Below are 142,823 nucleotides of genomic sequence, written 5' to 3' on the forward strand. Positions count from 1 at the left end.
TATGTTTATATTCTTGTAGAATAGATACCAGTGCGGTATGTGGAGGAGAGTCCTGTAGTTACAAATTCAATCAGTACAGGTGTGATTCACTCTAAACCTGAAAAATTTGTGTATTTAAAATTTCATTCTGTATTTTTGTTTTAGATGTGAATGTTGATCTGAACTGGATACTCAGCTGTGTTCTCTTTTTCCTTTTTAAAAATCTTTTTTTAATGAGCATTGACTGTTTGGGATCAAGGACCAGATAGCCAGTTTCTGGCAGGTGGGAATTGGCTGATCACTTTGCACGTGAGGAAGAAAGGAAAAAGTAAAGGCAGCCTTCATCTCCCCGGTGGTTTGCCTGAACTGATAATAGCATGCTGATAACATACAGATTTAATCGAAGTAAGTTTGTGTAGCATGGTCATTTTATCAATAGCAGCAGTGATTTTAGGATTTTCCCCTCATATTTTGAGTTTTAAAGGATTTTTTTCTTGTTTTAAACACTAAAAAGCACATATAGGTCAAGCAAAGAAATGTTTGCCAGTACGAACTCTGTGCTAGGCATTCTGGGAGAGTGCTTTCTTGCAGCAGATGAGGATTCTTTGTGGCTGGCAGCAGAAACTGCAGCAGTATCTTTGCAGTTTCCTTTCATCTTTGATTATGTTCTAAGGATCTCTGAAATACAGGAGCTCTTTCCCTGACTCCCCGGAATATCTTTTCATCTCTCTTGCGGAGTATAGCACATGCTGAAAGCCTCCTATCTTCTACAGTGGAGGTATCCCTTGCTTTTCATCACCCTCTGATTTTTTTTGCCTTCAGCGGCTCGATTTTTTTTGGCAGTGCTTGGCTTAAGCAAATAGGATTACATTTCAGTAGCTGATGGTTTCTAGTCAAGGAACGTACTAAATGTTGGACATAATGAAGATTGTGCAAAGAGATATTTCTGTGAGGCAGAGGAAGATGATTCGAGTGGAGCTAAGGAAGAAGACATTCTGCAAATGCAACCGGGGCTGCTAGAAATGCAAAATTCAACAGAGTGGGAATGGGTTGCACTACAAGTGTGGTGCTTTTTAAAGGCATCCGTACAGTTTTTGAGAGAAACTGTGGTTATATTTGCAAACAGCAAGGGGAAAACAATGCCCTTGAATACACAGCATTCAGCTTGCCAGATGAAGATTCAGGAATATTGATTCATTCATGCCTGGTAAATACAAACTTGTTTCATTAATAATTTTATCTGCTAATTGAAGGCTAAACTAAAACTGGGACTCCGTGTTTGTTTAACATCTGCTGGGTACAGGATATGAATACGCATTGTCTTGATACTGTAGGATGCTCGTGCATGTATGTGGCATGTAATACACGTGTGCATGCAACTGTGATGTTAAAGCTCAGGCTCACAGTCGGTACCTCCTTTAGATGTGTGTGCATTGATAGCTCTCAAGAATTTGCACTTCAGAAACAGTATTGTTAGAGAAGATTGTCTGCTGTTAGATCTTGCTAAAAATACTCTTGGAATGTATTTGGCACTTAATTGAAGAACAACAGATGATTATGTTATTTGGAAAAACTAAGGAATGCATTGTTGGGAACACAGAAATCCCGGATTTAAGGTTTATTTGTTTTCGGGTGGATTCGAGTACGTTTGTGCGGTTTTTTTCTCCCCTGAGTCTATTCTATTCCTGTTTAACTTACTGAAAGGGATGCAGGAGATTTCTAGAAGGAAAAAAAAATACTAAAGGGAGTATTAACTATTTTTTGAACCTGCTTTACTTTGTTCTCAACGGCTTTTTTAGCTGTTGCCTGATGCAAAGAAAACATGTTATAAAGTGAGACTGTCTTCTTTGTACCCCCCCAGGTTAATGACGCATTCGTGCATCAGATGTATTGCATTTAGGCTTGAGGGGGTGGAATTGCAATAGCTAAAGTGCACCATTTGCTTCAAAATTAGGCCAGCTAAGGATTTAAATATTTATTTTAAATAATTTGGGGTTACTTGTTAATTGCTTTGTCACTGGCGAGGTAGTTGGAATGGGAGGGGTGTGGTACGCTGAAATAACTGGACGGATTTTGACAAGCCTGTAGTGCCTGCTGGCATACCCACGCTGTGCAATTGCAGTTACAGGAAGCCTTTAGAAATTTCCCAGAGCTTTGTTGTCTTTATGCTGTTCAGATCCTTTCTTTCTGAACTCAAATACAGGGGGAAAAAAAGGAGGGTATGTATGCACGTATGTATCCGTATGTGTATATATGTGTATTTATACATGCCTCTCTGTGTGTACATATATGCCCACACACAGGTATATGATGTATATTTATATACATGGATGCACACATGTAAGCTTTCAGGAAAGAATACAAAATAGTCTGAACTGTCTTCAAAATAAACATTGTAACTTACTGTATATTACCCTTGGTGATAGTATTGCATTTTATAAACTCGTAATATGGTTTGTTTTTAAAAATAAAATGGCTTCCTCTAGGTATTAGAAGCCTTTTTACACTGTTAGCCATTTTAAAGTTAGTCTCCTACAGATTGTTATTAGATGCTTGCTAACTCCTCTGAACAATGAATACTTTCAATAACTTTTGTACTGCACTGGTTTTAAGACCTAACATCTTTCCTGACCCTAAATTCTACTTGTGGTTAGATAAGTGAGCAAAGAAACACTTTCATTAATTTTTTTCCCTTTTTTTTAAAGTAACTTGGAGTTTGCAGTGAAAACTTTTTGTAGGGATTCCCCCCCCCCCCCCCCTTTGTTTCTTGTGGTATTGTTCGAGTAAGAATTTTTCTTTAATGTAGCCCTACAGATTGGTTTGCAAACTGGCAGGATTAGGCAGAAAATATTCTTAGTCTGCTGTTTACAACCAAAGTTCCACATCTGTCACTTAGGTTTGGGGTTTTTTTAAACTCAAAAAAATCCAGCTGCTTTTAAATAATTATATGGGTGGGGGTATGTATGGGTGTGTGTTTATTATTTACTTTTTATTTACCTATATGGCTTCGTCAACTTGGTTTAACTAGATGTAGTGGGTCAAGATAAGTTTCTTTCTGGGATAAACACTCAAAGGTTAATATGGAAGAGTGTGTGGAATTGGGGAGTCAGAATGACATCTGCTCACTGTCATGTAGTCCGTAAAGACAAAAGCCAGAATTTTACCAAGGAAAAAAAAAGGTGGGGGCGAGGACATGGACTTTATTAAAAGGTCACACGTGGAGCTGACACTGGCTATTGCTTCCTGAGGCATTGCCAGAGGCTGGGCATCAGTTACTACTGATTCAGCCCTGCAGAGTGGAAAGCAGGATTCAATGAGGAGGGGGAAGAGGGGGAAAGATACTGCTGTCCTGGCAAGAGTTACATGTGATTTTATGGAACTTGTCGAAGTATATACATAGAACTCTTAAATGATGTAATTTTTGTACTCTCTGCTATAAAAGCTAATTTGGCCAGCTCTTCCTCCTCTGAAAGGGTGGCTTTCAGAGGGGGTAACTATTGTATAACCAGTGACTGTCTAAGAGTGAAGTGTTACTGTATGGTTTAGGGCCTAATCACCTTCTCACTGAGAGGCCATGCAGGGAGGTGAAGACTACAGGAATGCTCTTCTCTGAAGAGAAGCTGTAAGGCCAAGGCCAAAAGAGAGCAGCATTGTGTCATTTCCCTGTATTTTCTTTGGTGGTTGTTGCAACAGATGCAGCCGTGGGTGTATGACTCACCCATGTGTTTGTGCTGTAACACATTTTTGAACTGCAACTTCTCACCTCTGCCTTTGGCTGGGTTTTTTTTTGGCTGTACCTGCTATCTGGTCTATCTAACTATTCTGGATCAAAGATCACTTGCTTGATATAGAGCTGTTGTCAAGACACCGGTGGATACCAGGGAGTCCTTCAATTTAAGAATACATCGATTCTCTTGCAAAATTGGTGTTGAAAATCTGTGAACATTTCCTGTGAACAGAAAGCTCTCAGGAAGCAGGACTTCTTGAAGGAAAAATCTGTTCTGTGAAGAAACAAGGAGGTAACCTAGTTGATTTAGCATACATTTTTCTTATTTATCCTGTAATCCTGAGGTCAGGAGGCTCTGTCTAAAGTTTAGTCTGTTCTTTTGGTCACTTGGAAGGTAAGATAAAATGAGGCCTGTGTAACAGTGTCTTCTCAGGAGTACAGTTTATTTCTGTCCATCTGTTGACGTTCAAACTTGCAATGAAAATGCTACAGCTTATCTTTGGGATCATTTCTAGCCTGTCACATTTACTGTCTTGCTAGAACACAGGATCTCATAGGGTCTTGAGGTTCACATGGGTAAAAATCAATATTTTAGTAAAATTTTACAAATTTAGCTTGAGATGCTATTAGAAGTTGCATCAAAATTAATAAAAATATATTTTCCCCAAACATCCACCTAGGGCATATTTATTTTCTGCAATTATTCAGAAAACATTCTAATTTACTTGATTTTGGATGCAGTTTCAAAACATCAGCTTGTGTGTTTCATCTGTGTCACTTTATGTTGTTTTTCCTACTGCTTTTTAAAAATCTGTTCTCGGGGTGTTCTGTGCAGTATCTTAGAGTTAAGAGGGATTTTTCATGCCCTTTATTTTTATATTCAAATTCTTGGGTTTGGTTTTGTTGTTTTTTTTTTTTTATGGTAACCATTGTATAACCAGTGACTAAGAGTGAAGTGTTACTGTGTATGGCTTAGGGCCTAAACAGCTGTTGCAAGTGGCGAGCAAAAAAAAAGGAAAATTAGCAAGGGAGAATGATGTGGTGACAGTAAAGTTAACAGTGTTCTACAAGTTTGGGTTTGCTAGTAAGGCCCTTGAAGCATTCACTGACGGGAGAGGCTAGGTGAGCGTGATGTTAATGCCCATGGAGGAGCTAGAAAAATTCTAACGTGACACAGACTTGGCTGAAAGAAATTCATGATTTTTTTTTTCTTTATATTTGTCTGAAAATTGCAGAAAGCAACTTGTTTTGGGTTTTTTCCATGCTTGAAATCTTTTCTGCCCAGTTTGCTTCTAACGGCCTTCTCAGCTCTGCCATTTCTCTTATTAAGCTTTAGGTCCTTGCAGTTTGGTGAAGCGGCGTAAGGTGGTTTAGTAGCTGTAGCACGTACAAGATGTGGCCTAAAACTTTTAAACAATGTTTTCATTTATTAAGTCTGTGGAAAAGATCCTTAATTTGAGTAACTGTTACTTAATTAACGCTTGCACAACTTCTGAGAAGAAATGCAGGGGCATTTTGAAATAATGTATGTCCAGATCTTATTAGGACAGATTTAGGTATCCGCTGGATAACAGAACCATTAACCTTGTATTTTAGCAACTTCAGTTTCTCAGCCTGTGCAACCTGCTAACTTGACAGCAACGTCATCATGGGATGTCACTGAGATTTTGTGCGAGTGCTTTTTCTGTGCCACTCATGAGTCACTTGGTTTATTAACAAACTGACACCTTTAAGATACACCAAAGTCTGTGCATATGGGAAAATGAATGACAGCAGCGAGCTATGTCATTTTGGAAGTAACTCCACAGGAGACATTCAAGTTGCAAATATTTTGATTTCAGAATAATATGAAATTACATGTGCCTGATTTTATCAAAAAACCCTTTTCTTGGTTAAACATGCGACGTGTTAAAATAAAACTTAAAATGTTCATTTATTAAAAGGCTTTATATTAAGACCTGTTCTTGCTGTCTGAATTAACAAGTTGATATTGACATGTTTATTTAAAGTAGAAGTTTTGTAGAAATACAGAAAGAGAATTCTAAGGAAGTAATTCTGCTGGGTGGAAATTGGTTTTTTTGATGTGCTTAAACAGCTTATGCAGCAATTTTCTAATGGTGTGTGGATAACTCGTACAGCTTAGCCAGTTACTTCACACTCATAACTTGCTTCAGCTTGTAATTGTGTTACAAGTGGCTTTTATTCACCAGCAACTGGAGCATTAGACCTCATTATGGCTCTTAATAAGGAATAAATAGGCAATTATGAGTACAGCAGGTAACTGTTGCGTTGTTTTCATGGGTCACTTGAATCGGATTACTACTTTTATCTCCTTTAATAAAAACCTGGTGTCTTAAGTGCTGGCTTGTAGCTTTGGCTAAATCTCCTAGTGGTTACTGTAGGCGTATTTTTGTTCTGACCTTTCATTAGACTCCTTTGGGAAGACTGCTGGAATGCCCATCTTGGGTATCTTGCAGCACGAGTTCACTAAATCCATAGTACAGGTAGTTCTTGTAACAAATATACTTCTTTGAAAGATACACGAGAGGATCATCAGTAGGTTGGCAGGCACTTGGTGCACTGGCCTACAGAGATAAGATTAAACATTGTATCTTCAGGAATAATTATTTAAGGCTGAGGATGAAATCTGAGGATAGTTGGTCAAGCCAATGTGCATAAGCTGTTGTTTGTCTATGACAATACAGGTTGGACTAACACAGAAAGATATTTGACCCCAAAAACATGGCATTTGGTTGCACCCAGGTATAAAATGCATTCCCTTTGTATGTAGCTGCAGGGTGTATTGAAGGAGCTGGATATCCTGCTTTGAAAGCAAGTAAGATATCTGGCATTAGAAAGAACCCCCACAAACTAGACCACTAAACAAGTGATGTTAAAACCTTATTATGATCTCAAGGAATGGCAAGAAGACTTCTAGGATGGAAGCTGTGTGGGTGCTGCTTTGAAGACCAGTCTACACTTAGTTGAATGCATAGAACGGAGTTGACTTCTCTGCTCTTCCTTTCTGATTAATAATTCCTTCTACCTGCTTTACTGACCAGCCTGAAATGCTCATTTAAATCATAGACAGATGCAGGTATTCTATTTGGTCATTGAATTAAATGCAGTTAAAGTAAAACTGTGAGCCAGTGACTAACTCTTGCAGTGTCCTTGTTTGGTGGAACTCGACAGTGTGAAGTTCAAGACAGGTTTGTATTTCAGTTTAGAGGCAAGTCAGAGTGCACTCTAACATTAGCCCAAGGGCAGAGGTGAATTAACAGTCTTTTCTCAAGGAGGAAATCGCTCCTGCAAAAAGTAAGACACCCTACCTCAGACTCACTTGACACATAACTGCTTCAGCTTGAGAGATCTTCAGAGTTGAGACTGTAAGTCGCTATTTTCTTTACTTTGGTGTCTGTGCAGTCCTATTTGTTTCTGATAATTGTAAGGTAGTGTCCAGGAAGGAAAAACCCTGTCTTTTGCCCAATACTGTTCTCACAGTCAGTCTGTTTGTACATGTTCTGTCTACAGGGAGCTATGTCAGAACAATAGTTAAATCCTTTAGCAGAAGTATGGTCCTAATCTTGAATTCTCCTATCCTGGCTAAATTGTACGTTCTTTTTTTATCTTCTGATTTCCATCTCCCACTGGGTCCAGAAGGAAGCCAGGTTTTTCCCTGAAAACAGATAACTACTAAAATAGAATTAAATGAATCAGTCACCAGTGAGTCAAGCAAGTGGACCTTAAATTGATACTTCATATGTAACAGTATGCAAAAGCATGATGTGGACAAGATTTAAATTAATCTATATTTTGCTCAGCTCCACTGTCATTTAATTATTTTTTTTTAGTATGTATTTGTCATAAGGTAAGAGTGTCCAGACTAAGGTACTGTATCTCATCTGAAGGATAGTAAAGTCTAGCTGAGTGATGTTAATGAGATATGCCATCTTGGTGTCAGCAACTTCAGCGAAATGCTATTCCATACAATAAAAATTATTTTAAAAAATGTATTATACAAAACCATTATGGACCCAATAGAGGCACTGGCTGGAAGAATCATTTAAATTTGTTGCCAATAAAACAGAGAGATCAGTATTGCATCCAGATTCTTAAGTAGTAATAGAGACCTGTACATTGGTGTTATCTTTTTTTCATCAATGCATCCTACTTATGATAGAGAGCTCTTCTATGTGGTGCCTCAACATCTTTGTCCTATCCAAGCTACTTTGCTCTCTCCCTAAAAATAATGATTTGAGAATAATTTTAACCGTAATAGAAAATTTGAGATTTGTATGATTCATTTTGATATAAAGAGAATGCCCTTCCAAAAAGGGAATGTGATTTTTACCTATTCCAGAATGGGCTTAATTCTTGCTTTACTGAGGAAAGTCAGTGAAATGGGAATATTTTAGTTACAGTGTTTACAACATCAAGATGCACCTAATACACAGCACGTTCATATCTGTGTCTCAAGCTTCTCTTCTTTCTCTTTTTCTCTCTTTCCTTTCTCTGTCTGTTGGTCACTTAGGAAACTTGGCAGTATTAAGACATGTATAGCTGCAGCACTGAGTCTTCACTATTGTGTGAGAAGTTATGCCTTTAATACAGCTGCAGGGTAGGCTGCCAGGTGTGGGAGGGCAGTGCTGGAATCTCTAGCAGATGAGAGTAAGAAGTATTGGCCTTGTTATTCTTGTATGATGCTTGTCATTCTGCTATAGTGTATTCATGTTTTTGTAGGAGTTGCTGCCTGAAAAACTCAGCCCAACCAAAAAAAAAACAAAACCCAACCAACAAAAAAATCCCACCAACCTAAATCTCAACAAAACAAAGCATCAAAACCCGTCCAGTTATCATCCTTCTTGTTTTTGAAAGATATTTCTTAAGAGATGCTGTAACTTGGTGGGGGATTTAGAGCTACAGATGAGTAGAGAACAGATGTAGGGGTTTAGTAAATTATGTTGTCAAATCCTTCTGGTTTTGCATATTTTTTGGATGAGTTTTTCTGTGGTGCCCAGTGACAGGACAAGAAGCAATGAGCACGAACTTGAATATAGGAAGTTCCACCTAAACATGAGGAGCAACTTCTTTACTGTGGGGGTGGCAGAGCACTGGGACATGCTGCCCAGAGAGATTGTGGAGCCTCTGTCTTCAAAACCTGTTTGGATGCTGTGCTGTGCTGTGCAGCCTGCTTGAGGTGATCCTGCTCTGGCAGGGGGGTTGGACTAGGTGATCTTGAGAGGTCCCTTCCAACCCTGACCCTTCTGTGTCCCTGTGATACAGGATGTGCAAACCTACAGCATGATTATTCCTTCCTTCCCTCTGCCACCCAGTTGCCACAGGTTAATCAACAGTTCTTTTCCTAGAACAGCCAACAGACACAAGTTTGGTAACTCTTAATTATAGCTGGTTGATTTAGTCAATGCTGATACAGACCACTCAACTGGGTTAGTGATCTTGATGCGTAAATGGGAGCTGGAGCAAAAGAAGTGCCATTAAACTTAGCAGGTTTTAGCCTGTTCCTACAGCAGGGCTGGGTTGTCATCCTTTCTTTCATTAAAGCTTAGAGGAAGTTCTCACATGCTGCCTGTTCCTCTGTTACCACTCCTGATATGTGAATTAGGAAAGCAAGCTCTTGGGGTGAAAAGTGATTTGAAGGAGTAAGAGGGTGGATGTGGGAAACTTGTCTTCCAGGCAGCAGATTTGCTGGATGAATCACTGAGGTATGCTGGGAGTACTGACTGAGAACGTTTTTACCTATGTAATTTTGTAATTGCCTGGGTAATGCCTTAAGGTGATACAGGAAGAGAGCCAACTATTTGGCTATTGGAAGTAATATAAAAAGTACTGTTAAAAGTCATTCAAGCCACTGTGTTTAGAAAAAAAATGAAATGCTTGTTTCCATAATCATCTGCATTATTTTCCACATAAATCATATAACTGTCTTGGTTGGAAGGGAACCTTTAGATCATCAAGTCCAACCATCACTCTAACCTGCCACCCACTACTAATCCATATCCCTCAACACCACATCTAACCGTCTGTTGAAAGCTTCCAGGGATGGAGACTGCACCATTCCCTGGGCAGCAGTTCCAATGCCTGACAACCCTCTCTCTGAGGAAGTTTTTCCTAACATCCAATCTAAACTTGTGTAACTTTGTCATTTTGTCTTGTCCTGTCACTTGTCACTAGGGAGAAAAGGTCAGCTGCCACCTCTCCACAGCCTCCTTTCAGGTAGTTGTAGAGAGCAATTAGATCTCCCCTCAGCCTCCTCTTCTCCAGACTAAACAGCCCCAGTTCCCTCCGCTGCTTCTCATAACATTTATTCTCCAGACCCTTCATCACCCTCGCTGCCCTTCTCTGGACACACTCCAGCACCTCAGTGTCTTTTCTGTAGTGAGGGGTCCAAAACTGAATGCAGTACTCATGCTGTGGTCTCACTAGTGCTGGGTACAGGGACACAGTCACCTCCCTGGTCCTGCTGGCCACACTATTCCTGACACAGGCCAGGATGCTGTTGGCCGCCTTGGCCACCTGGGCACACTGCTGGCTCATGTTCAGTTGGCAGTCAACCAACACCCCCACCTCCCTCTCTGCCAGGCAGCTTTCCAGCCACTCTGCCCCAAGCCTGTAGCAAGTCTGTGTAGCCAGTAATTTCCTGCAATTTTGGGAGACATGTTGGAAATGCAGACGAGTAACTTTTGTACAGTGACATTCTTTTTGTATGTGCGTTGTTTTCCCAGATTTTCTGTGGTCTTTATTCAGGTAAACTGCCTGATAAAAGTGAAATAGTTTTAAACTACAGGTCATGTAACAAGATGCTAAATTTTCACCATGTCATAGTCCTGTTATTAATCTTACACTTTTTGAATCCCAATGTGTTATTGCTAAAATTTTTAATACATCTCTTTATTAAAGGAATTTACGTCTTTTGACTGTGTAGTGCCTGAGTGTCTCTCCTTTTTTTTTTTTCCCCTCTAAGGTTTTTTTTTTTTAAATGAATTAGATTATTGAGATAATCACTAAGTCCTCAGCAGAAAATAAATGTAGGAAATGTACATCAATTTAGCAATTAAGGTCTATTTCATGCAGGATATAGCTCCGGAGGTACTGCTTCACGCTGTTGTTGTTGTTAAATAAAAGAACCTCCTCTAATGGTACATGTGTGTTAATGAAATGAAAGCTAGAAATTACATTAACCATTCAGGAGGGTAAAAACTCCCCACCTTCTGTATTTTTCAACTGATGTTATGAAAGTGTTGAATTGTTGGCTTTCTTTTTGTCCTTCAAGTTTTGAGAAAAATAGGGAGAATGATGGAGGAAGTCATGTTTATGCTGAATTCAACTAATCTGGATGCATTCAAGAGACGTACCTGACCAGGATAAAACAATGTTGTAGTTAGAATTAGAATCCTTTGCCAAAATAACCAGAAGAAATACTATTTAAAGTGTGTAATATTTTTAAGTCTTTATTAGTGTGAGTCTTTGCAAGTGCTTTGTACATAATAAGGCTGTGCATTTCTGGTTGCAGTTAAGTATGATTGCAGCTCATCTCAATGAAACAAATTCCTGTTTGGCAGCTGCATCCTCAAGTAATGGTGTAATTTAGTCTAAGCTGTTCTGTACTTCCGTTTTCTGAATACAAAGAGGGTTGGTGCAAAATAAAAGTGTAACTAAATGTTCTTGAACTATTGTCTACCTTGATTTACACAGGAAGATCTGGTTTTGTAAATTTGAGTAAACTGCTAGTTTCCTTCTTAACTCTTAAAGAAGTGTTATAGAGTGGTGTTTTCTGGAGTTCAGTGTTTATATTGGACTGCTTAAAATGTTAATGCAGTGAACTCTTTTTTTTTCCTAGAGAAAAAGACCAAAGCGTAGTAAAGTATTATTGCCTTGACTAATAGGTTGTTGTGGTTTAACCATAGGAAGCATCTAAGCCCCATGCAGCCACTTGCTCGCTCCTCCCCAGTGGGATGGGGGAGTGAATCGGGATAGCAGAAGTAAAAAAATGTGTGGGTTGAGATACAGTTCAATAGGTAAAGCAAAAGCTGCACACACAAGCAAAGCAAGACAAGGAATCCATTCCCCACTGCCCATAGGCAGGCAGGTGTTCAGCCATCCCCAGGAAAGCAGGGCTCCCATCACACCTGACAGTGACTTTGGGAAATCAAAGGCCATCCCCCCTCCTTTCCCCAGCCTCTTATGTGCTGAGCATGAAATCATATGGTATGGGATATCCCTTTGGTCAGTTGGTGTTAGCTGTCATGGCTGTGTCCCCTCCCAAATCCTTGTGCACACCCAGCCCACTCACTGATGGGGTGGATTAGCAGCAAAGGCCTTGGCCCTGTGCAAGTGCTGCTTGGCAATAATGAAAATATCCCTGTGTTATCAGCACTGTTTCCAGCACCAATCCAAAACACAGCCCCATACCAGCCACTGTGAAGAAAACTAACTCTATCCCAGCCAAAACCAACACAAAGTTAATTTTATTATATAATCCACTCATTAGAAATGTGCTTGCATTGTGGATCAGATAGGCAAACTCTTGGTCAGAATCAGTTTCAGGATTGAAGTAAACTGAAATAAGAGTGTCTTAAGCAGATGTGAGAGCAAAGAGAAAGGGAAGAGAGAGGGATAGTAAAATTTTGTTAGGTAAGGAACAAAAGAAAGAAAACTGTTTCTGAAGTTGTGCTGCTTTAAAAATACTAGCAATAAAAGAGGATATTTGAGCTTCTCCATAACTCGATCTGCTTTCTGCAGATTAAGGTGACTTTCTCTTGTATTAGAGAATAGATAAAAATTCATGTCAAGTTAAATTTAGTATGTCAGCTATATTGAAGTGGTATAATTAACTGTCCAAGGAAGTGGAGCAGAGTTGAGAACTGAATGAAGGTGGTGGCTTAGTTTCCACAGCTGTCTGGTTGCTCCAGTGGACAGGGAGGCTAAAATAGGGATGTGCTTTGCTAGGGAGTTGAACTTTCTCTCAGTTGTATTTTTCTTGGTAAGCACAGCCACTGGGGTTGGTTCACTTAAAAGTTGCAACTCATCAGTGTTAAAAACAAAACCTAAAGGGAAACCCAAAATACCCCTCTCAAAACCTGGATAAAACTGTTCATCACAGTTCACTTTTTTCAGTAGGAATTTGGCATACAGTCACATGCTAAAACTACTGTGTGGGGGAGCTGGGTTAGTCAAACCTTCTAGAATTACCAAAAATCTCAACTAGGTTGCATACAGAATTGCTTTGTGCTGTACTAAAGAGTTGCACAAAAATGGTCCCCATAAAAATTGCTCCCTTTTGTTTGGCAAGTGAGTGTATGCTGAACGGTGGCTGGAAGTAGTGCTACAGTAGGAGAAGAAACTGGATTATGAGTTGATGTTGAAGATACTGACCACCAAGCACTGTGAAATCTTGAATCACCAGGCCAGGTGGTGCTTCTGAAAGCACCTTCACAGCACAGGGGGACACAGCTCCCCACCCTGTGCGCCCAGACCCCATGTTTTGTACTGTCAGCAGAGAGGAAGCAAGGTGGCTGGCACAAGAGAGGAAAGAGACTGGAGGATTCTGGTAGTTTAATTTTAGAGTTAAGTGCTTAAATGTTGAAGGCTTTTTACGTTTAAAGTAGTATTTTTGTAAAGTATATAAGATTTTTACAGTGAAGACAGTTTGATCTTAATGTAATTTTTAACATGGATTCAGCACTAAGATTAGAAGAAGCACCCCCACCCTAACCCTAGGAAAGAACAACATATGTTTGGGCCATTGGTACTGGAGAATGTACCTTGGCTAGTGGCTTGCTGTTAATAGTACCTGAGTAAGTGATATTAATGTAAAAAACCCCACCCAAACACAGTTTTATACTCCTAAAGAGGCTGAGCAGTCAGTAAGTGGGTAATTCTTACAATAAAAGTATTTTAAAATATCGAAGCCTTGATTTTATAAGTGCTGTAAAAGACTTGGTTTGTTTTACATAGTCATTTCAGAGATGCCCATTCTCTTTTGTGTTCGACTTGTAACCTTAAGGCATTAAAATGGATCCACCTTTTTTTCCTTTCATTTTTTTTTTGTTTCCAGAGGAATACAACATGCTTAGGGGCTGGCCTTCCTCTCTCAGGCATTCCCACCGTGACAGATTTAGCAAACTGCAGCTGAGAAGTTAGACTAGTTTGTACTTTCTGCTGCTTGTGCCATGGAAAAAGCTACTGTTTTCACTGGGTCACTGGCACATTGATTACTTTGGTGCCAAAAAGCATACGGTTTTACTGCTGTTTTCATTTGCCATCAAAGAATGCAGGCAAGAACAAACAGAAACCCTAAGAAAGAGCTTGTTATAGAGTCTCCACACCAGCGTAAGGATGCAGGTCCTTGTGAAGTAGAAGTGGAGAGTCCTGTGTTAGTACTGGTAAGAATTGTTTAAACAAACTATCTGTTCCCTTTAACGATTTCAGTTTTGTCTGCTAGTGAAAAAATGCTTAATTTGATGCTAATAAGACCCAGCATTCCTACTTGTGAAGAAGGGGTGTTTGAAATTTGGGTTTCGTTATTTGTGCATTCTCTGCCTTTGTAATTAATTTTTGCTGGTTTTTGGTTCTCTCTGTGTGAATTTGGTTTTCATACTGGCTGCTTTTCAGTGTCTGTTCTGCCTAGCATAGCTGTACAGCCCTTTGAACCTAGCATGAAAGCTACTTACACTTTAAACTACATTCTAGCACTTCTTTCTTTTTTTTATTTTTTTTTGGGTTTTTTTGTTTTTTTCCCTTTAGCTGTCCGGAATATATTTTGATTAAAATATGTTTAAACACTTTAAAGATTGTGTAAGAGTTAAACTTTACTTAAAATTCTAAGAACTGTCTAATTCAGGTGTACTTCTGTTAAGGATCTATTTTGGAATGCCTTCAGTATATATTATTTAGGAGTTTAAAGTAGCTTCCAGTGAGGGAAAAGGGAATGTTACTATGTGAAGGAGAGGTAATCAAGTAAGAGCATTTTTTTTTAATATCACTACACACTCAGTTCTGTTGGAATCTTAATAGTACAGCAAGAGAACGCAATAAGCAAGCTGTAATGAATCCACCAACTCTCTCCAGCTGGGACAAGAAACCTTTTCAAGTCACAGGGGAGGATTATTAAACTTGTAATTTATATATCAGTAGAAAGAAGTACTTTGATAGTTCTTACTAAAATTCCAGTTTTGCTTAGTAATATCTCACACTTAATTGCTGAATTAAAGGATGACGGTCTCTTCTTTGGCTGGCTGTGGTTTAATCTAGTGGGAGCTGTGATCCTCAAATTGCAGTCCCCCTTTATTTGGGCTCCACACTATGCATTTAAGAATTGAGCCAAAACGTTTTGGTTATCTGTATGTAGTAATACACATCTGTAACTTCATGTGAGTTGTTATGTAACTGGAAGCTTACATGTCTGTTAGTAAGATTAAATTTTCTCTTCCTTTACACTCTTTGCTTTAGTTTCATTCTGTTCAGAGCAGTTGTTAGTAAAACGTGGGGTTTTTTTGTATGGGTGTGTTCTGATTTCTGGTCCAGATTTTCATCAGTACAATATGAGCTAATCTTGTGTGTGCCTTTCCTGCCTTTGGAATGTTTAACTTTATTTAGAACTGTTTTTATTCCCCCATGAATACTCAGAGAGGATATTAGTGTTTCTGCAGATACTTGGAGCGTGCAGTTGATCAGCGAGCATATGTACTTACTTAAAAAGCATAAAACATTACTGTGTTTACTTACAAGCATTTATGAAGTACAACCCTATAATTTTTCAGGTACTACTTAATTTAATATTTAATAGACCTCCAGTGTTTGCCTCTTTTTTGTTTTCAGGTGAAGTAGGTGCATTGAAAACAAATATCAATATTTCAAGGGAAGAACATTTAGGTTCCGATAGGTCACATAAAAAAAAGTCTTCACTGTCATTTCATTAATATGTTACATATATAGACAAGCATATCTATGGCATATAATCATAGATGGTATAATATCCCTTTTTGCTTCTGTTTTTGTCTAGTTTATTGAGGAAGACTAGATGAAATGGTGCAAGGACACTGAGCTAAGTGAATTGCTAGGCACAAAGCAAAAAGTAGGGCGCTGTGTTTCCTCTGATACCAACATTTTGGTCCATTTTTATTTCATTGGGTTGTGATGTTGCAATAGATTTTTACAGCCACAATGGAAGTGGATATTTTCCCACTGGTATAGGGTGCAGTAAGGTAGTAAGTAAGACTGATGTTGCTAGTTGGTGTAACAAAACATGAACAGAAGAACTTACTGTTGTCTGGATCAGAAACCTTAGAAATGTATCAGATAGCAATCTTTGAAAGCATTTGGCAACAGGAGGCTTCTGGCTTAATCCAGTAATGCTTCTCACTGGCTGGTGCCTAAACCGTTGAAGTGGGGATATATGATTCCTTTTGCATGTGGTTTACCTAGCACTCAGGGGTTTTTGAGCAATCTCTATAAAGATGAGGCAGAATCAGCTGTCGGGACTTTGTGATACTCATTTAATTCTTTTAAAAGCAGTTAACAGAGCCTGCTGGAGGGCTGAGACAACTGAGTGTTTATCTGTAAGCATCCCATGTGAATTTGAAACAGTGTTATTTAAGTGCTGTGCCTGATTTAAGTTTTCCTAGATCGGAGGGTATGCTCACAAAAAGAGTCATCTGCTGTTTTCAGTGCCAGTGTGTTAGTACATATCCTCTCTGGTTTTCCTGCAATTTGAATTAGATCGTGTCATAGCTTTGCTTTTGAGGTTAACAAACACAAAGAGCCCATGGAAAAAGCATTTAGATTTTCCGGGTGGTGCCTCAAAACCTGACGTGGGATGAACTGCTGTTGTCCCAGCTGTTGTAGAAGTTACCAGTTTTGTGCACGTGCTGTCAGAAGCAGTACCTGATTATGTTTCTGGGAAGCTGGGGCTTCTGGAGGTCATCTTTCTGCTTGGAAACACACTGGTGGTATAAAATGTAAGGTAACTGAGCTCCTCTCTCCAACGGAGCATCGCTCAAGTCTGGTAGTAGTGTTAGAAGTTTCTGTGCTGATCAGAGAACTGCACAGGGCACAGGTCTGTGCATCTGAAGGTAAAGCAAAATACGGAGGAGGATAGAAATTAAACCAACTGGAACCCCATCCCCCATTAACAACCCGATGTATACACTGGCAGTACAGAAGGTCTTATCAAAAAGTTTGAGCTCTGAAAAGTGTTCTTGTGTTTAAATGGACCTTAACCGTCAATAAGTCTTAGAAATACATGTGCTTTGTAATTTAGACTGTGTTCACTGAGATTTGGAACCCCCACCCACTCTTCAGTTACAGCCCTCCAAAGACTTGAGTGAACAATAGAAGAAGAGCTATCAGGCTTGCAGGTTAAACTTTAAAAAAACCCAACAAGCCAAAATTAAAGGCTGTTTTTTAAAGAAACACTGTGCAAAAAAACCCCAGCCAATTCTTTAAATGGCTTGCTCTGTCTGTGTCTCTAGCCCTGGTAGTGACCTCTGCTCAGTTTATGTAAGCATGAGAGCAGGTGACTCAGATCGTTTCACTCTTTGAAGACATAGAGACTTAAAAGTTTTGCATTTGCTGATGAAAGCATATTGTTGCTTAAATAGCTTTAAGGAAATAAGCTTAAATGTGCATTGTGGTTGTTTTTTTACATAAACCTATAGCAGCCTGTTCCCTCCCACTGCCTCAAAATTTACATCACAAAGTTAACCGTACCTAAGAAAGGGGATAGTGAGTAATATTTAAGAATAAGCTCGAAGTTACTCATTTTTTGAATGGATTTTTAAATGGATTAAAAAAACCACAACCTGGCTAATCTCTTTTGAGTTTATTGAGGTAATGGGACAATAAGACACCGGGGAGCAGTTCCCCATGTTTAGCATTAAATAGTCTCATTCTTTGTCCAAAGTGGCTTGCCTCTGGCCAGTGTTGAGAAATAGGTGACACCATGTGTTCATCAGTTCATGTGTTGTGCTGCCTGCTAGTGCTTGTAGCTCCGTTCTGCTCTTTAATGGGGACTTGTTAATTTGCAGGTGTATGTGCTAAACATGTTTTTACAAGGTAAATGATGTTTTGTAGCATGATGCAAAGCCAGTTGTGTTTAACCTGAACAGGTTATTTGTTCTGTGTGAAGATAAGAAGATGGTAACATTTATCTCAATTTAAATATACAGAAAAACAAGTACATTTTTTCTTGTAATGTGATGTGCACAACTCCTAACTTAAAATTCCCTTTATCTGATGGCTTTTGGCACTGCTTGTCCAAATATATAAACCATATTCTGGCAGATTAAAACAATTACCATGTGGGTGTCAGGTCTACTGTTTTGAAATGCTTCTTACTTTGTTAATTTTCTATACCTATAATATACTGGTAAAACCCAAAGTGGGAGGGTTTATCTGCCTACAAATGTGACACTGGCTTGCTGAACTGCTGGACTCCATGATGTCCCTGTGCTCTTAGCATTTTCTTAGATTACAGAAGTAAAAAAGGTGCTGGTTGCAGACTAATAGGAAAAGTTAAGCTCTGTTTGAAAGACTGACTTTTAGTGCCTGTTAACTTAATTTTGCAGTTTTGACTGGGCTGAGTTTTATCTGTGTCAGCTGGCCCATAAATCATATTCAACGATACTATAGCTACGCAGCATCTTCTCTAATGCATGAAATAATAGACTGGAAACCCTTTTTTGCTGAAGAAGAGCTTGAGAGAGAATCTGCTTCCTTGTGGTAGGTTTGGCTAACTGCCAGTGTCAGTCTGCTGTTTATTGTTTTCTTTTTTCATATCTGGTTCAAACTGATAAAACATCCTCTTCCTCTTGAACCTAACAAATGGCTAAGAAATGAGTAACATCTTGGAGAAATCTGGGGAAGCAAATTCTTCACCAATTTTTACAGGAATGATATTTCTGCAAATCAGGTACTCTAATTAGGGATCCCTGATTAAATAGGGATGCAGTGTGGTTTTCTGGTACAACTAACTGCCTCTGTGTTCCACTGACTTAGGGAAGAGGTGTACGTTCAGGGCCTCAGCTCCAGAGAGCTTTAGATTCTTTAAAAGCTTCTAATGAGGGAGGATTATTTTTTAATCTGGTGTTTATGGCATGGAAGCAAAATGTGAGGAAAGCTCATTCTCCTTTAAGTTTCTTTTAAAATTAGTTTTATGGTTATGGGTGACCTGCTTTGTAACTATATGGTAGTGACATGCATTTGCAATGAATTGGATGCTTTCTGAAGCTGCAGCATATGCATCTTCTTTTGTTAATTAGCTGCACTAAGGAAGAAATAATTTAAAACCTCAGATTTTAAAAGTAACCATTTTCCTCAGTTTTTACTGGTAAAATGAGAGGAGTTAGAGCTAGCTTTCTTCCAGCCTTCACTTGTTCCCTTCCCAAGAGAATTATCAAGAGGATGGATGTAGCTCTTCAGCACCAGGGAGAAAAGGGCGAAAATGCTGATTGTGGGCAGCACCACATAAAAACACATTACCCACCTGAAGTGACAGTTTTCCCTTTCTACCAGTTAGTGGAATTGGTGCTGAGATCTACATGCTTGCTAGTTCACACAGTAGAGTCATAGAATATACTGAGCTGAAGTAGGTGTCCTGGTATGTGAACCTTCTGATTGTATAGACCATGTATATTTTTCTTCTTTCCTTTAAAAGGCTTCCCAAATAGCATTTTAAGTGTATCAAAATATGCATCTGGAATTGAATTATTTTTTAAGGACGTTTTATAAATTGTGAGCTGCACTGAAGCTGAGTAACAGAATTCAAAAGAGCTTTTACAACAGCTTCTAATAAGGACAGTGTTTCATGTGCTGTTTGGTCGTCTGAATCTCTTCTGCTTTTGGAAGGCTCCCATCAACTCCCGTCTATTGGCACAAGTGGCCATGCAGCCATCTGATCAGCATTTCAGAGAGCCAGTCTGCCTGGAAGCTCGCTGGTTGGGAGGAACCCTCTAAAGGCAGGTCACTCCTAACCCATCTCAAAATACAGTTGTTCAGTTGCTGCTACTAGTGTGAGAAGGCTCAGGAACGTGCCATGAGAGAGAGGGTCCTTCTAGTGTCAGCCTTCCTTTCAATTCATTTAAGACAATTGTGAAGCCAAATCTTTAGCTAGAAGAAGAGACTGATTGTATACACAACACGAACAGTCTTTCTCCCCTACTCATTTCTTAGACCCAGTCTAATCTGGAGTATTCATTTCTGTTTCTCCTAAAGGTCAGTCATCCTGCACCGCACTCAGATGAACCTGTCACTGCAGCACATTGAGTATCACTTCTCAGGATAAATTCTTCAGCAGGAAGGGTCATGTGGTAAAGGGCAACGTGACCAAATGGACTGACTTGGTCATTGCACAGTAGCAGTCTCTAAACTTTGTTTTAATGTGAGAGTGTAGGGGACAAGGGCTCAAGGTCAGTGATTGGCAGGTGGGCGTCTTGTTTGCCTGGGTAGATAGACCTGTTACATTGAAAGTGGGAGAAAGATGAGCAAAGGCTGTCTTGCTTTCTGAATGGTAAGTGGTGTCTTCTCTGTCATTTAAAGAGCAGTAAAATTTGAGGGACTCTTCATGCCCTGTTATCCTCATCTCATATGCTTAAGGAAGCAAAGTCATGCTGGACAGTTATTGCCTTGGTGAGGAGCTGGAGAGGGTGGGTGAAGTTGCTAAAATTTCTTTGGGATCAGAGCTTGTTATGATGATCACAGTCTGGCACAGCAGGGCTGTTAACCTGAAATTTTGTGATGGAGTAATTCGATAGAGGAGGCATCTAGGAAATATGTCAAATAGTTGGGTGAAAAAAGTGTCTCTGGCCTTCTGAATACTAAGGAAGCTTGCAGCACACCATTCCAGTAGTTTGGGACTCATTGCAGCAGGCTGAATATTCAAAAGCAGACAAAACAGAAGGTTTTCTTGCAACCAAAATACTTTGTGTAATTAGTACATTAGAGTAAATATGACTTTTTCTTATGCTGTGTTTACATGCTTCTCTTAGATTTTTTCCTAGCTAAGTCAAGTGGCCCAACCACTTCAGCTAGAGATGTGTGGGTGACCATAAGCTTAAGCCTTTTGTTACAGACACTAGTGTTAGTTCTTGGCTTTGTGATAATACACGTGAATGAGGGGAGAAGATACAGCCACGGTCATGGTTGAGGCGCTAAGCTCTCGAACTGTGTTGGGGTACAGTACAAAGCAAACTTCAACAGCTGCTCTCCATCTCCTCCTAGGAGAAAGATGGCAAGCTTACATGGATTGGTATGTGTTGGTCATGTTGTTTAGATGGCTTATGAACTTTCAGTAAACTCTTGAAGTGTCATTATAAATTGTAGATATTTTTATTGACAAAGCTACATTTTGTTAATTTTTTTTTTTTTAGATTTATTTTCCATATTTTTCTTTTCTGCCCTTTTCAGCTGTTTGTCTGTTGTGTTCTTGTGTATTTCTTAACAGTAAAACTATCGTATGGTAGATATGAGGGAATCTGGAGTAGGTTTTGGGTAGTAGCATGTGAACTAAGCCTGAAAACTTTGGGAACCTTCTCAGACTAAAGTTTTCCTAATTCCTTGAAAAACAATTTTTTGATTCACTTTCAGATGAAGAAAAGACCTACATGTGTTCTCAGGAGCATTACTGATATACTAACAATGGGAATGGAATATAGAATAGACTGTTTTGAGTTGGAAGGGACCTACGGTGATCATCTAGTCCAACTGCCTGACCAATTCAGAGCTGACCAAGTTAAAGCCTATTAAGACCGTTTTCCAAATGCCTCTTAAACACTGACAGCCTTGGGGTGTCAACCACCTCTTTAAGAAGACTGTTCCAGAATTTGACCACTCTCTCCATAAAGAAATGCTTCCTAATGTCCAGTCTGAACCTCCCCTCATGCAATTTATATCCATTCCCATACATTCTGTCCATGGATGCCAGGGAGAAGAGCTCAGCACCTCCTTCTTACATCCTCTTCTCAGGAAGCTGCAGAGAGCAACGAGGTCACCCCTCAGCCTCCTTTTCTCCAATCTAGATGAACCCAAAGCCCTCAGCTGCTCCTCATAAGACATTCCTCCTAGCCCTATCATGAGCTTTGTTGCCCTCCTCTGCACCTTCACATCCTTCTTAAACTGTGGTGCCCAGAACTGCACCCATTACTCCAGGTGAGGCCACACCAACACTCCATACAGCAGGACAAACACCTCTTTAGACTGTCTGGTTACACCATGTTTGATGCACCCCAGGATGTGGTTTGCCCTCTTGGCTGCCAGGGCACACTGCTGACTCCTGTTGAGCTGCTGCCAACCAGCACCCCCAGATCCCTTTCTGCAGGGCTGCTCTCCAGCCACTCCTCTCCCAGTCTGTATTCATACCTGGCATTACTCTGCCCGACATGCAGAATCTGGCACTTGGACTTGTTAAATGTCATGCCACTGATGACTGCCCAGTGCTCCAATCTGTCTAGATCCCTCTGCCAGGCCTCCTGTCCTTCAGGTGAGGCAACAGCACCTCACAGGTTGGTATCATCAGGAAACTTGCTGATGGTGCATTCAACTCCTGCATCCAGATCGTTGATAATTATGTTGAGAAGAACTGGCCCTGGAAATGAACCCTGAGGAGCCCTAGAAGAACTGGCCCTGGAAATGAACCCTGACCAGTCAGCAGCCAGATGTAGCCCTTTGAGCTCTGCTAGATAGATGTAAAGATATTTCTTCTGAGTACCATAGCTGGAATATTGAAAGGTTATTAATGTAAGTTACAGAAATACATAGATATATCATCCTGTCTGATCAGCTGTAACGATAGTATAAGCTGGCCTTACTGCTATTCTTAGGTTTAATATACCTTAGTTTGAAATTAGTACCACTGATCTTAATAAGGTATCAGTTGAAAAATCTCTTCTAGTTGCCCCTTGTGTGAAAGAAAAAAAAGGTAAATTCATGTCTGATACACATCTTTAGTCACAAAAAGTGCAAGCTGGATCATAACTGCAGCTTTGCATTTGTTTGCAGGCTCCCAGGCAGTGCTGCCTCAGAGAGGGCTCTCCTTAAACCTGCTTTGCCATCTGACCACTTACCAGAATGCGCTTGGCAGGGTTGAAGGTTCTTCTCTGATTGTGCACAGCCAGCTGTAATGCCTTGAGAGCAAGATAGGGTTTAAATGTTGCATCAATGCATAGCAACTGACAAAAGCCACTCATGCAATTAGGAGGAAGCAAATGGCCTGTGGGAATTTTGGGGGGAAAAAAAATACAGAGGAGGAGGAATGTCAGTTGGCTTCTACTCCTAGTGCAGGTTACTACTGAACTAGAGTGAAGTTCAGTCATTGATTTGAATTAAGATTGGTTTAACCCCTGCTAAACCCAGATCAGAGCTTTCTGGACAGTATCAAGAGAAGGTAACCCCCAATGTAAGAGACTAGTAATTTCTTTATAATTCTTTTTTTGCAGTAAAAACACATACATGATTATTCTGATAAGCTCTGACTTCTGTGCAATGGTTCTGTTTCTTCCTTCTGAGGAAGACATGCTTGTCTCTATTGGTTGTATTTATACATGTGGTATAGTGTGATATAAAGTCTGTGCTTTGAATACTTTAAGCTTTTGATGTGGATTAAATCTCATTCTGCTAAACTTTTAAAGAGAAACTTCTTAAAATGAATCAGCAATTGTAATTTTTCCTCAATGTACCTGAATTTATTTTCTTTTTTTTCCTCTAGGCAAAACCAAAGCTCATAGAACCAATAGACTATGAAAATGTCATCATTCAGAGGAAAACACAGATCTTGAATGATGCTTTACATGAGATGCTACTGTTCCCTTATGATGACTTTCAGGTAATTTAATCTTCCCCCTTCCCTTTTTTTGTCTTAAAAGACATATTTTTCCCAGCAGTAGTCTTGAGATGGTAACTTCCTGTTTCTTTGTTCTTTGATTCTCTTTACCTAAAAAAAAATAAAAATCTTTGCCATCAGTGTCCTTTACACTAATCCATTTATTCTGTCAATTTATAGAAGAAGAAATAGCACAATTCCTTCATCTATTCAGATTATAAAGTTACTTCTGCAACTCAGCAGTTCTACTGCCTTTAAAGTAGGTGATTAGTCATTTTTAGATATTTCTCCCCCTTTCTGACGTAGGCAATCATGTGATGTTTGTTCAAAAAGGGCATCTGCTTATTGTCGTGCTTTAATTCTTAAATGGATTTTTTCTTTTTTACCCTCTTTTTATTCAGGTTCAGATGAGATGTTAGGAAAAAAATTTTCACTAAAGGAGTTGTCAGGGCCTGGAACAGGCTGCCCAGGGAGGGGGTTGAGTCACCATCCCTGGATGTGTTTAAAAGATGGGTAGATCAGGTATTTAGGGATAAGGCTTAGCATAGGACAGGAACAGTTGGACTTGATCTTAAAGGTCTTTTCCAACCTTATGATTCTCTGATTCTCTTTAACAGTGAAGGGCATGAACCTGTTCAAATGAAAGCCGTTGCCCTCAGCTGCATGTTACCAGCCAAAAGTGGGTTTTGGCAAAATACCCACTGGATAACAGGGCTCTGGTTTGATTAAGACAGACTTTACCAAGATTTCAGATTATCTTGATATATTTCTATAAAATGAAGTTGAATCTAGTTGTAGATACAGTTAGGATAAACATCAAACATCTTAGATGCTGGAGTTGGTGTAAATTGCTCTCGTACGTGCCTGTAACTGTGGTCAAAGTGCCTAACTATATTTGGGAAGTACAGAGATACCTGAGCTGTTTGTAAATATCTGTTTCTGCAAAACCTACCTGAAAAGCTGAGCATTTTATACAGCCAAATAGTTGAAACTACACTTTTTTTTTTCTTTTATCATGAGGAAAGTTGGTGCTGCCCTCATTCCCCACAAGATGAATTTAAAATAGGGGGCTAGAGTATTTAGAGCTACCTGCGTGCATGCATCGGACAGTTTATAGGTGGAAACTCCTACCATTGTTTAAAAACCTGTTCAAGCAATTTCCTCTTTGAGCATTTTGTTTTTATTTTTACAAAGTTTTTCCTCATGCTTAGGTTAAACTGATTGCAATCTAAAAACCACTTGCCTAAAGAGGAAGCCAAGCCCTGTTAATTTAAAAAGACAGTAAGAGTAAGGTTATTTTGTTACCAGCTTAAAACCACACAGAAAATACTTCAAGCTAGATATCTCTTCTACAATTTTTGGTAGATTACAGAAGTAGTTTCAAGGAGGCAGATTCATAGTGTTCTTGAATTCATGCTAAAATGGAAATTAGTTTGAAAGCAATTGGTGTCAAATGCTTTTGCATAAGTTGGCTACCTTTTTTTTTTTTCCCCAGGTAATGCAGTTAGATGATTGATACATAATTTAGTATGGTTTTTATATAGCTAGTAATAATACTTTCAGGAATTTAAAGGCAAGATTTTTGTAACAAATGTTTCAATGTCTTCTTGTTCTGTAGTCATGGTCAGTGCCACATTCACATTGTGACTCTTGCCATCTCAAAGAAGCTAAATATTAAAGGAGAGCTACTGTGCATTGTTAGTCTGTATCAGAAAAGAAAGGTTGCATAGTAGCCAGCTGTTAGGGGCCACACAGCCACTTGCTTTTCTTTCTCCTCATGAAAGTTACTCACCTAGTGAGGGAAAGGAGAAAACCCACTAAGTCACCTTTTTTCTGTTGAGCTGGGACTGTTGTCCAGAGATGCTGTCAGAAGAAGCTCAAAGCTTAAACCCCTACCAAAGACATATTTCAGCAAGGATGGAGCAAAAAATGCTCTGCTCTAGAAAAACTCATAAAGGTTGAAGTCCTATTCTTTAACCATTGGAGCCTTTCCAGGTTTCCACTTAAATGCATTTACCATCATTCTAAATGTGGTTAGCTGAGCCTATGAATCCTGTTTTCCCTCCTGTCACACATGTTTTGCAGCAGCTCATTTAATTTTCAGAAAAGCATGATTTTTGTCCTGCTTTATGTTGATCTTCAACTAAGTTAGTTTGTAATTTTTTTCTTTCTCTTGGATTTTTACATTTTTATTGATGCCATCATAACCAAATTACAAGAAGATTTACTTTTCTCTAATTTCCAGGAGAGCTGTCAGCAACTTTCTCTTCACATATCAAGTCACTTTTTAAATTTACAGCTTCAAGATTGTTTCAGTTGCTTTTTGTAAGCTCAATTTCTAAGTTTTCTGCACTGAATTTTCTAATCAGGGTATTCCCTGACTTCTTCCCATCAGATTTATTGGGGCATTTGTGTTGTGTTTGGAGATCCTTTTAACTGTCAACATCACCGAGTTTGCTTTCATTCATAGCAAGGGGACTGTAAACTTTCAGTACCTTCATGTTTTGTAGCCTGTTCGTTTCCAGCTGCTTTTTGTTGTTTTGTTTTCAGTATGGTCTCCATATAATTTGTTAAATTAAGATGATAGAACCACTTTCTTGCCACCCACTCCACCACATCTCCTGTTAATATTCTTGCTACTTCCCATTATGATGCCGTCAGTCATTCAAGGCCTTCTAGGGTTTTGCTGAGAAAACTCTTTCTTGCATGACCTTGAATGACTATATCCATTTGATACTCTTGTATCTAATTCTGTGTGGCTTTATGGCTTATTATAATTATTCCAGGTCACCTGAATTTCAATAATTTAGTAAACAGTGAAATGGCTTCGTAACTAAATAGCACTAGTTTAAAACAGACCACTTTCATGGATCACATTAAAATCATATGCTCCATGCAAAGTTGTTGATCTTTACATTAACTGCATAGCACATAAATTATTAAAAGACACCTTGTATCTAAATTCTTTAGTGTCAAAATACCGAACTTCTGAGTGCTGCCTCCATTCTTACAGGAAATATATTTCCCAGTACAGGGTAAGATTACTTGTAGTAAATACGTTCCTGCTCAAAGTAAATATGCCATTATAAAGTCACCCCACTTTTATTTTTTAGGTATTTTGGTGCCTAGCTTAGGCACCTATGTTATTTTTGATTTTGAGCCGTATGGATTTAGTAGACTTTCACTTAAAGCTTTTGGCTTTTAGTTAATGTGAGTTAAGTACCTCTGAAAATAGGTATTATGCCAGCTTTGCAGAAACAAAAGTAAACCCAAGTAATTTGACAGGAAGGCACAACTTGAGTAGAAGGAACAAGCAAAAAAAAAGTGTTCAAGTAGTATCCTCATTTCAGAGACCACAAAGTAAACAGGTCAAAATACAATAACTTACTTGGAAATATTCAAAGAAATTTCAGTATGACTTTTTTCTTTTAAAATCTATTTCATGTTTTCCCTTGAGTCTTTGACTGGCTATTCTAAATCAAGGGTTCACTTTAGTTAGGAAATTACCTTATAATAGAGCTTCTGACACTTCCCATATAACGGCTAAGTCTGTTCTGGCACATACTAGCTTTAAGAGCATGATCTAGCAAAAATACAGCATGCCATCTTTTCCATCAACTCTCTTAAAGCAATTTCTGTCACTAATTCTTGAGCATTTAGCTCTGTGTAATGTCATCTAAAGTAAAGGTGGTTTGGGTATGTGGCTGTGGAATTGTAATCCTGTACTTTTCTCCTTTGTTTTCCTGCATTTTGCATAGTCCATATTTTTTAAGTGAGACATGGGATTTATTAATGATCTCCATTGTTTTTTTATATATAACACTTGTACATGGTTGTGGCTTTTTAAAATTTATTTATTCCTTTCCCAGTATTTTGAATAATCCACTGTTAATAACCGTAATTTCAAGTATTTTATAGGTGTGTGGAAGGGGAAGTTGTTTTGGGGGCAAATCTTAATAGCTCATATTCTATATCCACCACTGGAAAGACAGTGTGAAGAAGAGAAAAAAAAAATAAAACAGATATTGGCAGTGAGGATATGGTGTCAGTAGCAATATTTTTTACTTTATTTGTTACAGCTGCTGAGACTTACATAGAATAAGAGTCCTGTCACTGGGTGGACATTGTCAAATTCACAGAGCAGGAAGAGAGCCTCATCTGATGGCAGAATCTGCCTGAACACCTCCACAGTGGAGAGAAAAAATGTTTTTTAAAAACGTTTAAAAGACAGGAGGGATAAAGGCAAAATTTAAGGAGTAACACCAAAGTGGGCATGTCTGAAGACAGGTTAAATGGACTTGAGGAATGTAGTGTGTTGTCTGGTTTCTGATTCTGAAATCTGCTATAGTCCTTTCCTCTAACATACCTGAGTGTGGACCTGTTTTTCAGTGTAGAATTGCTGAGGAAGATACCTTCCTTCCTACAGTAGGTAAAATTCTGGACATTTAAGATCTGTCATTTTTTGCTATAGAATTGTAGGTGTTGGCACCTTATTTCCCAAAATGAAGGGAATAGTTTTAAGAACTACTTCTTTGTACGTGATTTGGGTTTGGATTTTTTCTATTACATATATTTATAGGAAAGATTTACACATACTTATTTTTCTTCTTGATAGAGCTAAACACTGAATTTTATTGATTCCTACTTTGCAGCATTGACTTTTATATAAACTGGACAAAGGCCTGCTCTAGCTACACATTCATGCATTAATTTTAAATACCAAATACTTGGCTGTCTTTTGGTAGTGCTTTAGTGCCGCCTACAAGCATGTTCCTCTTAAGAAGAACCGTGGTGCTTTTGCTATTGATTTGCTCTAAAGCATGGGGAAAGGGAACTCAGTGTGACTCAGAAAAATCAGATGCCAGGTTTTAATATCAGTAAAGTATAGTAATTCTTTTAACTTCAGCAACACAGCCATTTGCTAGAATGGTGAAAACACCTTCTTGCCCAAGATGAGTAAAGTGGGAACCTAACTTCAAATTTGTTCTGCATTCCCAAATCCTAAGTAAGGCTGTGTCTCACTGGCAAACACAACATTGTGTCAGAAAATCTTCAGAAACCTGAAACTATATCCATCATAGGCTGCTCTGGTTGGGGGCAGATTCCCCGTCTGTATTGCATCAGGTTTTGAGCAGAAAGTGCTCCTTGGATGTGACTCAGTGAAATGTCCCTTCTGCTGTGTCCTTCTCTAAAGCCTCAGGACATGGTGCAACTGTTCTGTATCCCTGAGACTCACTCAGAAAGTAGCTTCGTAAAAGGGTCTGTTAACTCTGTGGCGCTCTGGTGCATGCGAATCCTGGCCAGTGTTAAAAGCTGTCTTCCTTAAAGAGGATACAAAAACCACTTTCAATTACTGTGCTGCCAAACAGTAATTGAAAGGTTTGTTTGGGTTTTTTTTAATCTTCTTTCAGAGCATGAGACAAACACGCTGTAGTTCCTAGTGCTGCCATAAATCAAATGGTGACTCAAACCCAGAGACTTGAAACATTTCACTGCTATGAAACAGTTCAACCAGTGTAGCTGTGAAGAAAGTTTGTAGGGAAGAAAATCCTTCCTTCCTAATTTTGCTTTTGGAATATATGTGCATGCTGACATTTTTAAATATCACTGCACTGTTACTTTAGTAATTATTTTTAGGAATTTGCTCTAAATCAAAATATATTACTGCTTTTCCTAGCTTTCTGATGAACTACTGCTGCTGATGGATGAGCTGAGGAAAGAGGCAGCATGCATTAAGACAGTTACCAGTGTGAACAAAATTGACATAGTCTTCTGTTTTGTCACTGATCTCGCTACAGGACTAGGACAATCTTTGCATATGTGAAAGACTAGAAAAACCTCTTGCTATCTTATTTATGACTGTGTAGCAGGAAACCTTCTAGCAGACGTACAGCTAGTTCAGTTTTATTGAGTTCCACTACAGTGGTAGGTAGTTCATAGCTTTCTTGTGAAAGGTGCCACCTTAGTCAATGGGGTTGTTGAAAATAATAATTTTTTTTTTTTTTCACAAAAGCATAGCCTACCTGCATGTCTGTCTATCATATAAGCTATAAATAATTTCCAGTTGGATATGAAACTGTATCTGGGCATTCTGGCCTTCAGTTTCTTTTCAACTGTGAAAAGAAATACTTTAAACTCATTATGGTTTGATATAAGGAATATATTTCTAGAATTCAGAAAACTTATTTGTTCATATACTACCAGCATTTGTCTTCTTGCAGGTTTGGTTGTTTTGTAGGTTTTGTTTTTTTTTGAAACTGTATTGCAAGATTTATTTGTCCCATGAAATATCTCTGGTTTTGTGGTTTTGGTTTTGTTTTTTTTTTTAATATCTCCCCACCCCTCCCACCCAAGCAGTTGGCATTGTAGCTTTTCAGTGGAATTCTGGATTAAATGAGTGACTTGACCCATGTGTAAGGGATACTTTTTTTTTTCCCAATAAATCTTTACTGTAATTGAATATTCTAATTTTGGATACCTTCCCTGGATAATGGGGTGAGGCTTTGGTAATGGCAGAAACAATCACCTTATGGATATTGCTCTCAGCCAAAAGTACTTGTGTACTATCTGACTGCTGGTATGTTGGGATTTTTCTTTTCACATTTTTTCTTTGATCCTCCTGGTGCTACAATGTGTTGAGTACAGAGAACGGGGGAGGGATCACAACTGCCTTCCAGGTCCAGGCTGTGCAATCTCTCTTGTCCACCTCTGATGACCTAGGCTGTGAGATTCTCTTCCACATGGTGTGGAACACTTTCTGTTGCTCTGAAATCATGTACAAAAGCTCCTGGACCACATATGCAAAGTTCTCATCTTTTACACATAGGAATTCAAGGTACCCTAAGGCTGACTTCAGCGTTGGTCTGAGAAGCAGAGTTTCAGGGTTGCAGAGAGATTTCCTGCTCTCTGGCAGCCTTTCTATGCCTCTCTGAACTCTGCTATAGGACAGGAATAAGTGCTGGCTTAAAATGCTACCTCTGATAGTTTGAAATGTATATATGCTTCAGTGATCCAGGACATCTTTCTAAACCCTCAGGTTAATAGTTCAAGTCTCACTTTTTTGCCAGCTGAGACCTGCAGTTGAACTACTCCTCCTTATTTTGGCGTGGATTTGCTCCTTTTCTTGACTAGTTGTTTTTATATGTAGTAACAACACTACCCTAATATCTGTCTTCAAAATACTGAAGTTACATTGTCATGGTAGAGCTATTTTTACTAGTATTTTCTTGCCCATGTTAACAAAATAGAGGAAAATGCTTTTCTCTGATGTCTGTTTCTTACAGATTTCAATCTTAACCTTGCTGTGAAAAAAGGACCAGATTGCTAATTTTTGAAAGAAAGCAAATTCTCATTAATTTGCCATTCTGAAATGGTATATTCACAGTACATTTTCTGTTAAGCTTCTGTCCTAGTTGTGTAAGCTAGTGCTGCTATAAGATGTCATCTTTCCTTTAATTGCAAGTTTCATTAACTGTTTTTGTTGCTTACCAGACAGCATTATTGAAACGGCAGAGTCGATACATTCGGTCAACAGTTCCTGAAAATGCAGAGAAGGAAGCTCAGAGCTTGTTTGTCACTGAGGTAATACTGGAATTGCATGTGGCTCTCTGTGTGATAGCAATGTTATACCTGAATTGTTTTCCTTCTGCTTTGTTTACCATTTAGAAAACAAGAAAAAAAAGCCCTGGAAAAAATATTTGTTGCCATTTACTTGTCAATGATTTCAAGGGAAAATATCTAGGAAAACTAATACTTCTTCCATTGGTGGCTGGAAAAGAAGGATTACAGGATAGCTTTGAATTATTTTGTATCCATAATTGGCTTTTGCAGATGCATCTCCCCCACCTTCTTCATGCTTTTGGCTTTCCCAGATGAACATGGGTTATTTCCATATGCAATACTGGGAGCAGTAGTAAATGTGAATGAAACAATGTGACTTGTTTTTCCTGACAGTGTTTTGCAGTGGTCATGCTTAGTTTGTTCTTAATAATCTTGCAGTTTGCTGGAACAGAGGTCTTCATAACTACAACACTTCAAGAGGGCAAAATTTATTATAGGTGCTCAGTGCATTTGCTGTGTGTAGAAGAAACATCCTCGAACCTCAAGTTTCTCATAACTGCTTGGTTCTGACTGCGGCAGTGTTTTTCATCTAGTGCCTTATTGAAGCCTTCCAGGAATGAAAGGTTTCAAAAGAATTGCCTTTTTAATATTGTCTACTGCTTTTCTACTGATAATACTTTCAGCTGAAATTTTAGCTTTGGGCAACCTGATCTAGTGGAAGGTGTCCCTGCCCATGGCAGGTGGGGTGGAACTAGATGGTCTTTGAGGTCTCTTCCAACCCAAACTGGCCTGTGAGTTTAAGTAAATGTCTGTTGTAATTCCAAGAAAACTGAAAGAAATCCAAATAGCAGAATTTACTTTGAATCTCCAATTGTTTTCTCCACAGTGATATGTACCTTTAATATCCAATCTAAACAGCTCAAAAATAAAATTGGAGAGGGTAGATAAGGAGGGAAGAGTGTTATAGGTAATCCATAAAGTTTAACAAGTTTCTGCAGAAACAATTGCTTGGCAAATATTAACTTTGTATTTGGAAATAGAATTCTTTTTCAAATTATTAGATGTTATGTTTGTGTACGTTATTCATGTAACACACAAAATTTTGTACCGTGTGGTTTCTGGCAACAGATTTTGTCAGTTTTATGTTACTTGATCAAAGCCAAGATAAGTCAGTACTTTTATGTTGTAGCAATATGGGTGGAGTAAAATGGTATTTCCTGTGATGTAGTCCAGAACTTAATGACATAATTGCTTTAAAGCAGTTGGAAGCATGTAGTTTAAATATTCATTTAATTGCACTGGAAATAAAAATGTAAGGAAAATATGGGGTTAGTATCTCTGTGTTTAAACGAGTATTCTATTTTAATAATACATTTGTATTTTGATGCTGAGTTTTCTAAAGGCTCAGTCATGTTGCCAGCTTCAGCAAAATGCTGCTCTTAACTTTTCAGGCAACTGAAGATGTTTAATCCAGATGCTGAGTGTATTCACTGTTTCCTAGTATTAGAAGATACATGTCTAGCAGGTGATAAAATCCCATGGGAACGATCACTTGTTGCAGAAATCTCTATTGCTCTCAACTGTATTGCACAAGAAGGGGAGTCTACAGAATCTTCCAGGATTGGCATGTAGCTACAGTAGTTCATAAACAGCCGTATCTTAAGTGGGTTTTTTGTGTGTGTGTCTAGGGAATGCTCTTAATCTTCCTCCAATTAATCCTGCTATTTGTTTTTCATTAAAACAGTGCATCAAAACGTACAATTCAGACTGGCATGTCGTTAACTACAGATATGAAGATTACTCAGGAGAGTTTCGGCAGCTTCCAAAGTATGTACATTATCTAGTCATGTAATGAAGCCTTGGAATTTGTGAAAGAACTGTGTAACTGTATGTAATAGGGATGCATTTCTTACTGAAATGTATTAATACATGTAATATGTAATCTTAAATGCGCTGCATCAATGTTTAATAGCCAGTAGAGATGATAAAGATTTCTTGGGTGGAATGTATATTGATGGATTTGAAGGTATAAAATCTTGCTAAACTGTTTTCTGGAAAGATCCTGTAATAATGCTGCCCTGTTAACAGGCAGGTCAAAACAAGAAATAGTGTCATTCACAGCGTGAATGTGAGTATTGTAACTAAACTGGGCTAATGTTTAGATGAAACTAAAATGGCGCTATCCTGTTTTTGTAACTTCAAAGGCAGCGGAGCTCTCTGTAGGAGCTTAGGGAATAGAACTGAACTGAGATGGCTAGAGCAAGTGTTTGCACTAGTACAGATTTTCACAGGGTGATTCAAAGCAAAAGCCTAATCCAAAGCTATTACAGACTTTCTAAACCATCTGCTAGAGAAATATTTTCCAACTTTTCCAGTACCTGAGAGTGGCTGGGTACTCTGAATCCCGCAGCTCTGGAATTTCTCTGTCTTCCCTACCTAATCTCCTTCATGTATCAGTTAAGAAAGCTTTCTTTTCCTGTGAAAAGTTTATTAAGTCAGTACCTGGGTTGCTTTTTTTCACTTGCCCTGAACAGAAACCATGCTAGTTGATAAGACAATGAGTTAATTTAAATTCCTAAAGGGAGCCAGCGTTTCTAGGTATGAATTCTTGCTCCTGTGATATTAGGAGTGCAGTGAATGAGAAGGCGTTTGGCTCTCCATGGTTACGCATAAGGATAGTGACAAGCAGAACAAAAGATTAAGACTGTCTTCAGATGTGCAAATTAGGAAAATTGCTGGCTAAGAAACACATTTAATGAAAAATACATGCTTTTACTCAGCTATTCTTGTGCTTTTTGCTTTCAATTAGGCAAATAACATCTTTGTTTTTGTAGCTATAAAATATGTAACTCATCACAAATATTATAGTATTTTAGAAGCTTTTTCTTTCTTAGTAAAGGGGCAAAATCGGAGAAGCTTCCAGTTCATGTATATGAAGTGGATGAAGAAGCAGATAAAGATGAGGTGAGATAATAGTAATTCCTTACTTTCTCTAGTTTTTGGTAAAGGATGTTGGATAAGGAGAGGTTACAAGTTGTATTAAGTGTTGAAATCAGTTAATGAAAACAAAGATGAGCTTTAACATCCTGAATGAGTGGTAAGTAGTTATGTTCTCTATCTCCTTTGAAATAGCCTTGTACCCCCGAGATCTGTCATGTGAGTAGAACAAGTTTTGACAGATGGTGAAATTGAAGTTTCAATACTTGATGATGTATAATCCTTCAGCTTTTATAAAATCTGTCGTGTCTTACACTGTTTCTGTATAGATGAACATATAGAGAGAAATATTTCCTGCATTTTAACCATGAAGTTGAGTAAAACTATAGGTTTTAACTTATTTCAACCAGTCTGTTTCAACGTGACAGTGCACACACTGAAGCATGCATGGCAGTATAGCATGCTGTGTGAGTTAGTTTGTCACAAATTTGAGTATAGGACCTGGAGATCCATCAAGGAAACACAATCTAAAAAAATTTACTAGAACTCTATAAGGCATTTCCTTTTTTGTCATTGGCTTAGGGAAACCAGAGATATTTAACTTCAAGCAATTTTCAAGTATGTTTCAGATGTCAAAGGCTTTTTCAGTAAATTGCTTCTGTTATTTGTGTGATTTATTTCATTTTTACCGCACCCTGTTTCAAAACAGTGTTTAAATGCCAGTGTTTTCTTTTCTTCTGAGTGCTTGAATTCTTGCATCACAGAAAAGGATGAAAATAAAACAAAATTTTATCACTAACCATTTTTTTATGGCTTTTACCTTTTGACATGTACTTTGTGTCTAAATTCCTTGTATTTGGAACTGCTGCCAATGAAGGAGAAGTAGTTTGTTACAAGTTTTTCTGGATTAAATGTGGAAAAAAATAGTCCAGGGTGTACATCTGAATAGGTAGATTCTGGAATGGATACTCTCAGGATGCTGTTTCTCTAGCAGTGCTATTAATCTGCACTGTGATACATAGACAAATAATTTCATGCATCTGTGTCCAAACCTTACAAATAGGAAGATGGGAATAATGATGTTTTCTATTATACTGAAAAGAAAAATGGCATTATTTACTGTGATAGCATTTCTGATGATGTGCTTTAGAAGACAGGGAGTTAAACATGAAGAAAAAATACTCATTGGAGATAGAATTGACTGTGGTTGTTAGTAGGCAAATTACTTATGGCTAGCATTAAATACTAAAAAACTGTAACTTGGCTAATACCAGGTGGTGTGTTTTTTACTGGGAAGTATAAGTGGGGAGGACTTCCTGTTTCCTTCTGCCCCGTTTCCTGTCAGAGTAGGCAGGAAGGTCAGATCTCTCTCAGAGGTAAAGTCACTAGAGAAGAGGTCTGCTCTTTTGTTGAGGAACTTAAAATATAAACACAAGAAAAAAACATGAGAGGAAGAAAAGGGATCTTAATGGGAATAGGGTGGGGAGACTATAAACTCCTTCCTCAAGGGAAGAGTTAATACAAGAGGTTTTTCTTTCAAACGTTAACATCTCCTTATGCCAAAAAGCATATGTGCAAACCTTAGATTAAATGTTCTTTGGTGGTCTTTTTGTTTTGCTTTAGCATGTGGGTCTTTTTAAGAAAGCTGATTTATTAAGTGAATGATAGGAAACAAAAAGCTGTGAGTGATTAAAAATTGGAGGAAAACCAGATAAAGATTAGTTTAATCTTGCACCATTAAAAAGAAGAGAACTACCTTTCCAAAACTAATTCAAGCTATCAGACCTTCAGGCTGGTGTTTGTAAATGGAATTTTTAAATCAACCTGGGGTATGGGATCAAGATAAGGAATTGTATTTGTTGAAACAGTTGCTGTTGAAGTAAATTTTGGAGCACGGTTTGTGGGAAAGATCATTACAGCAGTAAAAATAAAAGTGAGGAAATTAACTTACCAGTTGGAAACAGGAAATATGTTTTCAGTGTAAAAGTCTGTGTTAGCAACTAGGCTCTGGATTGTTTTGTATTAACAGGTGGTGAGCTGGAAAGATTCAGTAGCTTTTTGGCTCTGCAGACAGGAATTCTGCCTGACAGAAACAAGGGGTGTGACAAGAGGGGTCCAAATGACAATCAGTTTTATTGTTAGAAAACGTCATTTGGTTCAACACAGTTGTGAAACTCTGTGCTTCAGAGACTTTGAATTGGAAAATGAGTCTTAATAGTGGAAAATCTTAATGCTTGTTAACAGGGGTAACGAAGGAATTCTTGTCATGTCAGGTAGCCCTACATAAGGTTTGTGAAATTACAGGTGGTTCTGTGCCAAGTTTTGATGGTATCACCTACTCATCATTTTAGTCTTGTAACAGTGATTTTAAACCATCCTTTCCCTAGGGATACCTCCCATCAGCGTAGATGGATTAATCATTAAGTTGTTGTGTCTGTATCTTGATTGTTGTACAAGAAAATCTGTTGTCTAGGTAGTAGAACAGGAGTGGAGACTAATGACCTGAAAATACGAAACAAGTAGACTGTATTGCCAGGACAGTGAGAGTCACTGGGGCATATGAAAATTTACTGAGTATTTCTGGTCTGTGCTTCTGGGGCATTATTTCAGATGATCTGATAGTCAGTGACCGTATCATCCTTAGTGAACTTTATTTTCATAGTGTCAGGCTGACTAGAATTTTTGAAGGAACACAGTGATACATCTTTTGACTTCTATTTGCAAGTTAACATGTACATATGCGTATGAATATACAAGCTAGACAGGCTAAAGAAGCTGTAAATAGTTTAACTAGTAAGTTTTTACAAAATGTTCCTGATTTAGTTCCAGAAGCTAGTTGTTAATATTCTAAAATTTGGGTTTAATGTTCAGTTGTTGAATTAGTGACTCTGTTCCCCATACGTAATCACTGTTTGTATGAGAAAACGAATTAGGAAAAGGAGTTGAGAGATTTGAGGAAGTTTCATGGGGTTTTTGTTTTGTTGTTGTGTTAGGTTGGGTTTTTTTAAATTGACACTGAATTTATTTTCCAAACCTGCAGAATTAGCTATCAGGAGTCTTTCTTCTCTCGATGGCTAAAAATGTTCCTACACATCAAATTCATTAATGGTTTTTGTTCTGTCAAAAATGGGTTAGCTTGACTGGAAACCATGCTAAAGTCAGCTTGGTGTACTGCTCTAAAAGATTACTTTAACTCATGATTTAGTGTTTATTCAGTGGCAGTTGTAAATCAGTCATTTTGATCGGTCATTTTGATAGGAGGACTGCTTTTTGGTAGTTAACATCCAATGATTAGGAAGTTCCATCAGCTGGCAGATGGAAGAGGTGTGCAGGAAGTGGGTGTGATGTGTGGTGTATGCCTTGGTTCTGCTGTTTGTGAACTTGCCATAACTGCCAAGTTTGGGCTTGTTACCTGTAGAAAGCTTTGATTTTGACCTGTAAAACAGATCAAATTCAAGACAACTTAGTTCTCTGTAGTGTCTCTGAAGTGATACAAAGCAAAATGGCTTGAGAAATCTTGAAGTTTGAGAGAATCATGTGTTTGCATTGGTTTTTTTGGTAGCAGAAATTGCTAAAATTTTTTGCACTGGAAGATTAAAATAGATGTTTTTCATTTTCCCTCTTTCCCTTATTTCAGGGGGATTTATCTTGACTAAGATTTAGCTATCTAGAAATTGGATCATCCAGCTGGCCATGGAGAAAGCCTATATATGTGGCCAAGATACTTTCCCTGTCTTTAAATAAAGCAATTAGAATTGGAAAGCTACAGAACTTTTGCAGGGACTTGTAGTACTTTATTATCATTACATTATACTTTTAAAAATTACTTCTGATATTTTCAATAAATGTAACTGTTTCAGACTGTGATGCAAAGCTTTTCCCCCTCAAAACCTCCCTTTCTTCATCTCCAGGATGCGGCATCTCTTGGGTCTCAGAAGGGCGGAATAACGAAACAAGGATGGCTGTACAAAGGCAACATGAACAGTGCGATCAGCGTGACAATGAGAGTATGTCTAAGAGTGTCTTACCTGTGGTGAAATGTGAACACCAGTGCTAAAATACCACTGTGCCTTTGAGAAGTCAACTTCTATGTGGTTTACTTCTCAAAAAAAAAAACTAGTGTGGGATGAAAGAGGCGAAACTTGCATGTAATTTATAGCTGTGAAATCTTACTTTCCTTTCCTTCCACTTAAATCAGAAAAAATGCATTAAAAATCCAGTATTTTAAATAATTTTCTTAACTGGACCAAGGGGTGTTGCTATTTGAAAAGGGACTATGTCATATGAGTTTTTATTTGTACTGCCTCTTTCTTTAGAAACAAACAAGTTACTTTTACAGTTATCACAAGAAATATATATTATATATAATATTATAGAGTCAATTTTAAATAACCTGTCCATGAGTCAAAAATATTTTAAAATACAAATAGTTTTCTGTACAATCTTGCTGCAGGGTTTCTTTATGTTAACATTTAAAAAAAAAAAAAAAAAAATTAATTTCTGGTTTGTTTTCTGAGATTAGGTTATGTGTAAATAAGTGTTTTTTCTATAAGCTAACATGCAAATAGCACTTAATGGGTTTTGTAATATGAAGCCAATTAATACTAGTCTTGTAATTCTTTTTCTTTCCTCCTTTTTTTTCACTAGTCATTTAAGAGGAGATTTTTCCACTTAATCCAACTTGGTGATGGATCCTATAATCTCAATTTCTACAAAGATGAAAAAATATCAAAAGAACCTAAAGGATCAATATTTCTAGATTCGTGCATGGGAGTGGTTCAGGTAATTAGAATTATTCTGTTCTTCAGTTAATTCTGTATTTGATAACTGGATTTCTTTAAAAATACAGATAACTTTTGTCAGGTGTAGATTGTATCATAGGGAGGAACACTGTATCTTGCAAAAACAGTGAACAAGGGTGGGATGCTGAATTTTAAAAAGCTTTCTGAAAAACACATTATTTACTAGTTTATGTCAAGTATTTATCAAAAATCAAACAAAATTTTAAGGCAAATACACAAAACTCCCCAACCATAAATCATGTTAAAGCAACGGCAGCATAAAATTGAAGTCCATTTCAGTTACATTTGTGCTTAGATGAGCTGTAAAATGTTTTGCATAACTTCTTGTGTGGGATCTTGTTGTGGGAATTGTATTGAATTCAGTCACCCTTCCAGATGCTTTCATTTGACCTTTATAACGTTACTTTTATGTTCTTTTCTTTATTTTAAAAAAGTTAAGGTCTTTGGTAGAATGTTTGTCAGTATCAAGTGCCAAAGAAAAGATGTGGGGTTTTTTTCTTGTGATTGTTATGTATTTACAGTACAGCATGTAACTGTTTTGTTAGGCACAGCATACCTGGAAAAAACCTCCTGGGGTTTAGGGCTTTGTTAACTTGGATAGAAATAGGCAAAATTTAATAAAAATGTATTTCATAAGTAATATTTTTCTTAGTTATAAAGTTGTTTGAAGATATATGCAGAGAAATACAACAGCCTTACAGAGGATTATTTTTCCCAAATATTGTAGTAATGTTTTTGGAAACACATTTAATAGGTGCTTTGCAGGGAAAGTCTTGTAATCGTAATAAATTTAATTATATTGCAAGTTGTATATAGAGATTTACACAGATTGTTTTGCCTTAGGGTTACAGTTCTGGACAACTTTGCTGAAACGAGTTTGATTTCTGTTTTTTAAAAAAAGAACAAACAAAACATCTGTTTCTTAGATATGGTTGTAGTTTTTGTCTTGCTCTTAAAATGTATCTTTCCTCCTGCTCCTCAGCTTCCTCCACTTTGGGTCCCTTCTCTCTGATAATATAAATTGTCCACCTTCTGGACTGTTTCTGTCTTATTTTTCCTGGTTAGGTGTGTGATGGCTTATATCTGGCTGTTGTGGGCACTGCAATATTAGTTTACATCATCAGGAAATGCTGAGATCCACAGAAGTTACAGATGAAAGAAAGGCTCTGCAGCACAGGGAAGGGCTAAGTCCTGCTCCTGGGGAGAGCAACGCCAGGCACCGATATGTGCTGGGCAGGCCACCCAGCTGGAAAGCAGGTTGGCAGAAAAGGACCTGGGTATCCTGCTGGACACCCAGCTAAACACCAGCCAGCAACGTGCCATAGCAGCAAAGGTGGTTAATGGTGTCCTGGCCTGCATCAGGGGGACTGTTTTCAGCAGGTTGAAGGAGGGTGATCCTTCACTTCTGAGCATCTGAATAGCACTGATTAGGCCATACCTGGAGTCCTGAGCTGGGGCGGGGGCGGGGTTTGGATCAGATGAGCTCCACAGGTGCCTTCCAACCTCTGATCATTCTGTGATTATTTGGTTTTGGTTGTTGGGGTTTTTTTCAATCCTAAATCATCTTAGTACCGTTTCATCACTTCAAGTAACCTGACATTTCTTCAGATTTTGTCAAAAGCTTTTATAGAAATGATTTTAAATACTCTTTGTTTGTCCTACTGCAAGTAAGGTTTTAGGCTGACAGTCTTTAAGTAAAATTGTGCTTTGGATGCCTAAGTCTGTAATTGGCTGGTGTCTTGAATGCTACACTGTATTCCGCAGTACAGTCAGCATTCATCTTGGCATCTGGATGTTCAGAATGGAATGCAGAAATTTGAGATTAGTTATGGATCAACACCAAGTGCAAAACTAACATTGGTTAGTTCTCTGTGAAGCTAAAATGTCATTCAGTGGCTAGAATAAAGGGGGTTTGGAAATTGCTGTTTTCTTCACTTGAATTATTAGTGAGGGGCAAGTAAAAGAGATTTTGAACTATAAAATATTATACATAATGGCCCATGTGTGATTTTACTACCTACTCTATCTTCTCTGGCTGTTCTTATTTTATTCATTTTTACTTATAATTGGTGTTGTATTAACATCTGGAAACACCTATGCGGGAAAAAATGGTCTGCACACAGTAGAAATTGCATTTCTTTTTATGGAAGAGGAAAATAAATTAAAAAAGGACCCCAGCCACTGTACTCTGCCATAGTCTGACTTGGATTTCATAGAAATGGTTGTTCTTCTTGGGTAGAGAAACTTAGAAGCTTTTGTTCTCAGAATCAAATTACTTGTTTCAGAGCAAAGCTTTTTGGTGAGGAGGAGTTAGTTCCTCTTGCATTTGTGTAACATTTCTGTGGTGGTTTGACCTGGCTGGAGGCCAGATGCCCCAAGAACATACTCAATGAGAACAGAATAGGATAATGAGAAATAAAACCAAATCTTAAAATGCCTCCCACCACCCTGCCCTTTTTCCAAGGCTCAACTTTCTTCATGATTTATCTCCCTTCCTCCCCTACAGGTGTCACAGCAGGGAGATGGGGATTTCAATCAGTTCATCACGAGTTGTTTTCCTTCTTGTGGGGTGTGGGGCTTTGACCTTGCCTAGAGGCCAGATGCCCACCAAAGTCACTCTATCACTCCCCTTTTCAGCTGAACAAGGGAGAAAATGTATATTGAGAGGCTTAGGAGTGGAGATAAGGACAGGGAGAGATCATCCTGCAATCAGCATCACGGGCAGCACAGAATAAAGGAAAGAAAACTCTCTAATGTATTACCCTGCACTGCACACCCAGTGACACCAGAGTTGGGTAATGAGAAGTGCAGCCAGATCTCAAAGCACCTTCCCCCCACCCCTTCCTTCTTAGCAGACTTGACTTTAGTCATGATTTCACTCCCTTGTTCCCCCCCATTGTGGCACAGGGAGGGGCAGGGACTGAGAAAATGGGGGTTTCAGTCAGTTCTTCAAAAGTTGTTTTTCTTCTTCGCTAGGGGGGGGCATTCATTCCTCACACCCTTCCCCTGTTGCACCGTGGGGTCCCAAACATGGGAGACAGTCTTCCCCAAACTTCTCCAACATGAGTCCTTTCCCACAGGGCTTCAGCTCTTCACCAGCTGCCCCAGTGTGGGTCACTGCTGTGGGGTGCAGTCATAAATCAAAGAATGTCTTTCAGTCTCTCAGGCCCAGACTCCTCCAGCCTGGTTCCCCACGCAGTCACAGCCCTCCCCTCTCCCCAGCAAACCTGCTTCAGTGTGGGTCTGTCACTCATCTCTGTGTCTCTGTCTCTCTCCAGGGGCTGCAAGTGCTGGCAGGGGCTTGCTCCAAAGTGGGTCACAGCGTCTCCTGTATGTCTCCACCTTTTTGAGCGTGGGGCCTCTTCATGGGCTGCAGGAGAAGTCTTGGCCTTTTCCATGGGCTGTGGTGGGACACCCGCTCCTCCACCATGGTTTTCTCCATGGGCTGCAGGGGCATCTTTCTCTCTGGCACCTGGAGCACTTCCTCCCCCTCTTCCTGGCCTTGGTGCCTGCACAGTTTGTTACACCTTCTCACTCCTTTCTCTGGTAACAAAAAGCTGCTGCTTGTGGTTTTTTCTCCTAAATGTGAATTCACCCAGAGGTGAATTCCCAGAGACCGTCGCTGATGGGCTCGGCCTTGGTCAACAACGACTCCAGCCTTGAGCCGGCTGGTGTTTGCTCTGTGGGGCCTGCAGAGAGCTTCTGGCTGCTTCTTGCAGCAGCCACCCCTGCAGCTCCCCTCCTCCACCAGAACCCAGCCACACAAAACTACAACCATTTCTTATTTCTGTTTTGAGTTTGTTTAGTACATATGCTTACTTATTCTTCAAAGGGAGTAGATGCACAAGAGAGAAAAATGCCAACTTCACTATCTGAGGTTGAAGATAAAGCAGAGTAGAGCAGAGGATGCTCCTTTATCAGTACTTGCAGAAAAGGAATGTTGAATATGTGCAGTAAGGGCTTTTATTTTTTTGGGGGTTTGTTCTGTTTTTTCAAAAACTTAAAAATGTTACATGAAGCAACAGGAATTCCCAAAATACTGTTTATGGCTTTTTCATTTGGTTTTGTTGGGATTTAGTTTTGGTTTAATTTTGAAATTCCTTAAAACCTTTCTGCATCACAGAGAAGTGCAGCCACATAATACATGCAGCGTATTTACACATGCAGTCGTATATATGTATGCATAGCTGCTCTAGTATAGTGATTTGCAAAAACTGAGGAGTGTGGTATGTACCACCCATGTAAGGCTTTATACTGTGGTAGTTAAGGATTGCTGTTCTTAAGATTTTATTTTCTTTTTCATTTACTTCGATACGGGTTTAGTTGGTGAGACTACCTTAGACCTGGAGTCCATACACTTGCTGGTGTTCTCCTTAACAGAAACTCATCTTTGGTAGAAAGCTAACTGTTTCAAATATTTAGCAAAAATAAAGTGTTATTTGGTGCATAATAAGCTTGAAACAAACAAACAAAACATATCCTCCAAACACTAAGTCTTATTGTATATTTTAATGTTTATCTAATGAATTAGCATTTTTAAAAATTAAATTGATGTTAGTACGGATTTTTCATTGAAGACTTGTGAATTAGTTCTCAGGAATATAAATCAAGCTAGATGGCATTTGAAGTCTTGATTTAAATTTTGCAAAAAGAATGACTAATGATTGAGGAACAAAGAAAGAATTGATTCCCAACTTCATGTATATTTAAAAGACTAGTAACATCAGGGCTTTCAGGGTTGATGTTGGTTATGATTTAACCTCCAATATAAAATCCCAGTGTGCATATAATTCTCACTCACATGTTGATAGTTTCATGCTTTTTTTTTGAATTATCTTCACTTCTACATGCTTGAAGTACAATAAGACTTGATTTGGAAATTTTTGTTGCTGTTTTGGGGTTTTTTTTAAACATGATTACAAGCCTATTTATGAGGGGAAATTGAAAGAGAACAGCTAATTTATTAAACTTCCACATGTTACAGTGATACAAATAATTTCAAAAGGTCCAATGGCAGAGAAGAAAAAGTGTTCCTATACTGCATTTGTTCAAAATATCAAACTGTATATTTTTGTTAACATCTGAAATAACTATGACTTTCGTTGTAGACAGCGGGTAAAGGTGTTATGAAGGTCTTTTATTTTCTTACAGAACAATAAAGTCAGACGTTTTGCGTTTGAGCTCAAGATGCAAGACAAGAGCAGTTACCTTTTAGCTGCCGATAGTGAACTTGAAATGGAAGAATGGATAAACACTCTGAACAAAATCCTTCAGCTTAACTTTGAGGCTGCAATGCAAGAAAAAAGAAATGGAGAGTCTCACGACGGTAAGCGGAGTTTCTGTCAATTCTAGTACAGTTATGTGACAATGCCTAAGTACATGTATTTGCAAAGAAAGGCTTTATTGTGGCTTTTGTTTGTTTTTTTCTTTGGTTGTAAAAATTGTGTGCCTTTTCATTGTCCTATGAGAGTTTTGATGTTCTACATTAAAATAGTACTGTTCTGTATTGATTCTGATTGAGTTAAGTCCAGAAGAGAATAAGATGACTGATCAGAAGTCTAGAAAAACGGAGCCCACAGTGAAAGATCCGGACTGAGGCAGTTAAGGAAAAAGGACAGCTTAGGAGAGTCTTGTTTTGAAATGTGTAAAATGCCACTGAAAATGGAGTCGTCAGTTCTGTAGTCACTGTAGGTGGAAGAATAAGAAATTGTGGTTGCAGTGAGGGACTTAAAATTGAGATGCAACTCCTTTGACCACAAATATTGCTCGTAAGTACTGAAATAGATTGCTTTGTTGTAAATTTTTTTCTGTTGGAGCCCAATGAATGTGATGTAGGTATAGTTTGGTGACAAAAGGATAGCCTAGATGGGCATTTCTTGCCCATTTTTCCTCTTGAGAGGGGGTAGAGAGGGCAACTGGTATGAAACCGAGTGTATGTATATCCAGTAGAATCTGGAACAGGTTACAAGGTTGTTGAGCTTATAAATAGCACGATGTGCCACAAGAGATTGTTAGGGTTGAAAATGAGATAGCACAGTCTTGGTAAAGTTTGACAGATTTTGACGTGATGTTTGCAACAAAAGGAAATCAGAAAAAGAGAAGCCTGTGGCTCTCTGAAATAACATTTTAGTCAGCGGTCCCCAGTGGACCTTGGAACTGAAAGGTACTTATAGCCAACTGAATGACTGCTTTGGAAATCCAGTAACCATTGGAATGTAGAGCTGGGAACATAATGAAAAGAGGGTGCTTGTTTTGAGATCATTACAATGCATAGTATAAATACTCAATGCATGAATTTACATTATTTTAACCCCTTTCCTCATACAGAAGTCAAAAGTAATATTATAGCTATTGTCTAGGTAAGATTAGAAACAACTGCTACTTTATCAATTTATGGAACTGGTTATATCCTCCAAGAAATCACTGCATCAAAATGAAGTGATGGAGTTGTCCACAACCTCTTTTGAGGGGCTAAGAGTTAAGAAAGAATAGAAAGATCTGAACTATAAGACTTTTGTGAGTAGTTTGGGGATTTGTTACGCTGTTTTAATCTCTTTTTTTAAATGTGGTTTTGTAATTTCAGAGGATGAACAGAGCAAATTGGAAAGCTCATCAAGTAGTTTTGATAACTACTATCCTGAAATTGCCAAGGTAATATATACTGTAAATGCCAAATTGGGATATAAAGTACTAAACATAAATTAGCCACATGAACTTTCAGTAAAGGTAAGGCACTGGCTTCTAGCTTTCAGTCAGTTTGTGGTGCTTAATTTGGAAGCTTGGAAGCTCTTTTGTGAGTAGCTGCGGTTCTTGATCTGCTTTGTGTTCTGCTTTTGGAAGCAAACTAACTACTGTCTCAAAGTTGCTTATATAAATCTTGATATGATACTTCAAAGCAGTGTGTTTTGTTTTTTTATTGTGTTTTATATAGTTTCTATAATTCGATGTCATGCTGGTAAGTTCTAAAATATTTCCATAGAAATATATTTATACTGAAGTAAAATCTTGGTTCTGTAGTCCAGAGGAGCTTAATAGCAGTGATGATGTTGATGTATTAAGATGTTTGTAACAAGCTAGCAAGTTCGTGGATACTTCCTATATTGCTAGACTTTTTACTTTTAGATTTTATTCTTGCAGAAGTGTGGTCGAAATAGAAATAAGAATGAAATAAAATAGAAATAAATAGAAAATAACAGTAACTCTTCCTCAGTCCACCTGCACACTTTATTCCAGTTAAGTCAGGGACTTCGTTGTGTCAATGTTTTGTGAAAAATTTTTGTTAAATCACCTAAGGACTGGAGCTGGTGACCTTGAAGTTGCAGATTCCAGACTCTTTCCTGTGACTTCTTTAGTCTTTCTTCTGTGTGCCACAGCCTGAAGTCTCAACACTTTATTTTAGAAATAAATATAAAACCAGATACTTTAGTTGTATGGGTAGATGAGGTACTTAGAGATCTGGTTTAGCACAGGACAGGAACGGTTGGACTTGATGATATTTAAGGTCTTTTCCAACCTAGTCGTTCTGTGAAGATTTTTCTTTCATTATAGTCAGAGGTATTGGAATGCTTGGGTTCCATATGACTTCCAGAGGGGACTGTTATTCAGGGCTCCAGAACCTGCACATGGTTTTAGTGCTGCGAATGCTGCTTCCTGTTTCCATAACCTTCTGATCGGAAGCATGCAGCTGTTTCAGCTAGGTACTGTTCTAGTGTGTTATTTTTCTTAGCTCTTTAAGCACTGGCTTTTTTTTTTTTTTGTACACAACATTTCTCTTTTCTTCAAAGCAAGTTTTCCAGTTTTCCCATCCTAGTTAATCTTTACTAAATACTACATTTCAAAATAATTTGCTCTAATGTCTTTTTCTAGCCTTTTTTTCCCTTCAGGAAAATTACAGGGAGAAATCTTGCAGTAGTACACTGTTTGTGCCTTAACTTGATTACTTTTTATAAAGGCTGTTTGTTTTGAGTATTTTTTTTCCTTTATTGTTTCTTGCATTGTCTTTTCAGCTGTTGTTTGGGTTTGTGCGTGGGGTTTGGTTGGGCTGTTTTTGTTTTGGGTGGGTTTTTTTCCCCAGAGGAAGACCTACAAAGCGTTGACTTGCCTTCTAGAAGAGTTTACATTTGTGCTCTTATTTTTGCTGATTTGAGGAGATCTTCACAATAGCTGACCTCATATCCTTATGAGGAAAGAGAAATTCCTCCAAGGGTGATTGTAGAGCACCTGACAGTAGGAGAAAAAAACAGTCTTCCTAGGAAAGTTTTAACCTCTGTGAGCACATCTCCAAGTCTTAATTTTTCCATCAACACTTGTGGGTTTGTTATAAACTAAGATGGTATTGTGTGCTTCAGTGCACAGATGTGCACATATGCATCTGTTTGTCCCACCTACTTCACATTTCTTTTATCTATAAAATAAGTACCAAGGATGAATGTAGTAGGGTTTTTATGTTGGATTGGGTTTTTCTGTGGTGTGTGTTTTGGGGCTTGGGGCTTTTTGTTGTTGTTCTTTGGTTTTGGTGGTGTTTTTACTCTTCAGAGAAAACAAATTAGTCCTCTATTTTAAGTGTCTGCATGGGTGTAGAGATCAGTGTGCCCAAGTACCTATTTAACCATTTGTGGTCCCAGTGTTCCTTGAGGTAGGAAAACATTGTCCCTGCTTTTTACTGATGCGGGAATGGAATTAGGGAGTCACTGTTGTGCTGTGGACAGGGTTGATGACTACATACATTTTCGATGCCTGACGTCTGACCAACTCCTCCTGAACCTGTCAGTCAAAAATGCATAATTTTGTCTTCTATTTGGTGCATAAACCACCAAAGAATCTAAAACTGTTCAAGATGGATGCTTTAGGTAAAGCAGTTTCTGGGTTGCTTATATGACCAGGTCATCTTCCTTTTTGGTTCTTGTCACTGACTCTTCCCCTTCCAAAACATGCGTGCAACCTTCTAGCCATCCGTCCATTTCTTCACAGTTTAGTCTTCCATTTCTCAATCATACTGACTGTCGGACAAGCAAAGTCTGCCATTGCTTTGCTGGTGATAACATGCCTGGGTCATGTGTTTCATAGCAACTCTTACCTTTTCTCCTGTGTTTGTTAAAGCTAAAAAAGTAAATTAAATCCATTACAGTATCTATACTCAGGCACATCTCAGAACTTTCTCTTCTGTAATGTGTCCTTTAAGTCGTTTTTTTTTTTAATAGTGTTACTAAACTAAAAAAGGATTTTGAACTCTTAGAGCTGGTGGGTTTTGTGTGTGTGGGGGTGGGTTCTTTTCCTTGAGATATAAAAAAGGCATTTCTTTGACCTCCAGCAAAGCAGCTGTAGAGAAAAGAGAGGTCACAAGAAAAGAGAGGTCACATCCAGCTGATGGTCAGTGATGAGTATATTTGGGTTGGTAACTTCTTTTAACTGTTACTGGCTGATCCAAAAATAGACACCTGTCTGTAATGTAAGACTTTGGATCCCTGTTTGACCAGCTACTACTTTGGGAATGGCAGCTCTCCTACATGGGTAATTTTGGCACATGCTTATATCCGTTTGTCATGTCCTGTGACTTTAAAAATCATAGAATACTCTTTAAATAATACACTTTAAAAAAAATAACCTATGTATACTATCAGTTTTCATGTTCTATTTTGTTCCACTTGACTTTTGTTTTACCGTTAATAGGTAGGTATCCACAAAGCCCAGGCAGAGTTGGTATACTTCCTAGATCTGCAAAGTAACTTTTAAGTCTGCTAGTTTTATCTTTTGGAAGTTTTAGGGTTTTTTCCATCTACCCACAGGAAAACCACTTCTCTAGCAGTAGAATCAAGAAAAAAGAAAAAAAAAAAAAAGAAAGAAGAAGAGCCCTGCTGGTGTTTCTTAAATTAAGTAACCTGTTGTTTCCTGAGCAATCTCATGGTCTCAGAATAGCTCTGAGCTTTAACCTGCACTCGTGCTATGAAAGATATTTCTTGTTTAAGGAGGCAAACTTCATTATGCAGTGTATACTGGAGTATACGTGCCATGAGCTTGGAAGGTTGCAAGCTGCTTGTGTACATTTTTGTGTTTTGAGGCTTGGAAAAGCCTTTGGAGGAGAGACATACTCTCAGACATGCTCTGGAGCAATTTAAACTGAAGAGTTGCAAAGTTCAGTTAAGAAGAGAAGAGCACATGAATTAAAAACATGTAAAGCTTTGAACACCACAGAAAAAGAAATAAAATTGAAAACCACTTTCATGTAATAGAGTTATATTCATGCTTTTTTCTTATTATTTTCAACAGAGTACCAGAGAAGCAGAAATCAAGTTGAAAAGTGAAAGCAGAGTTAAACTTTTTGCCTTGGATCCAGATGCACAGGTTAGACATTTTTTTTACAAGTGAGCATGTTATTTGCTTCTCTGTTGATCATTTTGAGATGAAAAATAAAAGAACTTACCTTCATTTTTCTTTTCTCTTTTTAAAGAAACTTGACTTTACTGGTATTGAACCAGATGTGAAGCCATTTGAAGAGAAATTTGGAAAAAAAATTCTTGTGAAGTGTAATGATTTGTCCTTTAATTTGCAAAGCTGCGTTGCAGAAAATGAAGAAGGACCAACGACAAATGTAAACAATCAACCTAATTCTTTTCTCTTAATATTGTAGCAAGTGTCTTAAATAGTTTGTTGGCACTTTTCTTAACAGCAGGAATTTCTTGCTGTGATTGAAAAACTTACATTGTTGGTGCTTTTCTACTCCTTCAAGCCAAACAGGAGTCTAAATCCTGCAGATAGGAACTTTGGTACTAATCTTGTGTTGTAGAAAGTGGGATTTTTCTTTTACTCTCTTTTACACCTTGTCAGTCGTACCTAAAGTGATGGCCATGTGTAACTTCATAAAAATGTTACTTGTCTTCCTTTCATACACACTTTCACAACAATAGAGATGCCAACAGTGACACTTGATTCTTTTTTTCAATGTCTAGGTAGAGCCTTTCTTTGTCACATTATCACTATTTGACATTAAAAACAACCGGAAGATCTCAGCAGATTTCCACGTCGATTTGAACCACCCCTCAGTAAGGCACATGATACCCAGTGCATCCCAACAAATGATGAACGGCAGCGGTGACAGCTTACACAGGATTCAAGACATTCATGAAACTGTGTTACAGTATCCAAAGCAGGTAAGAACTGCTGTAACCTGAAGAGTTAGCAGGATTTGGGGTACTAGTAGAGTTTTCCTGCAGGCTTCGGATGGCTTTCTGTTACGTAATGTCAAATGTGTGCGTTGCTTTCCTTTTGTATTATTTTATATTATTTATATTTATCTCTCATTTTATTTCCAGGGGATATTCTCAGTCACATGTCCTCATACTGACATTTTCCTCGTGGCTAGAATTGAAAAAGTATTACAGGGAAGTATTACACATTGCGCTGAGCCATATATGAAAAGTTCCGATTCTTCAAAGGTATGTTACCTTCCGGGGCACGGAGAAAATGCTGAGGCGAGGCAGGTTGTTTGGAAATGAAGAAATACCAATTAAAAAGCTTAATTCTGTAGAAAAATCAGATGCTGGATGATTTTATTTTGTAAGCTGTACTTATTACTAAACTATTATGAACTGGAACATAACAGATGAAGTCTAACATTACTGGGAAATGTTTATTTAGCTTATTAAAATTGTGGCATCATCTTTGATTTTTATCATGGCTTTAAATTGATTTGCAAAAGAATATTGAACATCAATGTGAAAGTTGAATTTTAAATCAAATATTAAATATAGGTCAGAAATTAACTGTATGCCTATCTTTATTAATGCATCCTATTTACTATATCATTGTTGTTGACTTTTCCTTTGTGTCACTTTTTGGTGACCATAGTTTACTTTATCTGCCCTCTTGCTGGCTTCTCCTTCACAACCATTGAGCTTGTTAAGCCTCTGTATAAAATGCTTTCCAAATCCCTTTTCGAAATAAACCACTGTAACTTCTTAAGTTTGCAGGAGTCTAGGATGACATAACATTTTACTGGTTTTGAAAACATACCTCCGAGAAGCTTTGTCAGTTGCAGCTTCTCTTCTTTCACTGAAGAAACAGAACTTTAATTTTGTTGATTGACAGTTGTGCTTAAATAGTTGGACCAGGATACTAGGAGAAAAGGTTTTTTTTCATTAGCAATGTCAGATTCTGTTGACATTCTTTCTGTTTTCAGCCAGAGAGAAGGAAGAAGGGAGAGTTAATTTTCAGTTTTTGCAGAGAAACAGTGTTTTTTCCTACTGATTTAATGCTGGCTGAGCTACACATTAAAAAACCTGTATTTTTCACTTGGTCTTAATATAGATCAGACTCCTGATTTGCTTTTCCAGGAATACTTGAGATTTTTTTTCAGCTACTGTTGGAAAACAGCAGCTTTGTATTTTAGGAATCTGTTTTTGAAGTGTATGCTGACTGTTACTGAAGTAAAACAAACCTGAACTGAGTAACTGATTTTTGGTGGTCTTGGGCCTGAGCCACGTAGAAAGGTCACGTAAGCTCAAGTGTTCCCAAATTTGATGCCAAGTGCTAGATTTGTGTTGCCCTGTACTGCAGAAGTAGCCAACAGGAACATTTATGGTTCTATTAACTGTTGCTGTCCATTTCTAGTATTCATTTGCTTATAATTGTATACAGTTGAACATTTAGAGAACAGGAAAAACATCCTCACTGCGATTATATAGTATTAATTTGAAACAAAACAGAACACTACTGACTATATAGGCCTCCATGTATGTCAGCATAATGAGCAAGTTTCGGTTCTCTGCAGGATTACTACTCTGCGTAAGAAAAAGGGAAAATGGAAGCAGCAAATTTTGTGGCCAGGAGGGCAATTATTCTCCCCCTAAACATTGAATACAGTGAACTAATGATGATTACTTATCAAGGTTCTATGCTGCTTAGTGCAGTTTCACCCTTTTTACAGGAAAGGAATAATGGAGAGCTGGCTCAAACAACACACTAATACTAAAAGCTCTTCATAATGTCAAGAGCATAGATTCAGGCAGGTTTACTCTGTTGAGTTTTTTCTTGCCTCTGGCAAATAATTCTGCTCTGTGAAGGCACATATGAGAAGATTTATGGAAAAGAGAAGCCCACTGCTATGTCAGGAGCTGCTGCTTTAGCTTAAGGGGGTCAGTGTGGTGTTGAAGGTGTCAAACTCATGATTTTCTAGCTGTGGTTGTTATATGTGTTGGTTCTGTATAATGGAATTCTTTGTTCACTTAAAGTTAAGAAGACCAAAATTTTAAATTTTTAATGAAAATGGTGTTGCACTGTCCATATGTAGGACAGTCTGTGGGCTCTTCATACAGCTCCCCATGTTCTGTGTGTACTTGTAATACACATATTGCAGAGTATTTCATTATTTGCTCTGCAGGAATGTGTTCTGGTCATAGAGTGGGTGCTAAATAGGGGAGCAAGTGGGGAGAAAATGTTCTATCTGGAATCACAATTTTGTGTTAAGAGTGGCGAAAATTTACTCCAGTATTCATATAAGTTTCATATGTAATTTCTTTTCATTGCTTAATTAAATATATATAATTGGAGGTGTAGGTGAGTTTGTGTTGTCACCCATAAAATGCTGTGAAATCAGTAGGCTCTGCTTAACCTGAAATGAATTCTGGAGAGGCATTTTCATTTTTCTTTCACTTGCATGCTTAGGATTAATCTTCTAAAGAAGATTTTCCAATTTGTATCAGTGTCAGCATGTGTGGTTTCTTTCTTGTATCCTAGTGGTGCAAAACTGTAACTTTTCAACCATGTTTTTTTTCCTTATGTCTTTTGCAGGTTGCACAGAAAGTTTTGAAAAATGCTAAGCAAGCATGTCAGAGATTAGGTCATTACAGAATGCCTTTTGCCTGGGCAGCGAGGTAAGGACAGATCTTGCCAATCTGTTTTTTCCTAACTTTTGTTTAACATAATTTTCTCCATCACTCTTGGCTATCTGGACACACTGCTGGCTCACGTTCAGCTGGCTGCTGCTGACCAACACCCCCAGGTCCTTTTCCACCAGGCAGCTTTTCAGATGCTCTTCCCCAAGCCTGTAACACAATTGCATGGGGCTGTTGTGACCCAAGTGCAAGACCTGGCACTGAGCCTTGTTGAACCTCAAACAGCTGGCCTCAGCCTGTCCAGGCCCCCCCTATAAGAGCCTTCCTACCTTCGAGCAGATCAACATTCCCACTCAACTTGGTGTCATCTGGCAGTTTACTGAGGATGTGCTCCATCCCTTGTCCAGTTCATTGACAGAGATTAAAGAGAACTGGCCCCAGTACTGAGCCCTGGGGAACACCACTTGTGTCCACTTGTGACTGGATGTGTGAATTAAGTGGTTTACATTTGGATTTGTTAGACTGAGATGTTTATATGTTAAAACTCACCTACAATGATGGTGCAGTGTGTGCTAATTTGGAGTAAAGAAATTTCTTGAAGTGAAATTTCAACACTTCCACAAACTCAGCTGAAAGCAAGTTTTTGACTTTCAGGACGTTGTTTAAAGATGCCTCAGGAACCCTGGACAAAAATGCAAGATTTTCTCCTCTCTTCAGACAAGACAGTAATAAACTCTCAAATGAAGACATGCTGAAATTGTTAGCAGATTTCAGGAAGTAAGTCTAATTTCCCACTTTAAAAAACACAAAGAAACAAAAAGCCCACACCCTCTGCAAAGCCTCACCAAATTCATGTTTCTGAATCAGCTACATGATAACATCTAAGAATTTTTTTAACTTACTGTTTTATCACCCCCTTTTCTCTTCCCCCAAGTTTAGCCTTTTGCCATGAATGCTTATCACTGGCCACTGAGATTTAAAAAGCTTAAATATAGCTTCCTTCTTCATTGCAAATGATAGTCAGCTATTGCATGGCAAACAAAATACACCTTTAACAAATGTTTTCATTTTCATTTAAAGAAGGGAAAACATCATGCTTTTTCTTAACCTTTTGCACACTTGTAAATAAAGCCTTGGGTTTTTTTTTTCTGTTGTTGAGAATTAAAAGGAGAAGAAAACTGTAAATTTAGGTGAAAAGCATGACCAGATCAGTCATCCACCCCCAAGCCACCTTTCCTCTCGTACTCCTATTTCAGGATATTACTTTTGACTCTGTTTCCTATTATTTCTGTTCTCTGGCATCTCACAGTTTTGCATTTAGCCTGACTTTGAGGTGTTTTTCCTTCCTATAGACCTGAAAAGATGGCCAAACTTCCTGTTATTTTAGGAAATCTGGATGTTACAATTGATAATGTGTCACCAGATTTTCCAAGTAAGTATTAATAAACACTGTTAGGCACTCAGGCTTTTTTCTCTTCAGGTTTGTTTATTGGTTTTTATGTATTTTCAGATTATGTTAACTCATCATACATTCCCATGAAACAGTTTGAAAGCAGTAGCAAGGCACTAATAACATTTGAAATAGAGGAATTTGTTCCCTGCATACCCAAACACACTCAGCCTTTCACCATCTACAACAATCACCTTTACGTTTACCCGAAGTACTTGAAATACGACAGTCAGAAGTCTTTTGCAAAGGTGAGTGCAGGAGAACTAGATGTTCTTTCTCTGGTTAAGAATGTTTACACATTTGATTTCTGTGATGATCCTTACAATTGTTTGGGTTTTTGTTTTTAAATACTGCTTTAGGCTAGAAATATTGCAGTATGCATCGAGTTCAAGGATTCTGATGAAGAGGATTCTTTGCCATTAAAGGTCAGTCTTTTGATTTTTGTGACTGATTAAAGAAAACAGTGAACAGTTAGGGAAGTGACACAGTAGTTCTTTCTTATTTATTTAGTTTCTGACCTCTTGCATTTGGCATATAAATAACTTCTAGGTGACTTTTTTAATATAAAAGATTATCAAAGAAGCCTCAGAACATTTAATATCTTGATATCAACAAAAATTCCAATAATAAATTAATTGCAAACAAGGTGGCTTGTGCATACCCCATAGAAGGAATTCTTTACATTAAAGCTTTGGGTCAGCTGCAGAGCCAGGCTTTGTCTTTGTTGATGCAATACTACAGTGTCTTATAAGAGGTGCATGGAAGAAAAGTAGCAGAAAAATGTGTAGGAATCTTGAGTTAAATGTCAGTGTCAGCTCTGCTGCACAGCAGGCAGACTACAGATGATGTAATCTGTCTGTGCAAAGAAACCAAGTTAAATACAAGTCAAAATATTTCAGATTCTATGTGAAAAAGATTGTAAGCTGAGAGAAGAAGGATCACAGGATTTGATTTCTTTTTTTTATTCTTTATTTCTATTATTAGTGTATCTATGGTAGGCCAGGTGGACCAATATTCACTAGAAGTGCGTTTGCTGCTGTTCTGCATCACCACCAAAATCCAGAGTTTTATGATGAGGTAAGCTACCTTTCTGAGATAACTCTTACTAGTTTAGGTACTATATGTAAAGTTTCAAAAATACAAGAAAAACTTGGAGAATTACAAAGGTTTTGATAATGATTTTCAGTTAAACCAGTCTCCCCTTTTTCACTGTAAGTAAATTATTGTTATTTTTGTGTGGGTGATTATTGGTCTGGTTTCAAATAATATAGAACCTGGAATCGCTTTTGAAGTGTGCAGCCGTTATGGCATGTATGTCACTGCTCTAGCTGAAGACTCCTACAAAGACTGTGATTCCTTGCCTTTCAGATAAAAATAGAATTGCCCACTCAGTTACATGAGAAGCACCATTTGTTGTTCACCTTCTACCACGTCAGTTGTGATAACTCAAGCAAAGGCAGTACAAAGAAGAAAGATGTTGTTGAAACACAAGGTTTGTATGCTAATGCATTGTTATCAGTAACTACCAGGGAGATTTTATGCAATAAAAATTATTTGGTAACCTTGATTCTTGTCATCAATGCTTTCGAATTACATTACATTGCTGGTAAGATTTAATCAGGTAGATGAGGTACTTAGGGATATGGTTTAGCATAGGGCAGGAACGGTTGGACTTGGCGATCTTGAAGGTCTTCTTCAACCTTGTGATTCTGATTCTGTGATTCTGTGAATTAAGTATTTATTTTAATTTCATGTTTCAGATGGGTTTTTTAGAATGTCTATCAAATGTATGTTTGGTTGTGCTTTGTGGGTTTTTTTCCAACTCAGTGACAATTGATTTGCCTTTTGTGATTATTTCTAATTGTTTGAGTTCATATCATTTGGCCCTTATGGTAACATGGTGCCAGTAACATTTTCTGGTTAATGAATTACGTATCAGGAATGCACGTTGAGGCTTTTGTAAGGGTTTATATAAAGATTCATAACATTTAAAATCCATTGCTTTTGTGTGTCATAGTTGGATATTCTTGGCTTCCTCTAATAAAAGATGGAAGAGTGGTGACCAATGAGCAGCACATCCCGGTGTCAGCAAATCTTCCCTCAGGCTATCTTAGTTGTCAAGAAGTGGTGGTTGGAAAGGTATGTTATATGAAAATGCCCTAATTTTTGAAAAAAATGATGTGGAAAGAAGGTTTGATGAGATTTAAATAATACTCTAGTAGAATTGTCTTACTTTTATAGTTGGAGTGCTTTGCAAAAATCATACAGCTGGCTTAGAGGAAACAAAGAAACCCAAAAAGAAATGGGAGACAAAACTTATGTCTAAATTCTGCTTTTACAAGAATTTGAATCAACCTGCTCTAATATAGTTTTTCATTTAAATTGTGAACTACTTATTTCTATTATTAATTAGTTGCCGTACTTAGGAAAGTTTTAAGTTTCATTTTCTGTAGTAATAATCAAATAGAAGTTATAGTAACCTGAAAATATATGAAACTATTTAGTTTATGAAGATATGCAAATAATCTGAAGTCCTTTACTAAATTTTTTTTAGCATTTCATGCTGTCTCCTTTCAGTAAGTCCTTTATTCCTGAAAAAGTCTTATTCTCACATCTTGATTTTTGTGACCTTTATACTTCACTAGTAAAATTTATGGTTGTATTTTTCTAAGCAGAAAGCTTGCAAAATTGTAGTAATAAAAATGATACCAGGAGGATACAAAATGTAAAATGTGATAGGGGATTTGACATTTCATTTGAAGAGAATGAAATGCAGAGACAAAATTGGCTCATTTTGGAGGAAAAGGCCTAAAATCAATAGCAAGAGGTGCCGCTTTCCTCCTGTTCTACCACCTTTTATGTTTTTAAACTCTGCTGTAAGCTTTCAGACCATTGTCTCCTCCATATCTTTCATCTTTTCACATTGTAGGTGTATTCTCTATGCCTCTGCTGTTCATCTCTGATCATGCCCATGGGTAGAAAGTTAAGACCAATGAGATTACTTGAATATCTAGCAGTAAAACCTCTCTCCAACTGGTTGTCAGGGTAGACAGCTGAGCATTCTCATTCTCAGTTCTTCAGAAATGGCATGGGAAGGAAGCTCTGGCTGCTACCTTTTAGTGACCTATGTTAAGGTTTAGACAGTGTCAGTATCTCTGAAAATTCTTCTGTTGTTCTCAGAAAGCTAACAGGTATTTTTCTCTAGTCAGAAGTTGTAGGGGAAGCGTGGAATCTGTGACTTACAGTAAAGCAATTTTGTTATCCAGTGAGGGAACTATCATGGGACTTCTAAAAACAACAGAACAATCAAACAACCCCCCACAAAACCCACCCAAACTAAATCCAAAAGCAACAAAAAATAAAAAAACCACCCCAGCATCCCACTCAACAACAACAGAAACTATTTTAAGCTCCATAAATGCTTTTGGTACTCTTGTCTGCATAATTTTTCTTATGACTGTATTCATTGCACACATTTCTTCAACCTGTTAAAAAGAAAAAGTAGTGTTGTGCTATAAACAAGTTAGCTTACTTCAGTATACCACTGCGTTACTTCTTTTCCTCTCTATGTCTACGTGCAGCATTCTGGTCCTGAAATTAAATGGGTAGATGGAGGCAAACAACTGTTGAAAATTTCCACTCATCTGGTGTCAACTGTGTATACACAGGTGAGTTATAAAACAGGTTAAATTAGAGGAAGTCTTAGCAATAATGTATTTTTTTTATATGTATAGACAATATCTGGGAAGATTCTTAAACTCAGTATGCTGATGTCTTACTTTTTTGTCTCTTGGAACCTTTGCATGGTATACAAAAATTACTCTAAGTGAATTTAAAGAGTTCTGTGAGTGTGATTTTTGGTCTTGTTTCAAATAATATAGAATCTGGAATTGCTTTTGAACTCTGCAGCTAGAATGGCATGTATGTCACTGCTTTAGCTAAAGAATTCTACAAAGGTTGTGATTCCTTGCCTTTCAGATTAAAAAAGGATTACCCACTCAGTTACATAAGAAGCACCATTTCTTGTTCACCTTCTACCATGTGGGTTAAAGAAAAAAATAATGTTAAATGTAGACTAAATTAGTCTTTGGAGTAGTGCACTTCAATTATTTTTGGGTTTCTATATATAAGAATTTTTAATGTGCTCAGTTTCGGATAGTAAGATTAGGTATTGTTTAATGTGGTGTTCTCTTTGTCTTTGACAGGACCAGCACTTGCATAATTTTTTCCAGTACTGTCAGAAAACAGAGTCTGGAGCTCGTGCACTAGGAACAGATCTTGTGAAGTACCTTAAGGTATAAAATGGCAGGGAATAACAGATTATATTATTTATTTATGCTTTTGCAAAGCCTAGGAGCTTCAGATGTTTTCTAGGTCTCATTAATGGAAGATACTTCCTCTCCTACACAAATTTACAATTGTAGTAGAGGAGGAAACCACAAGGAAATAATGATGCACATTGGTCAGCCTTATGTAAAAGGGGCAGTGGGTGCAAGCTGGAGCATAGGAGGTTCCATGTAAACATAAGGAAAAGCTTTTTCACTGTGAGGGTGATGGGGCACTGGAAAAGACTTCCCAGAGAGACTGTCAGGTCTCCTCTGGAGACACTCAAACCCATGTGGATTTCTGTGTGATCTACTCTAGGTGATCCTGCTCTCATAGAGGGGCTGGACTAGATGATCTTCAGAGGAAAATGCCTTGTCATTCTGTGACTCTATGAGTGATAACTTTGAAACACTAATGGTTTAGTTTGTCAAAATAATCAAATTGAACTGCCAATGGGAATGATAAGGAATGATGACTCTTGATTTTGTAAAATTTTTTCTTAGGAGGTCATTATTGTTATATCTGTTGTCATAGTGTCATTCTCTTGCAGGCTTAAATCAAGAGTGCATGGCTTCCACAGAAATTTTTTCTTAACCCAGTAGGCCAGATTTTTACTATGAAGTCCAAAATTCAGTCCTCTTAAAAATCTATATAAGGTATCACAAGTAACTCCTGATTTTCTTAGCCACAACAGAGTATATTGTTGTAATTTAACACCATCAGCTAATAAAACTCAACTGTCTACTTGGGACATTTGAGAAAGAGCTATTGCATGTGGCACACTTGGGAACTAGACTTCCTTTGTGACCTTCGTTATGTCAAAACTGTGGCTCTGAGTTATAATCTTTGCCCCAAGACTTTTGTCATCAATTTTGGTACAAAACAGGGCACAGTACATCAACAGCAGGAGGATGGAATAAATCTATTTAGAAATAGTTTTTTTATTGTTGCTGGCTTTTACAGATGGACTTGTTTCTCAGTCTTTTTTATTTCTATGTCATTCTGAAACTTTGCAACCCCAAACCATGCTGGTGAAGTGTATGACAAAATCGTCCCTTGAAAGGGATTGTGGCTGTAGTAGCTTCACATGAAAAGTGTAAGGCAAAGAACAAATAGTCTTGTTGAACTTTGTTGTACCCCATAGTTACTTAGAATGAGTCACTAGAGATGCCTCTCACTTGAATTTCTTCTACTGACATTCTTGTTTTGATATAAGGTATCATTTCTCTCTGTTTCTCAAAGTATCTGTTTTGAGTTACTTGATAATTTTACATCTGGAGTCATCCTTATTTCCATGGATTTCTGCAGCAGTAATTGTACCAAATAGTCCCCAGTTAGATAGAACTAGCAGAAAGCCTGGTAGGGTTTTGGCTTTAAAAGTCAGCACTCTGCAGTATCAAGAGGCGCTACTGAAGTTAGTCAGGTGATGTGGAGAATCCCTCCCTGAAACAACACTTGTAAATCCTCTGTCATCGTGACGCTCTTTAAAATATGGAGTATTTCCTAATTGTATGTATGTGGCTTGTGGTCTGAAGAAACCTCTCCAATAGATACAAAAGAGAAGAACCACTGTTTGAGAGAGTTTCATCTTGCCTTGAGGCCAGAGGGACTATTCCATCTTTACCTAAGTAAACTTTCTGGGAGATTGTGGTCCTGCTGTCTGAGATTTCCATTTGGAACTACTTTACCTCTCAGTTCCTACTGTTTGTACTCTTCTGGAAATGGGTTTAAAGTTACTGGTATTCAGTTTCTTCCCATGTTCTATCAATCCAGGTTTCTGGAAGTCCCAGTCATAATTTGCCTTTTTGTCCTCTGGTTGTGGCTTTGAGATCAGTTGGGACACTGAACCCTTATCATTGGGCTTAACCTCTTTTTTTTTTCCCTCTCCATATAATAAGGATGGTATGTTCTTCATATCTCTCATCATGAATTAGAGATCTTAGAGTCTGACCTGTGGTCAGTGTTCTTTCCATCGCTTTTTTCGAGGGCGGCAGTCTTTCTGCTACCAGAGAAAATGGCAGATGTTTTTTGGTATCAAGAAGGAAAGGATTGTTACCCATACTGGACCTCAGGAAATTAAATGTCTTTATTGATAAGTTCAGGTGGAAGACAAAAAAACCCCAAAACCAAAACAACAAAACAAAACAGAATATGCTCTTTCTGGTGCTGTAATATAAAGCAGCTGCTCTGGGAAACAATCAGATGCTACATGAAAAGAACCATTATTACAGAAGTCTCTGCATACATGACAAGTATGAATCACCACTGTTAAAATACCAGTTTGCACACCACGGGGAGCCTCTGTACCAGGGTTCTGGCAGCAGTGGCTGTTCATGTTGTGAGGAATGGGATGATCCTGTACTTTGTGGGCAGTTGATTGATTCTTACCTCAGGAGCTGAAGTTGTAAACAACCATCATTCAGTTGCTGACCTGTTTGATTCATCAAGATTAACAGTACTTTAAGAAATCCCACTGTTTCTTAAGTTTACCAGAGCTCTACTTGAATCTGATATAATCAAAATCTCTTCCAGGGACTAGCATGGAAATTTCAGATTTATCTTGCTACCTGCTGACTGTCAAAACTGACAGCTGACTGGAATCAAAGACTTCATTGTCTTGATGTTCACAACTCTTATTAGTCTGGTAGAACAAGGCGATCATTATATATTAGATATCATTTTAGAGAAATGACAAAGCAACACATTGTTTACTTCAGTCACATGTGATAATATATACTGTATGTTTTGGTAGTTTATTCCTTTTCTTAAACATTTTGTTTATATTTATATTAATATTAATATTAATTCCACGTTAGCAAAATCTTTAGGTTCAGTGAGAAGACCATATATTTTCAAAATCCCTGGCACAGAATAATGCAACTGCAAAGCATCTGTATAAATCTTGCTCGTTGTCAGACACCAGAACACTCTTGCTAACCTGTATGAACAAGTTCCACACCACTAGATTAACACATCTACTGACTTCATCTCCTTGCTTCATAGTAACGGAAAGCAAATGCTCTTTTCTGTGTCAGCTACAAATTATGTCTCTTCTCAACTCCATTGGCCAGATTCCTGTCTAGCTAGGCCTCACAGGGATGCAAATACCTTTTACTTCTCCTGTATATGGAGAGCTTTTCCTCTGTGTGCCAGCCTACATGTGTTAAGCTTGACCAGCGTGAGTGCTAAATGTTCTTTAGAGATCAACATTTAAGTTCTCTGTAAGAGTTTCCTGAAGGTATTTCCTGTGCTATAATGGCAATGACACATTGAAATCCTTTGGATTTATTTTTCTCCATGAAGTCAGTGTGCTCCTGGCAGAGAGGCTTGAGTTATCAAACATGACAAGTGTTCTCCTGTTCTCACTTCTCTCTGCTATTGCTCTCCCCAACAGGATTTTGTGTAAGCACCATCTGACACTTCCAATTACATTTTTCTGGGAGTCACCTGACTCAAAATGTTTGTATGCTCTCCTTTATGTTTCATGAGCCCAAACATCACTTAGCATCTCATAAGTTGAGGTGTTTGCTTGTAGTTACGTCCATTGCTGCCTGAGAGATCCAAGAGCACAGCTATTTCTGGCCGTCTTAAGTGTAACTGATTGCTCAGAGGCTTCAGAAGCTGGGCTACAAGTCCACTTCAGAGTCTTACTTAAACCACCATCTTTACCAAGAAAAATCTGCTTCCACAGCAAAAGTGTGAGCTGAAGTTCTGTTTGCATGTTTAGCCAAGGCTCTGACGTTCTTTTTGTGACATAAAACAATGCAGGATGAAATGTCACACACTGCCTTTTATGGCAGGGTGACATTCCATCTTTGGTCTGCAATGGAATGCAAAGGCTTAGCATGAAGAAGTTGGACTGGTTAGTAATTCACTGTCTCCAGTTCCCAGCATTAGGTATCATAGAATCATAGAGTGGTCTGGGTTTGAAGGGACCCCGAGGACCATAGAGTTCCAACCCCCCTACCACAGGCAGGGCCACCAACCTCCAGGCCTGGATCTACACAAGGTTGCCTAGAGCCCCATCCAGCCTGGCCTTGAACACCTCTAGGGATAGGCCATCCACCACCTTTCTGGGCAGGCCGTTCCAGCACCTCATCACTCTCTCTGTAAAAAATCTGCCCCCTAATATCTCATCTAAACCTTCCCTCCTTTAGCTTCAATCCAACCCCCCCCCCCCCCCCTTTGTCCTGCCTTTGTCTACCCTTTTCAAAAGTTGATTCCCCTCCTGTTTGCTCCCTTCAGGTACTGGAAGGCTGCAATGAGGTCCCCCCACAGCCTTCTCTTCTCTAGGCTGAACAAGCCCAGCTCCCTCAGCCTCTCTTGGTAGGGGAGCTGCTCCAGCCCTCTAATCATCTTCGTGGCCCTCCTCTGAACCCTCTCCAACAGTTCCACATTTTTCTTGTAATGGGGGCCCCAGATCAGGACACAGTACTCCAGATGGGGCCTCACAAGGGCAGAGTAGAGAGGGACAATCACCTCCCTGTCCCTGCTGGCCATCCCTCTTCTGATAGAGCCCAGGATACCATTGGCCTTGTGAGCTGCAAGAGCACACTGCTGGCTCATGTTAAGTTTCTCATCTACCATGACACCCAGGTCCTTCTCAGCAGGCTTACTCTCAAGGCGCTCTTCTCCCAGTCTGTATCTGTGTCTGGGATTCCTCCAGCCCAAGTGCAACACCTTACACTTGGCAGTGTTGAACCTCATTAGGTTCACCCAGGCCCATCTTCCAGCCTGTCAAGATCCCTCGGCATGGCTTCCTTTCCTTCTGTTGTGTTAATCACACCACTCAGCTTGGTGTCTGTAAACTCGCTGAGGGTGCAAGGTAGTTAGGGGGTTTTAGTTAACTCAGATTTTTAACATAGTGGTTTATTGTTTTGCAACGAATATAACTAGTAACCAGTACAACTAGTGCTGCACTTATTCCAGGTGAGCAATCTGTATGCTTTCATGGAGCTTCTGCTTCCTAAATGTCTGCATTGGTGTATGAAATAGCAAAGTGTATATCAGAGTGTCAGTGTCAGCTTGCTGTTGTGTATGCAGGTAGTCTCTTTGTTGAAGCATTGCCTAGTATGCATTTCAGTGGAAAAGTAGAAACAACTACTTCTAAAATAATTTTAATAAAACCTACTTTTTATCTCTGATTTGCCATAATTTAGGAAAAATTTACCAAATATTTATGTTGGAAACTATTCTCAGTTGCTTTCTGTGCAGTTGTATTTTAGGTAATTAACACCAAATAGCGCAAGCAAAGTGTGTTTTTGGAGAAAGACTTACAGTGAATTTTATGCTTTAAATGCCATTGTTTCAAGGGAGTTAACAGTGTTACTGCTTTCTTTTAGAGCCTTCATGCTATGGAAGGCCATGTGATGATAGCTTTCCTGCCAACTGTCCTAAACCAGTTGTTTAGAGTTCTCACTAGAGCAACTCAAGAGGAAGTTGCAGTCAATGTGACAAGGTAAAGAATTTTAAGTGTTTCATAGAGTAAAAGTGGTGACTGGTTGGTGCATAAATCTGTAACTGAGTAGTGGTTTTGATGTGATTATAGCTTTCCTTGGAGGCTTACTCTTTCTGACTTCTGTTTAGGGTTATTATCCATATTGTTGCTCAATGTCATGAGGAAGGCTTGGATAGCTACCTGAGGTCTTATGTCAAGGTAGGTAAAAGTACATGAAATGGCTCTTAATATTTCCTCTGAAAAGAGTATATTTAAATTCAGTTGCATCTGATTAATTTATTGTTTTATCTTATGTCATGTTCCATACTGTGTTCTGTTTTTCCTCCCCAAGTATGCGTATAAAGCTGAACCCTACGTTGCTTCTGAATATAAGACAGTACATGAAGAACTGACAAAGTCCATGACAACAATTTTGAAGCCATCTGCTGACTTTCTTACAAGCAACAAGCTACTTAAGGTACATGCTGAACTGTACATTTCACTGCACATTCTTCTCTGGTCATAACTGAAGAATAGCAACTGATTGTATTGAAATAGTTGCTGAATGCATGTGGCAATTATACAGTATCTTTTCTTTTCTCTGCAGTATTCCTGGTTTTTCTTTGAAGTCTTGATAAAATCAATGGCTCAGCATTTGATAGAAAACTCTAAAGTGAAGGTATGTCAACTTTTGCAAAACATTTTTATCCTGAAGGGAATTTGTATAGTCCCTTCTTTCTCCAGAAACATATTGAATTTTGTGTGATTTCCTAGGAAGGAGAATGCTAATGTTTGAAAACCAGGCATTTTTCTACCAGCTTGGCTTAGAATAAACTGTATTTTTCTTACATTAATGACAGCTTTTTACTTCTGTGTTAAAATAAAGTCTTAAAAGAAGAGTTTCAAGTATACAAAGTAGTCTCAGCTGAGTAATCAACCAGGTTGATCTGAAATCTTTATCAGTATTTTCACGCTGTGTATTTTCACATAACTGAAAATCTGAAGCATGTAGGAGAAAAAATAGATTGGACAGTGATCAGGAAAATAGATTGGAGAAAAATAGATTGGACAGCTTTTGGGTGCTGCACTCAATACTGTTCTGCTCTAGTATGTCAATAGAGATTGAATTCCAGTTCAACTATTTCAATAAACTTAACCTTTAAAGAAGTTTTGAATTAATTTTTCATTAAGAATCAGGTGTACTCCATGTGATAATTGGTCAAATAAATTTTCTATCATTAAATGCTCTCTAAAGTGGTGTCTTTATTATGCAAATCCTAGTAACTGCCACTTTTTCTTAGAATACTAATACAAAACAAAACGATTTTCCTGTTCATATAATTGGTGTACTGTTAGAAGGATTAAATCCTATTGCCAGGCTCTCTGTTTTCTAGTAGTAGATGAAAAATCTACCTTGCTACAGTATTCACCTGGACTCATTTTAGCATAAATTACTGATATACGTAATTTGCAGAATATCATAGCAATACAGAGGAAGAGCATGATTAATGGATTCAAGTGGAACATACAGCAAAAATATGAGGCTTCAGTGTTGCACCTTTTTTAGAAATAGAAGGATTTAAATTTAGGGGTTGTTTTTTTTTAATCTGAATTAAATAAGGAGAAGGACCTGTAACTCATGTTACTATTTTTCCCACTGCTCTGGGATGCAGGAGTTCATTTTAGCTGGTCCTCATTTAGTAGCTATGTTTTATTCTGACTTTCTGTGAGTAGATAAAACCTGTAAAGAATATCTCACTTCATCCTGCTATTTTGCATTTGAAAACTACCTCAGATTTTTGGATATAGTGTCATGAGGCACTAGCTGCTATGTTGCATTTTTATATAAGGCAAAGGAGTTGTCTCCATTGAAAATGTCATGAAGAGGAGAGTGATCTCTGTTCTGTAGCTAAAAAGAAAGAATGAATTATTGTTTTCTTCAAAGAAAATCTCAGCTTTTCACTGGAGCAGTGAAAATTCTGGAACCTTTACTGGGAGATTTCTTTTGAAATAGGTTAGACAGTTGTCAGGGAAAACACAATAGAGGTACATAAACTTTTACCTGGTATTTCTAGTCTAACCTATAAATAGGTCAGGGGCAGAGGGAAGTTAGGTATATGGTACTAACACTATAGTATCTTCTGATGTGTGGAAGAGGGTGAGCTTTTATCACTAACTTCTTGAACTGTCTAGCAAACTGACAGCTACTCTTTGTTTGGGAGTTTTTAGAAAGCAAGTATATGCACAAGGGTTTTGCAGTACATGTCATGCAGCGCATCCTTTTGCATTTAAGATGTCAGGCTCCTTGCTTGTGTTAACTGATCAGCTGCTTGGGAATTCCTCCAGATTTCTAGCAAAATAAAAATATTAACAACTACCACTAACCAATATAATATTGTTGATTCAAACCAAAGTAAGAAAAATATTCAGGAGGACTCTTCTGTTGTTCACTTCTTTTTCTGTTTCCTAGTATCTGTTAAAATAATTTAGGATCTGTAAATTTAGATTTCCATTATTGATTTGATGTTCCTTGATGGAGTTTGTGCCTCTCTTCACTCTGTGGATGGAGCATTTCTTATTTCACCACGCTTGCTTTTTGTGATTATTATAATCTGGTAAATTAATTGTATTAATTTACTTAATTCAACAGAAATAGAAGTATAAGCATATAACACCAATTCTTTTTTAAAGCTGAAATTTTCTAGAAAATTCTGAAATTGAATTTAAATTTTGTGAATTAAAATTATATTTAAAAAAAACTTTTTTGTTGCTTTCAGCACTTAGTGACAGTACTGGCAGTATTTTTATTTTGTAGTACTCAGCTCTGTGAGGAGAGACAGATTTTGTAATTACAGAAAGTGGTGCATCTGGGAAAGGTTTTTCAAAACACTGTGTGTGTGAAACTTCTCTAACTCAAGTATGTTTTCAGTTGGATTTGTTATGTGACACTGAAAAACAGCAACATGTTTATGCTTGGCTGAACAAAACTTATATAATTATTTCTGATTTTAACAAACCTACAGAAACCCTCACAAGGTTGGAAACAATATATTGGTAAAAAAAAAGGTAAAATTCAAAAACCCACTACTTGCTGTCATAGCAAACCCATTTCTTTAATTTAATTATAGCTTCCTTGCAATAGGGATTACATTTTTAAACTGAGATCAGATAGTGAAAAATACAAGTACTGTAGAAAATAATCTTTTTAAAAGCAGGAATCTGTGTAAACAAACAAATGCAATTTACTTTTCAGAATCACTCAGCCAGTGTCTTAAGTCTGTGTGTCTTGTATAGTATGGTATTCTACCATTGGTCAAGTCACATTACTATTAGTTCTTGACTTTCAAAAAAAAAAAAAGTTATTATTTCTTTCCTGCACAAGTGCTATAGCGACTTGCTCAGAGCTAATGTGCCTTTACTGACTCATGTAATCCTAATAGTAAATTATTTTTGGAGAGTACCACCACGTACATCTGAGGAAGAAATTCAATTTACCAAGACTTTTATTTTAGGGAAAAGAAAGCTGTTGAAGGAACTGCATATCGGTTACAGATGCCCGAGACTGATTTAATTATCTGGTGTTAGGGAAACGGTGTGAATTGGGGTAGGCATAACCATTACTGTAACTCAAAGACCTCCATCTCTTTGATGTCTAAGTGACCTAAGTAACTACAAGAGAAGGCACTGATTTTTATTTTTATTCCCAGTAGTTACAACCAGCAGCTGAGACCTAATGGCCCCAGGTTTTCTGTACTTGAAAAACTGAGCAATTCATTTAGTGATTTTTCTATACGCTATAAATTAGATACTGTACAAACTATGGTCTTCTGAGATCAATTTCTAAGGATTATTTTAAGTAAATTAGGATTTTCAATAAAATTCACCAAAAAAATGTGAGCAGGAGACAATTCAGTGAATGTTTATTTCTGAAGCTTGGTCCAGGAATTACAACCTTTCTTTAACTGGTATTTTACATCGACTTGTTGCATCAACTCTTTTCTTACATGGGGTTATGTAATCACATAAATCCTGAAAAAAGTCTTGCTCATTTTAAGCAGCCTTTCTGTCCTAAAAAATTCTTTAAGTAGGCCAAAAATGTATATACTTTGATTTTAATGAATGCTTACTCTACCTCTTAACAGCACAATTGAAAACATGCATTTTGTAGGTGGTGGGCTGAGAAAATAAGGAGCAATGAAGGAGCATGACCCTTTTTTCAAAATAATACTAGTTGCTAGCAGTGTTTTACTTGTGATTCCAAGTTGCCAGAAAGAAGTAGATAAACCACAGAAATGTGATCTAAATATTGATGGTACTTTTAACTCTATGAGAGACCTCATTTATTTAGAAAATAAGGATGGACAGTGAGGGTATTTTTATAGATTTAGTACATTCTGTAGCCATAAATCTTTCTAAGATGGTAGGAGTTCGTGCAGAGATTTTCTTGTGCAGCATTGAAACAACTAAAATATTGCCAGGTGTTTTTTGTCAGGACTTACAGCTATAGAAACATGCAGTAATTCTACCTGCAGAGGAAGAAGCACCCAAACCAAACAAAGCATGTGCACACACACCCCAGAAAAGAAAACCCAAACTCTAAGCTTGATAATGCAAAATACCTGTTTGGTTTCTGTTGATGTCCTGCTCAACAGTGTTCTGCATACTAGGTATACTTGTAATATAAGAACCCCATTCATTTCAGTAAATAATACCTTGGTTATAGTAGTATCTTCAAAAGTCAACCCTCAGATATGAACACACCCACACCCGCTCACCTTTAGATTCCAGTACTTTGCTGTGTGTTACCCTGTATTGGAGTTGTTCTTATTCTTCCCCTGCAGTAACATGAAGTAAGGTTGCAGTGACTTTGTATGACAGATGTTTGTTGTTGTCTCTATGTTTCACGTGAAAAAAGACAATTCCACTTTTAGAATTAACCTCATTGTCATCTTTCCTTAGACATGAAAGAAGGAGCAGAATTCACTTCTTGTTTGCATGTATCCTCGTTTCTGAACATCAGTTTTTGATTTACAAAGCCCCCTAAATATCAAATAAATTATTTTACTGGCTTTTTTACTGGCTTTTTTGCTGGCTTTTTTACTGGGTAAAGTAATAAGTGGAAAATGCATTCAGGTATTTCCCACTTACAAGATCTGATAAAAAGATGCATTTTGGAGTGCAGCAAAATTATTTCTACAGCAAGAATTTTTTTAGTATTTTTAAAAATGTTTGATTACTGTTCAATAAAGACTGAGTTACACTAACTGGCATGCCCACTGGCAGTATTTTAAATTGTCCTGTCATTAATGAGTAGTGTTGATATTTTTACAGGGATCTTTTATCTTTATATCTATATTTAGAAATAGAACTGGAGATTTTGGAACACAGTTCAAACATAAAGGGATCAAATTGCATCATCATTGATTTATGTGGAGCCTTGACAATGACTTGTTCTGCCTAGGAGTGTTGCATTCAATACAGTTCAAAAAACTATTTCATTATCAAAGTATTCAGAGCACTTGAATGCTTTGGTTTCAATTTTCAGAAAGAAAAGACATAATAACTACAGTTGAAATAGGTTTGTGTCTACATCAGCTTCTCAGCTTCACACCACCATTAAATCCCTTCAGACAAAAGTCAGAATCATGGTTAAAGATAGTAAAATGTACAAAAAAAAATGTTACTTTAAATCGCGAATGAAAAAAATTGAAAACTTTGTTTCCCCTCTACCTGGCAGTTTGTCTGTGTTATCTAAAGTCCTGATATATTTTACTGTTATAAACTATATTAAATATTGTATCTGAATTTGTTTCTAGCTGTTGCGAAACCAGAGGTTTTCCGCTTCCTTTCATCATGCAGTTGAAACAGTTGTGAATATGCTAATGCCACACATCACTCAGAAGTACAGAGACAATCCAGAGGCTTCGAAAAATGCAAACCATAGCCTTGCTGCCTTTATAAAAGTAGGTGCACAAATGACTTGGGCTCTGTGGTTACTTTTTCAGTAATACTACTTCATGGATTTTAAAGAATCTTAAAGCCAACTTTCATAAAATTGATTATGCTTTTAAAGTATTATTCTGTTTCCAAGTTAAAGTGCCTTGAAGTATAATTTGTGTTTTTCTCTAATCAAGAAGACGTGTTCAAATGTTTGAGGTTTTTTAAAAATTAATTTGCATTTTATCAAGAAATGTATGTTTATAATTCTTTTTATTTAAGATCATCTAGGTAACCTTCTAATCCTACAAAAGCTTCATGCATTGAGTAGTGTTCTATTTGCATGCTTTTTATGTAGATGGAGTTTCAGTGCCTTTCCTTTTTCAGGCAGTAAGATCCACTAGGGAGAAAAAAGGATGGGAAATAAAGTAGTAGATATAGCTTGCTAGCAGCATGTTATTTTCATTTCTGTCAAGATGAAGTTCTTATCTTCAAAGTGCTTTTTATCTGCAGTCTGTTTACATTTTGCACTCTAAGGGAAAACTTGGCATTAATAGTTAGTTTGCTTGGTTTATTTGGTTTATATTCAAACTGAAATATCAATAACGTGTTTGGAAAATAAATATATTAAATACAAAAATATAATCATGGACCACTGAGACAGTACTATCTTGGTTTTGCTTGTTTTTCCCAGAGGTGTTTTACTTTTATGGATAGAGGCTTTGTTTTCAAGCAAATCGATAACTACATCAGCTACTTTGCCCCAGGAGATCCAAAGGTACTTGGTGCTTTTAAACAGTTTTTAGGAATTGCCTCTTCTTGATTTATGTGGTTAGATTCCTGCATTAAGTCTTCAGACTTCTTCTCAGTAACATTTGAATTCCCTGCACTGTGCCTAGAGCACTTCCCCTCTCTTGATATTTTGATTCCATCTTCAGTTTCAATTTCACCACCCAGAGTGTGTGTATTGTGAAAGTGGTGGGTGGTAGGGGGTGCAACACTAAGCAGAAATTTTAAGCATGAATGTGAGAAAAGATTTGATAGCTGATAATTTCTGTACATTCATTTACTGTGGTGGTGAAAGCATGTACCAGATGTCTAAAGAATTTCTTCTGTTAGTCTAAACTTTTCTTACACCAATATGTAATACACTAATAAACTTAAATAACTTTTGACAATGGGAACAGTAAATAGAACGATATCCATTGTTAAGTATAAGTTATGATAGAATTATTTTGTATTGATATCTAGAACATGGATGCGTCTATATCCCTCATACTTCAAGACACAGAAATCACCCTTTTGTGTTAAAACCTGTTTTTAATATGTTATTCAAACTATTGCATCATTTATTTATATGTTAAAATTATTTTTGCAGACTCTCTTTGAATTCAAATTTGAATTTCTCCGTGTGGTCTGTAATCATGAGCACTACATACCGTTGAATCTACCGATGCCGTTTGGAAAAGGCAGAGTTCAGAGATACCAAGGTAAATTCTTCTGAAGAATTGCATGATATAATTCTTAGATGTAAACTTGTTATTATTAGATGTGTGTAGATTTTTTAACTATAGGTCTGTGAGATGCTGGAAATCTCAAAATTGTTAAATGGAAACCAAAAGTTGTAATCCTTTCATTTAAACCTCAGTGAATAGTTCAGGTAATCTATCCAAAGTAATTGAAAGATGTTATAAACTACATCCTTGACTCTGCATCCATTTCCTATGAGTAAGTTTGCTTTTTTCCTCATAAGTTAGGTTTAAATTCATTAGCTGCAGGAGCCTGCAGCACTCCTATAGGTAAGTCTGTGCTGTGAGGCTTGGTTTACTTTTAACCTTTTTTTCATACACCTATTCAGGTTAAAAGAGGCCTAAGTAGGTGTGTAGTCCAGCCTCTTGCTCAGGTCACCTCAGGCCTCTTCTCCAGATAGGACAAGCTCAGTTCCCTCAATTTCTCCTCACATGGCATGTGCTTCAGCCCTCTAACTCCCTTGGTGGTCCCCCACTGAACTCACGCTAGGTCTTTCTTGTACGAGTAGGCCCAAATCCTACACATGATACTATATGACATGTCTGACAAATTCCAAGAAAAGTGAAATGAACACTGCCCTTGATATTATACTGGCTATGAACCTGTTGATACATCCCAGTATGCTATTAGCCTTCATTGTTGCCAGGATGCCATGCTAACTCCCATTTAAGCTCCTGTCTACCTGGACTGCTAGGTATTTTTCAGCAGAGCTGCTCCCAAGCTAGTCATTCCACAGCAGGAAGTTTGTCCATCCCAGATGCAGAACTTTGCATTTGTCCTTGCTGAATTTAATTGATGTTGACCCATTCCTGTAGAGTCTAGATTCTTTTGAAATGCTGCCTTGTCCTCTGCTGAATGGTACCCTATCCACTGTCGTGGTTTCACCCCGGCTGAGAGCCGACATCCACGCAGCTGCCTGCTCCTTAAAGGAAAAGAGCAGGGGAAAGGGAAGCGGGGGGTGAGAGGTAAGGCAAGGGAAAAGGAAGGGGCAAATAACCCCAAAACCAAGAAATTAAGAGGCCCATGGGTTGGGATAAGGATAGTTTACTAAGATAACAGAAAGATACAATATAACAATGCTAACAGGACTTTAGAGCAAAAATATATGAAGCTGTTGATACACAATGCAGTTTCTCACCAAACCACACAACTCAGGCCGTGCCACCCAGAGCCGTCCCAGAACCCGACCGTCCCCCAAGAACTGCGTGTCCCGGAGCCGCCCCAGGCCTTCCTCCCGTCAGCCCCCGATATCCTGGGCAGGATGTAACTGGCGTGGAATACTCTCTTTGGTCAGTTGGGTCACCTGTCCTGGCTTCGCCCCTCCTTTCTCATGAAGAGCTGAGAAAGTCCTTGACTGTCTGACAGCAATTAACAACATCAGGGTGTTATCAGCACTACTCCCATTTTACTCTCAAACACAGCATTCCATCCACTGTTACAAATGAATTTAACTCTATCCTGACCAAAACCAGGACATCCACAAACTTGATGAGAATGAGCTCCATCTCCTCTTTTGGGTCATTGATGAAGTAGTATTATGTAGGATAGACCCTGGGAAACTCCTCTTGTAGATGGAGCTAGATGGTCTCTGGTATCACTTTCCATCCAAACCATTCTGTGATTCTATGAATAGCACTAGAGTTTTTATCAAGGTGGTAGAACAAGATTTGGGACTAAGAGCTGATCAGCTGCATAGAACTTGTTTCTGTCTCTGGGTTTTTCAGCCTTCAGGAATGTCTTAGATAATAACACTGCATAAGTATTTCCACAGCAAAGGGACTGAGAGTTCTTGGTTTCGGGGCCCTAGGAAAAGAGTAATGTTAGAGAGAACTGTGTTTCTGATTACACAATAAAGAACAGTGTGAAATGCTGTTCCCTGGCAAGCTAGGAGTTCAGACAGGAAAGACCACCTTTGCCAGATGTGTTTCTGGCTGTTTTGCCATCAAGCAAAAGAGATCTCACTTGATGGGGTTGTCCCTTTAAGTGAGTTAGCAGAAGGGCTGTGAACATCTGTGCTGTTTTATCTATGTTTCTTTCTGACTTAATAGATTCCCTTACTGGGAGAGTTCTTTGAAAAATGAAAGTGCTTTGAGACCAACATTGCGTTTTGATCTTTAATTTAAATTCTTTTGCAATTAACACTGAATATATAAATATTTCTGGGGAAAAAAGAGAATTTTGTTTAATTGTAGCAGAAAAAAATGTCTAGCGTATATATACAGTGCTGGTCTAATTTTCACAGATTCATGTAATAACATTCGTGAAGCATTATTGTGTCCTTTTCTGTACTGATACATTGAGAAGAAATGACTTCACTTAGACTTAACATGTTGCAGATGCTGCCTCTTCATTACTTTTTTACTATAAACTGCAATTATTTGGATCTGTTTTCTTACAGAATATTAACCAAGATCACAGCTGTTAGCAGGCTTTATAGTCTTTACTCATGACAGATACATGTGTAAGGTGATGGAGGAGAAACTTAAAACTGCAGTACAGAAACTTCTTAATCCATGTTTTGCTTGCTGTCTTTGAACTTTACTAACCTGGGACTCAACCACAGACTAAAAATTAAACTCTTCTTCTACCGTAGAGTTAAATTCATGAAAGGTGGAATGTGTGCAACCTTTAAGCACTCTGTATGTTTTCAGTGCTTGAATATAGATTTAGAATTTTAATTTGGAACTATAAGATGCTGGTCCAGGTAAACTTAATGCGAACACTTTTCTATATTGGAGAGTATTTGAAATACTTTTGAAAAAAGATAATGCAATTGGATTTCTCCAGCTTCTGTTGATGGGATATGCATCATTAATGTCTGGTTAATAAATGCATTGTTACACGGTGAATTAGGCTATGGTATATGAATAACTATGATTATATATTATAAATATAGAGATATGTATATATATATACATATCTCTAATGTCTAATCATATATACATATCTCTAATCTCTATAATGTTAAAATAATAGTTCATAATAGTTCACCCTTAAGCTAATCACTAAATTGATTTAAATAATACCTTACAAAGAACTTGTGCTTTACTTCCAGATCTTCACCTGGACTATTCATTAACTGATGAGTTCTGTAAAAATCACTTTTTGGTGGGACTCCTTCTAAGGGAGGTGGGCAATGCATTGCAAGAGTTCAGAGATGTGCGGCAGATTGCTATTAGTGTGCTCAAGAATTTGATGATAAAGCATTCTTTTGATGAGAGATACGCTTCCAGGGTAAGTGTATTTGCTATGCTAGTGGTATAGAATAGTAAAAATTAAGTGTGTGCACATTCTTCTACAAAGAAGCAATGCTCTCTCGCAGTCATTTTGTTCAGACTGTGATGAAAACATGTATTCAAATTGTGTCCTGGCTTGTATCAGAAATAGTGTGGCCAGTAAGTCTAGGGAGGTGATTGTGCCCCTGTACTCAGCATTGGTGAGGCTGGACCTCGAGTGCTGTGTCCAGTTCTGGGCTCCTCACCATAAGAAGGACAGTGAGGTCCTCGAGCGAGTCCAGAGAAGGGCAACCAGGCTGGTGAAGGGGCTGGAGGGCAAATCCTATGGAGGAGCGAACTGAGGGAGCTGGGAATGTTTAGCCTGGAGAAGAGGAGGCTGAGGGGAGACCTTATCACTGCTTATAACTACCTGACAGGAGGTTGTAGAGAGGTGGGGGATGGTCTCTTCAGCCAGGTGACAGGAGACAGGACAAGGGGAAATGGCACAAAGCTGTGACAGGGCAGGGTCAGATGAGATGTTAGGAGAAAATTCTTTGCTGAAAGAGTTGTCAGGGCCTGGGAACAGGCTGCTCAGGGGGGTGGTAGAGTCACCATCACTGGATGTGTTTAAAAAAAGGGTAGATGAGGTACATAGGGATATGGTTTAGCACAGGACAGGAACGGTTGGACTTGATGATCTTAGAGGTCTTTTCCAACCTTGTGATTCTGTGATTCTGTATCAAAATCAATCTGCAAATCCCGTATTTTTACCAGTTGAAAGCAGAAAGCACCTTTAGCATGATAATGTGTTTATTGCACAGTGTAATATAACTGCTGTTCTGCAAGTAATCAGATTTTTATGAATGATTTTAAAGGTCTTTGAGTGATTTTTAATTTTTCTAACTTTTTTTTTAAATCAGGAAAGTATTAATGTACAAAGCTTATTAATTTACTTGGTTAGCCTTAGCTAAAATCACATGAATTTTTTTCTACATAACATTGAAACAGTAAATCAAATTTACTGACCTTCTGTAAGTTAGAATTAAATACAGTAATGATCACTGATTGCCAGAAATGTGGGCTCTGGCTTGGCAAGTACTTATGAAATGGTCCTTTTTGTAATTTCGGAGTGAATACCTTAAAAAATAATTGGTGATTAAAAGTTAAATCTGTAATTTGCTAATGATCTGTTAAACTCCTATTTAGAGCCATCAAGCACGAATAGCTACCATGTATTTGCCACTCTTTGGACTGCTCATAGAAAATGTTCAGCGAATCAATGTTAAAGATGTGTCTCCCTTTCCTGTCAACCCTTCCAGCACTGTGAGTGACCATTTTTATTTGATATTCTCAAATATTTTAGTCATACTTTACTGCTAATGTGTATATGTAACACTGCATACTTCTGGCAAACAAATTGTTTCATAAACTTTAGAATTCTGTGACTTTGTTTTCCTTACTTTTTCTGAGCTTAAAAGCATAGTCAGCCAGTATGGTTTTGGTTGCAGGTTCTCTTGTCCATCTAATTTACATCTAACGTGGTAGTTGGCTGGTTGGGGCCTATATACTGGACACTTACTGATCTCTGCTTGAACCTCTGAAGATATTTTGGAGAATGCTAGCCCACACTGATTACCAACAGCATCATTCCAATGCTGTGTGGTTGTGCTGCCCTCTAACATCTTCCTGTATCTCTGCTGCATGTGCCTATGCTTCAATACAAACTATAGACCACACAGAATTGGACCTGCTGCGTCTTTTTGAGCGTTCCAAGAAGGGCAGCTAAAGAAGCTGAAGGAGCAGTGTGTTTAAAATAAAAAATACCAGTTGCTTCTGTGATTTAATGGCTTTCCTTTTGTATCTATTACCCAGTTTTGATATGCTTTGTGAGAGGAGCTTTCACTAAATGGTCTCCTTTTTTTACTCAGACATTACACTCCTCTTTAGTCTGCCTGCCAGTTTGTACAGATTGCCTCTATTCTGGTAGATCCTGGAGCTGGAGTCACTTGCACATACTTCATTTCTATGCAAGAGGATACTCCCCCGACATAGAACACAGAGAATTTGTTCTGTTCACTAAAATACCAACAAATTCAGTAGTTGCTGCTGAAATAAATGTACCACCAAAAAATGGTTAATTTTCTAGAAATAAGAGGGAAAAAAATTAACCTTAAAGGAGTGTGCTTTTGGAACAACTGCATTGCAAGAGGGATACAGGAAATTTAATTCAAATGGAATTTGTGAAAGTGTATGTAACTGATATAGTTACATACAATTATTGAAGATTTAATTATTAATGTGTTTTATTTTCATCCATATCATGCTGCACTCCATTGGTATTAAGAAAGAAATTCATAATACCCTTCCAACAAAACATTTGGCATTTTGAAATAAAAGTAATTTGGGTCTTTTGAAAATACAGTATTTAAGATTCCATGGAATATTCACTTCTTCAATGTTTTCTGAGGTAACTTAAGTTTTTTAGGCTATTCCAAGCTTATACAAGTATCTGAACATCTCATTCATCTTTTGAGCATATTAGGAATTAACATTTAAGAAGAAAATGTAACAAATACTGCTCTAGAAGGTAAGGTCTGTCATATTCACTAAATCCCTAGCATTGGAAAGCAATAATCATATTTTCCTCTCTTTCCCAAACAGAGCACAAAGGATGATGCACTTACTTTGCCAACTGCTAGTCAGCTGGTAACACCACAAAAATCAGGAAATACATTGGATAACAATCTTCCTAAAGATCTGTTTGGTGTTATCTCAGGCATTGGTAAGCACTTAAAAAATAAAATAATTTTAAAAGGAATCTTGCCTTTTTCATGTGTTCCCAGAAATAACTGTTCTGTGTCTAACTGTGGTTGTTTTCCTTTCTGCTCTTGGATGTTACTGCTACTTTTCATTAACAGAACCCTAATGCAACCAACTGTTCGGTGTGGGGGAGAATTCACACTCTGTATGTGAAATCTTTCTCTCAGGGTCCTTTCAGTTCTGTTTTCTGTTTGAAGCTAAAGCTTTTTCCTGGAGAGCACTGTGTTTTCCCCCGTCTAAGGTGACAGCTCTTGTCTTGCTGCAGGGAAATAGGGGCAGGACTTGCCTTAGTCATGGCAAGAGTCCCATAGTCCAAGGTTATGCCCATGATGTTGGAGACCACCTCTAACTGGAACACTGCTTGTGCACAACCTGTGGGCATGCTCCTCTGTTGTCTCAATGGGGTTTTTCTATTTCTATTTCTATTTCTCATCAATTAAAAAAACCCAAACAGATGAAAAATGAGGAAGGGGAGATTTTTTAATATACATGCTGCTTCTTGTAGATGCCTATGTATTGTTACGTATGGGTTTTATGCATACATATATATATATAGTTGTGCACAAGCATGTGCATGTACAGACAAATATAAATACTTTCCTGAAACTCTAGAATAAGTTTGTCTTCATTGAAAGTAACTAAATAGAATTAATTATTTGCCTTCCAATATATTCATATGGGGTGGTTTTAGAGAACTGGCTAAACTATGGAATGACTTGTTTCAGTATATGTATTGTTTGAGATTGTTACATTGGTTTGGGTTTTTCAGCTTCCCCATACACCACATCAACTCCAAATATCAATAGCGTGAGGAATGCTGATTCAAGAGGCTCTCTAATAAGTACAGACTCGGGAAACAGTCTCCCAGAAAGACACAGTGACAAGAGCAATTCCCTTGACAAGGTAAGGGAACAAAACCAAAATAAAAACCCTGAAGCGTATGCCTAAAACTTCATCTTAATTCTTTTAGGAGTTAATTTCTGTAATCTCCATTGGGAATAGGATTTCTAGAATAACTGCAGAGCAGAATTTTATATAAGTGTTTTCTTGTGCAGGATAATTATCATATGAACTCTTTTTGCATTACATTTATTAAGCTGTTTTGCAGAAAATAGTAAAATATTTTCCACGTAGAGACATAAACAAGTAGTTATTTCCATTGCTAGGGAAGGGCACTAGATGAAGTCTGTATGATTTTGTTTGAGCAAACTGAATTCTAGTTAGGACAGCTTTGATTTTGTGGAGACCTTCACTCCGTCCTGTTATATACCAATTACATGTATCATTTTGAAAATGTTAAAAAACCAGTTCCTGCACTTTCTCTGGGTGATTTCTAGTAGCTTGGCTTTTCTAGAACGTTTCACTTTAAAGCTGTTACAGATTAGGAGCTCTGGCTGCGGTAGCTGTGAGGTATTCAGTCGTGTCTTTCTAGAGCTTGTGTTGCTACTGATCTCGTATCATTTTCTTAGATCTTGTTGTGCAAGTCACAACATGTTAACTTTTTCCCCCTTGACTCTGACATGCCTTCGTGTGGCAGAGAGAGAAGCTTCTCAGAAGGCACTCTGCTCATGCTATGCGCCCCAATGGAGAAGAAGAAGAAAATTCTCACCCTGCCAAGAAAAACCGTGTTACTATGGATTTTTCACTCCTGACAATTCCAGCTTTGCCAGAGAAAATTTTGCATGCCGCTTTCTCTCTTCAGTTACAAGAAGTACTTGGTTTTTGTGCTTGGTATAGTTCAGCTTCTGAGTGAAGTGTGTGAGCAGTAGTTTTGCCGCTTCTTCGCAACAGTTGAATGTCAGGGACAATACGTACAATGTAACCATGTAAAATGCTGTAAAAGGCCAAACCTGGACTAGTTCCTGTACCTGACTTAATCTAAGTATAAAAATCCAGTCAGCTTCAATATCAGCAGAATTTGAGACTTAAGGTCTTTAACCTAAATATATCTAAAGAACGCTGTTGCTAAATGGCAATGCTGTCATCTATTACTTAGCTGTCATGTGGTTAATTATTAATGTGTAGTGTTTTTACCAAGGAAAAGGGTTTTCAAAGGAGTCAACATCCTTTGAAAATTCTACTCTGGTCTGCCAATTTAGGTAACACAGGATTTGTGTTTTGCATGCTGTTAATATTTCCCCTGAATAATACCTAATCCTGGCTTTTTATTTGTTGCTTTCCAAACTTTTTTTTTCTAGATCAGTGCACGTTATCTTTGAATTTTGCTCACTGCTTGTTATCATTGCTGACGAGGCATGGTTTTGTTCTGATTTTTTTTTTCAGAATAATCAATATATATATTATTCTTGTGGAATCAGAATTGGCTGGAAGTATATCAGTTTCTATTTTAACATGTGCATAGTTTTTAGGTTATTGAAGTGATTTTAAATTGGACTATAGCTATGCTCAAGCTTTAGTTTTATCCATGTATGTGTTTAATGATTGACAGCCCCTGAAAGTTTCTGCTCTGCCACCCATTAATTGCCTTCTCTTTTCAGTATCTATAAAGCTGGGCAGTAGTACCTCGACAGTTTGTGAGGTCTTTAGAATCTGCAATAATAAGGTTTATATAGGTGTCAGTTTCTTCCTGAGTTACAGTAACTTCGGTTTTAGGACAGCAGTTCTTCCCTTTTACATGGAATACATTAAAGGGCTCAGCAGTCAATTGATATGTGAAAATGTGAAATGTTCCCTCTTGGATTATCATGCCTCCTGCTTTCAGCAGAAGTGTTCCTGGAAGGGTTGTTCTGTTCTTGAGGTACTGGCACTTCTCACTTTGTTTATGAAACCAAGTGCTTTTTTTCCTCAAGTCATTGTTTTTTATTTGATTTTTTTATTATTTTGCTATGAATATTTTTTTCTGACACTGGTATGTGTCCTTAAAACGATCACAGAGTTAAGATGATCCAACTTCCTTGCTGCACAGATCAATCGTACTCTACGGAGAACTTAGTGTCTGGTTCATTTTTCAGTTGCATAAGTGACCTTGTGTTGGAAGTGAGAATTAGGCATTAAAAGGTCATAATGTATCATTTAAGCAAACATTTATGTAGTATATCCGTAGAATCCTCAGACTGAGGATGTTGTAACACTTGACCGTGAGGAAATTAGTCTTTGCCTGAAGTTCAACTTAAATATTCTCATGGTTGGGATTTTTTCCCTTCTTTTGTGGTACACATTTTGAAAGAGGAGTCATGGTTATTGTTTTTTTTGTCCTTTTTGGATAGACTTTAATGTTGGGTGTTGCTAATTATCTTCCCATGAGTGTAGGAGTTGTATAAACAAATGAATCAGGGAGAAAGTGGTTTTGTTTTGGGTTTTGTTTGCTTGGGTTTGGTTTTTTTTTTTGAGGCAAGGGCAAGTTACATCTCTGTAGTTAATCTGCCAGAGTGCATATTGCTGCCATTCATGTATGTTTTCCTTGGGGTTCTCATGTCTTTAAAGAATTTTATAGAGGCAGGTCTGTCTACAGCTCAGCATAAAGTCTCTTCAAAAGCAAAGGCACATATATGTAGCGTGTATTTTTAAAGCATTTCATCTAAGCAGAAGGAGTGTGCCCAATTTCTACTGTGTGGGTATCTATGTATAATTAGCCTGATTAATAGTCACTGTTCAGTGCTTTTCCGCTTACTCCTCCCTCAAACAAAGCATACAAAGAAGGAAATAAATAAAAGTAGAGAGTCTTAATTTGGTATACTTCTTGTGTGTGATGTGTGTTTTTAGTGATCTGTCTCTACACGAAACATTTTTGTTTCCATTCTGAGATCCTTTTTCTGTTGCAGGAATTAATAAGGCAATTTGAAACACTTGAGTTAATTAGCAGTTTAAGAACTCTTTGGCCAAAATATGTCTGTCTTCTTTTCAGAACCAACAGAGCAGCACTTTAGGAAGTTCTGTAGTTCGATATGACAAACTCGACCAAGCAGAGATCAAAAGTCTGCTCATGTGTTTCCTTCATATTTTAAGAAGTATGTCAGAAGGTAGGTAATTCCACCTATTTTTTGTAAGTTTGAAATATTTTTTTTTTACTTATGTGTGTGATTTTAATAATTCCCAAAATCAGAGTGTTTTAGCTGTATGTACCATGTTGTGCTGCAGTGTACAAAGATATGTGGTTGATCAAACTAAATTTTGATTGAAACCTTGTAAGCATTGAATTTCTATTAGTTCTTCAGAGTGTGAGGTTTACTAAAGGACTTGATAAGAAAACAAATAAATGTTCATGTGTGACTGTGCCATCCGGTTTGGAAAATGGAGTTGAAGAATAGTTCACTGATCAGTAGAAGAGTCTCTGGCAAGTCCACCCTCCATTCTGCAGAACTTCCTGTATGACAGGGAACCAAGTGATTTGATTGTTGTGCATGTTTCAGTTTCTGTAACGGGGATATTGGTGCTTCTTCATTCTCCTGGGATGTCTGTGGGATGATCCTTTGAATTTTTGAGTGTGTCATATTATCCTGGAGAAGGTTTGTGGAAGTATAGAAATACTGTATGAATGGCAGGTCTATTTACTAGGATTGTATAATTCAAAATCATCCCTATCCTTGATCAAGATTTTAAAAAGGAGGTGAGTCTCTTTCGGCAGAAACATTGAGTTTTTCGTTTTGTGCTAAACACATTGAAGGTAGTAAATTATTTTCTGTGCCTGTTTTTATGTTAGTTTCTAAAAATCAAGTTTAGGTAGTACTTACTGAACTCTATTACAGCACTTAGTCAAGAATGAGAATTGAAAGGTTAATAAGTATCCAGTATCCAGCCACACCGTTAGATTTCTAAGTAGTTAAATAGATATTATTTTATGTATTTCAATTGCAAAGAACATAATATTTTTCTGCTATTTTACACTTTAAAATATGTTAAAATTGCCCAGAATTTCCATGAAATTAAAGTTAAAATGTACATAAGCACAGTGGAGTGATTTTTTTGGTCTCATTTCTCCTGGAAGAGAACAAGTGCCAAATAAACTTTGGTACACATCTTTGTAATAGTTTTGAATTTGTTGGCTAATTTTGAACATTTTTGGCAAAAATATAGCCATTTTTGAAATTTATGCAAATAAATCTGAGACCCATGCTGAAAAACTACACATAGTAAAGTTTTATAAATTTAAAAAAAAAATACGTTGAGACCAGTCTATGAGATCGTAGGTTATAGAACTTAAGATTCCAGAGGGTTCTCAAGTCATACTTTTAGAACACTGGAATCATTACTGAGTGCAGAATTGCTGCTATTTAAAATATGAAATTGCATGGGAATATTGTGTATTCATTACAAGCACTTGTAGAAAGTCATTTGGGGAATTATGTGCATTTGTGTATAATCAGCCTCAAGGAAAACTTTAAATGGGGTTATCTGTAACCCACAAGTAAATTTTAGATTCTCTGATTCCTCGTTATCTGAAATCTAAGAGCTGTTGTTAACTCTTGTACTTCATAGTTTTCTGTGTTTGCTGCCTCTGTTTTATGTTTAATATTTTTCATTTTCCTAGATGCATTGTTTACATATTGGAACAAGGCTACAAAAGCTGAACTCATGGACTTTTTCACCATTACAGAGTAAGATTTTTGTTGAGCTTATCATAAAGTCGTGCATTTTGCTGTGCAGTTAAAAATATGAGTGTGGATATAAGTGTACATATAGGCTTTTATTTATTTGTTTGAAAAAAGAATGCTATCTTGGTCGGCTTAGAAGTCCTTGACTTGATGAACGTAATTGCATGTCTGTCCAATTCATGATAGTTTCTGGAATTAGGCTCTACAGAAGTGATCTCAGGAAGTTCCTAAACAGTGATAGTGCTCAGAATATTTCTGTGCTCGTTGAACAGGAACCAACTGTCTTGTTGACCTGTCTGCATTAAAATGCTTCTTGTAAAGTTGCTGTGGTTTAACCCAGCCAGCAGCTAAAACAACCACACAGCCATTCCCTGGCTTCCCCCTCACCACTGGGATAGAATTAAAAAGATAAAAAGGTGGAGATAAAGACAGTTTAATAGGACAGAAAAGGAAGATAAGTAGAATGATAAAAGAATATGCAAAACAAGTGATGCCCAGCACAATTTCTCTGCTAGTTCCAGAGCTCTGCCACCTGCCTGCCAACTCTTCCCGTTATGTATGGAGCATGATGTCATATGGCATAGACCATGCCTTTGGCCAGTTGGGGTCAGCTGTCCTGGCTGTGTCCCCTCCCAGCTTTTTGGGCACCCCTTGCCTCTTCTCGTTGGCAGGGCAGTGTGGGAAGCTGAGAAGTCCTTAACTGCTTGGCAATAACTGAAAACATCAGTGTGTTAACAGGGACAGAACTGAACAAATAAATGAGTGTTCTTAGTAGACTCTGAACCCAAAGGTATAAATGGTACAGAATCAGGATGAGCAGTATTTTGCCATTAGAGACTTCTTATTTAAAGGCAGGTTAGTATTGATTTGTAATCAAATCAGTAATCTCAAATTACTAATTATCAGAGATGATTTCCATCACAATAGCAGTGTATGCAATACAGAATAAAATTTCCATTTCTTTAGTGTAGTGGATGGTGTCATATTTGCTTGAACTGGAGCAGGAACAAAGCTTATAACAGTCAACTTCTTCAATTTTAGGAGTATTTTGCCAATGCAAAGAGCATTTATTTTGATGATGATTTTTATTAATACAGGTCATGACAGTACTTTCTCCTGGACTCAGTAAGACAGGGTTTCTGGTAGCTAGGTAGTCTCCATGAAATTAACTTTTTCTGAAAAACTTGGAATCTAAAAAAACCCAAGATACCAGAAACGGAAATTAAGGTTTGTTTGCTAATAGAATAATTAAAGAATAAGTAATCTGGGGGAGGCAAGCACCATTCTGACTCCACAGCGTGGAGACAGCTAATCTACTTAAGGTCTGAGTACAAAGAGCTGCAGAGATTATTTGCCAGTCTCCTCCCTCATTCACAACTGACACATGGAAGAGAAAGCCTGAAAACTGGGTTTAAAGAAGAACATCTAGAACATTCTTGTAAAGAAGAGCTTCTAGAACATTCTTTCCCAAGGAACAAGGAAAGTTGCATTAAGTGTTCTGAATTATCAGGATCATCACTAACAGTGGGAAAAGAGTCAAATAATTATTACAGCTTCCATTCACACCATTTTTCTTGATTCGAAAGTGTAACTTGTAGTTTATTAGTCATCACTACTTACCAGTAATGAAGACATGCAGTGGCACCTGACAAATTAGGTTGTGTGTTCAACTTTCATGCTGGATCTGAACCAGTAGTGTTATTAAGATTCTTTAAAATAAAACATCATATTGAAATACTGATCTATTTTTAATTAAAAAGTATCTTTTTGGTATGTGTCTTTATAATCATCTTATTGTAAAATCAGATTTCCTTTATAAAATAGTTCTGTTGGAAACCCTGTTGTTCTTATCCTGGAATCTGGAGCCCTTAAGAAAACAAACAAAAAAAAACAACCCAAAAAAACCCCAACCTGTAAACAAGAGAGTTTAGGCCAAGGGGAAGAAAACAAAATGTATTCCCCTTCTTTTGAACCCGTATGCACATTTTGCAGAGTTGTGTGTACATATGTAAGGTACTTCATTGCTACTTGGCCTGGGGTGCTGTGGGCCGCATTCCACACAAGTTTTGTCTGTCATAGCTGAGGCTAAACATTTTTTCTCTATAAATACTAAAAATCTACACAAGTTGAAGCGCTTGAACTCACTGTTTAGCCTTTTCTAAGGTGCTTTGTGTGTTGGCCATTTCGCCTTCCTGCCTTGTTGCCCTTAGACTCCCCCAAGCTGTTTTGCTCTAGGAGCATTGCGATTGGTGTGCTCTGGAGGCAGCCTCTGTGCTTCTTGCTGTTAACTCCAGTGTGCCCCAAACAACCACCATCTGTGACTGGTTTCAGAAGAGCCATGCTTGCCTTTAGTTGGCTTGGGGACTGGAGGGGAATTTTAAGAACGGGAGAAAAAGTAATTTTGTAATGTAAGAGTTTAAAAGTTAAGCAAAAAGAATAGTTGGATAATTCCAACGTGCATTAATCCAGAAAATATTGGTTTAAGTGTTGCTTCTCTGACTTATGTGTTCTCTGCAGAGTGTGCTTACACCAGTTCCAGTACATGGGAAAACGCTACATAGCCAGGTACTGTGTGGAATTTAAATTTCACTGTGTTGTTCACCAAGAATAATAACACAAACAATGGATATGCCTTGAATCTCTGTTACAATTGAATTGCATGAATAGAAGAGCTGCTGTAATGATACCATAACAGTTAAGAAGTAACTGGTTACTATATTAACAAACCTGTATCCTGCCTGTGCCTGGTGTCTGTTTAAGAATGATGTGTGCGTGTGTGTTGTGTTTATTATCAATTACTTTAAAATCCACCCTTTAAATACTATCTTTTATAGCATTTTTTTTCCTTGAAAAAATGTCTTTGGGGAAGAAATTTTATGATTTGTTTTGCTTATTCACTTGACTGTAAAACCATATCAGTTTTAGAAATTTTACACAGTTTTTACTGTGAAAGGTGAGTAGTGACCATTCCAATGCTGCTGGGTTTTGAAGTACTTATAGATACCTGTACATTCCCGTTGAAGGCTGTTTAGGAGAAAATCTGTGGGAGTCAGAAACATACACTAAATTCTTTGAATATCTTTGCATTGATTCATTTTCTAATGCAAAGTATTTTTAAATAGAGTAAAATACAGACAGTTTTTTAGGCCTTACACTGTGGTTGATGTGTTAATGCTGTTAGAATTAAATGTGTGAGGTTGAAATAATGACCTTCTTGAACTCACTGAGAAAGTTGTTGCTGACTGATGGTGATGCATTCTAACTAAAATGTTAGAATTTTGGTTTTAATTTAAATTTAATGGTATGTAACTATCTTCTTGGAGATTTTTTAAATAAAACTACTCTCATCTCTGTTCACCTACATTAAAAAAATAATCAAGGGCCAAAGTAAATCCAGCTTTCTTAGGGTTCAGATTATAAACTTTGTGTTTAAATATACTTCAAATTCTGGGTTTACAGGAGTCTGTAGTTTTCAAGCTTTTTGTAAAAATACCTTCAAAATCATTTGTTTGAACAGTTTCTAGAGAAGACTGCCACATCTCCTTTTTATTTACTGATCCTTTAGTCTGTATACTGCATGTATGTTAGCACCAAAACCATTAAGCTATAGAAATCTGGTGTTCTGCAGGGATACTGAATTTAAAACAAACAAACAAACAAGTAGCTTTCTAGTCTTTCCCATTGTCATTACACTGAAATATATCACAGTCGATGCGTGTGCTCTGAAAATACACCAATGACAGAGAATAAAAGGAAACAGGGAATTCTGTAATTCAAGCACTGGTTTTCATTTTTCATCAGCTCTGGTGGTGGTACACAATAGGAAGTTAGCCTGTACTGATTGCTAACACAGATCACTTTTCTGTTTCCTTCACTTGACTGCTGCAAGTTTAACAAAGTATATGGCTCTTCTCCCTTCCTGCTTGGGTAAGATGTACATGATTAATACCTCCATTAATTCCCACCTTCCTGTTGCACGTATGCTTTCTAATGGTACTGCTGTGTGTCTTTCTAACTCCTCTTCTAAAATTTTTGGAATCAGAGGATTTGGTTTGGGGTTCTGAATATTTTCAGAAATATTTGTGTTCTCAAATATTTATGTTCCCTAAAGCTCTGAAGTAAATTTGGCACTTCAAGAGCGACTGCTTATGTGCTTTTGCTTTCGTGCTTTGAGGTTTTTAGAGTTTGCCATCGTGCTTTTTTTTTTTTTAAGCTACCTATTTTTGTTTTATAAATAAAACAGTAAATGGGTTGCATTATAATTCTTTCTCTAAAACTTCTTGTGCTTAACTAACGCTTCCTCTCTTGCTGCAGTTTGACATGTCTAACTTTTGCTTCTATCCCATTTCACCCATCTTGCAGGAACCAGGAGGGGTTGGGATCCATAGTTCATGATCGAAAATCTCAGACATTGCCTGTTTCCCGTAACAGAACAGGAATGATGCATGCCAGATTACAGCAGCTGAGCAGCCTGGATAACTCTCTCACTTTTAACCACAGTAAGTCTCATGACATGATAACATTCATCATCCTCATCCAGTACCACAACACCAGAGACAGGTCCCAGAGCCACACCAGTGCGTTTCAATGACTGTTATTGTTCTAGGTCAAACGTGTAGCTGGAATCAGTCGATGGTCTGTTCCCTGCTGTATGACAGAATAATCAATGCTGGCTGATGCCATAACATGGAACATGGTTAACCACAGCGTATTTTAAAATTGTACTTTAATTATATGCACTTCAACTTTGTGGTGCACTTAGTTACACAATTTACTTATTGTGTACTTATTGTTACTGAACCTCGGTTTTTTCACTGCACTTCATCTCATAAATGATTAGTCTAAAAGTAAAAGTATGCTGTCTGACCATATCTCCATGCTTTGACATCCCCTAAGGACAAATAAGTTTTGTAGAACTTCTATGGAGCTTGTGAAGCCCATGATTTGATTTGTCTAGGAGTGAAAAAGCGTCCAATAATGAAGTGATTTTTCTGTTTTCAGTGTGAGAAAGATATCAAGTATTCTTGGAATTTCTGTAGACAATGGTAAGATTTAATCAGGTTGAAGTCAGCTTGTGTAAGACTGCTGTATTGAAAACTAAATCTGCTTGTGGCCTATCTTTTTAAATATGCTGCTCTTAAACTGCAAATATACTGTATGTAAAGTATTCTGAAACACCGTTTTCCAATGTCCAGCTTCAAAAAACAATGAAACTGGTTGACTAATCCAGTAAAATACAACATTGGTACTGACTGAAAAGAATGGTGTGCAGTAAAGCAATTATTTGAGTTAAATATATGTTCACTGTGTTCATCCTTTTATTTCCCAAAGCATATCTAACTGTCCTTTAAAATCTTTTAGCTCGTTATCTGTAATATAAAGCACCAGTTAGTCTAATTGCACAAGGCTTACCACATCTAGTGGAAGGCAGGAAAAAACATAATTATGAACATGTCTGTTTAAATGCATTCACATATCTGTTTAAATTTAAGAAATGCAATTACTGGTTTAAAAAATGTCCGAAAACTATAGAGCTGTACAAATTACATTTTTTTTTGTAATCAGTCTGCTACTGATGAATCATCATTTCTAGATGGTTTTGGTATACAAAAGGAAAAGACTACACATTCAGTAAGGTAAAAACCTTTGTAGATTAAGACTAATTTTTTTAAAAAAAATATGTGGGAATGAAATAACACTGCTGTTTATGGGCCCTGTGCAAAGAGATTTCATACTCCCAGAACTACAATTTTTACTGATTTTTAGGAAACAGCGAGCTGAAAGATTTTAATAAATGCATGCTTATGTAAAAAAGAGACTTTCTGTTCTTTTTCCACTGAAGGAAGTTATGAAGGAAAGTGTTTCATGCAGATAATTTTGTGTAAAGTGATAACAATTCTTTTTGTAATTTTGGACTTGCAATCAATATCAGGATTTAACATCTCCTACTGACCAAGGTTTTACAAAGGGAAAATATGTTGCTGTAAAAGCCATGTCAAATGTGAAATTGACTGTTACATCTTTGGTCCTCTTCTTGTCTAACTTCTAGTTTTGTTTAAGTGATGGTCTGTCTATGTCATGTATCCAAGGTAGTTTTCAGAACTTTAATAGATCTTGTAGGTATCCTGTATGGAATGCATACAGGAAGGATGGACCTGGTGGAAATAGTTGCTTTACTTGTTTCTGATATAATTATTCTTCGGCAAGATACTTGTCTATAAATGTATGTTATAAACTTAATTTCTCACTTTCTGATAATTTAAATAAGGAGTAGAACTGAAGCAATGGTGTAAGTGATAATTCACATCTCTGAAGAATTTTGGTATAGTTTTGTGCCTAAGTGTGAAAGAAATTAAACCCTTTGGTTAGATTTCTAAAGCATCTCAATACGAATGACAAGAATGTAGTTTTGTACGTGTATAGTTGGGTCTGGAGAGGACAGGAGGATGCTCAGTAGAACAGTGACATGCAAACATACTGAAAGTTGTATACAATTCTATAACTGTTGTCAATCTGGATGTCATTAGAGAGTATCCCATTTTCAGTGTGCTTAGATAGATTTAAATCCAGCTACTCTGCAGTACTGTGAATGCATAGGTGTGTGTTCATGTGGGTGCTCAGGCAGATGTCCATACTATGTGTGGGAATTGTACTTCCATAGTTTCTTGTTAAGTTGCATGTGAAAAATGAGGTCCAGTATGTTGGTTATCCATGAGGAATACAATATTAGCAGCTCTGAAGTAACAGGAAATTGAGACAAAGATAGTTGTTCACACATCTGTGGAAAAAACACTGCTGAGACAGTCTTTTAACTCAACCCAATTGAGTGTTCCTTTAAATTAGCACCCTGCCCCAAACTTCTGTCTCTAGTAAAAATATTGCAGGGCAATCGATCAGTGACTTGTTTGTTCTAAACTATTTACATGAAGAACAAAATTTGAACTGTTGGGAGTCCTGTCCATTGACTACAACTTTTACTTAGTAATTATCATAAACCTTGCAAATCTCTTATATGGAACAGCAAATTATTTCTCTAAACAGTATTTCCCCTGTCACCAGTGCAATTCTCAAAATAGTTGTCGTCTCTTGATATCTTCAGCATTACTAAAGCTACAGGCTGACTTTAGGATTTATGGTCACCCAAAGGTGATTCCTATGAAAAAGGATTTTTCTTTTAATTTCCACGAGGAAAAGAACAATTTTCCAAATGAAAAATATTTGGCAAACAGCTGTTGTCTTAAAATGTGCTTTTAAATTCCAGTTGTTTCTTCCATTGTTATGGAAGTGAAGGACATAGGTGCATTGAAACCACAAAGAAAATGCATGGGGCGAGGAAGAGAATGCAAAGGATGACAGGAAAGAGCTGTGTGCTTCCTAACAGAAAGGACATATAAATCCAAAGAAACTGGTAGTTATGGATATACATGCGTAGTTCATCCAGGGGAGCAAGAAGTGGCCAGATGTCGTTCTAAAAGAACATGTAGTTTCTTCTGTTCTGTTGAAGTTTGTCATGCCTGTCATTGAATTAGTGGTGCAAAGTTGACTGTGAATCTAACACACAATTGTTAGCCAGACCAATATTTTATAAAACAACCAGAGCACATATTTCAGCCTGGTTCTAAAGATCACATTAGGAAACATAAACAACATTTCCTGCTTCAGCACTGGTTATAATGTTTTTTTAATTATTTAAATACGGTACAGTATGAGCTATATAGTGTAGTATGGAGCTAGAAGCAATAAAATACTTTGATTAAATAGTTATTGCATGGTATTGCTACAGAGCAGAATTAATTACTTGGGTCTTCAGATGCATGTAAGTACATGATTGTATTCCTTCAGCTCTGTATTTTTTCAGTGGTTGACTTTTGATTGACTCTGAGATCATTTTAACACTGCTAAATTACCCGTACATATTTTCAGTAGTAACTCCATCCTATTGCAGTACTTACTTTAAGAATATATATGTGTGTATATATAAAACTCTGTACACTTTAACATATGTACAAGTGTATATATACATGCACATATGTATGAAACATCAGGCATTTATTATTTAAACTGTTTAATGCTTCTACTATTGACGTACTTAATATGTTCTATACTCTTGTGCAGAGTATGCTAGAATAATTATATGCACATATTTGAAAATTTAAATGCATATGAATTATTTTCCTGTGTTGAATACTAACTTCTGTCAAGCTTCTTACTTGTTAATCTTTTCCTAGTTCAGCCAGTCTTTTGGAAATAAGGAACATTTAAATAAGTATATCCAGTACTTATATTTCCTTTGGAATTTCTATAGGCTATGGCCATTCAGATGCAGATGTTCTTCACCAGTCTTTACTCGAAGCAAATATTGCCACTGAAGTTTGCCTTACAATTCTGGATACTCTGTCACTATTCACAATGGCTTTTAAGGTTTGTTCTTCCTTTAGTGTTAACATCTCCCATAATTGTTTTTCAGAAAAAAAAATAAATTGAAGCAATATTTATATTTTATAGTCTAGTAATATAGCATTGTATTTTTAGCATTTCTAGCATTGTACTTCATCCTTGTCTCATGTAGAAGCTAATAACCTCTAGCAGCAAAATGCTTTGGCTTCAGTTACACGTTGCATACAGACTCCTCACTGATCAGCAGTAACCTGTGGGAAAAGCTCTTTCCCTGTCCTAACTTCCTAAAAATATTTGTAGAAACTTCAGCATCTACCTATTATTAGTGGTAAAACAGACTTTTAAAGGCCACATGGGGTGAAAGATGTATGGCAAAACCATAAATGGTAATTGGACACTATCAGACTTTTGTATTGAATTTGGTGGCTTCTTATAATCAGCCACTGATTAATTAACAGTATTTTGTGTGAGCTCCTTTTCTATAACTATATTTCAATTTGTCCACTAATAAGACTTCTTTTTGGTTTTATCATTTGTATCCTGCGGAATCTTCTTATAGCTCACTTGAATACCCTCCTGTCTGTCTCTCTGAGCTCTTCCAAACATTAAAGGTGAAGCTATAAAAAACCAAAATGGTAACTCTAACTTCCCTTCTCATTAGGGCATTGTATTGAGATACATACTTGAAGATTCAATTAATGTCTTATCTTTAATCTAGTTGTGAAAACATGAGCTTATTTATGAGACTGCTTTTATTAGTAATTTAATTAAATAGAATTTAACACCAGTTCTGTCTGCAGACTTCATGACAGAATTGAAAATGAAGATACCTCATTATAAAGATTTAAAGAAGAATGAACACTAGTCTTGTAGTTATCAGCTGCACATCACACTTGGAATGACAGTCCAAGTTTATCTGTATGCAGTACGTTGAGAAAGTAGGTAAGAGTAGACCAGAATAGTCCACAAGAGCCAAACAAAACAGGTCAGAGAATCAGGAGCTGCAGTTCAATCAACTACACTAAAATAAATAAAAAATAGGATCATGAGATGGTTTGGGTTTGAAGGGACCTTAAAGATCATCTAGTTCCAACCCCGGCAGCCATTCTTAGGGACATTTTTCACTAAATCAGGTAACTCAAAGCCCCATGCAACCTGATCTTGAAAGCTTCCAAAGATGGGACATTCTCAACTTCTGGGCAACCTGTTCCAGCATCTCACCATCCTCACTGTTAAAAAAAATGATTCCTCCTTAAGTACAATCTGAACCTACCATTTTCCGCTTTCAGTTTTCAAACTGTTGCCCTGTATCCTCTCACTAGAGGCTTTGCTAAAAAAATCTCTTTCCAACTTGCATGTAAGGAAGGCCACAGTGAGGTTTCCCCAGAGCCTTCTCTTCTTCAAGCTGAACAAGCCCAACTCTCAGCCTGTTTTCATAGGAGAGATGCTCAAGGCCCCTGACCATTTTCGTAGCTTTCCTGTGCACCTACTCTAATGTGTCCTTGTCTTCCATGTACTGGGGGCCACAGAGCTGGATGCAGTACTCCAGGTGGGGTGTCACGAGAGAAGAGTAAAGGAGGAGAATCACTTCTCTTGACCTGCTGGCTGTGCTTCTTATTATGCCGTCCAGGATCCAATTAGCTTTGTGCGTGCTGATTGCAGACTCATGTCCATTTTTTCGTCCATCAGTATCCCCAAGTCCTTCTCCACAAGGCTGCTCTCAATGCATTCATCCCGTGGCCTATATTTGTACTGGAAATTGCCCCAGCCCATATGCAGGGCCTTGTTCTTGGCCTTGTTCAGCTACTTAAGATTCACACAGGCCTGCTTTTCAAACCTGTCAAGATCCCTCTGGATGGCACATTATAAGGAAGCTTCTAGCAAATCAGCTGCACGATTCCCCTTGGTATTCTCTGCAGATTTGCTGAGGGTGGTCTCACAGTGTTGTGGATGAAAATGTTAAAACAGTATTGGTTTCATTATGCACCCTTGAGGGACAGCACTCATTACTAGTTTCCACTTGGATTATGTAACTCTCTGGGTGTGACCATCTAGCCAGTTCCTTATCTTTCTAACAGTCTGTCTGTCAAACCAATATGTTCCTAATTTAGGAATTCTCTAGAAATTCCACCTGCTCTAGGTGGTTTTAGTGAACTACCTGCCTCTGATGTTGGGATATCTCAGGAAAGGATATTCTGTTGATTCCGTTGTAAGGATAGGGGCTTGTAAAACAACGTTTCATTGTTTTGCTGTAAATCTGGAAGTAGTAAGCCACACCATCATTTAGAACTTGCTGTTAGGTGTTTAGGCTTCAGTCATCAACAGAGATATGCATGCTCTTCCAAGACATAAAACTTCTTTCCAGGACCAAATAGGCTGACTGGCTCATATCCAATCATAAAAGTCGAGCTGCTTCTAAATGGCCTGTCTGTAGCATTGCTCCATAGCATTTGGTCTCCTGGAAACATTTATATCTAATGTTCCACAAAGCTTGAAACCACACTGAGTTCTTCTAGACTGCAAGTCATGCTATCAGCACAGCTTTTAATGGAGGACTGCGTCCTTCAATTTTTTAATATTGAGGAACACCTGAAGTGCTTAGGGCTATGCTGGAATATTTTATCCTGAAGAATTTTTTCTGTGTCTCCATAGATAGAAAAGGAGACATCTGCAGTTAGACATCTCTTCCATGCTTCAAGAGCCCAGGTCCATACTGGGCTTTTAAAAATATTTGTTAAACTAGTTTCTTTGAGTTACTATCTCTTAAGTTTTAAGGTAATATTAATGGCACTCCCATGCAGCATACTGTTTGGATGCCTGTGTATAGTGATGACAAGGAAGACTGGAGTGTGCAGAGGAGAGATGCAGAAGGTGTAGACTTGTGTTGGAAGGCCAGTGGAGTCACAGGGAGAAATACTTAACTTGGTCCTCTCAGTTCTGGACTCCCTGGACTGGATTGAGCAGTTCCTGAATCGATTAAGCCATTTTGGTGTTTTCTAAGAGGAGATGCCTTGTTGGTTTGTCCTAGAGTCCCATAGGAACCTATTGCATATGCTCGGTGGGCAAAGGAAGAAAACAGGTCCCCAGAGCGGAACAGCAGCAGTAAGAACTGTAAAAGTCAGTACCTGTGCTAGAAAAATTGGAGGAGACCAGCTTTAAAAAGCAAGTTTGAATGGAAAGCAGCTGTTGGTGATGCAGAAATCAGGAGTAGCCCTGTGTATCGTGTGCCTCAGAACAAGCTTTTGAATACTGATGCAAGTAAAACTCTGCCAGATAACTAATATATTTGTCCTTAAGATCCCTTACAGTTTCACTTCTAGGGTAGGAATGGAAGATGTAAGTGGGTGGAGGTTTAGTTTAGGCTGTTAATACTTGCTTGGTGTGTGCCTCTCAAAGAACACTTAATAGGAATTGATTTAACTAACACTGTCAAACAACAGTGTTCTAAAAGTCTATTTGCAACACTTTTTTTATAAGCAACATTAAGGAAGGGTTTGAGATACCTAATTAAAATTCAGATATATTTATATTATTAAACATTTGGTAGTAGTACACACAGTATTTTTTAATTGTTATTTCCTGCTTTTGGATGACCTGTGTATGTTCTTGGAATGGTGTAAATGTGTCACTGTACAAAACTCCTAAATTCTCACTGTCCATTTAAAGAATCAACTACTGGCTGATCATGGGCATAATCCACTGATGAAGAAAGTGTTTGATGTATACCTCTGCTTCCTTCAAAAGAATCAGTCTGAAACAGCATTGAAAAATGTCTTCATTGCTTTAAGGGCACTTATTTTTAAGGTAAGTTTTAAAATCATTAACCTTAAAGTAATTCTGCGTTACTTCAGTTAACAGTGTGCTATGTAAAAAATTAAAAACTAAAATCCCAAATTAAAATTGGCATATAAGGATTGATCTGATACCAACAGTGAGGTGTTACTGTCCTTTGAATTGCTGTAAAAATAACTTTGTGTTGTGAACTACTGTGTTTATTTTTTCACAGTTGGGAAATACTAATATATTTTTATTTTTCTTAATGTGCTTATTTTATCAAGAACTGAAGCTAGATTTAATGTATAACTTTTCTTTTCTGTTTTTTCCCCAGTTTCCTTCTACATTTTATGAAGGTAGAGCTGATATGTGTTCTGCTCTGTGCTATGAAATTCTCAAGTATTGTAATTCCAAACTGGGTTCAATTCGTACTGAAGCTTCGCAGTTACTCTACTTCTTAATGAGAAATAACTTTGATTACACAGGGAAGAAGTCTTTTGTTAGGACACATCTGCAAGTTAGTATACTTCCTTTATTATTATTATTGTTGTTGTTGTTGTTGTTGTTATTATTATTATTTAAAATACTGCAATTATAGATGCAGTTGCATACCAGTGCGCAAAGTCCTGTCAGATAAAGAAATAAAGAAATTATTTGGGGTTCAAGCAAAGCTGATACTATTCTCAGTAAAAAGATGTAAAATAGAAGGATATTCAGTAGAAGGAAATTGTTAGAATCAATTAGGTGGCCCTGTGTTTTGTAGGAAATAATTTTTATTTGCAAGCAGTGAATTTTCTGTTTTGTAGATGTTATTTGGATTGTTAAATGGCATACCATGGTGTGTCTGAAGACTACAGTGCAGCAATAGGCATGTAAAAGTCTAACAGGACAAGGGGCAATGGCTTCAAGCTGAAAGAGAGAGGGCACGTCTAAATTAGATATTAGGAAGAAATTCTTCCCTGTGAGGGCAGTGAGGCCCTGGCACAGGCTGCCCAGAGAAGCTGTGGCTGCCCCCTCCCTGGCAGTGCTGAATGCCAGGTTGGATAGGGCTTTGGGTAACCTAGTCTAGTGGAAGGTGTCCCTGCCCACAGCAGGAGGGTTGGTACTAGGGGATCGTTGAGGTCCCTTCCAAATCAAACCAGTCTGTGATTCTATAAAAGTATATTTTCTGACAGAATTCAGGAACATCAGTGTACTACTTTCATGACCTCTGGCTAGTTCACCTGGCAGTCAGTCTTTAGAACAGAGAATGCAAGTACATTAAATTCACACAAACCCGTGTTGCCTTGCCTTTGTTATTAAACAAGTAACTTTGGAGGAAAAAATCAAATATATATTTTTGCTTAAGGGAATACTCTTTCAATTTAAAATGACAAAAGTTCCTTTGTAAATGCTTCATAGGTATGTCATGAAATGTGCACTAACAAACATTTGTTTCTGTCAAGGTTATTATTTCAGTAAGCCAGTTGATTGCTGATGTTGTTGGAATTGGAGGAACTAGATTTCAGCAGTCTCTTTCCATCATCAATAATTGTGCCAACAGTGACAGAATTATAAAGGTCTGCTTTTATTCTTCTTTCCATTCTGTACAAAGATGCTTGAAAGCTCTTTCACAGCATCTTTTGCCATTGTTTTAACTTTTTATTATGCAAGGAATAGAAAAAGATAGTAGTTAACCTAACTTTTCCATCTTTCAGCACACCACATTCCCTTCCGATGTTAAGGATTTAACGAAACGAATTCGTACCGTACTGATGGCTACAGCTCAGATGAAGGAACATGAAAATGATCCAGAAATGCTGGTAGACCTCCAGTACAGTTTGGCAAAGTCTTATGCTAGTACACCTGAACTGAGGAAGACGTGGTTAGACAGCATGGCAAGGATCCATGTTAAAAATGGAGATCTTTCAGAGGTAAGAGAAAAAAGTTCCAACTAGTTCTAGCTTCATAATAAACTTTAGCTCATCCTTCTTGAAAACTGAACATTCTGCAAGTAGTTGTATGTAATACAATGGGTATTTCTAATAATTTTTGAATTGTTAGATTAGTTTCAATGGCTGTTCAGTTTTTCATCCTATCCAAGTAGATCTGTAAGTCGTGTGTGAGGTACATGTTTAACTACTGACATGCTACTGAGCCAGGAATGCTCAATGCAAAGTGGGGAAGACACTGGCTTTCTACTTAAAAATACATTTCTTACCAGCTCCTGAAACACTTAAAGCCATTCCTTGAATTCCTCTCCAGCTGCCTGTACAGAACTAGCTTGATTCAGACCACTCATAAAAAACTCCTAATGTTCTTAGAATGGACAAATCACATTATTTTTGGAGAAAGCAAGCTGTCTGATGTCATCATGCTACTAATGTATTTAATTCTAGCAAAATTGGGAGTGCAGATTTTTATTTCTCTAGATGTATTTTATCAACATACAGGATGAAGCTTGTCTGTTTCTGGAACTTTATTCTATCTGAAAGTAAATCATCTTGCACCGCTTAACTGAATTTCATAAATGTGTCTGTTAAACTTAGTGTCATGTAAGAAATATCTCCAGGATATAGTATCTTTCTTATGTCTTAGTACTCAAATTCTCTTCTTTGTATGTGTTAGCAACACCAAAGGTATCTACAATACTCAGTTATTAGCTTGTATTTTTAACAACTTCAGCTCTCAGAAGACAAGCTCTCTTAGTCCTTTTCAGATCCATTTCTAATTTGTTTGATTAAAAACCTAGAATTTTTGACTATATGGCTAGATGAGGACCTCTGTAAATCACCAACCCCATATAAAGGGTGAATTGGAGAGAATTTCTGGCAGATACTTACCCTTTTCCTTCTACTCCAGTGTCTGAGATTCTGCAGCTGCTTGCATAACATTTAAAATACATCCCCAAAGGATTTGCCTGGTTTTATTACAGGGTGTTGTTCTTACCTTGTGACTTGTGATTGATATTATCTCAGGCTAGGGCTCTTTTTTATTATTTTCATACCTTCTTTTTAGTAGTTCCTTTATGATTGTAATTTCTAAGTTGTTATTTCTGTTTTAGGCAGCAATGTGCTATGTCCATGTAGCAGCGCTGGTTGCAGAGTATCTCACACGAAAAGGTATGGTTTTGAAATCTTACTATAATGTTTGTATTTTTTCATTATAGTTTAGGAAAAGCAGTAGTTACCCTGAGGAAATTCCAGGGATTTCAGTGTTTACCAAGGAGAAAATTCTGACTTAGCCACATAGTAGGATCACATATTTGACACTTGCATTTCAGATGACAGTGAACTCTTCAGGAAAGTTAAAAAAGTCTTAATATTACATGAGAGCTGGTAACAGCCAGTCAGACCCTTTTTTTAAGCAGTCTTATCAGTGAATATTCTTGTTCAACAAATAGTCTCTCACTGCATATAGGAAAACCTGGCATTACCAGAGAAGTTAAAATAAATTTGTACAAATTTTCAGATGCTGAGCCAGTTGACAACAGTGTTCAGAATGGTTCACCTGTCTTGGTGTTCTGTGCTAGCAGCTGTCTGTAAGAAGTAACTGATTTTGATGACACCTGAGATAGATGTAAGAGCATTTTCTACCCCATAGGATCAGAGGAGTTCTCAGGGATTTAAGAAAAGAAAAGATTGTATGACTTATCTAAGAAAAATAGAAAACTTCAGGAATCTGATTATGATGTTGAGCTAGTGCTTTAGTTTTGCAGCAGAAAAAATTCATATTTGCAGCTTTGCCTTTGCATCTCAGTTCAAGACAAAGCAATGTGCACAGAGTACCTTTTCTCTGTTCCTTTTGCACCCCTTGCCAAATACCACACATCTTGCCAGTAGTGTTTAGGCTGCACCACTTGCCCCGATGATTTCAGAAGCTTCTCTGAGATCAAACCTGAAACTAAGTAGCTTGGCAAAGTTACTACGGCCTCTTGCAACTTTGAAAACAGCTGATAAATAGTGTTAATTTGTGATTCCTTTACTTGATCTGCTATTTCTGTCTGCTATGGGGTAAAAGTCAGTTTCTTCCAGAAACAGAGAGGATCAAAGCCATACCTGTGGTATTTCCAGGCACGAATCAGAACTATGCATTTGAAGCAACCATTCAATAAAACCTCTGGTGGTCAGTCTCCCACCTGAGCAGAAAGAATCTTTGTGGGAATGAGCAGTGAAATAAATGATGAGTACAAGTACTTGTGCTTCTGTAGTTGCTACTGATTCCTCTTGAGGCTTTAATTAATGCATTTTTTGGCAAAAAATCCCAATTTCTTAATTCAGAAATCCAACATAATAAAAAAGAGGTAAGCAAAGTCTTAAAAGAGACAAATTTCATGTTAGAATATTTTAAACCCCTTTTTTGCTAAATACTTTCAGTGAAGGAAGGTAGATTTCTGGGGTTTCTTTTTCTTGCTTGTAAACTGACTTTCTGTATCTGCAGCTGAACAATCTGTGTTGTCATCCTCAGATCTGCTGGTATAGCTGATGTTAGTCTGTTTGTATTCTTCAGACTAGTGAAGCTGGTATGCCAGAGTTCCAGCACATTGTAAAAGTTACCTTGGTTACCTTAGATTTAGGGTGGGGTAAATCAGACACAGGTTTAAGATAAAATAGGAAGATTCAGCCACAACTTGTTTTGGTAGGTAAGAGCCCAGATATTAACGTCTGTGTGTTTTTTAAGACCTGTTTATACTTACACAGTAATGTGAGCTCTGGTATTTTAATCATGTGGTGGGAGGCTGGACTTTTTTCTTTATTAATTTGGTATTTAAATATAGCTTCTGCCTTAGCCAGCATCACAAAATGACCTAGTGTTATTTTTTTTCAATGATAGGGATGTTCAGACAAGGTTGCACTGCTTTCAGAGTAATCACACCTAATATAGATGAAGAGGCTTCAATGATGGAGGATGTTGGAATGCAAGATGTTCACTTCAATGAAGTAAGTAAATCTTAAGTGTTGAAACTGATGCACATTAAATACTATTTGTTTTCCCAGGTTTTGTATTTGAATCTGGAGGCTAACAATAGATATAATTGTTTTCTTAGCCACTGTTCTTATCCTAACACTGCAATTAAAAAAGTAGTGAGCCATCCCAGCTTTATAGAATTTGCTATATACATCTCTTTGAAATAAAACTCTAGCACATCAATACCACTATTGTAATAAAAATACACAAAATAAGTTTTTAAGCTACTTGACAGGATGAACACTAATGTGGTTTATTTATTAGACTTAACAAGATCTGGATTTCTTTAAAGCTGACTTTGATTTATATTGTTCCTACACAAACAGTCATGAAAATGTATTCGTTGGTCTTTGCTGGTTTACAGATTCCCTAAGCAAACATGCCATAACAATGAAAGCAGTTTTACTGACACCAGACTTGTGTCAATGGAGTGGGTTTTTTCTGGCTTGTTTCACTCCTTGTGTCTTTGCTGATCCACCTGTGCTGGCTCTACAGCAAATTTTACTATTAAGAAGCCTGAAGGGAAAGTTTCTGAATAATCGTGCTCAGGAGGAGCTGTGTCTATGCTGTGTATTTGCCAGTATATGTGAGGGAAGGAGGGACAGACCACTACTTGCAGTAGCAGTGTAGGAGAGCTCCCTGGTGTGTAAGCATAGTTGTACAACAAGAATAGTTCTCTTTACTGTTTTTGTTTGCATAAGGGGAAGGTGTGTGACAAAACTATTTGACTGTGCAATTTGTGTCTGTCCTAACGGATGCCAACAGGGTATGACTTCCCTTGAGAGGAATTGTTTAACTTGTGGATGGTAAATGCAAGAGCTTCACAGCTCAGATCGTATTATAGCTCATGTAAGTGGTCAGCTTACAGAATGTATTATATACATACATATAAAAAAAATATTAAAGCACTTTATAAACCAGAACATGCAAGATACTTTAAGTATGGTGGTGAAGACTGGTATTCTTCAGGGATGCTCAGGCTGCTATTTTTTTTAACACCTTCATTAGAGATCTTGAGTCATGCTATAGAAGTTTGTGGATGAAACTAAATGGAGGGGAAGTGACAGATCTGCTGGGGGTTGGGCTGCCATTTAGAGGAACCTCAAACTAAATGAATGGGATGTCCAAAGCTTCTCAAAAATGCAAAGTCTCACATGTGTGAAAGAGAAAGTTACCTGATGTCTCGGTGTATACTGGGGGACAAACAGGCTGGGCAGCATCTCTGCAGAGAGACTTGGGAGTTCTGGTGGACAGGAGGCTAAATGGGAATCAGCAGTGGCAACAAAGGCCAGCTGCATGCTGGCTTGGATTAGAAAGATCATGGAGTCAGCAAGTGGAGGGAAGTGGTTTTTTCCTCTGTTCTGCTTGGCATATGTGGTGTGCCCCATCAGTAATCTTGTGCCCAGTGCTGCCCCCACCAAAGTCCAGGGAGATAAAAACAAACAGGAAAAAAATCCAGGTATAGGTAGTTAGGGAGAGAGCTAAGAGCAGATTCTTCTAAAACATGCACCATAAAAATAAGGCTATTCTCACAGACTACAAGGAAACCTCTGGATATATGGAAAAAAAGATGGAAAAGCATTGCAGCAGGTGGCCCAGAAATGTTGTGTTCTTCCCTCCTATCAACTCTCCTGCCTGAAGCTTTTGCTCTTTAGATATTTTTTTTTCCTGTGTGTGAACAAAATGTTACTGCTTTGCTGCATTTGGATGCCTCCTGGTGTCTGAGTGAAGACGTTTGTCATAAAGCAGTGTTTGTGGATGGCCCATGTAGTCCTGCAGCGACACTGTTCTTTCAGATCTCACCACTTGGTTGCTGAAGAGGGAGATATTGGGAAGTCTATATGGCCCTCAGTGATCGCAGGGAAGGAAGAAATGTTTTAGGGATCGTGGCAGCACATGGATAAGGGAACCATTTTTCAGACTTTTTTTTCTCTCATTATTAAAGTCAGCTTAGTGATGTCTTTATGCTGTCTTTGTCCTCTACCAAAGTAAGGAAGGGAATAGCGTAGCATTGGATCCTTTCTAAGGATCAAAGGAGTGATTTCCAGCTTCTGGCTTTACCCCTGTGATGCAAGAGTGGTACCATACGGTCTCAAGAAGTAAAAATGTCATGTCTTCTGAAAACTCTCAGTCTCAGACATGGATTCTCTGGAGGTCTTGGAGATCCAGATGTGTTTGAAGAGGCCTGAGGTGTGTTTAGGGTATGTGGGTGGGAATGGGCTTCTTCAGCATGTTTCTGTCATAATCAAGTTGTGATCAAGTAAGTGACAACTTTGTCACAGGAACTATAAGGTGCTCTGTAATATCTGTAACGTTGTTTGTTGTAATTTAGTTAATGGAGTTAGGTAATTCTGAATTCATGAAAAAATAGAGTGAAGTGATGATGTTATCTTAGTTTTGTTACATGTATTGAAATAGCCATTAAATACATGGAAAATAAAGTTTTATGACAAATAGAAGGAAAGGACTTCCTTCTTATGGTGTGACTTTTCTAATGCAAAATGTCTGTTTCTGTTCTAATGTGCAGTTAAGCCTAGTTCTTACTTAGTCTTAAATAATTGTCTTTTTGCTACGAGCGTGTTAGGAACAAACCCAACAAAGCCAAGGTGGTTTCTTGTTTGTGAGTCTGTTTTGACCTTTTGGGATTTCTCAGCTTCTCTTAACTGTTGTACCTTGATCATTACTCCTGAGTACAGATTTTGGTATTGTATCTTTTTATTTGATTGTTGAGGTCGTTTATTTGGTAGTTCCCTTCAGAGCAGTAAAGTTTTTTAAAAATGGTGTTCTGTGTGCAGAACGAACAACAACAACAAAAAACCCACAAAAAACCCCCAAAAACCAAAACTCCAAGGAAAGAACACTTTGAAAAACCATGTTCCAAGGCAAGACAAGTTTGGGTTCTCACACAGGTGTCACTTGTAGACTTAAGAGGTCAGGAGTATCTGAAAGAGTACTGCTGTTTGTGGCAAATAGAAAGAGTACATGCGTACACTCAGACCATTCTGCTTTGTTTCCTATTAGCAAATTTTGATTGCCACAACAATTTAAATTACTCTGTGTAGATAATTTCGTTTTGAGGCAGGATCTCCCTTTTCACTGGGAAGAGCTTTGGTATGATTATTTGCCGTGATTTTATGAGTTCTGACTCGTTTTTCAAATGTGTATCCAAATCTAGGATGTGCTGATGGAACTGTTGGAGCAGTGTGCTGATGGACTCTGGAAAGCAGAGCGCTACGAGCTTATTGCTGACATATATAAACTCATCATTCCCATTTATGAAAAACGGAGAGATTTTGAGGTACTGTTATTCCCTCTCGAGTAAACCTGAGCAAGAAAAAAAAAAATCCCAATTTTTCTAGACTAGCTGCATGATATGTTGCATGTAACAGTAACAGAACAAGAGTGTTACAATTGTAACTGAAATATCAAGGTGTTGAATTTTTTGGTTTGGTTTTTAATAATTAAAACTGGTTTTTAAATAAATAGAAATAATGAAAAATTAATCTTGCATGCAGTCATTTCTGATACAAGTGCTAAACCTGTTACTGCTGGTCAATAAACAATGAGTTTAGTTATTAACTACAAAGACATAGTTGATTGTTGTTTTAAGGTAGGAAAGCTCTCCATGAGTCTTTTACCCTGTGATTGTTTTCTTTTCTTTTTAGAGGCTTGCTCATTTATATGATACTCTTCATCGAGCATACAGTAAAGTAACAGAAGTTATGCATACAGGCAAGAGACTGCTGGGAACGTATTTCAGGGTAGCCTTCTTTGGACAAGTGAGTATGCTTTAATGGTCATTTCTCTGTAGTATGCAGTAAGAAACACCTGCATTTATTTTACAAGCTATACTATTTCATCATCTGTATTGATACCACGACATAAAAAGCACAAGAAACGTGGTCTGTAAGAAATAATTAAACGCTATCAGTAATTTAGTTTAAAACATTTGTCAGTTCCAATACAGTTCTTCCTTATTTTCCTCAGTAAAATTTTTGCCTTTTTTTTCCTTTTTCTTCTTTTATTTACTCCCTTAAGGCAGCGGTAAGTTTTCTACCATGTCAGTTCTTAGCGATGTCTGTAGTGCTACAGTGTGGTTTGCAAGGCTGCTTCTTAGATTGGTATGCATTAATTGCCATTGCAATTAACCACCCCCACCCCCTCCCAAAAAAAAACCCAAACACATTAAGTTCCATTCAGAGAGAAAAAAATGCACCAGTATTGCATGCTTCAAACATAAGGTCTGGCTGTGTATGGGACAGCTTCACGTCCAGAATGCATACGTATCGGTACGGTATCACGCAGTAGCAAGTAATACACTCCCTACCTGCGTAGCCCAGTCGCTAGTTGTTCAGCTGAGCATGGAGATTTGTAAACTACTCTGAGCAGTATAACTTTACATGTATTCTGTTGTCTTTTGTAACTTTATAGCAATACCAGTTTACAGACAGTGAAACAGATGTTGAGGTAATTACAGTGACCGCTTACAAAGCAAGCGATGCAGTAAAAAAAACCTACTGCATTTCACCTTAGTTTGATGTGGGTATTTTTGTCAATCTAGCCTGTGTTTTATACATGATATGTTGTGCTTTTCTCTTTTGTCTGTTTTGTTTATGACAAAAATATTTATTTTGTGATTTCAAACATGAACTCAGACATGGCTTGTTGTTTGAAACCGAGGACCTGTTTCACTTTCCAGGCACTCCAGATTGCATTCAGTTATGGTTTTAGAACCAGTGCTTTCCATAATGAATTAAAGTGACAGGTGCCTGTTTAGTACAACATAAAATTAAGATTTTTATTACTTATATAAAGAAATTGTTCAGATTAATGTTATGTAAACCATTGCCAAAATACCAGTCAATCAGATAGGCCTGTTGGACAACAAGATTTCTGTTTTGGCAAGTGAAACAGTGCTGAAAGTTCACTTTTGTTTAAAAAGTGAAGAAAAGTTGTCTCAAAGGCTTGGCACACCATAAAATTACAACAAACCTTTTAAACCTTTAACTTTGTGTGTTTCCATTATCTTTCATGCATTTTGTAGTAGATAATTACATTTTCTGTTGTGGGTTTGTTGGTTTGTTTTTTTCCCATTCTCTTAAGAAACCTTTTTTTTTAACTTAGACTTTAATTTATCTTTATTTACATTTGCTTGAATCCTGATGTTAAATGTTTATGGTTGCTTTGAGCCACAATCTTTATGTTCATTTTAATCATCCCCTTATGTAGGATTTCTTTTTTGTAGGATTTTTGTTTACTGCTGCTTTTTATTGTTTCTAACAGGGATTCTTTGAGGATGAAGATGGAAAGGAATATATCTATAAAGAGCCTAAACTCACCCCTCTTTCAGAAATTTCCCAGAGACTCCAGAAACTCTACTCTGACAAATTTGGATCTGAAAATGTCAAAATGATTCAGGATTCTGGCAAAGTATGATATTTTTTATTCTCTCAAAAATTCTAATATATTACTTCCACCAATCCACTTAAAATACTGTGGGAACACTGTCCTTTACTCATTTGATACAGAAAGGTGTCTAAAAACTCTGCTGGCTGAAGGGCATGGGAGAAATATAATCTACTATTATGTTTACTTTTTAGAATAACAAAAAAATCTTCATTTTCATAGGGTGACCTCTCAAAATCATAATTGTATCATAGCACAAATTTGCATTATGATCATATCCTTCATCGTCCTTAGCTGTATTTCACACACAGTCATTCTTTGGAAGTTTGCTCTTTTCTGCCCCTTGAGAGCAGACTTCAAACTTTCATCTGAAGAAAGGAACAGACCACTCTTCTGAGAAAAGTACCATATACAGAATTAATGCATTATTTACACCAGAATTAATGCATTATTTACACCAGTTGTTATCATTTGCCTATGTCTCTGAGCCTGTTCAATCTTAAAAGTGCTTAAACTGTAGAAAAAATGTTCAGTGAAGTCATGTTGTGAAAATCTAGATCTGTTTTTGTAATTTCCTTTGGAATTGAAGACTCCATAACTGATGAACTGAAGAGGACTTAATGTCCTGTAGGCTGAGGAGAACACATACTGCACAAGATGTCTGTCTTTTCAGTGCATTTCTTTAACTCTCCTCTTCAGCAAATTTTTAACTGTTGTTTGGCTTCAGACTTTTCACAGTTTTCCTTGTATTATAATTTCCTGTCTCTCCTGTTCCTTGATTCTACCACTAAGATCACAAAGTGCTGGGCTTCTTGACCTGATAGCATACCAGCAGTGAATGATATTCCTACTCAAATCGGAACTTTAAAAGGAAAGGAAGATTTATCCAAGGGCAACAAATTTGTGCCATGAAAGGCAAGAGATTTATATTGCACTCTGCTTTCCAGAGCTCTTCCAGTGTATTCTCCTGAATTCTCTACAATTAATTACAATGCATGTGTTTGTCAGCTTTTCTAGGGAACATTTTTTATCAGCTGTATCAGAATTAATACATAAATTGGCATTTAAGTTCCAGTCTAATAATCTGAAAGCATTTAGACTTTAATAAAATTTAAAAGTAGAATCACAGAATGGTTTCAGTTGGAAGGGACCTTTGAAGGTCATCTAGTCCATCTTCCTGCAGTCAGCAGGAACTTCTTCAATGAGGTCATGGTGCTCAAAGCCCTGTCCAACCTGACCTTGAATGTTTCCAGGAACTGGGCTTATACAACCTGTCTGTGCAACCTGTTTCAGTGTTTCACCACCCTCGTTGTAAAAGATGTCATCTTTATATCTAGTGTGAATCTACCCTCCTTTACTTGGTAACCATTATCCCTTGTCCTATCACAACAGGCCCTATTAAAAAGTCTGTCCCCATCTTTCCTATAAGCCCCTTTAAGTATTGAAAGGCCGCAGTAAGGTCTCACCAGAACCTTGTCTTCTCCAGGCTGAACAAGCGTGATTCAGCCTTTCCTCACAGGAGAGGTGTTCCAGTCCTCTGATGATTTTTGTGAACCTTCTCTAGACTTGCTTCAGCAGGACCATGTCTTTCCTGTACTGGGAACCCCGGAGGTGGACGCTGTACTCCAGGTGGGGCCTCACGAAATCAGAGTAGAGGGGCAGAATCACATCCCTCAACCTGCTGGTCACACTCCTTTTGATGGCCTTCTGGGCTGCAAGTGGGTATTGCTAGTTCACGCCCAGCTTTTCATCCACCAGTACTCCTGAGTCTTCCTCTACAGGGCTTCTCTCAACCCTTCATCCACCATCTTGTATTGATACCAGAGGTTGCCCTGGCCCATATGCAGGACCTTATACTTGGCCTTGTTAAATCTCATGAGGTTCACGTGGGCCCACAACTCAAGCTTGTCCAGGTCCCTCTGAATGGCATCCTGTCCCTCAGACATGTCAACTGCACCATTCTGGGGTCATCTGCAAATTTGCTGAGGGTGCACTGGACCCCACTGTCTGTTGTTGACGAAGACATTAAGCAGTACTGGTTCCAGTGTGCACCCTTGATGGGTACCGCTTGTCACTCATCTCCACACAGACATTGAGCTGTTGACCACTACTCTCTGTGACCATCCAGCCAAGTCTTTATCCACTGAATAGTACATCAAATCCAGATCTCTCCAATATAGAGAAAAACACGTTGTAGGGACTGTGTCAGAGGCTTTGCAAAAGTTCAGATAGATGTTGTCAGTAGCTCTTCCCTTGTCCACTGATGTAGTCACTCCCTCAAGTAATCAGCAGTTATGTTCCAGTGAAAAACAGATAACAGAAGGGAGACCTTTGCTCTGCTCCAGATTTGCTCCAGGACTCAGCTGGTGACTTCATGCGTGTATCTGCATTGTCGTTTTTCACACATAGCTTATAGAACTGAAGTGGCTCAGTGACAGGCAGAGATAACATGAATGTTTGACAGGGGGACTAAAATGGTAGGCAACAGCTTTTAGACGTGCATGGGTTTATGGTGTCTTCTTTAACAGTTGGGGGAGTTCAAAAAGATAAAAAATCCTTGGGACTGGGGATCAGTTGCCACTCTTACCACATGAAAGATCTGCCAGTTCATGCAGCTCTTATTTAGCCAGTTCTAGAAACAAAATTAACTGATTGGTGAAGCCTCCAATTTCCCTACTCCCACCAGTATATTCTCTGGAGCCCTTATAGGCTGTCAGAGTTGGGACAACCAGGGTAGGATGATTGCTTTTTCAAGGTGATATCTGGGTTGTTTGTAATGTAGTGGGTTATTTTTAGTTATTAACTGGTTTTTATATCACTCACAATTTTTGGTCTCCAATCTGCTATTGTATCAACGGTCATGGAGGACAAGTATATCCTTCTGAGGTTTCTGTGCCTTCATATCCAGTATTAAGTGTGGATAAAACTCAGTATTAGGTTTTGTTTGCAGTTTAGCATATAGCAAATATCAATAATTGTAGTGGGTTCAGTGGGTTTGTTTTTTGTTAAACAAACAAAACCCTGCGTGTTGTAATACATCTGTTGTGTTGTCTTCCTAGTAGTTTAAAAACCAGCCAAGTAATCCAAAGAAAGCCCCATGGGAGTAGTAACATTCCCAGTGTCTTCAGTAATGTACAGGTTGAGAGACCTGATTTAATTCCTGAAAGATGCGTGACTACAATTAAACCCGCTTTATTCACAAGGAAGCTCTTTCAGGGGGTTGTTTCTTATGTTTTTAAGGTAAATCCTAAGGATTTGGATTCCAAATATGCATATATTCAAGTTACACATGTCATTCCATACTTTGAAGAGAAAGAGTTGCAAGAAAGAAAAACAGATTTTGAAAGGACTCATAACATCCGGCGCTTCATGTTTGAGATGCCCTTTACTCAGGCTGGCAAGAGGCAAGGAGGAGTGGAAGAGCAGTGTAAGCGGCGGACGATTTTGACAGGTACTGACTGAATGGGCATTTCCTTTACAAGAAAAGTGCTCCTTTGGGTTTTTTATACTTAATTCTTGATAATATGTTTACATATGCAGCCTTGTGCACTTCGTCAGGGAAAAATGCTTCAGAAGGTTTCACGTGTGACCACTGGAAGTGACAAGAATTGCCAAGTATAAAGCAAAATGCTGTTAGAAAAATCCTTTTAAAAATCAATGCGTGCTTGAAAATAATACTCAAAAATGTGATGTGCAAACACTTACAAACGACCATCTGAGAATGCATGTATATCATTGTGTGATTTCTTAACCCCTAAGTATTGGAAAAAGAGAGTAAAATCTCATATTTGACTGTGTTCCAACTACCCTTCGCTTTTAAGTCATTTTGGGTATTTTTAATAATGGAATGTCTGCATCTTTCCCTTTGCCCTTCCCTGTGCTCACCTCTCTTTGCTATAAGACTTCTAAGAAAGGTGGTTTTACACTTTACACTGTGGGGATTGTCAGCATTCTTTCAGGTTTTGTACCTGCTAAATGCAGCATTGGTTCTTCAGTCTAAAACCAGCTAACAGAGCCTGAGGGCAGGTTCTGGTTTGAAAGTGTGACTTTGAATTCTTAGCACCGTGCTTTAGTTTCTCCTTTGTTAGCTTTAGAAGGCAGAGAGAGTGCCCATCCACCTCCCCCCTAGGCTCAAACTTTAAAGGGGTTTAGTTAGATGGCTGATACAAAATATTTTATTATACCTTTAAGGGAAATGATCAAAAGTTATGGTGTGTTTGGCAGTGTTTCTCTATAATGTTTGAACCTGAATTTGTGAAATTACAAATTGTGCTTTGATCGAAAGCATTAATTCTTATGGTCTAATCCTGTTCTGTATGGGTTTTCCCATTTCACTTACTTAAATCCTTTATAGCCATCAGCTAAAATACTTTTCCTATTTTTAGCCAAAATGAGGTTTTCAGATTCGTTTCTTCAAGGAATAATCCTCAAATATGTATTTTATTCTTCTATTTTTTTCATTGAGCTTCAGGAATCTGGAGTCTGGGTTACCTTGTTCTTAGAAAAAGACTGGTTTGTGTTTTGTCTCTGTTAAGCACCAGCTTCTCTATCACTGTCTTAATGTAGCAGTAAAACCAATTTAAATGCAGGACTTCCCTCAACTAAGACTTGTGAGGAAATAGAAGATAGGGCTTTGTTATTTGATTCATCCCCTCTTTGAGCCATGTGCACGATAAGCAAATGTAATTTACAGTTCTCATATGAACTAAATCCTAGTGGTTTCTTTCCTGGTTACTATTAGTAGCAGCAATGACTTTCTTTCCTCTAAGTAATCTCTTTTCTGTAGTACATGTGAAGCTGTGCATATTTACATTATTTTGAATATCTTGTTTCCCTGTATATTTGGGGCTATTTCTAATTATACATGATGTTATTAAATTGGGCAACTAATTATGTCAAAGTGAGATTTATTTTTTTTTTTAGCTTAAAATTCTGTCAAAACACACTTTGTTCAAAAAGCCTTTTTCTAACTCTGTTCCACTTGTCTCCATCTGTAGCCATACATTGCTTCCCATATGTGAAAAAGCGCATTCCGGTGATGTACCAGCACCACACTGACTTGAACCCCATTGAAGTCGCCATCGATGAAATGAGTAAAAAAGTGGCAGAACTCAGGCAGCTTTGCTCTTCAGCTGAAGTAGATATGATCAAATTGCAGCTGAAGCTACAAGGAAGTGTCAGTGTTCAGGTAAGACTGTATGGTTTGCCATTCAACTATTTTTCCTTGCTTCTGTCCCTGGAAAATTATAAAAGTAGCATTTTTATCATTAGTTTCTGTTCTCTATATTCGAGAATGTCCCAAGCTAGAAATATGCTCGCTGCTTTTCCTATTCTGGAAGTAAAAGTATTTCATGTAGGCATTCATTGTGGGCAGTTATAGGAAGGGACTGATTTGTCTCTGGCATCTGTGGCGGTCTGAGCCTCACCAGGCTTTGGTGTAAAGCTGAAACTGCCACAAAATAGTGGCCTCCCATATGAGGAGGAATGAACCTGCTTTGCCTAGATGTGTAGGTCTGCTCACAGCAGGTTCAACATGATTATCATTGCTTTTTCTATTTTGGTAATATCCCTGTGGAGGTGAAGAGGGAGTACCAACATACAGGAGTGTAGCAGTAGAAGATTTCACTGTGCAACATTTCGTGAGGCAAGTGAGAACTGAACGTGTGAAGAAACCAACAGATTCAGCAAAACAGGGTATACAGAGTTGTGGCATGTACAAATCAGTGTGGTAAGGGGCTTAGGAATGCAATGACAGAAGCACAGGTCTATTTCTGACTGATTCAAATCAAAGGAGCAGTAAACACTGTCATCTGAAATGAACAGGTCAAGCTAGCGTTTGGGATGAGGAGCGAGGGGCTCTTCCTGGTAATCGAAAAGAATAGCAGGGACCAGTCAGAAATCACTGAATCCACTTGTCATCTTGTTGCCATAAAAGCACAACTAAGTTTCTGCAAATTGTGGCAGAATTTTCAGCTTGAGAGTGTGTTTTCAGTAAGTAGCAGACCAACCAGTAACAGATTTAGCTCTTTTTCCCAACCTAATTCCATGAACAGAGCTGACAAGTTGGCAATATCAGCCGTTACTTTGAAGTGGTTTCTTTGTGCCAGGCCAGGTTCATACATCTGTTGTTCATACATCATACAGACCTCTCCTGCTCTTATGTTCCATCTCCTGCAGCTTTTTATTTCATAATTGCACCTTTTTCTAATCAATGTGTTGTCCTAAGAAAAAGAAATTGGAGAAACACCCCTGTAGTACCTGTTATTGCTAAGACAATATGTCAGAAGACTGACTTGATTTTGTAATTCTTGTTCTTTTTAGGTTAATGCTGGTCCATTAGCATATGCAAGAGCTTTCTTAGATGACACAAATACCAAAAGATATCCAGACAATAAAGTAAAGCTACTAAAGGAAGTTTTTAGGTATGTTTTGGGGGAAAAAACCCCCAACCTGTTCTTTTCAAGATTAATGTCATAAAATTTTTAAGAAATTTTAACTTTTATAGTGTTTTGGCTGCATTAAAAAATACTTTAAGCTGGCACTTTGAATTAATCTTTTGGATTTCATATTCCTGCTTGAGTATATTTTTATTTTTATTTTATCTAAATCAGGCAATTTGTTGAAGCTTGTGGGCATGCTCTGGGTGTAAATGAACGACTGATAAAGGAAGATCAGTTGGAATATCAAGAAGAGATGAAGGCCAACTACAGAGAAATGGCAAAAGAGCTTTCTGAAATAATGCACGAACAAGTATGTGCTGAAATTAAATTATACATGCCAGCATTCAGAATGTAGCTGTAACAGTAACCCACTGGGAAAAGTGTATGCAATGTTTTACATAAAAGGATCATTTCTCTTTCCTTCTCTTTCTTTCCTTCTCTTTCCTTCTCTTGGAATATAAGCATATCATGGAATTGTGGAACTTGCTAATTTATTTTTTTGTCTGTGTGAATCTTCTGCAGATACTTTCTTGACCTTGAGAATTATGTCTTATTCATTAAGAAAGTAAATCTGATTGACAGATTGACACCAGCCTGTTGTGGGTTGTTTTTTTGTAGGAGTGGAGGACTATAGTAAAGATAAACCAAATGCAATGACATGAATATACAAGTCATGTTCCACATGTGTCATTACAGGGGTATTTATTCAGTCACCCAAAGCTGATCTTAGTCTGTACTTCCTGGTAACTGTAGGGGAATTTGAACTGCAAGGGTAGCTGTTTTTCTTTATGCAAGTGGAAGTGTTTACTTTTACAGCAGAGTTAAACATTTTTCAAGAGGTACCTCAACACCTTTTCTTGAGGGGAATCCACTACAGCCAAAGATATGGAAAAAGGCAAACCAGAACTCTCTTGCAGTCAGATGTAGGATCTTGCACCTGGGATCTGTGGTAGAAATATTTGTCTCCTGACTTCAGAGGCAAGGTTTTTATTTCCAGGAAGACAATAAGGGCTGAAGATTCATGCCTGAACCCTGCCTTTTTGACTTTTTTATTCGTCATGCTGATCAAGGTGCCTTTTCATCCATCCACATTATTTGTATAATCGTCTCCCAGAGCTGTAGAGCATCTCATAGTTCTTAACCCACAGGGCTTGTGTTTCTGGCCCCCAAGAAGTACCTGTTTTCTGATAATGTTTTACTTTACAAATACACGTCTAAGAGAATTCTTTAAGTGTATGACCCCAATAGCAACTTTTCTTAGTTTAGGAACCGGTGCACCCTGGTCTGGATAACCAGCTGATACAAAGAGGAGCGCTGAGTTTCTCTTGTCCATGCAAAGCCTGTAGGTTTTACTCAGAAATCAAATTGTAAAGGAAAAAACAAACCTGAGGCCTGAGGCATTCAACCTAGCTGACATTTAAATGCCATTTTAATCTTTCCAGGATTGCTTTTTTTCAGGATTACATCCTTTAGATACATGTACACTGCCTTTACCCAGTTACTGGTTTTGGCATCTTTGAATTACTCCACTATTATCCAATAAATACTTGCCCAAAAAGCTGGTCAGCTTGCAAGTACAACCACTTATCCCTAAGTTTATCTAAGAAAGATTTGCCTTTACCCTGACTTGGATGGTATCCAAAGCTTCAAAGGTGACTTTTCTTTTTCCTGTTCAAAAAAATTTGCCAAGTGTGTAGAGCCCACTTCACGTGCTTTCCCACTCTCCGTTACTCCATGATGTGTTTTCTCTCAGGCACTATAGGAGTAGCTCTGTGCTGTGGTACAATTACGGCGAAGCACACGGATACAGCGAGTGCCTGCGCTTGGTTCAGAAAAGGGAGAAAGAACTGATGCCTATAAGATAGTGTGACCAGAACATGAAAGTACAGCACTTGCTACAGTAATGCATACTGCCAGCCTACCACCATGTTCTTTTTGTATAAATGTAATTAGTTGTAGATAATTGAAACATGCCGTGTTGAGTTGTTCTTCAGTGTAACAATTCGACTGATTGCTCCCCTGAAGGCTTAGAATCATGAGGCTTTTCACTGAAGTCTTTAAAAATGTCACTGTTGTGTGCTGCCTGTTGCTGTATTTGGAAAAAACATTTGTTGTCATGTTATTGGCAAAAAAACCCAACGATTTGTTGTCTTATAGTAATGAAGACTTTAAATGATATTTAAAAATTTATTATGAAGAATATAGAAAAGAATCCTAACAGATTTTTCTTTTTTCTCCTCTGCTGCTTGCCAAATATGATCAGATGGGATGGTAATTAGTTTTCTTTACCTTTGCTCTTAGTTTGTCTGATCCTTATGTAATTCCTTCCTTTCCAATATTTCTGATCTCGGCGTCAGGAAATGTATAGTTGTCTTGGTGCTTTGATTGCTTTTGTCTAGAAACGCTCAAATTGTGTCTAAGTCAAAAGAAAACAGAAAACAAACAAAAAAGGGCAAAAAGCAAGCACATGGTCCTTGTGAAGCTCCTTTGGAAAGTTAACAAGGGAAATGAGAGAAGCTGTTTGAGCATCCTCTAGTGAGGACATACCGAAATTAGGAGAACTGATGTTGGAGAATCACAGAATCATGGAATTGTAGGGGTTGGAAGGGACCTCCAGAGATAAGTCCAACCCCCCTGCCAAAGCAGTTTCCCTAGGACAGGTTGCACAGGTCAGTGTCCAGATGGGTCTTGAATGTCTCCAGAGAAGGTGACTCCACAACCCCCCTGTGCAGCCTATAACTTCTGCCTTCCGAAATCTAGTAGAGGATGGCTGAAAAGAGCAACCATCCTCAGAGGAAGTTCTGTGCAATTTGGGGGAGCACTAAAAGCTTGAGTTGATAAGCAGCACGTGCTGAAATTGGGTTGGCTGGTTTATAAACGTTTGTGTCATTTCATAACGTTTTGGTGACTCTGTGTTTCCCACTTCAAGATCACTCCGGTGGAAGAAAAGGCCAGTGTCATGCCCAATTCCCTGCACATCTTCAACGCCATAAGCGGAACTCCCACAAGCACAACGGTTCATGGGATTCCCAGTTCTTCTTCAGTTGCATGATTGTTTTCCAAATGAAAGTATGTTCTCTCTTTCTTTTCTTTTTTTATTTCCCTCCTCTTTTGTTTTTTTTTTTTAAGTTGGTGGATTTGCTTCATGGTGTGCAAACTCAGGATGAATTTGAAGCTCAAAGGTTGGGCACGTGCAAGCTGCGCAATCCGTACGAATGTCAGAGCACACTTAGCCAACAGCAGCTACTGGTAATAGTCTTTTAGAGTAAGGGAGGTGCACATATATAAATACATATATATATATTTTTTAATATCTTGCTCGTAACATTTGGAAGTCTCCACGATATCCTTGCAGAAGTGCGTGTTGGAAAACTAGATATAAAGCCGAAGTGAGTCGCTCTTCTTTTCATTACAAAGTATTAACTGACATGAATTGCACATTACAGAAGAAGTGTTGTGGGATGTAACTTTTGCAGCTACGTAACATTGGGGTGTTCTTTTTTTGTGTATGGCACATAGAGGTTGATTCTGAGTACAAGAACTATTTTGGGGCTAGACAGAGACACTAGTTTTTTTTCGGGTTTAACGGAACTGAAAATAGTAGTTTTTGTACCAGCTGGCAAATTGTTGTGCTTTATTTTATACCTTGTTGCATTTTGGAGGTATGTGAGCTTAGATCTTATTAAACAACTAAATCCAACCAAAGGTCTGTATTAATGAACACTGAGTTACACTAAAATATCAGTAGTAGTAAATTGTTCTGTACATATTGTTTGTTAATACAGTCCATACAGTCTGTACATAAATGTATTACATTTCTAAGCATTTTTTAATATTCATACCAGCTCTTACCTTTCTGCTTTCAGTTTAATGTGAAAATTTGCTCATTCCAAGTATATGCAGACTTTACAGTTCATTTATTCCTGTATATAAATAAGTGCAATATAAAGATGTATACAGTCTTTGCTATGTTAGGTTTATATGCAGTTATTAAAAGAAAATAAAACAAAACAACCAACCAACTTTTTTGCCAAAGCCAATGGAGTATGTAATTGGTGGTCATGGTTTCTGTGGTAAATGGTGGTATAATTTAAAGCTTTTTCCATATTCTTATTCTTTTAAGACATTAATTTAGTAATTTTATATTTGGGGAAAATAAAGGTTTTTAATTTTATTTAACTGGAAGCACTGTCCTGCTGTAATTAAACATTCTGTACTACATCTATATTAAAAGGAAAAAAGTAGTTACTTTTCTCATTGTGTGCTCTGGTTTTTATTTTAGATTATGTCCCTGGGATTGGGGAAAGATTAAAGCTTCATTAAAAAAAAAACAAAACAAACCCACAACAACAAAAATAGGCTTTTTACAACTTAAGGATGAGATGCAGACACTCCTAGGGTGCATTTCATATTTCCTTATCTATTCTATTGTCATAATTCTATTTAGGTTAGGAGTTAGGACATCAGGTTTGGATCCTTCACATCTGACTGAAGGTTGCTCACCACTGCAGTTAGTATTAGGAAGTCTGCAACACTTTTCACCACGTGACAGTAGAAATGTCTCTTCCTTACAAGCCAAGTTTCACCGTCACTTTCTGTAGCGCAGCGTGGAACTCACGTGTTGCCGTTACTCACGGAGTCACACAATCTCCTGGGTTGGAAGGGACCCATAAGGCTCATCAAGTCCAGCTCCTGGCTCCACACAGGGCCAGCCAGGTCAGAGCGTGGGGCTGAGGGCATCGTCCAGATGCTTCCTGAACTCAGCCAAGCTCAGTGCTGTGAGCCCTTCCCTGGAGAACCTGTTCCAGTGCCTGACCACCCTGTCAGTAAAGAACCTCTTCCTAATACCCACCCTAAACCTCCCCTGTCACAGCTTCATGCTGTTCCCTCAGGTTCTATCACTGGTTGCCTCTTCAAAGTTTTTTCCAAAACAGCTCATCCCAGTAATGAAATGCTGGATCACTCTACTTCTTCCAATTACATCTCTGAAACAAAATTCCTATTTGTTTAAAATTCCTTTATTTAAAAAAAAAAAAATGTGGGGAGGGTGGAGAAACAGATAAATACCTCCTGGCTCTAGGCAGCGAACCCACAAGTCTGTGATAAGAGACCGTCCCCGTTACAGATGTAGGAATACATCTTTACACATCAGTGTAGTTGGTCTCGGAAGGTATTTCCTTATGAGGAGATGATACACTGTAAAGTTGTTTTGCCACTGAGGAAGACCTCTATATCAGTGTATTAATAGAAATTGTGCACATCGTGGCGGCTTCTTGTAATTACCCCACTGTCTCTAACTTGCCCTTTCCCCTGGGAGCAGAACTGACGGTTTCCTACAGCTGTACAACACCCTTTGCACAGAGACCTCAACTTGGCAGAGCCGCCTCTGCTAACCAGCCTATAGGTGCAGTATGTATTCAGAATTTAGTATGTCTCTGTGTGCTTTTATATACATCTAAACACATGTGTAACTGTTTTGCTTACCTGCCTGAAAGTTGGCCTCTGAAAAATAGTGAAAGGTAGTTGCAGAACAGTGGGTGTAGGTTTACAAGGGGTAGTATTAATGATCGGCACACATTCAATTCTGAAGTATACAGATGTGTTCTTCATAATCTTAAGCGATGCCTTTATATGAGGTACTACTCCCCCCCTCCCCATTGTCTTGGGTTTAGATATGCTAAGATTGTGGTTGCTGGGTGAATAACCTCATCCTGTGCTGGTTTCCCTTGTCTGCTGTTACTACGGCAACGTGTAAATTAAGTATCTCGTATGGCTTGGTTTATCTGTAAAGCCCTGGGCTCTGTACTGGTTTTCCTCACACTGCTGTGATGCCCTGTTTTGGGTTTGTGCTGGAGACAGGGCTGGTAGCCCAGGGATGGTTTTGTTACTGCTGAGCTGTGCTTGCATGGAGCCGAGGCCTGTGCTGCTTCTCATGCTGCCCTAGCAAGGAGCAGGCTGGGGGGTGCACACAATAAGCTGGGAGGGGACACAACCAGGACAGTTGACCCCAGCTGATGCATATAGGAAACTTTGGGGAAGTCTAAGGAAGAGCTAATAAATCAACAAACCCTGAATTTGTTTGGGTTCATTTGGGGTTTTTTTATATGCTGGGAACTGGGAAGAGAGAGAGGGAAGAGAAACCATAACATATAGTTGGAAACCACCTGATCCTTAAGTCAGCTGCAAGGTAAGCAAAAAGACTCCAATCATCCAGGCAAGCAAATTGAAGGGATACAGATTCTATAGGATATATTATTGGATATTTTTATGTAGGATATCATAGAATCACAGGGTGGTTTGGGTTGGAAGGGACCTTAAAGATCATCAAGTTCCAACCCCCCTGCCATGGGCAGGGACACCTCTCACTAGATCAGGCTCTGCAAGGCCTTCAACACTGCCATCCAATTTAAAACCATTCCCCCTTGTCCTACCACTCCATGCCCTTCTAAAAAGTCCTTCAGCTTTCATGAAAGCCCCCTCAGGTACTCGAAAGCTACTATAAGATCTCCCCAGAGCCTTCTCTTCTCCAGGCTGAACAACCCCAACTCTCTCAGTCTGTCTTCACAGGAGAGGTGCTCCAGCCCTCTGATCATCTCTGTAGCCTCCTCTGGACCCATTCAATCAGTTCCATGTCCTTCTTATGTTGGGGACTCCAGAACTGGACACAGTACTCCAGGTGGGGTCTCACAAGAGTGGAGTAGAGGGACAGAGTCACCTCCCTTGACCTGCTGGCCACGCTCCTTTTGATGCAGCCCAGGATACAATTGGCCTTCTGGGCAGCGAGCCCGCATTGTCACCTCATGTTGAGCTTCTCATCCACCAGCACCCCTGAGTTGTTCTTTGTGGGAGTTTTTCCCCAGTCATTCCCAGTTAGACTCACTTCAGCTTCTAGTAGAGTCAGCTGCTGGGATCCCCCTGTCACTCCAGAAGTGTAGGTGGGCTCAGACCCTTCATAGTTCCATGGTATTAGGGCACACTGGGCACCGGTGTCTAGAAACACTTGGTAAATATGTGGATCTGATGTGCCAGGGCATTGGATCCACACAGTCCAACAGATCCGATTGTCCCTTTCCTCCACCTAGCTAGAGGCTCTGCCCCCACCCCTGCCCTGTCCCAAATCTTGCTCATCATTTTTGCTGTTTACTTCTTGCAAGAAAGACTTGGATACCCCTTCAAGAGGATCACAGGGACAATTGCGATCACACGGTCTGGTGGGCTGTCAACCCACAGCTTTTTTATGGGGGAGTGATGTCAGGTGGTGTGGAAACAGCCTGGGCTGACTGCTTGGGGAGGTTGACTCTGGCCAGAACCAGGACATTTTTCTTCTGAGAAGGCTTATTTTCAGTAGATAGAAGACGTGCAAGTCATTGTCTGTCATGAAGATTGTCTGGTGAAGTTTGGGAAAACTGGTGTTCTGGCTTTTTCATGGACCACTGTTTTGGGCAGAGAAAACATTGGACAGATAAGGACTAACTTGTTCTTTAATTCTCTCTGTGCTATTTGTGGAAGTGACTGCTTTAATGACTTTCAAGTATTCTGATGGTGGATTTTTCCTTTCTGAGGACTACTATTGAATGTATGATGAGTTATTTAAAAGCTATTTAGGCTCTCAATATCTTTTGGTCTTGACTCAATTAATTAATTTAAATAATACCTATTGTTTAGGCAGTATTTTCAAGGTAACTGTAGTAGCTGCTAGGTTTTTTTCTGGCATTTTCTACTGATGGAGGAGTTTTATAATTTCTTTGTGTGCAAAACTCACAGTTCTGGGGTTTTTTTGCAAGGACAAAGTGTAATTGATATTAGCAAAGTGTCTGGGGAATGCTACACCCTGTTTAATCAACACATGTTGTGAATGATGGCAAAAGCACTGAGAACTTCACTAGCTGCTACATGGCTCCCTTTGGATTGAGCTATCAGAGATTAGCTAGTGGGAAAGACAGAAACGAAGGAGGCCAAAGGGATTTAGGTAAACGATCCTCTGTCTAAGTGTATCCTCAGAGCATCTTCCTTTTTGCATGTGGGGGCTGATTCAGCTGCTACTTTGATCAAGCTTAAGGGCTCAGATGGCTTTACATGCCATGCAGCTGTGGCTGGAGGCCACCATACCTTTTAAGCCAACACTTGGTGGGGAATCTTCTATTTTGGATTGACCTATCTGTTACTTCTTCCCCCAAACACTGGGTGATGCAGCCACGGACCACAGATTTGCCACATCCAGTTTAAAATCACACTGCATGAATTCAGGTAGTGCTTGATTTTAAATTGCATTGGTTTTTTGTTTGGGGTTTTTGGGTTTTTTTAACTTTGTTTCCCTCTGTCCCATAATATTTATTGACATTGGATACCCGAACAGCACCTGTAGCTTCTTGGGATGGTGTTTTTTTGTAGCTAGTGCTATATAATCATAGTATGTGTAGATTTAAAAGGGACCTTTAGAAGTCATCTAGTCCAACCCCCCTGCAGTAAGCAGGGACATCTTCACTAGATCAGGTTGCTCAGAGCCCTATCAAGCCTGACCTTGAATATCTCCAGGGATGGGGCCCCATCCACCACCTCTCTAGGCAACCTGTTCCAGTGATCCACCATCCTCCTCATACTGAAAAGGTTTCACAGAATCACAGAACCATAGGGGTTGGAAGGGACCTCAAGAGATCATTGGTTCCAACCTCCCTGTCAAAGCAGCTCCCTAGGACAGGTCACACAGGGAGGCGTCCAGACGGGTCTTGAATATCTCCAGAGAAGGAGACTCCACAGCCCCCCTGGGCAGCCTGTGCCAGGGCTCTTTTTCCTAATATCCAACATAAATGTCCCTTTTTTGAGCTTAAAACCATCACCCCTCATTCTAGCGCTACATGCCCCTCCCAAGGAACAGTCCTTACCAAGCTTTCTTATAGGCACCTTTACTCTTTTTATGTTTGTCACTGTGCTATCAGACTTCCAAAAATGTGTTTGGCTTGACAAATGAAGATGGGGGACATAGGAGATTGACACAACTGCAGCTGAGATCTTTAATACAGGCTCACATCCCAACATAAGTAGTCTGTTAAATAAGTTCAGTTTACATTTAATATTTGAAGACTTGGCATAACATTTAACCAGCTTCACACAGGCATCATTTTCAAAGGAGGGAAAGTGAGACATCGGAGTTTTTCAAGTACATGAGGAAAAACAGATGCCTACCAGTCTAAAACAGTTACCAGGCTGTGTACAAGAAAATTAGGGTAACTGCTGAACAAGTAAGTTCAAGCTGGCATTTAGTGTTTGGAAAAAATGGAATCTGAAGCCCGGAAGAAATGTGAACAGAAACGGGCTGCATCGGCTCTGCTCTGGTCAACGTGATTAGCAGGGCTACAGAGAGAGCTCAGACTTCTGATAGAGCTGTTAAGTAAGTGACTTTTTTTCAGTAGCATAAACTGTAAATGGAAGAGATAAGAAGTTCCCAAGGGCGTGGAGATAACTGTAGCAAAACAACCTTAGTTAAGCAAAACTGGTCGATCCCTGGCTCGTTCCGTGACTCTGAGAACTCGGTGAAGGTTGCTCGGGGAGAGATGAGCCCAGAGCTGGATGTGATTTTCTGAAGCTTCAGAAACCACTGTAACTGTGGTAATCAATAACAAGGCATGTAAGGGGATGATTGCCTCTTATAATTGGCCTAATGAACTGGAAGAATTGACAACATAAGCTGGTTAGGACTTTTTAAAGGCCTGTGACAAGAAAGAAAAATTCTGGTCATCCATCATCAGCCTGTTGAGGGGTTTTTTGGGGGGGAATCTGATTGCTTAAAACTTATTTTCTCTCATCAGCACGAGTGATGGATCCTTGTTCTGCTTCTATAATTTGAAACAGCTGGATATTCTCTCATTACAGTGTGCTGGTAGACTGTAAAATGCATAATAAAACTTGGAAAGAATTTATTTGCATGTACCTGGAATAATTATGTGGCTGGGTTTATGTATATACATATATATATTTTAATCACTCATTTACTTGAGAGAGATAAAAGGAGGCAGGTGACACCCTACACTAAAATAGATTGCTCTCTGTTTTGGAGATACTGCTAACTCTGAACCACAAGAAACAGGAGTGAATGAACGCACCGGCTGGGTAAGCATGAGGCAGCAGCGTGCTGGCAAAGCTCAGAACTTGATGATGATGATGATGGGGTGGGGAGACATGTCACTAGCACAACACAGCTGCTTTGCATTATAGATTGTTGTAATTTCATAATTACAGCAAAAATAAATTGCTGGATTTTGGTGCATGGCTAGGAACCAGAGACCAAAACTTGACAGTATTTGTTACCCACTGGTAGAGAGAACCCTAAAATGAAGTTTTCATTTTATTAAAAGAATAAAATCAACTCTGTTCAGCTTGAAAATTGAATAAATTGGTAAAAACTAGAAGAAAAAGACTTAACTGGATGGATGCAAAGCTGTGACAGCAAGATGCTTTTGCTTTTTTGACAGACTGTGGGTAGTGATGAAATACTGACACTCAAAAACCCAAATCTGTAAGTGGAAAGAAGAGGAAATAGAAATTAAAGGACAGAAAATTCCTAAGGAATGTAAGATCCTGTTCATCATGAGGTGCAGGGATAGGACAAGGGGCAATGGCTTCAAGCTGAAAGAGGGCAGGTTTAGGTTAGAATTCAGAAAGAAATTCTTCTCTGTGAGGGGGGTGAGGCCCTGTCCCAGGTTGCCTAGAGAAGCTGTGGCTGCCCCCTCCCTGGCAGTGCTGAAGGCCAGGTTGGATGGGGCTTTGGGCAGCCTGGTCTAGTGGAGGGTGTCCCTGCCCATGGCAGAGGGGTTGGAACTAGATGATCTCTGAGGTGCCTTCCAGCCCAAAGCATTCTGTGAGTCTGTGATTCTGAGACGTTGATTGGAAATTTCTGCCTCATGCAGATGAAGCTGTTGAGGAATTTTGCTGAGCAACTTGTTAGCTGCAGGAATGCCTCATTGCTAGGCAGGTGGTCAAAGGTCAAACTGTTAGGTGTTGGAAATACATTCCAAGTGATTGTGTTCTATCTTTAGAAACAGTGAGAAAACCACATTTTGCATGAAGATAAACCTGTGTTCCATGGCTCCTTTGTAATCCAACAGGAAATTTCTTTCCATTGGGTGTTCAGTCTCTACAGGCCTAAAAATCTGAAACCAGGCGTAGTAAGAGTTGACCAAAAGACTCTGGCTGGCTAATGTTCCTTCAGAAGAGATCTCAGAGCATGGAAACCTCAGACTAAGGTTTGTGTTGTGCCAGTGTTCAGAGATAGTGCTTGTGGGATGGTGATGTGCTTGTTGCCAGGTTACTGGTGGCAAACAACACACACCGGGAGGTCAATTACAACATTCTAATAGTAAAGAACTAAAAGTGGCTTAGACAAAAAGTAGGTCCTGGTCACACAGCTGCCCTCCTCCTTTGCAGGGGCAAATTCAGGGACTGTTTTGTAGTTTGTTGATTGTGTGCACAGGAAATTAATGTGACAAAATTTAACTTGAGAGCAAAAGGAAAGGGAAGGTGGTCATTACTGTAGTGAAACCCCATCTTGGTCACTCAAGTTGACTCTCTCACAGATTTCACCCAGTCACATTCTCACACCCACATGCTGACAAGCACCGAGATGCCCATGTCCAAGCAGTGATGTCAGGCAGGCTGGAGATCCCCATGGAAGACAAGGAATGGTGGCTCCTCAGTAAATGTTGTGGGACTGGAGGTCATCCTTGGCAGTGGAAAATCTTTTCAGGATGCTGAAAGTTTGGAGTAACTGTCATAGACTTAAATTTCTTCACAGTGGCTGGTATGGGGCTGTGTTTTAGGTTTCTGCTGGAAGCAGTGTTAATAGCACAGGGATGATTTAGTTATTGCTGAGCAGGGCTTGCACAGAGCCGAGGCCTCTTCTGCTCCTCACCCCACCCCACCAGCAAGTAGGATGGGGGTGCACAAGGAGTTGAGAGGGGACACAGCCAGGACAACTGACCCCAACTGATCCAAGGGATATCCCAATCCACATGACATCATGTTCAGCATGTAAAGCTGGCAGGGAGGGAGGCTGGTCAGGGCAGCAGTGGCTCAGAGGCCAGATGGGCATTGGTTAGTGGTGAGCAATTAAGATTCTGGCTTCACTCGTTTTTCTAGGTTTTGGGGTTGGTTGGTTGGTGGGGGTTTTTTTGGGGGGTTCTGTTTGCTTCAGAACTTTAAAAATTATTAAACTGTCTTTATCTCAACCCACAAGTTACTTCACCTTTACCCTCCTGATTTTCTCCCCCATCCCACCGCACGGGAGGTGAGCAAGCAGCTGTGCGGGGGCCAGGTTTAAATCACAACGGTCACCCAGGTATTTATATCCTTCAGCTATTACAGTGTGGCTTTTCCATCATAATCTTGCTTACCTCATCCCCCATAAACCCCAGGGAAGGTGCTACCTATTGTCTGTGTGTCTGCATTATGGCTACAGCCTTTCTTCCTGCTGGGATAAGAAGCAGCAGACTGGCACACAGCAAACAGTGTGCTGCAGCCCCGCTGCCATCCTCCTGTTATTGCAGCTCAGGTCTTCTGCTGACAAGTCATCTTGCTGTGGGCCTTATCAGAGCTCAGTCCTCCTGGTTCTCAACATAGACAGCACATTCCTTGGTGTTTACCAGTTTAATTGCTGTTAATCACGTCTTGGGTTATCACCTCATGCTGTTCCTTCAACCCGTGCTGCTGCCTGTGCTTCCAGATAAGTGATTCCCATTCATGCTTCACTCAGACCAGGCTTAAGGCTTCAGCTCCCTCCAGCACCACGGGCTGGTCCGATATGAGAGGGGCCATTCTAACAGAGTGTGTGTCTGGCTGTTGGAGTGCCACCTGGCCAATGCTTTTAGACACCACTGGTGGAAAAATCAAACAGAGACACTGTCTAGAAGGATTCCACAAAGCATGGGTGTCACACTGGCATGATTCAACATTTTCACTGGTGTTCCAGAAGCCAACTTATAAACAAAAACCCCAAACCATCAAACCCTGCCACTTTAAACTGCCTGAAAAACAAAGGTCAGTCTCAGATGTGATCTGCTCCAGACTAGGACCTTTAAACATAGTACCTGAGGGTTATCTCCTGCCCAGTTGCACTTCTAGGAACAAGAAATGAAAATGAAATAAATAAATAAGTGTAACACACGGTCTCCTGGTAAACAGCAACAGTGGGAGGGACACAAGGATGTTTCTGAGCATCCAGCTTCTTGTGGGCAAACTGCTAATGTGATTCCCTGCTAAAGATGCCTAATTCAGGCAGTGGGTGTAAGCACACCGCGTTGTGATGGTTTTACCCGTTGCCCTGAGGCACCCATGAGACCAGCCCGCTGCTGGGAAGATGCTGGGGTGAAGGTTTTTAAATGCTGAGCTGAAGAATTTGTACAAAACTCCACGTTTGAGGAGCAGAGGGAAAAATCTGATGTGGTGGGAGATGTGCAGGGGAGTGTTTTGGGTTATTGAGTAGGAAATCGAGATGGGGTGTACAATGGAAAAGCAACTGTGATGAAGAGCATAGTGAGTGCTCTGAGACTTTTTTTAACCTTATTAAGGGAAAGGCAGTAGAGATGGGATGCTGACACCAGGAGAATTCCGACAAGAAATTCAGCTCAGGCTCTTAATCCCCATTGACCACTATGCTGAATGCTGCCAACGGTGCTGGATTCCAAAGGTCTTGACGTTTTCTGGTGGATATTCTTGACAGTAAGGAGGTGCTATTTATGTCATTGCTTCTTTATTTCAAGTGTAGGTAACCTGTGACACAAGGTGCAGGCCATGTGCACTAGCTCAGAGCTGGTGGTGTCTCTTAGGGCTGAAAGCTGAAGCTAGAATTTGAGAAATAGAATAGAATCATGGAATCATAGAATGGTCTGGGCTGGAAGGGACCCCAAGCATCATAGAGTTGAAGTCATTAGCTGTGTTGAGCTAATGCTGATTACCATTAACTTCTTCATGTTTGGGGCTTGGGGTTTCTTTTTTTGTAAAAACACTATGAAAAAAAGGGATGTGTTCCATTTTTAACACAGTGATTTTAGGAAGTGGCCTTACTCTCACAGTACACTGCTATTTGTCACAGGAATTGCATTCTGCTGCCAGACTTCAGGCACTTATTAGTCACAGCAGAAGTTTGTCCTGCTGGTGAAGCAGTTGACAAGCAATTATATGCAAATGTTTCTGGTGTTTGAAGCAATGACTCTAATCTTTCTAAGTGAAGAAATGCCTGGGATGCTGGTTTGAGAGAATGGTGTCTTGTATGAGTGACCTAGAACTTCAGCTGTATTATTTTTGTCTGCCTCTGCTTTTCAGGTAGCAGTGAGAAAGTTATTTTATCACAGTTTTGGGTGATACCTATCAGCTTCTACAAGATAGCTGAACCACTTGGTCTGTGCAGCACGAAAGCTGGGTTTTGTCTCATCCTCTTAAAAGAAACCAGGCCCTGGTTAATGCCCTGGGAACAGTTATGGGCTTCAACCTTTTCCTGTTTCTTGGCTGAAAGATCTTCTTGCTCAAGAGGCAGATATCTGATTGGGGAACTACTGAAAACTGAGTTAATTTAAATTGATAAGCATGTGAAAAATTCTTCCATATGCTTCATTGTGCTTTTTAAATGTAAGGGTAATTTATTTAGCTATGGTCCTCCTGAATCCTGAGTCTTTCATTTTGGCTTTTTTTCCTTTTCACAAACTGAAAGTCGTCATCTACATATGACAGAATGGGGTTATTGGTCAAACAGTTAAATATTTAGAATCATGGGATGGTTTGGGTTGAAAGGGACCTCAAAGCCCACCTAACTCCAACCCCCCTGCCATGGCCAGGGACACCCTCCACTAGACAAGGTTGCCCAAAGCCCCATCCAACCTGGCCTTCAGCACTGCCAGGGAGGGGGCAGCCACAGCTGCTCTGGGCAACCCGTGCCAGCAACCCACCAGTCATTTCAATTCGACCTGTTTCAAACCCCCTTTCTTAACCTACTTGTTATGTTTGAGTATTTTAATTAATTCTTTTCAATTAAAACACACCATCTTGACTATATTCTTATATAATTGTATCTCTATAGGTAAATTAAGACGTGAACACATCTCCCTCTTCTCCTGCCATTGAGGCTTACAAACTCTTGCCCAAAACCTGCCCTAGGACTGTCCCTTCCCTTGCATGCAATATATGTGATTTACATGCAGAGTCGTCATCAGAACCATTTTTCAGAGCCTGTATTTTACAATAGCTGATACATACTCTGTATAAGGTATAAGAGTGGAAAATCTGGGGTTAAGTTGTAATATCATCTGGATTCCGAACTTTGCCTCAGGCCCACCTTCTCCCTTACTGAAATCTTGATTCTTGAGAACCTCTTCACTAGGAGAACTGAGCCACTCAATTAAAAAATGGCTGTATTTTATCATTTCTATTCCTTCTGTCTGTCCTCACTACAAAGCATGTCAGACTGCTGCAAAATAAATAAATAAATAGATAAATAATTACTGCCACGAAAGTTAAATAACTTCTCTTTATCCCAAATAATTTTAAAAACAGCTCATACAGTTCCAACTTCACCCTGATACAAAATGCGGCACCACCTGTTAGGAGAATGTGGCAATGGTTTCACAAGGGACAACTGTACGTTGTGTAACAGCAGGAGTGGAAAATAGGTGTATGGTTGTGAGATGGGAAATAAGTCAGGGGCAGCACATCTTTTCTGCCAGGACTACATTTTCATAGAGTCAGAGAATGGTTTGGGTTGGAAGGGACCTCAGAGACCATCTAGTTCCCACCCCCTGCCATGGGCAGGGACACCCTCCACTCAATCAGGTTGTCCAAAGCCCCATCCAACCTGGCCTTGAACCTTACTCTCATGCCAGTTAATTTTCAGCTGTTTGAGATACTGTTGGTGCCTGGTTCTGTCTGTACCATTGCTTCCTTTAGTTAAGGTCCCTCCCTTTGGAGAGATTGCTCACTGATCCTTTTCTTACCAGTCCATCTGCAGGGCCCAGTATCTGAACAGTCTTCTTTGCCCATTCTCCATTCTCTTCAGATGTGGTGGCCTTGTTCTGGAAACAAAACCAAGCTAGCAAAAAAGTTGTCTCTGCAAATAAGCCACTTAGCCAATGTCTTCACTGTGTTTAGCTCATCTTTCATAGGGCATATCAGCAGTGTTCAGGTTCAGAAAATAATCATAGAATCATAGGCTATCTCCAGTTGGAAGTGACCCAGAAAGATCATCAGGTCCAACTCCCTTGCAGGAGTATCTAAAACTAAACCTCATGACTAGGAGTGTCAACCAGACACTCCTTGAACTCTGACAGCCTTGTTGCTGTGACCACTCCCCTGAGGAGCCAGTTCCAGTGACCAACTGCCCTCTCAGTGAAGACCCTTTCCCTAATGTCCAATCTGAACTTCCCCTGATGGTAGCTTCATTTCACTTCCTCGTATCCTGATCACCTCATCCCTAGTCATAGTCAGCATCAGACAGAGCATCTTCTTGACTATTGTTTCCATGGTGTGGTTCAAGCTCATCATGATGATCCAGACACAAATATTCTGAACTGTGCACATGTACTACAGTGGTGTCCTAAATATCTTCTTGATTCATCCTTACTTGGGTCATCTTGCACCAAAGATTTGTCTTCCTATTTATTAATGATCACAGAATCACAGAATCATAAGGTTGGAAAAGACCTTTAAGATCATCAGGTCCAACAGTTCCTGTCCTATGCTAAACCATATCCCCAAGTACCTCATCTACCTTTTTGTTAAACACATCCAGGGAAGGTGACTCAACCCCCTCCCTGGGCAGCCTGTTCCAGGCCCTGACAACTCTTTCAGTGAAGCATTTTTTCCTGACATCTAATCTGACCCTGCCCTGGCACAGCTTTGTGCCATTTCCCCTTGTCCTGTCTCCTGTCACCTGGCTGAAGAGACCATCCCCCACCTCTCTGCAACCTCCCTTCAGGTAGTTGTAGGTGGTGATAAGGTCTCCCCTCAGCCTCCTCTTCTCCAGGCTAAGATCTAATCACCCCACATAGCAAGGTGGGATGTCACTGAGGATCTTCAGTGGGGCAGCATCAATGTCCTCTTCAATCTTCTGAAGATACTGGATTTTTTTCTGTAGCAGGCAATGTTTGTCCTGTGAAAAATTCTGTTGTCCCAGCTGAGTGCAGTTAGATACCTTTTCTGGCAGGTTTTACAGAGCTCCAGAGAAGCTTATCAAGGGTTACTGGTTGGAGAATGTGAGGCAGATAACCAGCCTCAGCTGTTCCCAAGTGAACCATGAAGGAAAGTTCAGTGTGAATATTAACAAAGCAAGCTATAGCTGAGAGGCCTCATTAGGAGCTCACGTTATCTGATAATGAAGAAAAGGAAGTAATTTCAGTAGGATGCAAAACCAGAAACTGTTCCTTGTCTCCAGGAACTCTAAGTGAATGGATGTGGGAACAATAAGATGATACCTTGTTCTTTGACCATGTTTTCTCATCCATTTTTAAAAAAATGTTCTCAAAAAGAGAATTAAATCAATCTTTTTCAATAGGAGGATGAATATATCTGTGGATACCTCTCACTGATTTTTTCAGAAAGGAGGTCACACAATAGGTCCTGGCCTATTTGATGTATACCTTGTAATGAGGTGGGTGTTCCTGGTTCTTACAGAGAGGATTCAGATCAATGTTTGCTGCCTGGACAGACTTGCTACAGTAGCAGGACTTGGTAACCAAAGCATTCCTGATCGATTCTGCATTAGTAAAAAGGAAGGTAATAAGGTACAACAAACTGGAGTGAATAAAGAACTGCTTTCTAGTAACAGTAGACAAGCTTAGTTAAAATAGTTAACTTGAAAGTACGTAAATTTAACTCCAGTATTGATCCAGATAAATGCTGGCTCTGTTCTAGTACTTCTTACTTCTAGTACTGCTAGTACTTACTTCTTCTGAAGCATCCGCAGTTCTGGAATATTGTGTCCAGTTCTGGGCCCCTCGGTTCCAAAAGGACACAGAACTCCTTGAAAGAGTCCAGCGCAGGGCCACCAAGATGATTTAGGGAGTGGAACACCTTCCTTATGAGGAGAAGCTGAGGGAGCTGGGACTGTTTAGTGTGGAGTTGAGGAGACTGAGGGGTGACCTTATTCATCTTTATAAATATGTAAAGGGTGAGGGTCAGAAGGATGGAGCCAGGCTCTTCCTCGCGATGGCCAGCAATAGGGAGAGGGGCAATGGGTGCAAGCTGGAGCCTAGAAAGTTCCATGTGAATGTAAGGAGAAACTTTTTCCCAGTGAGGGTGATGGAGCCCTGGCACAGGCTCCCTGGAGACATTCAAACCCCGCATGCATGCTGTCCTGTGTGATTTAGTCTAGGTGATCCTGCTCTGGCAGGGGGGTTGGACCAGATGATCCTTCAAGGTCCCTTCCAACTCCTAATACTCTGTGATTCTGGAGGGATAGGCCTGGATTAACTTCTGTTACCCAAACTGATTCTCAGCCACTCTGGTTCAAGTGATTTGTGCAGCTTATGCTCTATTTGTCTTCTGGAGGATGATTTTATAGCCTGTTACTAAATTGCTCAGGTGTCTTAAAGCCTTTCCGCAATAACCAGCCCTTCCATTTGAGGCTTTTATTTATTAGGGTGGTTTTTAGTGCTCTTACCTATAACTAGGTGGGAGCATTTCAAAGAGCTTTTGCTCTCAACCAGACATAATTGCTTGTTTATGTAAGAAAGCACTTCTTGGCAGGCTAATCTGTTCTGCATCACTTTCCAAACGAAAAACCGAGCAATTATTTCTGCTTGCATGCCTTTTTTTTTTTCCTTTTTCCTTTTTCTTTTCTTTGTTTTTTCCTTTTTTGTCTTGGCTTTTTGACACAGGCTGTTGGGAAACGTTGCCCTGTGTTGGTTTTGTGTTACAAAGGATTGTTCCCACTACAAAAGATGTTTCTTGTGTATACAGTGTATCTGTTGGATAGGTTGAACAATTGGAAATCTTTTAAAAGGATGATTTTTTTTTCGTAGCGTAGGTGTGGGATCACAAGACTGACAACGTGAGTATCACAGAATCATAGGGGTTGGAAGGGACCTCCAGAGATCATCGGGTCCAACACCCTGCCAAAGCAAGTTCCCTAGGACAGGTCGCACAGGGAGGCATCTAGACTGGTCTTGAATATCTCCAGAGAAGGAGACTCCACAACCCCCCTGGGCAGCCTGTGCCAGGGCTCTGTCACCCTCACTGGGAAAAAGTTCTTCCACATGTTGGTGTGGAACTTCCTGCGCCCCAACTTGAGGCCATTGCCCCTTGTCCTGTCCCCACAGACCACAGAAAAGTGGCTGCCCATTCCCCCCTGTGTCCTACACTTCAGATGTTTATAAATATTGATCAGATTCCCCCTCAGTCTTCTTTTCTCAAGGCTGAACAGTCCCAGCTCACTCAGCCTTTCCTCCTAGGGGAGATGCTCCAGGCTCTTAATCATCTTCGTAGCCCTTCTCTGCACTCTTTCCAGGAGATCCCTGTCCTTTTTATACCAGGGAGACAGAGTAACTCCACCATAAAGGAGGCTTAGGCAATTCTGAATGGGAGGTGTCATCGCATTCCACAGCATTTTTAGGGTAAAGATGTAGAAAATTTTCCGTGTGAAAATCCAATTAATATCTGCAAAGGTTGGTAACTGTTAGGTTCTTGCAGACAGAAAAGTTTGGATTATTCACTGAAGCACCAGCGGGTCAATAGCAAAGAGGGAATTAAAGCTGCGAGTTCTGAATCCCTGGTTTTGACCCCTGAGGCCTGTTACTCTCTGATTAACAACAGCTTCTTCTGTAAAACGCTCTCATTTATAAAAATTTGCAGTAGAAAAATAACTGCAAGCTCTGCAATCTAGGACAGTTGAGAGAGCAGCAAAAAGTAAGTATTAATCAACACATCAGACAAGATACAACCTTTGATTAGACAGCATATTAAATTATTTCATTTTCTTGTATAGTCAACTGCAGGTGTTTGAATAACTTACAAAGTCTCCTGAAACATCAGCATCTACCTTCAGATGTGGTTTTTAGCACTGAATAAACAGAATTCTCAAAATGTGACATCTGTGGCAACAAAAAATACTATACACCACTGCCATGGCTATATTCAGTGTTTACATCTGATGTAATTGGACATGATGATGCTGGAACAGGCTGCGCAGAGAGGTGGTGGATGCCCCATCCCTGGAGGTGTTCAAGGCCAGGTTGGACGGGGCCCTGGACAACCTTGTGTAGATCCAGGCCTGGAGGTTGGTGGCCCTGCCTGTGGGGTTGGAACTGTATGATCCTTGGGGTCCCTTCCAACCCAGGCCATTCTATGATTCTATGATGGTCTGGTTTTTTGCTACCTTTTGTTCTAACTTCTTCCACCACAAGACAATGAGTGGCAGAACTCGATTATTATATTTACTGGTTGCTTTTGTGTTGGTTTTTTTAAAGACTCTAAAGATAAGAGGTAGAGTTTGCAATCATTACCTTTTCCATACCTAGCAGACATGCTTACCAGAAGAGCTGGAGACTGCAGGAGCTCAGTCATGTTATACCCTACATTCTTCTTTCCCTTGCAACTTTCCCTCAATTGGAAAGTGGAGCAGAATCTGACTGTAGACCTGTGACTAGCGGTGTTCCCGAGGGCTCAGTGTTGGGTCCAGTCCTGTTTAACATCTTCATCAATGACCTTGATGAGGGAATAGCATCCACCCTCAGCAAGGACACCGATGATACAAAGCTGGGAGGAGTGGCTGACACGCAGGACCCTGCGCTGCCATCCAGAGAGACCTGGACAGGCTGGAGAGCTGGGCAGTTAGAAACCAGATGAAGTTCAACAAAAGCAAGTGTAGACTCTTGCACCTGGGAAGGAATAACCACTGGAATCAGTACAGGCTGGGGCATGACCTGCTGGAGAAGAGCTCTGTGGAGAAGGACCTGGGGGTCCTGGTGGATGACAGGTTGGCCATGAGCCAACAGTGTGCCCTGGTGGCCAAGAGAGCCAATGGGATCCTGGGGTGCATCAAAAGGAGCATGGCCAGCAGGTTAAAGGAAGTGATCTTCCACCTCTGCTCTGCCCTGGTCAGGCCCCACCTGGAGTATTGTGTCCAGTTCTGGGCTCCCTGGTATAAAAAAGACAGGGAGAGAGTCCAGAGAAGGGCTACGAAGATGATTAAGGGCCTGGAGCATCTCCTCTGTGAGGAAAGGCTGAGTGAGCTGGGACTGTTCAGCCTTGAAAAAAGAAGACTAAGGGGGAACCTTATGAATGTTTATAATTATCTGAAGCAGGGGATGCAGGGGGAAATGGCCAAGTGGACTACATCTCAACACATACAAACAACGCGTACTTAAGGATAACGTCTGGGTATTCCAGCAGTGAGTGTATCCAGAGTAGGAAAGGTCCTACCATTTTGAGTCATGCTTGTTAAGACCCCAGTCTTCGCTTTTGGCCTGACCTGAAAATATTCTAGATCCCCTACATTCATACAGGATGCCTTTGAGAATCTGTGGTTTTCCTCCCAAACTGACACTCCGAAGTTTCCAGAACCTTGTGTGAAGAAATGAATTCATCTGACTACAAAGCTATTGTAGGTAGTGGTTGAAGAGACTGTTGATACTCTCTGGGACCTGAGATCTGCATCCCCAAGAAAAAAAACACACATTGCTAAAATACTTGAAATGAAAACAATTCACTTCATCATTAGAAGCACTAACTTTTCTGGTAAAATTCTTTCTGACTTCCTTAAAAATCCTATTTCTTTGTCATTACACAGGTTCCACATAATTCTGTACAAATAGGACTGCTCAGTGGCAATATGCTCCTTGTTTTCTATTTCTTTCTGTTTCCTCTCACAAGACTATCTCCTGTTTCTTGGAAAACTCATTACACTGAGGGAAGCAGTGAGTAACCCTGCAACTCGTTCTGCTGACACTTAGGATTAAGTTATTTATGAGCCATCATTTCAGTTTATGAAATGCATAGGTTTGGGTGGTTTACATACTGTGGTAGTTCACCTTTGTATTGAATACAGTTCACATAGATGCCTTTTCAAGAAGCAAAAAAGCTGTTGCTAGTTGGGGTTTTGTGGGGGTTTTAACTTATTTTTCTTTCTTTCCAAAATCTCTGCCTCCCATGAGGAGAAAATAGGTTGAGCTGTGAGCAGAAAGTGTAAGCAAATCCAAGTGATAGCAAATCCTGGGGTTTCCAAGCATAAGAAGGTAAGGGTTTAAAAGGCAAAAGAACAAAGCAGTTGAATTGTGTTGTGCTGCTTTCTGGGAATTAGATGCTCAAGAAAGTGCCGGGAACCAAGAAAATAAGAGTAGAACTGCACAGATCAGTAGGTTAAAAGTAACACTTCTTTTTTTTCTGATTTGGCCAAGTATTTAAAAAAAAAAAAAAAAAAAGGCCAGCTAGAGAAGGTTAGAGGTGCACTGGAAAAGACCAAAGAGAGGTAGAGAGGCAGGAAAGCCCTGGGAGATACAGCAGTATGAAGGTGATGCTTTTGCTTCGAGGGTGAAGCCATTTTAGAATCACAGAACAGTTTGGGTTGGAAGGGACCTCAAAGACCATCTAGTTCCAACCCCCCTGCCACGAGCAGGGACATCTTCCACTAGACCAGGCTGCCCAAAGCCCCATCCAGCCTGGCCTTCAACACTGCCAGGGAGGGGGCAGCCACAGCTTCTCTGGGCACCCTGTGCCAGGGCCTCACCCCCTCACAGGGAAGAATTTCTTCCTGATATCTGAACTAAACCCACCCTCCTTCAAATTAAGGCCATTACCCCTTGTCCTGTCACTCCATGCCCTTGTAAACAGTCTCTCTCCAGCTCTCCTGTAGGCCCCTTCAGGTACTGGAAGGCCGCTATAAGATCTCCCTGGAGCCTTCTCTTCTACAGGCTGAACAAGCCAAATTCTCTCAGCCTCTAATACACAGCAGAGGTGCTCCAGCCCTCTGATCATCTTTGTAGCCCTTCTCTGAACTTGCTCCAACACCTCCATGTCCTTGTACTGAGGCCCCCAGAGCTGGACCCAGTACTGCAGGTGGGGTCTCACCAGAGCAGAGGGGCAGAATCACCTCCCTTGACCTGGTGGCCATGCTGCTTTTGGTGCAGCCCAGGATACAGTTGGCTTTTACAGTCCAGCGCCATCTCGATATTTCTTGCTTCCATAGACCAAACTCTGGTTTGCAGGAGTGGGGGGTCTAGGGGAGGGCCTAAGAGTGCAAAAAAGGGGAGCAGGAGGGGTGAAAGAGGTTGGAGGCTGGAAGATGCTTTGCAATGGAAAAGGGTCGGGGGGTGTGTGTGTGTATGTGTCTGTGCATGCGTGCGTGTGTGCGTGTGTGTGTGTGTGTGTGTGTGTGTGTGTGTGTGAGGCAGAGTGGTGTTCACAGCCATTGAAGGACCTGGGATGTCTCAAACAAATTTCAATGAGGCTATGGGTAACAAGTGCTTCTCTCTTCTTAAGCACCTCACTGACCCAGGTGATTGTTAATAAGGGACAGACATTGCTGCCCCTCAGAGCCTACTGCCTTTCAGTGTGGGATCCCCACCATGAAAGCCTCTTCCAGTCCTTTCCTCCACTATACTGTCACTTCCCCCCCAATATCTCCTTCCATCGATTCCTCCAAAAGAAGTGGGCTGAATATAAAGGGTATATTAACCCAATTGAGCCCTGGATTCTTGGATCTTTCTGTAGCAACAAAGCTGTCCAAGATTTCCAAAGTGAAATGTGAAAATTTATGTTGTGGTGACGTCACAAGATAGCAATGAGACAAACCAATCAATTGAAATTTAATTACTTATTAAATTTTGTCACAGTGCTGCTAAAGTTTTCCAAGTGAGTTACAGTAGAGCTGGAGGCAATAGGAAGAAGGAAGCTTTGCATCCTATCATGAAAATATGAATGTAAATAACCTGAAAATCCAATTCAGGAGGGATGAGCCCATGTGTAAACTTATCACAGGGGTGCAACAGCTGGACAGTGTCAGCTCTTGGTCTCAGGTTGCAGAATTTCAACACTGGAAAATACATGTCTAGAAAATGATACGAGCTTGTCCTATTACCTGAACTCAAAATATTTCCACTGAGGACATTGATGTCATCTGAAGTTATGTATGTTTTGCAAAGCAGCACTGCCTCTCCCTCCCCAAAAATGACGTGCAAAGTCAAAGGATGTTTTCCCTTGAAAATGTGAACATCCAGTCTTATAAGGTGACTTCTTTGGGGTGGGGAGAGAAGGTATGATTGCTTATAGGTAATCATCGAAGTATTTTTACAAGTCCAATGCAGATCACATTTCAGTTCCTAAACATCGTGAGAGTTTGACTCCAGTCTTTTACATGTGCTTGAGTCAAAACAGATTGGCCAAGAGGTGACATTTGTACTTGCATTGTCCAGTCAACAACATGATTCATTTCACAGGGCTGGTTGCGTAAATGGATGAGATAATCCAGGCAGCCCCAGCAGCTGCTGCATGGCTGAGATTCTGATGTGCTGTCCTCAAGAAAAAAGCTAAGTATAGTTTGTCTGAGAACATGCTAGTGATGAAACTTCAGAAGGCATGACGCAATGACAAGCTAAGAAGTTCACTCAAAAAATGTCGGGTCTCACAACACGAATCTGGATCTTCAGGAGAAGAGTATCAGTGTGGGAGAACAAAGTAAAACTGACCAACAAAGAGATGGTTGGGTGGTTTCACTGTGCTTCAAACAGCATTCAGCAAACTTGCATTGCCTTAGGCGAGAGGGGTGGATGGTGCATGTCAGCAAAATCCGATCTAAGGTGAGGAAAAGGAGAGGTACCCAAAAAGCTTTCACTACCCAATGAAAGAGTTGAACCCCAGCTGGGTGCAGGATACTTACACCCTTATTACATATGGTCACATTTCGAGGGTCCATGTTTCTCTGTGGTCAAAAGGAAAACAAAGGCTTTCAACCAGGAGCTCTTTTCTTCTGCCCTACTTCCCTGACCAGCTGCCCTTAATACTTATGCTAACACTCCTATTTGTCTACCTCACGTAGCAGCTGGGAGTGCCCTTGCTTGGCAAGTGAGAAGCTCCCAGCCTCAGAGACCGATTGCATAAGGGCTGATGGTAACTCAGCATCAGAACCGGGATTACCATGCGTGTTTCTGCTCTCCCGGTCTCGGGCCTGATGTGTTACAGAGGCACAGCCTGACATGTGCTCTCTTTGTTTGTTGACTGCGTGGTACAAAGGTTAATGCAGAAGGCTGGACCTACAAAGGCATTTCAAGGCTGGAAGGGATGGTAACATCTCGAAGTCCAAGATTTTTCAACTCCACTTTGCACTTGGCAGCTGATGCTGGTTTCCATACAGTCCTGCACCTCCAGAGCCAAAGGTCTGTATTAAACCCAGACTTGCACAAACCACTGTCCCACTGAATTTCCCAAGGGAAAAAAGCAGCAAAGGTGGTGTCCTGACAGAGACAGAGCTCCTACTGTATAAAAGGTGGATATAAAGATGAAGTGGACAAGGGGTAAATCCCATTTCAGCTGGGATGCCCCTCGCTCACGGTGGATTGCATCTGCTTTTGACATGTCTTTGTGGGGCTTATTTTCCTTACTGGTGATCCATTTTGTACTCCTCCCACTAATAAAAACGTAAGTGGATATAACTGGCCCTATAGAGAAGGCAGCATTACTAAACAGAGGCACCAAACTGGAAGCAAAACTCTCTGTCACTTATTGGTCTTTTATTTTTAGCAAGAATAAAAAGCAGCACTTTTTGGCAGAAGTGACCATATAATGTTTTGTGTACCATGAACTCATTAGGTCTACGTGTGCTACGTTAACTCTGCGTGCTGCCACTGGCACTGCTCATGAGCCAAAAGGCTTTGGCACCAGCCTGGGGCAGCTCCAGGTCAATAAATTTACTTAGTTACTTTATTTATGTACGGGTCTCCTGTTTAGTTTCCGCTCCCCTGCTTCCCCCTCCACCCATGCACCCAGTGTGTGTGTACAGGCAGATTTGCTGGAGATACCATGTCCCTTTGGGCACACAAGAGATGAGCTAACTTCATTTTTCTGGGGAGAAATACCCACCAAATGCTGCTGGGGTGGTAGGAAAAAAAACAAAACAAAACACCTCTCTTGCTCTGTGTGTCCCTGATTTGGTTTACCAAACTTCTGAAGTAGCAAAAGTCAACCTCCCCAAGCAAACAGCCCCCAGTTAACCCAGGACTGTTTTCACAACACCTGACATCACTCACCCATAAAAGGGACTGGCTGGGGACAGGTGCTCATGGGTGCCTCCAGAGCAGTCTGAGTGCAGCTGAGGTGTTGTTGGTCCTTGCGTTGTGCAGCACTCTGTTATCATTGCATTGGTAGGGTGCCCTGTGTGTGAGTAAAATTTGCCATGGCTTTTATTATTGCCCCCTTCATGGTGTTTTTGTCAGTAAACTGTCCTTATCCCACCCCTCAGAGGCTCTGTCTGTTTCTCCTGCAGGAGTGAGTGGTGTATGGTGCTCAGATGCTGTTTGGGGCTGAACCACCACACAAGCCCATATGTTTTGGGGGCCAAAGTTGATTATGGCATTGACATTAAGGGAGTGTAAACTTGATGCCACGTATGGAAGTGCACAGCACACAGCAGCTCTGGGGCTGACCTGCTGCAGCCCCTTCCCCAGAGACCCCTGGTGTCCTCCTCAGATTCCCTATTTGGAAGGTGCAGATAAATTTTTCTTGGAAGGATGTATTATCTTGGGAGGAGTAGTTACTGAGAAGTGACTAGCATTAGTATTTGGCAACTATCAGTGTGAAAGCCAAGTAAGTTGTGGAAATCCATTAGTCTCTGTTCATAATTGATTTAACGTGCTACCTGAACCAGTTCCCAGCATCCCACACGATACTTGCTGCCCCATGATGAGCTGCACACCCCTGCAGTTTCTTTAGATTTATTATCATTTTTCCAATCTAAAAGACTGAGTCAAAACCCACTTACTAACCTTTATAACATACGCATATTCTAACAAACTGTACTTTGTCTTCATTTTCTTTGAGATACTTCAGTCTTAACTCAGGTTCCTTAAATAACGAACGACAACTTGTTGTTATCAGTTATTCCATATCATGGATTCACCTCTCTTCTCTGAAATGACTGCTCTTCCTACCTACCAGGCACAAGGAAACAACCTTGCCGAGTTCCCTACAGCCTTTAACTGGGCGATATTTTGCGGCACTTAACTAATAATAAAGTACCCGTCAATTAAAATATCCACCCCTACAGCCAAACAGTCCTGGTAGGCTGTGGTCTTTGCATAACGTGTCACTTGAACCTGCAGAGACTACAGAAATGCCATAGAATCATAGAATCATAGAATCATAGGGGTTGGAAGGGAGCTCAAGAGATCATTGGGTCCAACACCCCTGCCAAAGTAGGTTCCCTGGGACAGGTCACACAGGTAGACATCCAGACAGGTCTTAAATATCTCCAGAGAAGGAGACTCCACAACCCCTCTGGGCAGCCTGTGCCAGGGCTCTGTCACCCTCACTGGGAAAAAGTTCTTCCGCATGTTGGTGCGGAACTTCCTGTGCTCCAACTTGAGGCCATTGCCCCTTGTCCTGTCCCCACAGACCACTGAAAAGGGGCTGGCCATTTCCCCCTGCATCCCCTGCTTCAGATATTTATAAACATTCATAAGATCCCCCCTTAGTCGTCTTTTCTCAAGGCTGAGCAGTCCCAGCTCACTCAGCCTTTCCTCATAGGGAAGATGCTCCAGGCATATATATATAAACCACCATAATATGGTTTATACTTAATTTTTCACAGTTATGTCAGGCAGAGAAGGAGCTGGGGGTGTTGGTTGACTGCCAACTGAATATGAGCCAGCAGTGTGTCCAGGTGGCCAGGAAGGCCAATGGCATCCTGGCTTGTGTCAAAATAGTGTGGCCAGTAGGTCCAGGGAGGTGATTGTGCCCCTGTACTCGGCATTGGCGAGGCCACATCTCGAGTGCTGTGACCAGTTCTGGGCCTCTCACCATAAGAAGAACATTGAGGTACTCAAGCGAGTCCAGAGAAGGGCAACCAGGCTGGTGAATGGGGCTGGAGGGCAAATCCTATGAGGAGTGGCTGAGGCAGCTGGGAATGTTTAGCCTGGGGAAGAGGGGAGACCTTATCACCACCTACAACTACCTGAAAGGAGGTTGTAGGGAGGCGGGCGATGGTCTCTTCAGCCAGGTGACAGGAGACAGGACAAGGGGAAATGGCACAAAGCTGTGCCAGGGCAGGGTCAGATTAGATGTCAGGAAAAAGTTCTTCACTGAAAGAGTTGTGAGGGCCTGGAACAGGCTGCCCAGGGAGGGGGTTGAGTCACCATCCCTGGATGTGTTTAAAAGATGGGTAGATGAGGTACTTAGGGATACGGTTTAGCATAGGACGGGAACGGTTGGACTCAATGATCTTAAAGGTCTTTTCCAACCTTGTGATTCTGTGAGTTTTCTATTACACATTGAAAATGCACTTTGTGAGTTCTGAGTTTTGCAGAAGAAAGCAGAAGTCAGCTTTGCTCCCTAATAAACAACCCTCAAAACTGTTATAGGAAGTGAGTCCCGCTAGATAAGTCTTCCAGCCACAAATTCGGTCTGAAGGAAACCACAACATACCCTTGCAGCATTGACTTTCTAAATGAAAGCAGAATCTGATCCACCTCAGAAGCAGTTGTGAATCAAGTTATGTGGATTTTTATCTCTTTCTTTGGGGCAAATGAAAACATTTGTACTTATCAGGATGGATTCTTCACTAGTATCGTTAGGAGATATCTGGGTTTTTTTTTTCATTTTTGGTTTAAGAGAGTCCTTGAATACTGACAGATAGCATGAGTGGAGGCTATGGTGATCCAACTAGCTAGTTTATCTCAAGTTTTTGAGAAAACAGGTGACATTTTTGTTAATTTCTGCTTCCTACTTGTATGTCTTTCTTGGAAAAACATCTGTTTCCACCCAATGCACAGATGTGCTTGGGAACAAGCTGAAACATCCATTCACCGCCATTGTTTATGCAAGAGGATGAGACCAAATAGTGATGGTAGCTTCTCAGTTATTTCTGTACTTGAATGGGCATATGCAGTATGCATAAATACTGTATGTGTATAAAATCCTGTGTGATTTAGCCTCAGTGATCCTGCTCTGGCAGGAGAGTTGGACTAGATGATCTTTCAAGGTCCTTTCCAACTCCTGACGTTCTGTGATTCTGTGAAATATATACACACACACAGGTATATATATCGCAGAGCAGTGATGTTTGACTTGTGTCAGCTGTGGCAGTGGAACTCACACAGAAGTATTTGTATTTCTTACAGGACTGCATGCTATAAATAGAGCTATAAGCACACATTCATTCTTTACCATAAGAATTTACTCATGAATTTAACTGTCAAGAGTATGAGTAACTGATAAGCTCCTTTGGGCAGATTACTCCCATTAACCACGGTTTAAGAAGTCTGGGTTTAGCTGTAGCATTACACCACAGGTCAGAGCAGCCTTCCTTAGCACTTGAGGTGCCAGCCGTGCATATTCCACATTGCAATATATTGCAACGCTTGTTTGGTTTGTACCTGAGAAGAAATCAACATGTTCAGCAGCCAGGTAATTATTAAGTGTAGGAAATTATCCTGTAGGAAATGCTATCGGACCGATTACATAAACCTCAGGTCAGTGTAACACAACATCAGCAAGCCTCAAAGAAGGGCTTTATTCTTCCTTCAGAAACCTCTTCTTTTTTTGACAACACCTGCTAACATCTTTCTGTTTCCTCTTTCTGAGTATGGTTAAGTGTCTAGTAGCAAGCAGCTTGTTGGCCTCATGCTCCAGCAGTCCTCATCATAAGCTTCTCATCCATTTATTTCACATACAAATCCAAGGTAAGGTAAAGTTCAGCATTGCTACTGTTCAGCATGAAACACATCACGTGGCATTGATCAGCATTCTGTCCTGTGGTTTGGTGGCACATGCAGCACGCAGGTCGACTGGCTGTGGACAGACTGAAGTGATGAGCAAACTGGGTTACACAAACACAGACTCACAGACTGCTTTGGGTGAGAAGGGACCTCAAAGCCCACCTAGTTCCAAACCCCTGCCACGGGCAGGGACACCCCCCGCTACAGCAGGTTGCCCAAAGCCCCGTCCAATCTGGCCTTGAACACTGCCAGGGAGGGGGCAGCCACAGCTTCTCTGGGCAACTTCTGAGAACCACCACTTCGTGGGAGACGCCGGTCAGGCACCATCAGAAACTGAGTGCCCGGCGGCACACTTGTGTTTCCACTCGCCTTTGGCAGCAGCAGCAGCAGCAATGAGGCACCCGGTGCCCCTGGCTGGGCAGGAGGGAAGGAGGCAGAAAGCTGCTGTCCGTGCACTGTGTGCGGACTCTGCTTGCTCGCTCCAGGGACTTTCCCATTCCCAAGCTGACTGCAAAGGGACAACCGCAACGGTGTGGCGCGCAGTAACAGCTTCCTCTCAGCCGCAGAGAGGGAACTCCCACACAAACCTCACACACACACACAAACTTCACAGACACACAGACACAAACTTCACAGACACATACACACACACACACAAACCTAACACAAGCAGGAAACGAGCAGAGTGACACTCGTTGAAAAGCCGGAGCGGAAAGAGGGCGGCGGGAAGGGTTGGGGTCGGTTGTTAAACTCTCTTCGGTGCGTTCCGCTAACGCAGCACGGGTCCAAAACGGCGGGTCAAGGGCGGGCGAGCCCGGCGATAAGCTCCCCCACCGCCGGCACCCCGCAGCCCGCCGCGGTGCTGCCCCAGCCCGACGTCACCGCCCACCACAGCAGCCGGGGCCGGGGCCGGGGCCGGGGCGGGGTCCGGGCGGGGCCCGATCGCTCTTTAAAACCCGGTCCCCTCTGGTATTTCCTTTCACCCATTCTTTCCTCGCAGAGTGCTCCGCCGGGACCGTGCCGGCAACAT

The 142,823-nt window shown here is 39.2% G+C and overlaps 1 protein-coding gene across 1 annotated transcript; it reads left to right on the forward strand.

Annotated features, from left to right (window-relative positions):
• Positions 1 to 1,024: 1,024 nt before the first annotated feature.
• Positions 1,025 to 116,144, forward strand: DOCK9 (dedicator of cytokinesis 9; the record flags this gene model as incomplete). Its single annotated transcript, XM_084269813.1, has 54 exons — positions 1,025 to 1,186; positions 23,424 to 23,540; positions 31,029 to 31,118; positions 32,842 to 32,924; positions 33,992 to 34,061; positions 37,946 to 38,041; positions 38,682 to 38,816; positions 43,988 to 44,162; positions 45,420 to 45,487; positions 49,103 to 49,177; positions 49,284 to 49,424; positions 49,783 to 49,983; positions 50,146 to 50,268; positions 52,622 to 52,704; positions 53,320 to 53,442; positions 54,018 to 54,097; positions 54,176 to 54,363; positions 54,475 to 54,540; positions 55,100 to 55,192; positions 55,484 to 55,607; positions 56,133 to 56,254; positions 57,697 to 57,783; positions 58,321 to 58,410; positions 63,784 to 63,899; positions 64,028 to 64,097; positions 64,231 to 64,356; positions 64,486 to 64,557; positions 69,695 to 69,841; positions 70,510 to 70,593; positions 71,194 to 71,305; positions 74,401 to 74,579; positions 75,767 to 75,883; positions 77,225 to 77,342; positions 78,150 to 78,283; positions 81,246 to 81,360; positions 82,869 to 82,935; positions 85,450 to 85,497; positions 87,934 to 87,977; positions 91,238 to 91,353; positions 94,996 to 95,133; positions 95,438 to 95,620; positions 96,549 to 96,662; positions 96,801 to 97,016; positions 98,147 to 98,204; positions 99,916 to 100,022; positions 103,226 to 103,348; positions 103,716 to 103,829; positions 104,482 to 104,517; positions 105,334 to 105,480; positions 108,697 to 108,907; positions 110,454 to 110,644; positions 111,778 to 111,878; positions 112,068 to 112,206; positions 114,826 to 116,144. The coding sequence occupies 54 exons, from the start codon at positions 1,025 to 1,027 to the stop codon at positions 114,946 to 114,948; spliced, it is 6,258 nt and encodes a 2,085-aa protein (XP_084125939.1). The 3' UTR covers positions 114,949 to 116,144.
• Between the last annotated feature and the right edge of the window lie 26,679 nt (positions 116,145 to 142,823).

The sequence above is a fragment of the Gallinula chloropus genome (genome assembly GCF_964237585.1).
Source record: "Gallinula chloropus genome assembly, chromosome: 1".
NCBI classification, from domain to species: Eukaryota; Metazoa; Chordata; class Aves; order Gruiformes; family Rallidae; genus Gallinula; species Gallinula chloropus.